Below are 144,179 nucleotides of genomic sequence, written 5' to 3' on the forward strand. Positions count from 1 at the left end.
CATGTTAGATTTGTTTAATGAAATAGAAGAGGATTTGAGAAGTCAAAATGTGCCCTAATTTTTCTTTCTGCAGTACTAATCATAATTTCTATGGCAAAATGAAGCCCCTCATTTTGTTCCTTTGCAAATTAAATGTTTTAAGTGTTACCACTTTATTCCAATCAAGATGGCTTCAGGTGTTCAATACTTTTGTCATAAGTAAGACTGTTAGTGAGCGAATTGTTCTTTAGAACACTCTGGGACATTCTGTCAATGGGCTATACTTGGGCTACATCTGGGTGATATTTGAGCTATATTTGGGATCTTTTGTCTCTGGTGGCCATCTTGGGAGACTTATTTGTTATGAAGTTTCCTAGTTTCCTCATTTACTACAGTCTCCTCAATAAGAAATACTTTCAGTTTTTTACTGTGGTTCCATCAAGAAGGCATTCAGATGTGTCACACATTTGCCATACATTCTGTATATTAGCACTCTACTTGCTCATTAGATCACTGTAGTAAAGCTACTGCTCACCAGGGAAGTCTGCTGCTGGTATTGAAAGTACATGTTTCAGTTTGCATGTCAGAATTGTTTTTAATGAAATAGAAGAGGAGTTGAGAAGTCCCTCAAAAAGTTCCCTAATTTTTCTTTCTGCAGCACTAATCATACTTTCTATGACAAAATGAACCCCCTCATTTTGTTCCCTTTTAAATTAAATGTTTTAAGTGTTACCATTATATTCCAATCAGGATGGCTTCAGGTGTGCCATACTTTTGTCATAAGTAAGGCTGTTAGCGCTCTAGTTGTTATTTAGAACACTCTGGGAAGCTGCAGTAGAACACAAAGGAATCATCTGAAAGTCTCTGCCCTTGTATGATGTACATGTTTTACTGAGAATGTCAGACTTCATCTTTACATGACTGAGAATGATAATGTGAATTTACAGAAAATATGCTCTCAGTTTAGCTTATAGCTCACCTTCCAAACCTCTGTGGGAAAAGCCTGAGAAAATAGTTTTCTCTCAAACATGATTCAGGATATCCCAGCAGAAGGCTTTTTCACATGGTAAAATTACCTTAGAACACACTACAATTCCTAAAACGAGCATGGTACCATCAACAAATGATTTATAATGTAACTGCAATGCTTTTTAATGAGGTGCTATCATGTATATTGGTCCCAAGATGGCTGCCAACACTTCTTGGATGAAGTGCTGACAGCCAATCAGATCTCAAGATGAAATATGTTGTTAGGCTCCGCCCAGATATATATGTATTTTTTACCTTTAATATCTGAAAAACGTCTGAACAGATTTACACCATTTAACAAAAAGGCACGAGTCTGAACCAAGGACTACCTCTTTGCCAAAGTTGGTGTAATTCCATTCAGCAGTTCGGGCTGTAGCTGTAACTAAGGGTTCCTATAGGAAATTGCATGGGGAAAATATGTTTTGGGACATCCCTTTTTTCTCCGCCCCCGCTTGACGAATAACCCCGAGACTTTCAGAATAGGAGTGGACTGGAGCGCCCCACCAGTTTTAAAAATTGTGCGAAGATTCTTCGAGCGGTTATTCCAAATAGAATGTTGCGGATTTCCTATGGAAAATAGGTCCTAACCATAACTACCAACTGGCGACCACCAGTAGGTAATATATATGTTTTTATATTGCATTAGACTGTATTAAAATTATTGAAATTTTTATTATTATTATTCCTATTTGTAAAGTGCACGGCTACCTTAAAGCTTACCAACACTGGAGAGAAGTTAACGAAACACCAAGTGGGAATGACTGCAGGAAGTAATTAATGGTCGAAAAGAGCCATTCCTGACACATTTTTCTGAATCGAAGCTCATTGTCTGGATGTCTGGTAGCGAATTCCAAAGTTTAGGCACAAGGTGCGAAAAAAACTTTTCACCGCACCTGGATTTCTTAATTCTGGGCACTTTCAGAAGAAGTCCTGTGGCAGACCTTAGCTTCCTAGAGGGCAGGTAGAGGGTCAGAAGTGTCCTGATCAAGCGGGAGCCTGTAAAGTTTAGCCCTCTACGTACCAAGCAGAGTGTCTTGAACTTTATCCTCTCTTCATTAGGAAGCCAATATAGCTACACCATGGCCTCCTTAACAGAAAAAGATTTAGGTATCTTGTATAGAGTCCTCGTGGCTGCATTTTGGACCACCTGTAGCTTCTTTATGACATATTTTGGGGAACCTACATATAATGAGTTGCCTTAATCCAACTGGGATAAAACCAAGGATTGGACCAAAATTCTTCTTGATATACTCGAGATGAGATAATAATAATAATAATAATCCTGAATTTATACAACACCTGGTTACACTAACCAGTGTGTCCCGTGCTAGTTGCTTGACCCACGACCAACACACCATATCATTTCCTCCCCGCCTGACCCAAAGGAACTAGTGCCCAGGGAATAAATGGTTTTCTGTTCTTTACGGAAGACCGCCTCAGAAGCTTCAACACGAAGCGTATGGGGGAGGGCATTCCAGTGCCTAGTGGCCAAAAAACGGAAGGATCTACCTCCCATTCTTGCCCTTCTAATTTTAGGGACAGACATCATACCAGCCCCTTGTGATCGTAGCAGCCGAGTCGGGGTGTAAGAGGTTAACAAATTACGGAGGAAGCAAGGGCCTTTCCTCTGTGCTATTCTGTGACTAACACAGAGAGCTTTAAATAAATAACGCTCCCTAATAGGCAACCAGTGCAGCGATTCCAAAGCTTTTTTTGAGGCGGCTCTTTTAGACAGCATCAGCACCAGGCCGGCGGCCGCATTCTGGATATATTGTAATCTCTGGAGACATTTCACATTGGCTCCTAAATAAAGGACATTCCCATAGTCCAGCCTGGAGGAAACCAAAGCATGAACTAGGGCCTTCCTAGCTGTCATAGGGAGCAGATCCAATGTCTTTCTAAGACTGCGCAGGATGCCAAAACAGGTCCCAGCCACCCATCTAGTGTGATACTTATAGGATATCTTAGAGTCAATCCAGACTCCAAGATTCTTAACTTGATCTTTAGGCACAGGTAGAGGACCCAGAGACTGAGGCCACCAGGCCGAAGTCCATACTGATGGAATCTTGCCCACAATCAGCACCTCCGTTTTGTCACCGTTCAGTCTGAGACAGTTGTCGGCCATCCATCCAGCGAGGTCTTGGAGACAAGATGCAAAATTGCTTTCTGCGCACTCAGCGGGCTGTGCCAAAGCCACAACCAGCTGCGTGTCATCTGCGCAAGTCACCCCTTCCACTCCATATTGCTCAGTTATTAGCGCCACAGGTGTCACATACAGATTAAAAAGGGTGGGGCTCAGGCTGGAACCTTGTGGGACCCCCTGATCCAGGCTAATAGCTTTAGATCTATGGGGACCTTGCTCAACACGAAAACTGCGCTTGTGGAGAAATGATTCCAGTCAGTCCCATGCCTTGCCTACCACTCCACCCTTCTTTAGACACTGCAGCAAGGTGTGATGCGCCACAGTGTCAAACGCGGCACTGAGATCCAGAAGAATCAGTGCCGCGGTCTGACCCTCATCCACATGTCTCCGCAAGGCCTCTGTGGAGAAGAGCAAAGCTGATTCCGTGGAGTGGCAGGCACGTAAGCCCGACTGTGATGGATGTAGGAGCCTATGGGTTTCAATATGATCTGTCAGTTGCTGGTTAACTAGCTTTTCAGCTATTTTAGCAAAATATGGGAGGAGTGATATGGGTCGCAGATTGCTCAGCTGATCCATACTAATCTGTGGCTTTTTCTTTAGAGGAAGAACCACCACTTCTTTCCAAGTTAGCGGCACCGTACCAGATCCAAAAGACAGCTCTAACAGGTAGTTAATGTACGGTGCTAAGCTCTCAAAGCTACCTCTCAGTATTTTAGCTGGAGCGGGATCTTTAAGTGAGCCAGATTTCACGCCCCTTGCTACTTTAAGCAGCAGGTCAGCGTCTGGGACCCTGAACACCTTCAGACAATCTTCTTCAATTAACCCGCCCATGGGTGTCTCCTCACTACCAGATCCAACCCTAGACTCCCTCAGGAAGGTAGAGTAAATATCCTTCATTTTGTTGGCAAACAAATCTGCTATCTGATTGCAAGATTCCGCAGAGCCAACCTCTGGTTCCTTAATGGAGGCCAAAGAGGATAACTCCTTAAATACCAGGGAAAGTTCTTTGGCGGAACAATCCGCCTTATCAATCCGCTCTGCATAATAGGCCGATCGAGATTTCCTTATCAAGGCATGGTACTTCTTGAGGCCAGATTTATAAACCCTCTCCTGTGCAGGCAAATAACCATTTCTCCAGTTTCTCTCCACACGATTACAAGCAGTCTTAGCCTCCCTTAATTTAGCATTAAACCACACAGCAGATTTAGTTCGCCGTGAGGGGCCCGTACTAGACCAAGGCGCTGTTTCATCCAGAGCGAGCTGAATACGATGGTTCAGAGCCTCACACGCATCATCAATCTGAGAGCCCAATCTTCCCAGGGACCCACCCTGAGCAGTGCAAAAGTTCTCAGAAGAGAACTTAGCCCATTTTCTCTGCCTTTTATTAGTGCCTCCCGCTTTTCCAGTGGTACTACCCAGGAAATAATTCATTTGGAACGGAACCATAAAATGGTCCGTCCAAACCATGGGTATAGGAGGTTCAATTTTGGGAGCTTCCCAATTGCAAAAAATCGGATCCAAAAGGTGTCCCATCCGATGTGTAGGAAGCTCAGATTTTAATGGTAATTGCAGGGTTAGCAAGTCCTGTCGAAGCTCTCTGGCAGGTACATTAGAGGCATACTCGAAGTGCAAATTCAGATCACCCAACAGAATAAACTTCTCATATCACATGACGGGGGGCAATAAATTCTGAATGAGGCTTGCGGTGAATTGATTACTTCCTCCCGGCGGTCTATAGACTAAAAGGCCCTTAATTATATAATTATTCGACAGTGTTATGGAAAAGGTGCCTGCTTCACTATCAGATACTATCGCTGTCTCTAAGGTACACTTTATGTTGCCGTTGTGAATAATAGCGATCTCTCCCCCCCTTCCGCAGGGTCTATCCAACCTACATATACCATACCTTGGAGGTAGTGCATCCAACATTTATGGAGCCAAATCCTCATCCAGCCAGGTTTCAGTAATAAAAAATATATCTAGCTGACTATCGCCTAAATAGTCTCGTATTCTAAGATCCAAGATCTTATGCAAACATCTGAGAGTACAGAAGCCGGTAGATGAAAGGTTTTCTGCCTTTTCATCCATGGAAAGGGATTTATCTAACTACATTCTGCAACTTTTATTGGGGGACGCGGGGTACGAGGATAGCCCACACATTCCGGCCAATCGATTGCTTGTTTAGAGGCAAGGATCATTAGCTGTTTTTTCCCCATTCAATTTTAGGCAACAGTTTGTAATCCATTTGGACACTTGATCCCGGCAGGGGTCCAACGGGTGTTGCAGGGACCTCTTCCCAGGTGAGAAGAATACAACTAGTTGAGTGTCATCAGCGTAAGAGATTACTGATAGTCTGAATTCCTGCACAATAACCACCATAGGGCACAAATACACGTTAAAAAGTGTGGGACTAAGGGGAGAACTGTGTGGCACCCCACACATCAATGGCAGGACACTAAAGAAACAATAGTTCTTCCATATTTGAAAGGATCCATCCTTTAGAAATGAGGTAAGCAATTTAAGCGCAGGATGCTTTACACAGTCTATTATTATGTATCACATGGTAAACTGTATCAAATGCTAAACTTAAATCCAGTAGGATGATAGCAGCGATTCCTTCCTGATCAAACATCATCTTTAGCTCCTCCGTTACAGCTAAGAGGGCTGGTTCCATGTTGCGTTGGGGGCAGAATAACATCAGCGTGAATTGCAAAAAATGATTTTCTTCAAGATAGGCTGAAAGAGATTGGTTGACATATCTCTCCAATGTCTTCCCCATAGCAGGGAAATTGGCCTATAATTCCCTGAACAGGTAGGTTCTAAGTGAGTTTTTTTTAGCATGGTCTTAACTACTGCATTTTCCTATTTCAAAGTTGCAATTCCAGTGTACAATAATCGTGTAATTAACAAATTATTTCCCAGAATGTAATTTTTTTAAGTTCTATATCAAAATAATGTTAAATTATTTTACTTTATTAAAGTAATTTTTAAATATAACCAGCAAAAATATACAATTAAACACATTACAATAAAATACATACTAATTAACATTAGCAAATGATATTACATGCAATGATGTTTTCTCTATCAGTATTTTTTACAACAATATTAAAAACAACACTAAAAAGGATATTTCCTTCGATATTCCTGTAGACAATATTTCTGAAATCACAATATTCTTAATGCAATAGATATGTATCACGATATTTTTTTTCCAATATTTTGTCCAAATATCTTATGAATGTCCTCTCAATTCTGAAGGGGCTGGTAACAACACTGTTGGTCCCATTGGAATTATGAGCTCAACAGAAACAAAGTACATCTAGTGTATCAGACCTGGAATTTCCAATTTTCCATTAATTCCTAATTTCATAGAGGACCTTCAGCATCCAACTTTGAATGGGTCAATTTTACACACTTCTTCAGTTACAAAGTACCCCTCTATTGTTATCTCTGGGGGTGGGGAAAACCCAGCCAAATGAATTCAGTAATTTATAACGAGGGCCTTAAAAATATACATGATCCAAGTACCCCAGTAAATAACACCAAATAACTTCTCTCTGAGCCTAGTGGCTCGAAGAGGAGGCACATCGCTGTCTTCTTTTTGGTATGATAGGGAGCTGTCCAGTTCTGGCAAGTCATACCAGTTATATTGACAGACTAGAAATTGACCATTTCAAGGGCAGCAACCCAAATGTGTCCCAAGGGTAAACAAAGAAGTCAGACTACATCAGGAAAAATACAAATCACTTCTGTAAAAAGATCACCTTCAGATGTCTGATGAACACTGTTTTAAGTGCATGCTAGCTCTGTCACATAGCCAGAGAAGAACAACTACTATCTTTCTATGCCAAAGATGAAATGTGTTCCTTCATTCACATATGTAAAGCACAAAAGTGGGGACTGTCAAGAACACTCTTCAATGACAGATTGTGCCCCTCATGTACTCTCTCACCTCAGTAACAAGGTGTGGGTGAAAAATGAATAGCCACATTTCATTGGGAAAAGATCCACATTGTTGAGTGCAACACGTTAATTACAACCCAACTTAGCCCCAGACATCTTTAATAAGAAACATCTTTAGGGGGAATTGTACCTGGGATATTTGCTGGATCTAAGCATCAGATTCAGGTTAGAGCCATTACCCATGAGTGATTTTAGTAGCTGCAAGCATAGCTGGGGATCTTCTAATTGTATGTGCTCTCTTACTGGTATTGAGGGCAAATCTCATTTTTTCTTTTGACAACCTAAGCATTGGAAACTAAGGATCACCATTATATAATATATTTAGTATTCAGGATAACTTTCAATCCCTTTTCCTAGTGCCAAGATTCTTCTATTCAAGGAGTGCAGAATAGTACTGTAAATTACATGCGGAGAGCAGTGATTTTAAGGACTAACACTTTATTTTTGTCATCTTGAGTGCTTTCTCCACCTATCCTATTTTTTTTCACTTAAAAATGTATGTTGGTAGTAAGCAGCAATAAATGTACACTAATGGATGGCATATGTGATTGTAGAGTCTCTAATATTGTGTACTGATCGGTGTTAGAATTCGCAGATCCAATTGCACTGTGTTTTTATGGATTTTTTAGCATCCAAGATACGTCAATAAGACTAAAACTGATGGTCTCGCTTAGTCTAAAATAACTCTCTCAAAGAATCTACCCAGATGGACTACATCAACCATTTGGTGATCACATGCCAAGTTCACAAACCCTACTTTTTGAATTTCTCTCCTTTTATATATTCATGTTACTCACATCCTTGCACATAAGGAGTACAGATAATTAGACACTCAAACTGCATAGGCATCTCAATCATACTTCCAAAGCTGAAAAAATGGAAAATACCTTTAGAGGCTTACTCATTCAACACTGACTAACCACCGCCATCAGAATCAGTGGCTACACAGTATGTCTGTGCAGCCAGCCCATCATGTGGAAAAGACGGCTGAGTGGTTCTTGCAGAGGACCAGCATGGGGCTAAGTGTTACACGCCATGACCTCGGATAATGTGGCCTTCATACAACACTTGCCTCACTTGTGCAACCAGAGACACTTCCCGGTCAGTGATATTGTGAGCGTAGTAAAAAATGCATCTTAAATCACGTGCCCTTATAGAACTACTTATCTTGTACACACAACGTCCCTTTATAAGCGCTGTTACTACACCTTTAACATTCGCTGCTCACTGTATTTAGTACAATCTAGCCTTTTTACAATGTCGTTTTTTGTTATCTAAAAATTGAGAAGGATGTTGTGTCAGTATGCAAAATATAGCGTCAGGTTTAAACAGGCGAGAAGAGTTAAACCATACTTAGCAGCATTAGAAATTCGACATTATTAAATCAAACACAATTGTCTTTCTAAAATAAATAATCATTCCAGTTCTAAAAGAGTTTGTTTATTGGTGCAGATTATGACAACCAATTATATTCCTGGGCTTAGTTTGATCGGACTGAGCCCTTACACCAACTTCTGTCTAAAGCGTTATACTAGAGAAAATATTTAGCAGAGAAAGACTGCAGGTTATTATAGTTTAAGACATTCCAATAATTTAAAATGGCGAATGTAAAATCTACAAGTTAGCAAAAAGTTAATTACAATCCCCGAACACAAAAAGCCATTGTAGATTTCCATTTCATTAAACATTAATAATTGGAAATCTTTGCACAAGACTGCATATTCCGAAGAGAGCAAATGAAAAGATTATGTTTATTATGGTGTTCAATGTTTCTTCTTAAATCGTTACAATTGTGTTGCAATACGAAGCCTCAATCACTAGAAAAATAAAACAAATTGCCTTTTTTACTTATTTGTTGTTCATTGAATCTGAAATTTCAGTGTTTGCATTTTAGGCTATGATGTTTTTCCTACATAAAACACAATTGTTTTCAATAAGTGAAACATGAGAAATTCGTGTATTATACTTCATGTAATACTCTGAGTGTGTTTTAGCAAGTGATTGCATGAGTCACCTTTTTACAGTGACCTTTGTAAAATGACCATGTTGCTTTTTTGCAGAAAGACTGAATAAGGGTCACAAACCTGTCTAAATTAAAAAGGACGGGCTGCAATCACTCCTGTCAAATAAAGGTGCCCAGTGAGCAGCCCTATTACAATCAGAATGCACCAGAGGCTGATCCCTCTCTCCTTGAATGCTGGGAGTGGAAATATAAACACTTGCGGTGACTCTTTCCGAACCAAATCAATCTTCGACTGTCAATGTTAAATGAACTAATTTGTTCACAAATTGCTCAGCCGGTTTGAAGCATACTCAATTCAGCCACATTAGTAAATCCTTTTTATCTTGACTAGTCCAGTGAGAAAGAAATCTAGAAATGTGTTAATATGACTAGACATATGCACCAGAAAAAAGAATTGATTCTTTTAATTAGTGTCTAATTAAGTTACTGCTTCTTCCTTTGCTGAACTATTGACCCGTTGACATATTAAGAGATTAATATTACACAGTACAGTGCCTTGAGTGTTACCTTTAACCCAAGCACTTAAAAACGTGTTTTTTACTTCATGTAACTTTTGTTGCATTGAAGCATATTTGCATTCCTAAATTTACATATAATTGATATTTAATTTGGACTCCGAGATACATATTTCTGAAATTTGTTTAGTGTGTGTAATGCCTTATGCTTGTTACAAAGGCAAATGACATTCAATAGTACTCTGACCTACTTATTGAAATGAATAATTGTGTATCACTGCTTCAAACTTATTGACCATACCTTTTTGAAGGTAGTGAACTATTTAGATTGCAGGAGTTTAATTTGTAATGGCGTAAATACGAGTTCCTTGCCATCAGATCGATGAAGCCTTCAGTTACCAGATGTGCTGCCATGTGTCACTTCACACTGGATCTGGTGGAACCTTCAGTGAGGGTGGCAGGAGTGCTATGTGATGACAGTCAAAAGTCCAGGACCTGGGGGTACCTCTAAGGGCTGATCAGGAGTCACTCTAGCAGAGACCAGCAGCGGGGTCTGACAGAGTGAGGCAGGTTCGGTTGGTGTTGGTCAGCTGGGCAGTGTTGGCTTCTGGAAGCTTATTGTGTCCCTGTAGCTCAAACAGGAGGTCAGTCAAATGACCTTTGGAGTACCTCTGGGAAGCCCAGGATGAAGGAAGCAGGTCCAATCTTTCTTCTTCAGACACCAGGGCAGTCCTTCAAACAGCAGGACAGCCCTTCTGACAGCAAGGCAGTCCTTCTTTGGAAATGTCCACCGGCCCAGGAGTATTCTGATGAAAGGTTCTGACGGTCACTTATACCTGGTGCCAGCTTTTGTGTGGATGAATCTTCTGGCCTATGCCTAAAACTGATTCTGGTCTGTTCTTCCCCTGGTTCTGGCTTCAACTGTCTAGGGTGACAAAGGCAAAGGCAGACCTGGTGTCAAATTCCTCTGTGTGTGTTGAATGCAGGGCCATTTGAAAGGTATTCAGGACAGAGTACAAGTCCCTCTCAGCCATGCTGTCAGGAACACCCACTCCCCTCATACCTAGGCCTTCTTTCTTCCCATGGCTATAAGCAATGCACAAGCACAGCAGCGTAGAGTAACCGTCACTGCCAAGTGCCAATATGGAATGTTTTGAAAATGTTTTTCAGCTTTTTACCCATACATTAATCTATGTCTAGTTTCTGATTGTTTTAACTTCTTGAATGCTCTGACCTTGGCAGAGAAGACACATTGCCATGTGTTACAGATTGTAACTTCGTTGTTTTATGTATTCTGCCTTAAATTGCATATGTATACAAAAAGAGTATGCAGTTCCCAAAAGAATCAGAACTGGAAACAAAAAAGGCAGAAGGTTGGATGGAGTCTAAGCAAACAGATATTGGGCATTTGATTGCACAGAAACAAGAGCCCACACACACACACATGTGTGTCATGCTTCATCATTGGGAAGCTCCTCATTGGGCTGCTGCTGCTATGAGCAAGTGGCCCTTTGAGGGGGTTCTTTCCCAGGGGTCTTATAAAATAAGATGCTGTGATGAAGTGTAAGTTGAGGTACAGTGTGAGTACATTGGAGTAAGCATGTTCTAAAAACAACTGAGAGACATTAAGAAGTTTAATATGTGGGACCTCTTCTTATAAATATAAACAAAGGGTGGCTCTGTTGGAGGCAATGATCCAGTACAGCTCACAGGAAAGAGAGAACATTGGTCAACATGTTTCATGCTATTTAAAGTCCCTGTAGATCAAGGCACTTCTTCAGGAGCATGTAACCTAATCTACCAATGATTGGGGTTATAGTAGTGGTATATGACAACTATATCCAATCTCAAAAAAATCATCCTCATAGTGTAGGGTATACCTTATGATATCTAAAATCTGACACAATTTGAGTAAGTATATGACCTCTTGGGTGATGGCAGAGACCATGCTAGCTGCAGAGCCAAAGGCACCCAGCATGTGACCTACCCATCACTGCCAGCCTAATTACTCAAATTGGGTTGGATTTTAACTATCATAATTATATGAGGCTAATTAGTCTTGTCATTCAAAACATTATTTTGCTAATTGATACTAATGAGAACCATTATTGCTTGAATTGACTGCTTTATTAAAGAGGGTTATAAACTATGATTTATTTAAGTGTAAACAGCATGTCTCTATCTGCTCCCAATCTGAACTTATCACTTATTTAGTATAATAAGGTAACCAACTATGGGGGAGACATGCCTTACAACAGTGAAACATGACTTTAGGGTTTTTTCCCTGTCAGGACATGTAAAACTTAAGCACATGTACTACCTTTTAAATACCATGCACCCTGCTCTAAGTGTGGTTAGGTCCTATGTTAGGGGTGACCTATCCATTTTAAAAAGAAAGGTTTGGCCTGACAAAAGATTTATTTTGGCAGGGTGAGATGGCAATTTAAGATTGCACTACAGACTGCAGTGGCAGGCCTGAGACATATTTTATAGAGCTACTATAGTGTTCCTAAGTTCAATAACTTGTCAAAAGAACCATACATTTTGTTCCTATTTATAGAGAAATAAAAGATACTCAGCACTTTGATGGCAATGATGGCCATGGTGATGAGAAAGAAACTGCTGCACAGACCTTCCAGAAGAATTGTCAGAGGGGAGGGCTCAACTTCAGGCCCCTACTACCTATTTTTAACTTTGTAATGCATTCCTGCTGAACAGCTATGGAAAGAAATTCAGAAGAATGTCCCTTGCTCCTGATAAAATAGAAAATTTACCTGCTGACTGCTATCCACTGCAATGACAACTTACAATGCTGGTGCTTGGTCTCAATACCATCCACCAGAGTGTCTTGTCTTTTCTCTCTCTACCACAATACATTCTTCACTTCTCATAACTAAGAATCCTCCTTCTGAGGAGGACTCAAGAACTATACATAGGGAAATGAGCTACCTGGATCTCCCAAGCAGGTATCTTAACATGACCCCTTGGCCTAATTGTTTCTTGAAGTAGCCAAGTGAAAGAAACACCTGACCATGACTTAAAAAGGAACTACCATATTGAATTTCTTTTTTATAATCACTGTAACTTAATCTGAATACAGCATATAATGTAACAAAACTGCATTATATAGTTTACATGACAAGTTCTATGTCACCCTTTAGAGTAAGAAAGAAAGAAAGAAAGAAAGAAAGAAAGAAAGAAAGAAAGAAAGAAAGAAAGAAATTAATTACTGGGTAGCAAGAATTATCATTGCTCTTTACAAGTTGGCCCCTAATCAGCCCTCCACCTGCTTCCAAGTTATCTCACTTGGAAGTAGTGAGAATACAAAAATTTAAATAGCAATTCATAGAGAGGATTCATTTTCATTTGATTTTCTTTCTTTGATTTCTAAACCCCCCAGTTAATGCTCCACTCTTGAAAATGAAAAGTCAGAATGGCTCTGAGACCTAGAAGGGTCACGGCGTGACATTGGATAAATAGTGAAGATGGTGTAAACCACAAATACTTCAAGCACTGCAGATTACAGAAGACCTAAAATGTGTGCCCCATCTTCAGCCTGAGCCAGGTTAGATGATCCTTTTTGCTGTTCTAGTTAATGCCATCCCATGTCCATAGTACTAGTAAGCCAATCAAGCGTCTTCATGATTTGGATCTCTGAGGAGGTCCACACAGAACAATTACATCCAAATTTAAAACATAGAGCATCATTCCTTGGTGGCATTAAAAGAATCCCTAAAATGTATTAGATCATACAAACATTAACATAACTAAACCAGTGTCCATAATAAAATCAATGTAGGTTTAAAAACATTTAGCATTTTAATTTGTCAGCAGAACATTTAATTGAAGGGATGAACCAATGTCTGTAAATTTTCCAAGGAGGATTGTAACAACAATTTCAAAAATATAGGTCTAAACCATTTATGGTGGTGTACTAAAATACCAGAGCAAACAAATAATACATGCTTCAAACCTTGTACACGATTCTGACAAAAATTAAACATTTCAGAAGTTTAATACCATTTAGATGTTAGAGGATTGAAAGGCAACTTATCCAATCTGAAGAGTGTCTAGATTCGTCGTAACCCATGGGGCATATTCCTTGTCACATACGGTTGGACTTTTCTTATAACAATGGTATCTTTTATCATATGGTAGGCCCCCTTATTTCCCAGGCTTCGCTGTCCAAGCAGAAGCTCTGAAAAAGCTAATCTTGTTTTACACAGCCCTTTATTTGGGAAGCAAGAAGAGAGAGCACTAGAATTTGATTGCACCCAAGTTGATCTAGGGCAGATTTGAAATTCCTGTAGAAGGAAGTTTTTCTTTTTTCTCCACAAGAATTTCATTTTTCATATAGTGCCTTAGAGTGTCCTCTTCACTCTTCTGTAGGCAGGAAGTCCACCGAACGATACTCACCAAACCATGTATATAAGCACTTTTAATCCCAAATTCTAGCCTTAGGGCTGAAACTGATGCAGAGGTGTTACAGGATATAAGCCTTTCTCAAGATCTGCCCACGTACTTTATTCACAAAACCCCATTTTGATTTATCTAGGAGCTCCAAAGCATACAATAAGGTAGCAGGGATTTTTGCCTGATAAAATTATTGGAAATGAGTGAAGTGTGTTCTTCCTGCAGCATTGTAAAATACTCCCAATCCTTAGCCTGGGACTAAGCCTTACATATATTATTTGAAATGTGGTCAATATCACTCAAATTGCTGCACATAATTTTCTCCAAAAAGGTGAGTGACTTAACCTCTTCTAATTTTTGAGAGCCTAAATAGCATGGATGGTTAGCATATTTGGCATTTTTCTTCCCATAAATGCTGAGAATTTTGCTTTTGGAGGAATTAATTTTCAAAAAGAGTGCATCAGCATAATGTTACAAAGCCCCTAATAGGCTACGAAGACCTTTGGGGCTGAGGTTCAAAATCACTATATCATCAGCATATAGAACACATATTATTGGTCGTCCCTTGCTACTAGTTGATAGACCCACGCTCTGAGAGAGGATATCAGGCAGCTCTGAAATATACTAAGAGAAGAACAGCTGGCAAAGACACATTACGGTTTTAAACCATTTTTCATTAGGAGCTTCCATGAAAGCCCTCAATCACCACCTCGTAGTACTTGACACCATGTAGGAGAGTAAAAAGTGATAAGTGAAATCGAGTTCAGGGAATGCTGAGGACAGACAACTTCTTCCACAGAGTAGGACAATCTATTTTATTGAAAGACACTGAGAAGTCTATGAATGTGGCATATACGGGACAGCCTCTAACAGGCACATACTTCTCCTTAATTAATAGCAATGCTGCTATGTTATCTAAAGTCCCATGTTTTTCCTGAATCCTGTTTGCACTATGGCACTATAGAGATAATTGTATTGTACTCCACCCAGGAATTAAGCTGAGCCAGCAGACACCCAGAGAAAACTTTACCTACTGCATCAAATAATGCAAAATGGGGGTAGTTAGCAGGCAAGTTGCAATCACCCTTTATGTGGGGGGGGACAATAATGCTTCGAGTCCATGAAACAGGAACTTTAACAATGTAAATAATAATTTAACCGTAAGTGTGGATTCCTGTTTTACCACTGAGATCAGGACTTCGTCCAGGCCCATAGCAGCAGAAGATTGCCAATATAGTGGATTCAATCTCCTTTCCAGAAGGAGAATTATGGGAAGACAGGTGATATTCCGGAATGATGGGCCTCTTTGCCTCATCTTTCACTGCATATAGTACAGAGAGGAAGCCAACCGAGACATCTTCTGTAATTTGTAGAAGGAGAAGTTCTAATTCTTGTCCCACAGCAATCTACGACTATTCCCAGAAACTTAATTTATGACTCGTGGCGGATGCTTCTCTTAAATCCATCCACCTGTGTTCTAGATTTGTCTTTTTAAGCTTACCTTAAGGCAACTTCTATGCCTTTTCAAGAGGGACCCAAAACAGTTTCTTTCCTTGAAGAAAGAGGTAAACTGTTGCTGAACCAATCTATTTCTTAATTTAATTGAAGAACATGAAAATTAATTAAGTTAAAAGGGGCCATGGATGACCTCAGAGTAGAATATATCACTATCTGCTTCATGAACTGACTAAATGAATATAACATATCAACCTTCCTGAAGTCAAGCTCATTATCAGCTTTCTATAAAAGAGGTTTTAGAAAAGTTATGGGATCCCATTAAGCTCTACCTGATTACTTTTTTACATTTTGAGATAACCCCATAAAATGTCCATGACCCTACTGGAGCTGTATTTGATTTTAAGGAGATTACCAACAATCCATGGTCACTGTGGATTGAGTCTATTTTTTTCAAATCACCTAAGGGGTGGAACGTTGTATATGCAGTGATAAGAAATTCTAACATTGCCTCCACATTGGAGATTTATGAGTGTACTGCATGGAGGAATCAGAAGATAATCTCCAGTTAGCAATCCGACAATCATTAATCCTCAGTTGATCAAGCAGTATATTCCCTCTCTTATCAGTTCTCACTTTGGCTGGAAAACACAGAGAAGGAATGAGCAGAGCTTCTTTTTTCCACCTCTTGAAATAAACTGACCGCATGGTTATACATTTTACAATTTAGGTTTCCCATCAAGATTATCTGAAGATCCCTATCCTTATATATGGCGTTTTTAATAAAAGCAAAAATGTCATGTAAGAGCTTATTGTAAGAAGCATCTGGTGGAATGTAGATATTTAGCAGTAAGATGGGGACTGACAAATTCCCCCCTCCATTGGGAGATAGTGTTCCTGCTAAGAAAAGATTTAAAGGATCCTTAAAACACTCATACTTACACTTAAACTTATTATTTAAAAGTATAGCAATCACTCCTCTTGCATGCCCTTTCCTACGTGGAAAAGCTTGACAATCTATTACGAAAAGACTATCACACTGGAGCTCCATATAACACCAGGTTTCCTGGATGCATATTGTATCAGCAATTTGATCATAGAAAAATTGCATTTTCTCTTTACATTTCTTAAAGCTTTCCGCATTCCAGGAAATCACTTTCAATCCCTTGCTAATTGTGACTCTGTGCTGCCAGATCCAATGCATGACCACTATTTAATGCATGTGCTACCCAATTCCACCTATGGAGCTCATCATCTAAACAATCAATTAAAGGATCAATACTTTTAAAGTAGGTCCCACGTCTAGCATTAGTTACTATTGATACTTTCAGCCCTGTCAGTTCTTTCAATGAACGCTCTTTTGAAGGAGTAGGGTGCTAATCCCCTACAAAATTGTACAATTTACTATACACCTTATCCCAGATATTAGAATCCCCATACACGGGGAACACATCAATACATTTACATTGAAAACATTTACTAATTTGCAGCAGATTTTCAACAATTTTAGATTGAAAAACTACTTTTGTTATTACCCCGGGCCATATATGGGTCAAAAATACCATTGAAATGTCACTACTTTGAATTTAGTTCAGGTTCTTAATGTCTGCAAAAAATGATAATAAAAATGTGTGATTTAAGATAAAATCAGCGTCAAACAGAGTTACAAGGTCTACCATAGAAAGGGCTTCCTGTTTGAGCATTTCAGATGTTATTTTCAGCTTGCATGACTCCACAAACGGTTCAGCATTAGTATTGAGTGAGGAATAGACAGAGAAGGCAGAGAGCTGTTAAAGCCCTCTGTCAGGTCTTATCAATTGATTGCCTCTCCTGACCATGATTTGGAACACTACCTGAAGGTTGTTAACAACACAAACCACAGGTATCTTTTAACCAAGTTCCGATTGAACAAAGTCCACCTATTAATCTCAGGCCGCCCCGGCTGGACCAGGGATTTGGACTTGAATCTATGTAATTGTGATGGCTGTTCAATTATGGATACTGTCCACTTCTTGTTTTTTTGTGAATACTTCAAAGACATTAGGAAAAAATTCCTCATACCCTTGTTAAAGGGGAAAGGGTTTAGGCAGGTCAAACCAGCTTTATTGTACCTCCAATTGTTAGCAGAAATATGGGAAATTTATAATGTGGCTAAGTTTTTAACCATTGCGGTGAGATTGGGCAAAAAGATCAATTGGTCTTAGAACATCTATCACTAACATTGTCCATTGTAACTTGAATCAAGTTTTTTACTTTGTAAATTCTTATTGATGCATCTTTTAATTATAGAATGTTGTATATATCGTTGTTTTTTATCCTTGAAACCATGTGCTGCATGTTTTAAATGGGTATTCTCCCCCTTTTTCCATGCTGTATTTTCTCATTGTCATGCTGCCTGGTGATTCGTGGATCACTTTTATGTGTCTTGTACTTTTATGGTTTTTGTAAATTGAACCGAATAAAGTATTTCTTGACTGAGTGAGGAAGGGCGCAAAGTAAATAAAGGGGAGGAATACAAAGACATTATGCCAGAAACATTTCTCTCCACAGAGGAAGTAATGATGGAGCTTGTGATCCAAACCTGGGCCCCTCCTGCCGATTACTCTGATTTAATAACTTACCCCTAGATGCATCAACGTTGTCATTTGCGATTCCTTAATTGCGAAAAATAAGGAATCGCAATTAAGGATTCGCAAATGGCAATGCATCATTAATTTCGCTATTTTATTGGAATTCGGTAAAAATCGCAATTTTTACCGAATTCCAATAAAATTGCGAGTTCCAAATAGCGAATCCGATATTCCCATTCATTCCTATGGGCTGAAATGCCCATAGGAATTAATGGGAATTGCGAATTCGCAATTCCAAATCGGAATGCATCAAAGCCTTTCAAGGGTGGAGAGGGGGGTCCAAAGGACCCCCCCCTGCACCCATGAAATGCACTTTTACATGTGAGTTACATACACACATGTCCTAAGGACATGTGTGCCTGTAACGTACACGTTTAAAAAATGCATTTTTATGCGTTTTTAAACATTTTTGCAAATTACCACGAAGTTCAACTTCGTGGTAATTTGCATTTGCAATTTTTAAAATCGCAAATGTTTTGAGGATGATGCATTGCTGTTAAGGAATCGCAAATTTGCGATTCCTTAACAGCAATCGCATTTTTTGGAACTCGCAAAAAAAAGCGATTTCCAAAAAATGCTTGATGCATCCCAGTAACCAATTTAGGAAGTGCAAAAGGCCGATTTATGCGAATCGCACCGTTTGCACTTCCTAAAAAGGTTGATGCATCTGGGCATTAGTCCTTTGTGGCAACATCTCTGCTTCTCAAAAGCAACATTTTTGGGGAATTTTGTTTTCAATTTGACACTTGGATTGTTTCTTCAACTTCCAATTTTTTGTTTTATCTTTTCCCCTTGGAAGTACAGTCTCTACTGGAGTGTTTCACACTTAGCTCAGGAAGGAATTTTGTCTTCAAAATAGGAAACACTTTGGGTTCAGAATTTGCGATTTCCCCTGGGGATCCATTTGCCACAGAGTTTGCTGAGCAAAAGTCACGGAAATGTTTTATCAAAAATATTAGACTCTCCCTCATAGTGTTTATTTTGGGTGTGTCCAATGTCATCATAACATGAGGTTTACCCGCTTGTGCCCAAAAATCTTGCCTTGAAGCAAAAAAAGATAGTACGTTAAATCCATCTTCTGATGGTAAACCTCTATACACCTCTTGACTCACTCTTGTTTGTGGCTTTAAAATGTTCCCTGTTTTATTTTGAGCCAGTTTGGACTTTCAAGAATTCTGCAAAAATGTTTTGAGTATGATCAGAACTTTTTTTTTTTTTTTTTTTGTCCTCATATCCACCATGGTTTAAGAAAGCCATTTAGAATATGCTCTAGTACAGTTGACACAGTGATTTTAACTGGGAGGGATCCTTTCATTTCGAGTGGGAAGGCCATTAATCCCGCAACTGTCACAGCTTGATATTCCTTTAGGCTACCAGTGGGGAGGCCTACTGCTGGGCCTGGGCCGGACTGGGACCGGACAACATTAGTATTTGGCACCATAGTAGTATAATCATTGGACCCGGGGGAAAAAAAAAAAAACGGATCTTTATTGTGCCCATACAAACAAATGCCAAAAGGCCCTTTTATTTTGGTTTCCCGATCTGGCTAAATCCATACGTGCTGTCTGTAAAGTTGATGTCAACCAATCCGCATGGGAAGGGGGCGTAGGATCCTTCCACCTCCTGCAGATCTCTCTCCTTGCCAAGAGGACCGTATAGAAGACCAGGCTTTTAACTGTAATTTGAGTTGTTTTCAGGAGACCAAAAATCACTAATGGTAAATCTATAGTAATTGGGATACCTAACGATGCCGTAAGAGTCTTACCTATGGCCTCCCAATATGGTGTATTTCGAGGACACTCAAAGAACATATGAATATCTGAAGCTGCAATCAGCCCGCACCTCGCACATGCCACTGAGTTTCCTGCGACAAATTTGGATAGTCTTTGGGGAGAGTAATACGCCCTATGAAGGGTAAAAAGATGGTTCCTACATAGCCATGAGGGTTTCACCAAACTTTTTAAAAGCTCGAATGAGGAGGACCAAAGTTCTTGTAAATCTTGAGTCGATATTACGTCCCCCCAAAGTTGAGCTGGTAGCTTAAATTCCCCATCAGATTCATCTAAAAGAAGTTTATACCATAGTGAAATCTCACGTTTGGTTGAAGGGGTACCAACCAAGTTAGTTATTAATTGACTATGCCCTCCGAGAGGAGACTTGCTACGTTTTGTTAGTGGATCGTTATATGCTACTGTCCAGCTTCTGATTTGAATGTATTTGAACCTTGAAAGGGTTGGCCCTATTTTATTCTGTAGATATTCCCATGAAAGCAGGTCCCCCTCATAGAAAAGATCCCCCCATTCTTTAAGTCCTGCTTCTCTCAAAGGAGTGGCTAGGGAATCTTCCAACCAGGCTGGACTATCAGGTAACCCCCAAAGCGGCGTTTTATCGCAATAATACCCCTGTTTAATGATTTTGTTACCTCAGTCCATGTTTTCGCCAAGCCATGCAGGACCTTCAATTTGATTTTTTTGAAGAATTTTGGATTGCCAAATTTAAATAGGAATCCCGACTGGCTAAGACCTTCCCCTTTCAACATGGCTGAAAATATTAATCCTATCCCATAGTCAGTAGGTGTTTTTAGGAGCATTCGTATGTGAGATAGCTGAAAAGCCCACAAATATAATTTTAAGTCTGGTGCGGCTAATCCTCCCTTCTCCCATCGCCATCTAAGCTTCTTCCAAGCTATTCTTGGTAATTTTTTGTTCCAAATAAAAGAAGTGATATCTGATTGTATTTTAGTTATGTGAGTCTGATCAAAGTAGAGGGGAATGGTATTAAAAAGAAAAGAAAGTTTAGGCAAAATGGCCATTTTTACGAGGTTGACCCTCCCTATCAAAGATATTTGAAGGTGAGACCATGCCTGCATTCATTTCCTCGATTCTTTGATAATTGCTGTAATATTTACTGAGGCGAGCTTGTTAATGTCTTTTATGATATTTAGGCCCAGATATCGTAATGATTCGCCTTCCTGTTTTACCAAGGAACTCGGATTGTCATTCCAGACCAACATCTCTGTTTTTAATGTGTTGATCTGGTAGCCTGATATTTTCCCAAACTCCTTAGCCGTTTCAAGTATAACCGGGAGTGCAGCTGTTACGTCTGATGTATAAACGAGCAGGTCGTCAGCGTATAACGCAACCTTCCTTTCCCAGCCCTGGTGACAAAAGGGAATAATAGCATTCTCTCTCCTCAGTTGTAGTGCGAGAGGTTCAATAGAAAAGTCAAACAAAAGTGTGGAAAGCGAGCAACCCTGCCTAGTCCCCCTAGTTATATCAAAGGGGTCTGACAACTCACCGTTAATTAATAGGTTTGCCGATGGACTGGCATACAATAGACTAACTGCACGACAAAATCTCTTCCCTACTCCAAATTTAGCCAGGGCCCCGACAGGTACCCCCAAATAACCCTGTCGAAGGCCTTGGTCGCATCCAGGGTGAGAACAGTCAATGGTAAATTCTGTGCCACCGCGATATCTATAGCCCCTATTAAGTCGTATGTTAATTCATATAGTTGTCGGCCCTTTACGAATCCTTTTTGATCTGCGTGGAGGACTGCCGGGGCTACTAAGGCTAACCTGAGGCTAAAATTGTGGTGAAAATCTTATAATCCACATTTAAGATTGATATGGGCCTGTATGATTCGCAAGCGTCCTTGGGTTTTCCAGGCTTCAGTATGAGTGTAATCGATGCATTATCCCATGTTGATGGGGGAGTTTGGCCATCAATAAGGATCTGATTGAACATCTTAGTAAGGAAGGGGGCTATCTCATCTTCTAACATTCTATAAGTTTCTGCTGGTAGCCCATCGGGCCCCGCTGCCTTTCCCTTCTTGCTTTTTTTTATAGCGGCCCTTACTTCTCCTTCGGTGATAATATGATCCAATGCTTGAGACTGAGCTTGTGTAAGACTAGGGAGATTCATATGACTTAGCCAATCGTCAACCTCCTCAGATCGAGTTTCAATTAAGTATGAGCGGAAAATCCGTTCCGCTCGCGGATTTTGCGAATTTTCAGTAAATTCGCGATCCGCGAACTCCCGCGAATTTACTGAGAATTCGCAAATCCGCGAGCGGCGGATTTTTCCGGGGGCAAAAGTTGAAGCCTGCCTGTTGTAACTATTTTAGGATGGCGCCGGCAAGCTGCCAGCGCCATCCTAACATAGTTACTAAGTTAGCTTCAACAGGAAGCTCTAATAGATAAAATAAAGCAGGTGCTCGATTTTATCTATTAGAGCTTCCTGTTGAAGCTAATTTAGTAACTATTTTAGGATGGCGCTGGCAGCTTGCCGGCGCCATCCTAAAATATTTACGGTGCCCTTCCTGTGACTTCTTCACAATCTACCGTGGAAAATCAGCTGTGATGCTGGATAAAGGCTTTTGCATCCGTGACTTTCACGAGCGCAATACCCGTGCTGTTTCTGTGACCAGGAGCTTATTTCTCTTCATCTGCTGAACTGATCTTTCTCTGACCTTTTATACACACTAAAAGCATGTGTGAACTCACATGGTAGCCCTGCCCGTTTGGCCCAGCCCACACACTCGCGGTTTGCACCGTCTTCCCGCCATTCACCCACTATGATGGACAGCTCACTGAAGGGACCCCTGCGCCCTTCAGGGCGATTGCATAGTAACACGCACATGGTCGCTCGAACTAGTTGATGCTCAAAATCAGTGACTCATTCATTAGCCCAAAAACAATCATGAGCGTCTTCGAGGCGGGACAGGTGTGCCTCTCCCCAAATCTACTGTGGAAAATCAGCTGTGATGCTGGGTAGAGGCCTTTGCATCCTTGACTTTCATGAGCGCAATCCCCGTGCTGTTCCTGTGACCAGGAGCTTCTTTCTCTTCATAATATTGTGTTCGCACGGGTTGCTGAAAGTTCGCACGCGTTTTGTACAATTTCGCAATTTGCAAAATTGTACAAAACCCTCGCGAACTTGCAGAAACCCGTGCGAACATAAAAAAAAAAGATCCGCAAATTCGCGAGAATTCGCGGATTTTGCGGATTGCGAGTTCGCAAATCCGCAAAATCCGCGAACGCGAGATCCGCAAAATTCGCCCATGCTTAGTTTCAACGTCCTCCTTGTAGATTGACTCAAAGAAGATCTTAAAGGCCCTTCTAATTTCAAGATCCGATGTAAAGGAATCGTTGCCCACCTTGATTTTTGCAATGTTGTTCCGGACCTGATCTGATTTAGTCTTCCACGCAAGCATTTTACCCGCTCCTTCACTGTACTCAAAATGGGCTAATTTGCTTGCTTCCCATCTCTGATGCAATCTAAGATTCAATACTGAACCCAGGTCTGCTTTCAAGGTCGCCATTTCTTTCCTGTAATTATATATAATGGACTCATCTACCCCAGTATTACTATCAATAACTCCTTGGAGGTTTATAATCTTTCCTTCAATTGAGCAAATTTGTTCTTTATATTGCTTCCTTTTATGATACACTTTAGCTGTTATAAGAGCCCTTAGAAATGCTTTAAACGAATCCCAGATGATCCTTGTAGATGCTGAGTCATTATTAGAAAAAAAAATTGTGTGCTTCTCTATTGAGATATAGTATGTCATCAGGTAAGGTGAAAAGTGAACGATCAAAGGACCATCTAGAAGGCAATCTCTCTGTTACATAGGTTAGGTCCATTAATACTGCACAGTGATCGGAGAGATGGATAGGTAAGTATTCAATGGATCTTACATGATCAGTCAGCCTTCGACTGATGAAGATGAAGTCAATCCTTGACTGGTGTTTATATTTATAATTCCGGAAAGACACTCCTGGTTGGTCCCCAGACCTCTCCCTCCATATGTCAGAATACCCATATGTTTTCATTGCAGATTGTAGTACTAACCTAGATTTTGACAAGGCTAAGGGTTGACTATTGGGGGATTTATCCAAAACTGGATTTAAGACAATATTAAAATCACCAGCTATAATAGTTGGCTCAGGAAAGGAGACCAAGTGTGAAAACATAGTCTCCATAGTAGTAGAATCGTCCTGATTCGGCCCATAGTAGCCCAAGACTGTGGTTTGAGAGCCCGCTATTACTACAGAGGCTATGGCCCATCTTCCGCCTGGATCGACCTGTTGAGATATCAGCCTAGCTTTAGCTCCTTTCTTGAAAATTATAGATACCCCTCTGGTGTTACTAGCCTGAGTAGTGGAGACCGCAAAGTCTATCCACTTATTTCTTTTAATTAAGTCCATCATCTCAGAGTTTGTTAAATGAGTCTCCTGGAGAACAATGACCTGCGCATCCAAATCTCGTAAATATTGCATGATTTTATTTGCCCTAGGTTTGGTGCGCAGGCCATTAATATTCCAGGAGAAATATTCTATGTTAATCATTTTTGACATATATTCTCGACAAAAAAGAGAGACAGAAAAATACGACTAGACCGACCCATACTTGTCTAAAACTCTTTTGATAAGATTGCGATACCACTTTCTTATTATCATGACTATTATATCTTGGCTTTTTGAGGACATTTTTACTTTTTTTTTTCCACCCCCCACCACCTACCCTAGCTACGTGTCCCCCTCCCTCCCCCCTCCCATTCTCTGGAAAACCCTTGCGATATCCAACCGGTGCAATGTCCGGTAGATAGCGCCCCTCCGTGAACTCCTGGAGAGAAACCACACCTATATAAATGCAAAAAATATGAAGGAAAAACTAAACTAATTATGACACTAAACTAATTATATTGTTTAATGTCCCTTGTGAAGAAATTATTTTTACACTTTGTACATAAGAACTCGGAGACGTCAAGGGATAACCATGACCACTGACTCTACTCATCAAATCTTATAATTAAACTTCTTAAACTTCTTATTGTTTCTTATTGCTTCCCATCTGCATCAGGAGTTCATCCGCTGCTTGTACTGATCTAATGTTAGTCATCTTATTATTATACATTATTTTCATACCAGCAGGGAATGTTAATTCAGCTGTGGCACCCGCTGCTCTAAACGCTTCCAGTCGCCTCCCAAACTCCCATTGCTTTTCCAAGGTAATTCTTGAAAGATCTGACCTTATTAAGAATGTAAACCCCTTTGCAACCAGCGCTTTTTGTTTTAATGCAAGATTAAGTATTTGTTCTTTCTGAACATATGTATGGAAGTTTACTAGAATTCTACGGGGTTTAGATCTCTGGGGGTCTCGTCTAAAGAGTCCCTGTGAATTCTTTGGATGTCCAATGCTATTTCTTCTAGGGAGAGGTCTAGACTCAGGGACTCTTTTAGCAAGCTTGTTATGTATTGTTTTAAATCTGAGCCCTCTGAGCCTTCAGGCACATTCAAAATTCAAAGATTCCCCCTCCTCGCATTGTTTTCCAAGGTCTCCATCCTTTCACTAAGTGCTTGCTCCTCTCTAGAAAGCTTCTGAATATCTTCTTTCGCCTGGTCCAAATTAATAGAAATTATTCCTGTGGTCTCCTCCAGGACTCCCGTTCTTATAGCTAGTCCCTCAATTTTGTTTTCAAGAGATTCACAGTAGCTCCTTATTTCAGCTTGATGCGCAGCTTGATTTGCTGAACCCTCTGCAAAGCCCTTCCTTATTTCCTGCGTAAGAGCTGAAAACATGCCTAGTATAGCCGCTGGAGTTATTTCGTCATCGGCTGCAAACTTGGATTGATCCGTGAGGGAGTCTATAGAATATTCGATTTGATCGAAATGATCTCCCCCAGTTGCACCGGCTTCTTCTTCATTCGAGCTGCTAGGCGGAGCAATAACAGACATCTCTTCTAAATCTTGTGACACGGGAGCTGGTGCTGGTAATGATACAGACTCCTCCCGAGCTAGAGAAGATTGTGATCCTAAGTTTTCCTCGTTATCCCCGTCTACATCTCCTAGACTTAATTCACTAGCTTCTGGTTCTATGACCCCTTCTTCTGTTCCATAATCAGTAGCCTTTATTGACTCTATTGTCGTTGAGACCTGTACAGGAGAAATCTTATTCATTAGGAGAGAAGGTTCCACTTCAGAACCAGCTGGCATGGCGTGATCCCCTGGCAGATGTAGTATTTGGGGTATAACTTTAAAGTAAGAGCGTAATGAGGGGGTGATCTTGGCTTTTTTCTCAGATATGATGTTCTGCGTTTTAGTTTTTGTCTTAATTTTAGACTTCGAGCCGTATTTAGTGCCTCTTCCTTTGACCTCTGTATTTAAGTAAGAGGAAGGTTTTTTATCGTCACCTACTACGGTGTGGTCACCAGCTCCACAAGGTGAGCCTACTATCTCAGCCTTATCTTCTAGCAGTGCCCCTTTCTTCTTCCCCCCTCTTTTGCCAGTAACTTTAGTTTTACTGAGGGGGGGCTGTGTTTTTACGGTAGACTCGGAAGCGACCACCACCTTTGTTAGCCCCTCTTGACTTGACAAAGTTGAAGTTTGAGGATCAGATGTAGCTAGAAGCCCCTTGTCTCCCCCCTCCTCAATTTCCGCCACCGCAGTTGATAAAGATGAAGGTGCTGATGTAGATATTGACTGAATGCACGACAAATTAGAAACAAGTTCTGGGGCACTACGCAGGCTTTTATCAGAAGAGACTGCGTGGTATGGCTGTCCCAGTGTTCTAAGTAACCTCCCTCTCCTCAGCTCCAGCGCGGCTGACTGTAAACGGAGTAGCGGTGGTTGTGATAACTGAGGATGTTTTAGCTCACTCGTGGACTCCTGTGGATGAGACTGCAAAACCCTCTCAGGGAAGTCTAAAAAATGGATAGGGGGCTGTTTCCCAAAATAAAGGCTTACTTTTCCTTTAAGGACTTCTTCGAAAAATATTAAAGACAGTTCACTTATCTCATTTGGTGAATTCTGCCAGAGCTCCAACAGGGAATCCGTTGAATTCTTCAGAGTCCCTCCGCACGCTCCCAAACGATTACAGGGGGAAACAGAGCAGAGTTCAGGGCTGTGAAACATTCGGAGCACTTGCAGCCAACAGCAACCCACGTTCTCCCCGCCCACAGCTACCGTCCTGCACTCAGGCAGAAAGCGGACTGACGGTGACTCGGTCTCGGTCTCGATGAGACGGGGCTGCATCCCCCGCCACGAAGATCTCCAGTTCTGTGAAAAGTCGTCCCGTCTAATCCGGTGTCAGCTCTCTTAACTAACGTGAGTGTCAAACATCTATTTTCGATCCGATTTTAGGTGGTGTGGCTGTCCTCAACAGGAGCTCTTCCCGGAGCACTGCGACCGCTTAACCAGCGGCCGCCATGTTTCCCCGTTACTCACGCTCCCTCCTGAAACAATTGTTGCCGAGTATGATCAGAACTTAATATGAATTTCTCTAAGAGGGCTAGAATGGAAGACAGAATTCTCTCCAAGCATGTAAGTGATTCAGAGACTTGGACCTCTTGGCTTGGAGGATTACATGAAAAATTCCCTATCAGTTCTAAGTCTGGAGTTGGTGACATTTGAAAGATTACTGTGAAATACTCCGAAGGATTGCTACTAAAAAGCTGCAGGCAAGTTGCCTCTATAGGTCTATACTGAGTTTTAGGGGCACTTTCCTTCTCTAGCCTACTGCGCCTTAGATTAAGCTCCAGGTCAATATCTGGGAGAGTAATATCTTCTTTAAGAAGGTAAGATGCTTCCTCCAGAGTTACTACCTGAACTTCCTGTCCTTGCATACATGATGGATGAGAGTGCACTGGAGAGCTATCATCTAGGACAGTAGGTTTTTCCAAGTTACCTTTGAAATCACCTTTTCTTCTTTACAACAGAAAGAAACAATCTGATTCATGCCCTTTAATGAGTTGATATCTGCTGATTTGTTCCTTAGAGGGTTATATTTAGTTTTAACATAGGCCTTTGTTAAAATCACATGACCAAAAAAGAGTTTCCTTAATGGTATTTTAGCCCCTTCTACAAGTAAGCCTACTTCATTTACCCAGTGGATTAACTCACATAAGAGTTGCCACCCCACCCATAACCCAACGGAGTATGAGGCCAAACAAAGACAACGTCAAAAGCGATGATGAGGGAATCAATCAATATCAGTGGATTAGTGGTCCTTTAGTGTGCTTTCACTTATTCTACATGTGACCAGCTCCCCTTGAGATTTCTTTCACCTCTCTAAGCATAAAAATGTTGCAGAGGTTTTAGAAGGACTTTTTGTTAAAAATAATCACTGTTGCTGCACAATGACTTACTATTCTAAAATGATTGTGAGAATGTTTACAGGAGATGAAGGAGTTGATAGCTAGTGTGTGCGGGGCTGCACACCACACCGTGTTTTAGCTCAGCCGCAAATGCTGACCATGCACTCACCCACAGGTGGCCCCCCAAAGGATGGCACATGCCGTGGACCAAACTTCTAACCTCCTTCCTTTCTTTGCTGGGTAGTCCACACTGCCACAGCACAGGCTAGCAAATGATACTTATTGTGAGATATTTGCTAAACCTTTAGCAAACACCACAATGGAACAAAAAGGGCAAGTAGTACAAACTAGAAAAGAAATGTAACTCAGTGTGGCTCTCACATTTTCATAGCAAGTACAACAAGCAGAGTATGGGTCAATAAATTAAAATAACAGGTAGGAGGATGTACCCACTGATACTGAATGCTACAGCGAGCTATTGGAACATTGGTATCAGTGTTTGGGGAAACCCATCTGTAATCCAAAAGTTTGATGGTGAGGCCAACTCTGGAGGCAAATGATGCTCTAGTGTTTTTCTGAATTCACTTGCCTCATCAGAGAAACCATAGTAGGCCCACCAGGATCAGAAGCTGCATCGGAGACCAAGATACCACCAAGTGGCTTCAGAGAACTGGGGAGGTGTCTGTGCATGCAGTGCATTCTGCAAAGGACTGTTACAGCTGCAGAGGGAGGCAGCTGATTTAGATGCATACCATTCCGGGGACGCCGGAAGAAATCTTCTGCCACAGCCGGTCTTGCCTGTATCCTGATACCAGTCCCAGGGGGACTGCAACATTTGCCTAGTAGTATCAGCGGTCCCGGGAGAGGCTGTGCTCACCCGCGCTCACCCGCGCTCACCTTCGCGTCCTGCCTGAGGGCCATTGCTTCGCTGGGAGGACTACAACTCCCACAGTCCCTCCTGCCATGCCTACCACCGCGTCAGCAGCACCAGGAGGCGTTATAAAAACACTGGCAGGCCCCAGCCGGGGGACGCCGGAAGAAATCTTCTGCCACAGCCGGTCTTGCCTGTATCCTGATAGCAGTCCCAGGGGGACTGCACCATTTGCCTAGCAGTTTCTGCCTTAAGCAACACACGGTGGTTTGGAGCAGAATCGGCTATCTACTTGCCCGACACCCTGCTGATGCGAGTGCCAAAGGAAACCGACCCGCCCTGCTGACGCACTGAGAAAGACGCTGTCTTTTCTCCTGCCGAGAAATCCAGCTCCAGTGTTTTCCGGTTACCCTTGCGGGTTTCTGGGAGATCGAGTCCTGAGAGAGAGATACAAGACCTCCTTCATTCTATACCTAAGGTACAGAGCTGATTAGACCCATAGAGAATTCTTGATTTAGATTCTTGGCAAAAAACTATAACTCATCTACTCCTTCCCACCTACTAGGCTTAGGTTAGGTACACTGGGCTAGGCGTGTCTTAGAAACACCAGTTGAGTACGTTTAGTCATTATTTTATCATTGTAGGTATTTTATCCATTTTAAGTATCATATGGCTTAGAAACCATATAAATGCTTTTACAGTATTATTTCATAATACTCCTTTTACTGTACACACTTACTTTATGACAAGTATTGCAATTGTGGCAATTCATTTCTCTTGCATGAGAAAGAAGACTGCTCAATAAATAACCCTTTGTTTGAAAACGCCCGTCTCTCTATTTCTCTGCATTTCTGGTGAAAGGAAGCATGCACGATTGACTGACTAAAATAGCTATCTATTGTTTCCGCGACTCTAGAGATATATTTCTGATTGCAGGGGAACAAAGTTGTCATGTGATATGGGTGTCAGAAGCTAATCCCTTCTTGTTATTCAGGAAAGCTAAACGCCTTCTTGTTTACTCAAGAAAGTTTCTAGGGACCTCTGAGCTAGCTGGCACACACAATTAAGTCTAACATATTCAATAGAGACCTAGTCGACCTCAGTCCTACATCTAAGCTATCGTTTATGCTATTCCAATGCGCAGAGTCTATTGGGAATATAGGAACTACACTACACCTGCGGGCGCGCCCAGGCAAAGCCCTGGCCAAGGGCGGGCCCATCCTAGCCCGTCATCGCAAGGAAAAGGCAGGGCCGGCCCTCCCTCTTACATTTGAACTTCGGAAATATGGACACAGGTACTGTTTGCTGTAATTAGCCAGGGCTTCACAGGCTACACTCTCAAGTTTGAAATTGTGAACTGTGTTTTTTACCTTGATGTTCAGTGCAACTAACCCAATGGGAAAGAGGAAGCTAATGGAGGGTGGGGGGCCGCTTTTAAGCAAAAGAGGGAAAAACGCTAATAAAGTATCCCACGTGGCTAGCAATTGTGTCTTATCAAGGATTTAAGCGATTGTGAATGAATGTGAAGATGTTTTGGGTGCCAGTAATACTACTATCTTAGCTGCCAGCACTAATTTACTTGATGATTCCATAGCAACAGCGCAGCCACAGAGAAGAGTAATTCCCGCAATTTTTAATAGGAAACCATCCCAAAAGCCTACCATCTATGAATTGAATTGAAGCAATAGGAGCTACCACCAAGGGGATCCAACGCAACTGCAATAATGTCCAATTACCTTGCTCGAATAGGTTTGCAGTCTTAGAATCTATCGTTGAGGGCAGCATAGTTCCAATCTCGAACAATAAAATTGTGGTTGAGCCTTCTGCTAGTATAGTAAACTGCAGTATGTGTGGCTCCCAAAATATTGCTCTTCAACAAAGAGTTGAACTCCTTGAAAGGGAATTGGTTTTGTTGAGAGAGAAGGTGGATGCGCTTATGTATAGGCCACCTGGTATACTTACTTCTTCCATACCACCCACTCGCATTAGCTCAGCCAGGGAGTCTGTGGCAGGGTGTTCTAAGGCGGTTAGAACCAGGCCAGCGATGGGACAAGCGATCCATGTCCAGCTCCCTACAGACAGTTCTATTCCACATAGAAAACCCAACCCATTTCCTGAGTTAGGCTTAGCTAAGGGTGATAGAGGAACTTTATTAGATCGGCACCCTCCTAAAGCAAGTCTCCATAGTTTCGCTCCGGTCAGGAAAGGCCAGAGCTGTCAAGCTCAATTGGGTTCATTCAGGGGGAATACACACATAGGGAACCCTTTCCCTACAATCTACATGACCAAAGTCCCAAAAGTTACAAGTTCCCATAGCTTTGAAAGCCGCGAATCCCTTCATAACATGGTGATACACTGGATAAGATATTTAAGGAACTGTAGGTCGGTAATACGGGAGTATGTGGCAAAAGTAAGGAGGATTATAAGTGGCGGGTCGCAGACAGACTGTATTGAGATACAGGTATTCAATGCTGAAATTGAGGAGAACTTGGTGGCACTTGAATTTCATACTCCCCCCCGAGCATTCAGCAATACAGATTCGTAGTTCCCCTCTATGGTCATCTGATAGGGAAGGTAGAGAGTCTGGATTGAGTACAGTCGATTGACTGGACATAGCTCTGTCACCAGTTCCTTGCACAGAAGTAAAGAGGGGGAAAAACGATGAAGTAGTCTCCTGTCCAAGTAGTGAGGGGATAAGAAGAGGGGAGGGGGGGAGTCCAAATACTGATTGTAATAGATATACAAATGTTAGAGGTGTTTGGCCCGCGGGAAGTAGTTCAGGGATAATTCACTTTCTCTCTTGGAATATAGCAGGATTACAAAAAAAACTGTTGTTCCCAGAATGGAATGATTTTATAGATAGCCAAGATATCTGTTTGTTCCATGAGACATGGAGTTTGGTCCCCCTTTACAAAACTGGGTTTGCTACTTACTTTATTCCAGCTACAAGCTCAGGGAATGGCAGACCACCAGGGGGGCTCCATATTTGGTTAAGCATCTCTTCAAACTGGTCAACCACCATGCATATAACCCCCTCAAACTATATCCTACACCTGGCGGTGAAAAGCCCTACAAATGGTCTTAACATGGAGATATTTAATGTATATGCCAGAGGGTCTCCCGGGGCTCAATCATCTGCAACCATAGCTGCATTAGAGAGCGAGCTGTCCAGCATTCCCCCCAATTCTGTCACTATTGTGGCCGGGGATTTCAACTGTACCTACGAACCCCTGTGTGGTGAGGATTTATTGGGCACTGGGGAGCAGGATATTAAATTTGCAATTCCTCCCCTCAGCTTAGCCCCTATTAAGATGTGGTTACAAAGGGCCATACAAATGAGCGCCCTAACACTGGAGTATAATCTAACAGCCGTAAATTGCAGGACACGATCTGATCCGAGTGGGGCTAACACATACAACAGGCCCAGTTGCCCGTCATGGATCGACTACATCCTGCTGGATACACAGCTCTGGGGCGACCTATTGGATATGGAAGTTAAATCGACCCAGGATAGTGACCAAAACCCCCTATGCATGCAATTGAGTAATAATTGGGCTGTTACCAGGTCCTTTAACGCAGGGAGAATGTCAACAAAAGAAGTAGTGCCCTCTAATTGTAACCACCGCCTTAAATGGCACAAGGTTTCACACGAGGATGATAAATTGTGTACTGTAAGAGAGTTCATAGAGCAGAAGTCTAGAGAGCTTGAACTGCTCAGTGATACCGTCAAGAGAGTACAGGATTCTCCCCTTCCTAATTTCTATCAAGAAACAATAGAGGAGCTGGGAATGTTCTTCACCATCATGGAGCCTAGCATTAAAAAAAAAATCCCTAGGCCATCTAACTTGTGGTACTCAAGTGCATGTAGGGAAAAGAGACGCACGCTAACTGTGGCCCTACAAAGTAATATTCACTCCTCAGTTAAAACAGCTAGGAAAGAGTATGCCAGGACCATTGAGCAAGCTAAGCGAACCTGGGAAGAAGCTCATTGGCAGGAACTTAAATCCGCCTCCCAACTGAAAGATGCCACTGTGTTCTGGGGACTAATTGACAAAGGTAGTCGGAAGGGTGCTGATCCGATACCCAACCAAATCACAGAACAGCAATGGCATGCACATTTTCTTGGCCTGTATAGTGACGCTGGTAGTACTACACCTCCTCACAGTGAGATGCTTCAATCGCCTTTGGAGGGCCACACATTAAATGAGATGTTCGATGGGTTTAGACCATCTGAACTTTTCACGATCAACAAGGTCTCCTGCGCTATAGCTGGGTTTGTTTCAGGAAAGGCGGCGGGTCCTGATGGCATTCCTGGTGATGTTCTTCTGCATGAATTAAAACTCTGGGCCGATTTCATCTTGCTTTTAATAAGTTTGATTGCTAGAGGCCATCCTGTCCCGGATTCATGGAAGGGCGCCAAAGTGGTAGCTATATACAAAAAGGGTACTAGGGAGGATCCTGCCAACTACAGGCCGATTAGTTTAATTGACGTAATACCGAAGGTGGTTGGCAGGGTCCTCCTTATGAGGATAAGGTCGTGGATGGATGATGACAGTGTGCTTTCGCATTTTCAGACAGGCTTCAGACAGAAACTAGGCACAATGGATCAAGTCTTTAGATTTTATATGATTCACTGGAAAGTAGTGGTCATTGGAAAAGGCAGTCTATATTTGGCCTTTATTGATCTCAAGACTGCGTTCAACTTGGTTCCCGTGCCAAGCTTTGACAGGTGCTGTCTGATTTAGGTATCCCACCTTTGATTCTTGATTTTATCAAGCGCCTTCATCAGGGAAACTACGCCAGAGTCAGGTGGGGCAATCTGGGACAGTTGAAATAAAGGGTGGCATAAATGGGGTGGTAGACCATTTGAGAGAGGACCCAACAGATGCCCCAACCCTGGCCGGGGAGAAATCTCCTACCCTCCTTTTCGCCGATGACACCCTCTTGATGTTAAAAAGTCCAAGTGGCCTACAAAAACTGCTAGATAGGTTCAGTCAGTTTTGCGACACACGGGTCTAGTGATTAATACTAGTAAAACAAAACTGATGACACTATCTCCATCCAAACGCTTTAGGAACAGTATCACACTTAGTGGCACACCACTAGATATTGTAGAATCCTTTGATTACCTGGGTATTCGGGTTAATAACTTGATGAAGTGGAACACTCATCTGGCCAAAATGCTGCTAAACCATAAGACGGTGGCAGGGGCAATCCTAAGAGAGCAGCGGCTTTCCATCAGTAGACCAATTGTCCCGGCTTTCATGGTCTATGATGGAAAAGCACTACCTTCAGCACTCTACGGGTCAGAATTATGGGGGCTTGAGAACATCAGCGACCTGGAGAAATCAAAAAATAAATTATATAGAGGTTTAGTTTCTCTTCCGCCATCTACCCCACTGATAACACTTCGTAAGGACTTGGAAAGGCATTCCATCAAAGACATTGCAAGATTACGCCGGCTACTTTACTGTGTTCGCTTAAGAAGTACCCCGGAATTGGCCATCTATGCCGTTGCAATGAATGAGATCTTTAACTTAGATACAGGTAATAAGATCAAATGGATCTGTAAATTAAATCAGTTGGTTACAGAAATTAGTTATGGGGAGGCATGGGCTAGCCAGAGTCCACCAGCAAAGCAAAGCATCAAAAAAGCATACTGGGACTGGGTGAAAGGAGAGGAAGCCCGCAAATCCAACCGAGGGATCCTCACTGAACAGTTTTTGAAGCATAAGCTTGATGACAAACTAGAGCAGTATCTCGACTTTATACAATCTCCACGAGATAGAATGCTCTACTTGAAATTCAGGTTAGGTACCCACCCACTCAATGTCTTGGTAGCCGGCTGGAAAAAACAAGAGCTTAACATCCGCTAACTGCCTTGGTAGGCAGGCCCCCAACGAATCCATTCCCCACTTCCTCTTTGCTTGCCCGGTCTATAGGGTTGCAAGGAGGAAATGGCTTAGTTCAATTTGTAGAAATCTGGGTTTTTCGGATTACAGGGTGGTGCTACTCACCTTCGGAACTGATGCCTCTTCCCTCGCCGTGGTTTGTGGGGTAGCCAAATTTTTGGGGTGTGCCTGGTTGACGCGTACCAAGCTGCTAACACATAGTAAGAGTTAGGACATTTAGATACCAATGCTGCATTTGTTCTGCTTTTATAAGAGATGTGTATTATATGGTTTTTATTGTAAATATTTTTTTAATGTATATCTCTATATTGCCACTTGTATATAATGATGGACTGCTTTTTTTATTGATGAACTAAGTTTGTTCATACGTTTATGATATTTTATATTGAATAAAGTATATACAACAACAACAACAACAGCATACTATTATGATGGCATCAATGACTTGGAGAAATGATGCAATGTGCTTGCTACACTTATTTTGTGAAGATGTATAGATTAAAAGAATAGACTGAGAAGTGGACAGTGTGCAGTAGTTTCCAGATTTAAAACTGCAAGTAGGGTGTAGCAATCTGGCTCTTACTGGTGACATCTTGAGTTGGCAGAGATAGCGAGTGAAGATTAAAACAAATAGAAATTAGCTAAATGACAACATTTTGGGAAAAATGTTTATGTAAGATAGATTCATTTTATAAAAGTTGCAGATTGTTAATAGTTATGATTCAACAATCCCAATCCAGAGTTCTAGAAATCAAGGTAATGAAGGCTAAGTGGCTCACTAGGCCTTATAATAAGCAGTGAGAAGGTTGGTCATTGACACTTAACTACGCATCATACCTATAGGGAAAGCATTAAGTTGATGTCACTGATCACCCTATTGACTTATAGATTATAGAACCATTCATGATTATCAATATATTCTTTTTTTATCTCTGGGCTTAATTCATAGTAGTGAGGTGCTGCTGGTTTGACATGTAACAGTAGTTGTTGGGGTAAAACTGACCTGCTGGTACTCCCCCAAACACACATTTCATCAGCTACACTTGGAGAAATCTTGTGGTGGAAAGTTGAATAAAAATGTAATGTTATCAGGGGAGTCTGTTGCAGTAATATCGATTTACAACTTACATATAAATTCAAATTCACGTTCGAAATTGTTAAGTAATTCTTCACCCTAAAACAAACTATACAAGCTTCAATGGCTATTTTAAATGTATATTTACTGACACAAGTTTATCAGACCATTAAGAATAGAGCAATAGTGTGGTAAGTCATTGAGGGCCTAACCTATAATGCCACATGATTAGAAGTGAGTTATAATCTCTTCTTTATTCATTATCTTAAGCTTGGTTTCATTCAAGCAAACTAAGAGCGTGATTTAGATCTTGACAGATTTGGTCTAGCCGTCTGTGGCCGTCCGTGGTCAAACGAGGTTGGGTTGGGCCCGGACCACTGCCAAAATTTACCATCAGATATAACTTTACATTACCAGTGCGGGACCTAAAGGTACATCACCATTGTCTGTTATCACAAGGGAAGGTGACACATAGTATTAAAAGCACCGAGGAATAATCAAATTAAACAAACTGAAATCCATCATGACATTGAGATCAGGGAAAGAACGTCTAGTTCAGCTATAAACATCAAAGGGTGTAGTCTCTGGCCCCCTGGATGCCTTTATCACCAGAGCCACTGGGATCCTGGAAAAAGAAATAGAAATGGTAGAAAAAAGGCTGTCCTTAGACCTAGTTACTGGAAAGCGCTCCTCTATGGGTGGACTAGCATCAGCCAAAAGCCCTGTCCCCCATGCAGCATCTAACTGCATCTATTCCATCGAGACAGAGGCAATAGTCCATGTAGATGGAGAGGGGGTGATTCTATCCTCATCCCCAGACTCCAGGGCCCAGAAACCCAACGTTAACCAGTCAAGGGATGGGGACGTAGGTCAGAAAATAGGGGAAGATGAACACAACTTGGTTAATTCACCTCAATCTACTGATTCTACACCACTTAACTTGACCAAGCTGATTCAAACGGCCCCGAAACCGATATCCCGTAAGAGGAAAACATGTCTCGAGCCCACAGGGGGAGAAAGACCAAAAACAGCCCAAATTAAATGATATTCGTAGTGCGACTCTACCAGCTTCACAACCACCCCTTGGTTTCCCAAATGTGTATTGTCCATCATTCGCCCCCCTGGGGTCATCCAATCCTTGTCCAACATGCCTCAATAGTGACGAGATTTTGTTGGTCAAAATTGAGGCCATGCTAAAAACCATCTTGCTTCCGGTTTTGGAGACAACAAGGCTGATGACCGCCAAAATTGATGCACTGGAAACCGTAGTAAATACTAACTTGGGCATATTGCAAAAACTATCTACACCCAGTTCTGTGGTGGGGGCTCGTAATCCGACACTGGGCAAAACACAAATAGTTAGTAATCCCACAGTAACCCAGGTAACCAAGCCCGTCCCATCAGGGGTAGCTATTAACAAATTGATAGCAGGGGCAAGGTCCGTTGACACATCTTCCACCACCAGTGGAGGTCCCTCAACCAATGTACCAAGAAAAAAAATCCATCCAAACCCACTTTAGATAAGGCAAACTTGTCTATGTCAAAAGGCATGATAAAACAATCTAATAGTACCCCAGTCCAATCACCTAGTAGGGGAAAAATCAATCCCAATTCCTCCAGGACTCCGTTTGTGGGTAAACAAAAGATGCGCCCCTCACCCCGAGGTAATCTACCCCCAGAAGCGACCCAATATACTATAGTTTTAACTGGGGTTGCTCCCTTAAGAGACGGTATTAAGGAGACACAAGGGGAATTGCGTAATAAAGCAATTTACTGGTTAAACAAAAACCGTCCCCTACCACCTTCATCCCGAACAGAAATTCTTTATGCAAGGAGAGTAGACTGGGTGGGCTATGGCACCAAAGATCTGGAAAGGGACTGCATTCTGATTTCATTTAAAGATCCCTGGGTGGTAGACTTCATACGACGAAAAGCTAGATTTGCTCGCCAGGGCGATGTCCAATCTTTGGATCTTGCTTACTTCTACCCTCATACACATAGTAACCTTCCCATGGGCCCAAGTCAGTGGAGAGTGAGAGATGGGAGGTATAAAGGACCAAGAACACCACATTTATCACAGTACCCCCTACTCTTCAATCACTTTGGTCCCTTGTCCGACCTGGAGCTGGTAGACTGACTGTGTTCACCCAGTTTGATGAATAATCCCACTGATGTTAGTGGGAAAGAAGTACAAACCCCTCACCAAACCCCAATAACTCCTGCATCAGGTAACCAGTTTATACCAGACAAAAAGGAAGAAATAGTGGCCACGGTAGAGGGGGAAAGCTTGCAAAAAAGTAACTTTGAAGCAACAGTGGTTAGAAATATGCCAACTTGCACCACTCCAAAAAATTCTCCACCCCCTCCCAACCTAGGTAACAACACTGCAGATCCCACAATAGCATAATTTAATATTGTGTCCTGGAATGTCGCGGGAGTGAAGGCTCGCATGGACTCTGAGGACAGGCTGGAGTTTATCGACAACTATGACGTTGTGCTATTACAAGAGACTTGGGCAACTGAACCTATACATAAAGTTGGCTTTTTAAACTTTTCCAAACCTGCACTCAAGAGTAATAAAGGGCGAGCTTCAGGGGGTTTGACTACGTGGGTCAAACAGGTATGGGGATACAAAATCACAGAACTTTATGAGGACATTCCCGACCTATTGGCTATTAAGTTGAGCAAGGAAGGCGGTCTGGATATGCTCATCATTAACATCTACTCTCGTGGCCTCCCTGGTGGACGATGTCCCCCGATGGTGGATGCCCTGGATAGCCTTTTAGCGGGGTGGAACAAAGGAACCCTAATCCTTCTAGCTGGTGATTTAAACTGTACTATTGAGCCGCTCTACGTTGCAGGGGACAGCTGGGGGTCCGCAGAGGATGCAACATGGAATATACCGGACCTATTGTCCAGCAAACCTGTTAAATCAAAGGAGGCTGCCTTGAACTGGACTGCACCTTGTCTCACCTGGGGGTTAAGGGCAGTAAATGGACGCACTCCTTCCGACCTCGGTGCCAATTTTACTTTTGATAATGGTTTGAGAAAAAGCTGCATAGACTACATCCTGTTAAAAATGGAATTCTGGGCACTGATGGTTGATATGGAAGTTGTTCCCCGCCCAGAAAGCGATCACAACCCTTTGTCATTGAAATTAAGGATGCATGGTTTGGTAAGACTGGAAGATCCAGTTCCCACAGGGCAAGGGGTTGTAATGCTTTCCAATGATCGCAGGAGGTCGAAATGGTCTAATATATCAGGAGATGAATCCCTTCAGACTAATATAGAAAATTTGGTCATGCTTGCATCAAACAAAATGCTGCCAGAGGACATTGAGAGAGGAACCATAGAATCAAACAAAATCATGGACTTACATGAACAGTGTTTTGCCGAGCTCAAGCTACTCCTTACTAAACCTTGTCAGAAGGGTGTTGGGCGACCGCATGCTATCAGGGCAAAGTGGTACAACAAAGATTGCAGGGAGGCTCACAGCAATCTAATTGAAATAGTTAAATCCAGAAATATGTGTGCTGTAAAGGAGGCCAGGAAACGGTACAAAAGAGTACAGTGGGAAGCCAAAAGAGCGTGGGAGGATGGTTATTGGGCCGATCTCCTGGAAGCTACTAAAACAAATAACCAGACCAAATTTTGGGACATAGTAAAATGGGGGAAGGATGGTGATTCCCGAACTCCAACCAATCATGTGTCCCCAGAAGCCTGGATAACCCACTATTCATCCCAATTTAGTTTGGTGGGCACTGACCCTCCTCCAAAGCTGGACAAGCTGTATGTAACGCCCACCTTGACCTTTACTAATATTGAGGCTGAGTTGGCCCTTGGTTTGACTCAACGGGGAAAGCTCCGGGGTTGGACCAAATACCAGCTGATTTGTTTAAAACAAACACAGACCTCTGGGTGCCATACATAACTAAAATAGCCAATGCTATAGCTAATGGCGCATGCATCCCTAAAACATGGAAGGGGGCTGAGATTCTTCCTATATACAAAAAAGGAGACAGGTCTAATCCGGGCAATTATCGCCCGATTAGTTTAATTGACTGCCTACAAAAGGTTATTGCCCGAATGATCTTGGCTAGAGTGCAAGGGTGGATGGTCTCTGAAAATATACTGTCTCCCCTGCAGGCAGGCTTCAGAGCCGGGACAAGCACTATAGATCAGGTGTTCCGATTTTGTATGATTTTCTGGAAGGTGGTTACGCTAGGCGGTGGTACCATCTTCGCAGCATTTATGGACCTGAAGTCAGCCTTCGATTTAGTACCTAGGGGTAAATTGTGGCAGGTATTGAGGGACCTGGGTTTACCTGGAGAATTACTAGATTTGATCATTAGAATGCATGAAGAGAACTACGCAAGGGTAAGGTGGGGAGGACAAGGACAATATACAGGCTCTTTCCCGGTTACCCGTGGAGTGCGCCAGGGATGTGTCCTTGCGCCCACTCTCTTCCTGCTCTTCATAGACCAAGTAGTAAAATTCTTCACGGCCACCCATACTGATGCCCCATCACTAGCAGGGACCAAATTTCCCATGCTTATCTTCGCTGACGACACCCTACTCCTATCCAAGACACGGATAGGCCTACAGCGGGCCTTGAACTGTTTTGAGGAGTTTTGTGTGGAAAATGACCTCCAGATAAATGTGGGTAAAACCAAGTTTATGGTTTTAACCAGGAATAACATCGTTCGTAGCAACGTACAATTGAGTGGGGTCAACTTGGAACAAGTTGAAACCATGGCTTATCTGGGGGTCACCTTGGACCGCCGTTTGTCATGAAAAGAGCAAATCGCGGCCCAACAGCTGAAATTTGCTCAACTAACCGGCTGTCTTTTGCGCGAGCAGAAGAGATCCCTTACCAAACGGGTTATCCCTGCTATGAAAATTTATGATACTAAAATAAACGCTGCCATACTTTACGGGGCCGACCTATGGGGATTTATGGACCTCTCTAGTCTCTATAGAACCCAGTGCAAATTCCTTCGGAACCTGGTAGGGTTACCTCAATCGTCTCCATCGATACCCCTTTGCCATGATATGGGCTGCCCACTAATTAATGACATGGCAAGATTCAGAGTAGTGGCCCTCTGGAGGCGTTTGTGGACTTCCCCGGATCTGATACTCTTTGCTAAGGAGTTAGCGGAAGTGAGGTCGATGAGGGGCTCTGAAAGAATCCCCTGGCTTCGTCCGGTGAAAAAGAGTCTGTATGATATGGGTTTAAAACATCTGTGGGATTCTCCAGGCACCAACACTTTTCCATCCAAAAAAGAATTCAAAGAATTATTCTGGGCCTCAACCCGTCATTCTTTGGTAATCGCCTCCAGTTCTGGCAGCCTCACGGGAAGATTCTTAAGCTTTAAGCTGGACCCTTCCCCTGAGACTTACTGGGACATCATCACCAGACCACTGGACAAGAAACTTTGTCATCAGTTTCGAGTGGGTGCCCTACCATTGAATTCTTTCACCTCGTCCTGGGGCAAATCATTCTCAAGTTCTTGTTGCTGTTGGTGCCCAAGTCAAAAGGAAACAGAGGGTCATCTATTGTTTGCCTGCCCGCAGTACTCAGAACCCCGTACTACATGATTAAAACCCCTGTTCAAGTGCCTCTCTTGTAAAAGGTCCTCCGAGGCAATTTGGGTGTTAAAAACTAATACCTCGGAAATATTTGTGATACGCTTGGCCAAATTTTTAGGCCTGGCGTGGGCAATAAGGGCCAGAAGGAACTCAAACTAACTGTACTATGTAAGATCCCATCAAATTCTGTAAATTGTGCATAATGTGTAAACTTAGTTTTTAGCTCCAGGTTTACTTATGTCTTTGTAAATTTTCATGGTTTAATAATCAGTTTTAGCTGTGATTTCAGTGTAATTTTAATAACATGGTTAATGTTTTTTTCTTTTTTTTCCAATATATTGTATAGTGGTTGATATGTTTTGTAATGTTTCCTTAATTTGTCTTTTATGATTTTATTATCGAAATAAAGACATTAAAAACCTGAAAAACCTGAGTTATAATCTGTTCTTTAGTCATTATCTTAAGCTTGGTTTCATTCAAGCAAACTAAGAGCGTGATTTAGATCTTGACAGATTTGGTCTAGCTGTCACTTTTCTGATGGTTTTCCCCACCTGCTGACTTGCCAGTCTGCCCGTTGTATTAAGAGGTTGGCGGGACTATGGACAAAAGACTGTCTGGGTCCCACCGTCTTCTCCAGAACTTTTCCCACCTGTTCATGGTCTCATATGCAAAAGCAGCTGTCGGAGGGAGCCTGTAAAGAATACTTCTGTGCTGATTATGATGAGGCTTTCCAGAAAGGCAACAATGGCAGGGAACGTCAAAACTCGAGTTGGCACAGTCAAAGAAAAAGAGGTAAAAACTTACCTTTTTCGTGATTGGGGGAGAGTGTTTGAAAAAGTTTCAGCACTCTGTCCATCATCTCCTTGTGTTTGCTTTGTTTGCCCTAAGTTGTCAGGGTATGCCCAGACGTGGGTCTCTTGTTCACTTTGCCACTAGATTCAAGCTATCCTGGCTGATGTGGGGTGTTACCCTTAACTGGTCCCAGAATGCTTGTTTCCCGTCCAGGGAGGACCTGGCCTGGCAGATCGGGCTGGACTCTTCCAATGAGGCACAGGGTCAAGACTGATTTGCATTTGGCCAAGATATGTGACTGGGTGTCAGTGTCTGCAAAGTTTCAGCACTCCATCTATCATCTCCTTGTGTTGGCTTTGTTTGCCCTAAGTTGGCAGGGTATGCTCAGACGTGGGTCCCTTGCTCACTTTGCACTGGATTCAAGCTAGCCTGGTTGATTAGGGGTGTTACCGCGAAACCTGTGTAAGGATGCTTGTTTCCAGTCCAGGGAAGTGCTGGCCCAGCAGTTCGGGCTGGACTGTTCCTATGAGGGACAGGGTCAAGACTGATTTGCATATGACTGGGTCCAAACCAGGGTGATGAAGTGAGCTAAAGAACGATGATGGATTCAACCCAGATCTGTCACTGGTGGTGAGGGTGTGTGTTTGCTTTGTTCGCCCTAACTTAGCAGGGTATTGCTAGATGTGGGTCCCTTGCTTACTTTGCCACTGCATTCAAGCTAGCCTGGCTGTGTTACCCCGAAACTTGCTTGTTTCTGGTCCAGGGGGGACCTGGCCTGGCAGTTCAGGCTGGACTGTTACCATGAGGCACAGAGTCAAGACTGATTTGCATTTGGCTGGGTCCAAACTGGGGTGGCGAAGTGAGCTAAAGAACAATGATGGTTTCAACACAGATCTGTGACTGAGTGTGAGTGTCTGAAAAGTTTCAGCACTCCGTCCATCATCTCCTTGTGTTTGCTTTGCTCGCGATACATAATAGTCAATAACACAACTCTGGGAAACTCCTTTTTCAACACCAATTTTTTCAGTCAGTTTGACGTTTGGGCTCCACCAGATCAGTGCATGGCTTCTCTCATGAAGAGATATGATAATGTTCAGCAAACTATTTGGGATTCCAAGACCAGGAAGAACCTCCCATAGTTTTTGTCCTGGGACCAGGTCAAAGTTTGCACTAGTTTTTAGCGTTTGCTTCAGCGACACTACATTGGAAAGCAACTTCAGGGAATACTTGAACAGAACAGCTCTTTAAATATCAGTTCGATCATTAATGAGTTAAAATTAAGTGCAGTGACCCTAAGCTATTCTCAGCTTTTCACTCATGTTGAATTCAGACTATCAAACTTGGTATTCGTAAACTTCACCATCCCGCTACCATATCAGTGTGCTGCTGCCCATCCCACTCCCAAAATGTTATGGCCAAGTAAGTCAGCAACTTCTGAGAGGTCAATGAGTTTAATGAGTAGAAGAAGAGATTTCTTCTTTTTTTACTTCTGAGACTTTAAGAGTTCTTCCATTGTGCTATCATTGCTTGTCCCAGACCTGAATCCAGATTGAGAGAGGCTCTTGATCTAATTATTTTAAGTCCTCTTGAGGCTATACCATGACTTCTCTTTCAGAGGGCTTTATCAAGGGGGCACTTACCTGCTTGAGGGGGCCGCTTCACTCACAGTGATTTTCACACAGGGGCTCATTTGTGGAAGTAAAGGGCAGGAAGGAGCAAGAGGGAAGAAGGGCTTGATACTTCATGGACATTTAGTTAAAAGACATCTTAACGTTTAGTAATGGGTGAATTTGGCAGCTATTAGAGTGCCAGAGCTTTATGTAAAGCAATAAAGATCTTTTGTAGATTAATTGATCCATTTTTTAAACATGTTCGGCAGAGACCTCCTGATATTAAGTAATGTATGATCAGCACACTGGGATTTGATTGAAATACTAGTTTGGTAACCAGTCTCTGGATTAAAATCTAGTGATGTTCTGAATTGAAGTTATGTTTTACTTTTTCTTCATGAATTACATTTAAAACACTGCACATTATGAGGGCCAACACATACTGTTTATGCTATGGGATATGGGAGATGTTATTTAAGCTTCACAGAATTTTAATGCCAAACCATTATTACAATGAGCAAGACAATCAGGTTCCAGTATGTGCATGGGTTTGTACCTACCTTTTCCTAATAAGAAAGCTCAGCTGTGTAAAGAGATCCAAGGAAAAAGGTTTTGCTGCTGCTGTGCTATGAGCAGGGACTTGGAGCCTCTTCCATCAGTGGATGTGTGCGCCATACAGCATGTATTGTAGTCAGGAAAGCCCTCATTGGTGAAGAGGAAGAATGAAAGCAGTATGTTTGCAATATACAGAGGGGACAGCAGACACCAACAAACTATGCATTGAGACTGTTTTAGCCCCAAAGTTTACAGCTGCGCCATATACATTCACCACTCTATAGATGCCCTTATCAGCTTTAAGTGCTAAATAGTTTTCAATGATTGCATTTCTTTAATGTTAATGTTGGCCATTGATGTATAATGGTAATTGATGTTCTTTTAATTTCACAGATGTTTAAAGTGCACATCATTATCAAATGGGCTATCATTAACTAGTCAAGGAATGAGTCTCCCAAGTTCAGGAAGAATTGAGTCTTTGCAGGGATGCATATCTCCGCTCAGTGTGGAGAGCCATGAGACAGGACAAGAAGGGGATAGTACACCTTAATAGTGCAATATAACTACAAAAATTTGTTTGGTGCAAAAAAGAGTGAATTGCCACCATAAACATTGAGATGCTCACACAGATCACTATCCCAGAGACCCCTTTTTTCTAATGTATACACATGCTGCTAACTAAAGAAGTCGAGAGACAGGGACATAGGGAAACCATTGCCTCACACTTCAGAACAGGTTTGCAATAGTTTTCCTTTCAAATGTCTTTCCAGGCTGCTCCCCAGACACAACCATTGTATAGTGATGCCCTTTGCAGCAGAGCATTCTCCAGCTTGGAGCACTGAAAATAAAGGCACAAAGTGGTGAGAGGCATCTGCACTGAAACTGTGTTCAAGGAAAACAAAAGGATTGGCCTCACCCAAATGGTCCCTTTCAACCTGTTGACCCACCCCTCATCTGAAGCATCTACAAAAGGGCACTACTTCGGAAAGCCTAATAGTCAGATATTTGCTAAAAAAGTCTTCATTGAATGTGTAAAGGGAGCCCTTTTACTATCACCACATTCACATTAGTGTCTGCTTCCCTTCCCTCCAGCCACTAGATTCAGGTTAAAAACCTTGCACTGTCTGAGAAGCTGCTCCTCACTTTCCATCTTGTGCCAGTGCAAACCAGAGGTATTCAAATAGATTCTGCTTTGCTTTGTAATTAATAATGTGTGCAAAATCTGGGAATGAACACCAGCATTTGCATTATTTCCCATGTATTTTCCTACACTTCTGAGATCTCCAATTTACTGGTTCCTCTGAGTCCAGACTAAAGCCCTTAATTTTTCTCGACATATACGTCCAGCCATTACTTTTCACATTCAATCCTTGAGCTGATATCCTGACCTGGCTGGGTCCGTGGTATAGCAGTAGGCTCCTGCATCCTCAAATGCATGCTGTCTCAAAAATATTATCTGCATTCCTAAAATTAATCACAAAAAATGAACTTTAAATCAAGCTTCTGAATACTGCCTTCCCTTTTTTTTCATTCAAATGGCCATATCCTTCCCTTCCACCCTCTGTATGCCTTCTCTGATGAGCATACCTTACTCAGTCACATAGATGTTTGCCCTATTCTCTGTTATTGCATTTATGCAAATTGCCCACAATCCATTCACAAGATCACAGTCTTGCCTCATTCCTCTGAAAGTCATACCTATGCAACCTAACAATGCCAAATAACCTGTAACTCTTCTGTTAATCCCACCAACCATGTGAATGAGCTCACACACCACCCACTAATGATCACAACCAACCCCTATTAATTTTGCTCACCATACAGAAACTGAAATGATTGCATGGAATGGCTTGCTAGAGCACAAACCAAACTAATGCTAATAAGTGACAGTAACCATTAACAGTGGGCTAAACACTAGCCTTGGGTTCTAAAGCAACACGCTGCCTGTTAAAAAGCATTTCAATGCCTCATCAGGGGTAGTAGGCGCTATATAAATACAGTTAGAAATTGCAAATTACAAGTGGGGATTAAAAACCGATAAACAAATGTAAGTCATTAGTCCTCTCAACTCCCTTCTGAAAAATAAGATGCATGTCCAGGTAGTTGGTACTGTTGAATTAAGATCTCCAATATCTTGCACATACTTAGGACTGAAACTGTCAACTGTGATTACTCCTAACCTGAATATTTGCTCTGTGGTACTTTGCAGAGAACCATATTTGCTTTCTGATATCTGATGTCTAGGATGAAATGCAGAGATTGAGCTTCAGCATCTTCACTAACTCTTTAAACAGTATTAGCCGTTATGATTACATTTGCTTGGTTGCCAGTGTGGTCAGGCTGTTCTTTGGGTATTAGATGTAAGATCTGTTTCTAAAAACCTAATTATGTTGAATTTACTCATACTATAACAATCTCGAGTAATAGTTCTCCAAACAATCATAATCTTGAAGTATACCAAAACATAGAAACACTTTTTAAATTTTTCATTCACACATTTCTTTCTCATCCATTTCAGAAAAAGATAGATTTCTTGATTGAACATATATTTGCCACTGTAGCAGACTGTCAGCAGGGTGCACAATTTTGTACTGTATCTTCAAAATAGAATTTTAATAAAGAGCTAGATAAAGAGCTAGATTGTTAATATTCTATATCGACAACAAATAAAAAGTGAATACCTCTGGGAATACATGTTGCTTGCTTTAATTAGAGCTTTGAAAATGACACATTTTTCAAAATTTCCTAAGCAGAAAACTGCATATGTAATTGTATCTTTTGACACATAGGGGTCAATTCCGATTCGGTAAAATCCACTACGAATCGCCGTACGGAGCAGTTTTCCCGTACGAATCGTACACCATCAACGTCCCCGTACGTACGATGAAGTACTATTCGAACCCAAAGCAGATCTCCATACAAATCGTACGAAAGACCATGCGACTTAAAAATACGTACAAATTGCATTTGGAACATGCAGTACGTGACGTCCGTACGGATTGAAACAGCTATTCACAAACCAACAAGTACGATTCGTTATGACAACACTCGGTACGACTCTTTTTCTATGGGAGTTTAAAACATCCGTAAAAGCATATTTCGACTCGAACCGAGTGCGAAAAAGACCACCCTGGGTATGCGAGTGCACCCCATGGTTGCAGGGGTACGGTGCGTAGGGGTACAGTGCGTAGGGGTATGGTGCGTAGTTGTACGGTGCGTAGGTGTACGGTGCATCGGGGTACGGTGCGTAGAGGTACAGAGCATAGGGGTACGGTGCGTACCCCCATGATTGCAGGGGTACGGTGCATATGTGAATGTGTGGTACTCCGCACAAATTTCTCATACGACGTTTTCCGTACGAATCGCGTTCTCTTTTCCCCGTCCGGAACGTACTTGTTGGGTCGCACAGCATGTTTACAATTCGTATGGTTCACCGTGAGGGTCCTCTATCGTATGGATTTTCCCTTGCTTTTCATACAGTTCGCACACATTCGTACGTTTTCTTTTCCTACAGATCGTACTACGCGATTTGGACGGATTTGGACGATTTGTACGGCTACGACTACGATTCGTCGTACGGATTTGTTTCCCGAATCGGAATCGACCCCATATTGCTTATTTGACAAAATGTATGTTTAAAAAAAATTATAATGTTACATCAATTTAAATGGTTTAAATGGTTAAAATAGTAATTACGAGATTTCCTGACCATTACTTACCAAACTCTTACTGCATTTGTTCCTCAGACAATTCATGCTCCACTTTTCAAACTTTATGGATGTCAATCATATATTTTCATATGAAAATGAAAATAAGACACAGAAAGGATTTACCAGCTTTTGTTGGTTATGCAATGGAGATTTTTTTTTTAACAGGATTGCAAATAGTTTGTAGGTGCAACTCATGTCTGAAGGTTCCAGTGACCGTCAAAGAAGTTGACAGACCTTTTGAACAATGCTGTTTTTTTAGACATATTTAATGTGTTCCATTCTGATCATCTGTTTCCTTTTCTTTCCCTTCTTTTTGTATTGTGTTTGTTTAAAAGTGTACTATTCTTTATTTCAGGTCTAAGGTTTATTGAAATACATTTTAACAAATCTAAATATGGACATTGTGTAAGTACAGAAACTGGGCATTTCTGATAGATAAATATATAAATAAATCAATTCAAAATCAATAATATTATCTTTCATCGAGCAGGCTATTTGGATCATGCATTAGAATTCTTTGGGGCATATGTACAAGGGGAGTGGCGGAGTGAGGCGTAAGCCTTCCTGGCCTACTGCCTCACTCCGCCACATCAGAAATGCAGGCCTGCACCATATTTACAAGCATATGGTGCAGCCCTGCATTTTCCCCTGTGCTGGCGCTACACTTAGCAGCCTAGCGTCAACGCAGGCACCCTTGCACCATAGTGCAAGGGTGCTTGCGTGCAGGGGAAGATTTTTTATGTACATGAAGGTCCCCCTTCCTGCAAGTAAACAATCTTTAAATGCTACTTTGTAACTTCTATGTGTGCTGCTTAATGCAGCACACTCATAAGTTGCAAAATAGCATTTTAAAACATAAAGGGCCATATGTAGGTGGCCAAATACCGGTCGGTAACGGCCGATTTCGGCCGTTACCGACTGGTATTTGTAGTTTCAGATGTAGGGGGCCAGAAAATTACCGATTCTGTATATTTACCGAATCGGTAAATTTACCGAATCTGTAAATTACCGAATCAGTAAATATACAGAATCGGTAATATGGGATGTAGGTGGCACTGGAAACAGTGCCACAGGCCCTTAGGAATTCGTTATTTACCATGAAATACAATGGCATGGTAAATAACGAATTTCTGTGTATATGCACATCTGTGCATGTACACCTGTGCCATGTGACACACATACATGCCCTTAGGGCATGTATGTGTGTCACATGGCACACAAGCCAGAATCAGGGGTGCAACAGGGTATCAAAGTGACACCCTGTCCCCCTTGACAATTCGGTAAATTTACTGAATCGGTATTTACCGATTCGGTAATTGCCATTGATTCCTATGGGCCTCAAGGCCCATAGGAATCAATGGCAATTACCGAATCGGTAAATACCGATTCGGTAATTACCGAATCATAACGATTCGGTAATTGATACCTAATAATTACCTACATGGCATTTACTGATTTGTAAATACCGAATCGGTAAAATTCGGTATTCACGATTCGGTAAATGCCATTTACCTACATATGGCCCAAAATTGTTTATGTGCAGGAAGCGGGGCCCTTCCTGTACATTAACACTCATTGGCCTTTTGCTGTTTTTAAGTGTGATGCACAACATAGCACACATGAAAACAACAAAAACTAGGAGAAATTAAAGATTTCTCCTCATTGCGTCAGGGTAAGACCAGGTTTTCCCTGGTCTTAATTCTGGCACTGCCTCCTATTTACTGCTCTTTTGTGAATAGGAGGTAGCGTCAGTATCAATCGGTGTTGCAGTAGCACGCCCAGAGCAACAACCATTGCCCTTCTCTTTCACGCTAAGAATATTGTGAAAGGGGACCTTATTTACATGGCAGAGTTAAGCCACATTAAGTGACTTAACACTGCCTTGCAAATAAGGCGAGGCCCCTATCGCCATCACAACGTCACTGAATGTGACACTGTGATGGTGGTTTAGGGGCTTGTTAATATGCCCCTTTGATGCGCACTTGGGTGAGAGAAAATAACATGACAGTGGAGAGTTACAATTTTATTCCTGTGCTCATAAATAGCTTCCTCATTTGTGGAGTCAAAAGATCAGTGCCCTTCTTTTAGGGTGGCCACCTCCCTCCAGGTCATCACGGACACTGTTTGCAGTCCTAGACTCTTGAGTCATAGCTTAAGTCATTCTAGGTCTTGAACTCTTGATTAACCTCCAGTGAACTAATCAGACCACATTTAATAATTTGGTCCAGATCAGAGCAGCAGGATCTGAAGATGAACAATCGAAAAATATACAAATAGGACTTGTTAAGGGAACTAATTTTTAGGTTGTCCGATGCATCATACAAGAATCTGGACTTAATCCATAAGTATGAAGGATCTTATTGATTTGTGTGTCTCAACATCTTTGCTGTGACAGTGTGAGATCAAACTCAGAATGTTTATGGATTCAGTGCTGCAGAAAAAAGGGTTCACTGATAGAATATCGATAATAAAAATATTGATGATAAAAATATCAAAAAAATATATAAATTGTAAAAATGTCAAATCCCTATACTTAAACAGGTAAGTACAAAAATATTGAGTCAAAAACACTGAAGTTAAAAATATAGATGTAAATAAATATTGATTTAAAAATATAAATAAAATAAAGTAATATAATAAATATATAAAATATGAATATCACCTTTAACACCAAAAATTAAATGTATTATACATTTGAACTAAATATAAAAATTAAAAAATGTAAATATTCAAACATAATAATTTATACAAATACATATTTCCTTAAAAATAATGTAATAACTATTATCTTTATTTCATTTTTAAACCTTTGAATTATATAAAAATACAATATATACAAATATCAATATTTTAAAATATTTTATAATAAATTAAAACAACAAACTATTAAAACAAAATTAAAACGTACATTTTGCAGTACAATAAATACAACAGTAGGGAAAATGTTGGATAGCTAAATAATTAAGTTTACTATTCCAACCGCAATGACTGCAATAGTAGGGAAAATGTTGGATAGCTGAGGGATAAAAATTAATATTCCCACTCCAGTGAGTGCAACAGTGGGGAAAGTGTTGGATAGCAGAGGGGAAAAAATTACTATTCTCCTGTGAGTGCAACAGTAAGGAAAGTATTGGCTAGTGGAGGGGTAAAAATTACTATTGCCACTCCATTTATTGCAACAGTAGAGAAAGTGCTGGATAGCGAAGGGTTAAAAATTACAATTCTCACTTTAAAGAGTGCAACAGTAGGGAAAGTGTTGGATAGCAGATGGATAGCAGATGGGTAAAAATTACTATTCCCACTCCAGTGAGTGTAACAGTAGGGAAAGTGCTGGATAGTAGAAGGGTAAAAATTACTATTACCACTCCAGTGAGTGCAACAGTAGGGAAAGTTTTGGATAGCGGAGGGGTAAAACTTACTATTCCCACTTCAGTGACTGCAACAGTACAGAATGTGTTGTATAGCAGAGAAACACAAATTACTAATAACATTTAAACAATTTAATTTTTTTAATAATCTTAAAAATAAATAAACAATATTTTAAAAGTATACAATTAAATATATTAAACATATAAAAAGAGCACATATTATAATGTTAATTACATATAACAAAAAGATATTATATAAAATACATTAATAAATACATTTATGAACCATATATATTTAAAAGGGGCAAATATTAATAATCAAACAAATAATGTAAAACATTTACACAATTTACACTTTTAACACTATATCATCACAATTAAAGAAATAATATTAGATAAAAATTATTCATTACATTTTATATAGTTAAAGTACTTCCCACCCTATTCCCCTATAAACCCAAAACCGGCTACGGAACTAAAAACGCAAAATTAACTTAAAAATAAATGTAATAACTAAGTAAGTAAGTAAGTAAAAACTTTATTGTTCAGTTAATTAAAACCATAACAAATTTTCTTTACACTTGTGTCATAATGTTAAATTTTTTTAAATTAGTTAAAGAATACATGTTCAAAATTTACATCAAGATAAAATTCAAATACTCGTTAAAGGACAAAAAAATGAGGTTTCAGAAAATCACACTACAGTATTAGAGGTATTAGTCAGTCATCAAGCGTTTTTCAAAGGCAAGCAAAAACTTTACAATCTTACAGTTGATTTGTGTATCCGTAGAGTCCAAGCAGCCTATAATGGCTGACCTGCAGGTGCGTAATCCTTTAGTCAGAAAATGATTCTTCAAAAGAAGAGTTCGCTCTTGACTCTGCTTTGTACAATGACAAATAATATGGATTATATCCTCTTTTTTATAATCACAGAGCCGACAGGCGATGGATCCCATGTATTTCCAGGCTGGTGCATCAGCCAGCATTGGATATGTTCCGAATCTTAGAGCCTTCAACCTTTTTTTAGTAAAAACAGAGTATGTAGAGTCCAAGTAGAGCGCCGGACTAAGAAGTTTGTAGCTGTTAATTGCAACCCAAGCATGTGAACGATGGGAAAAGATCTCCTTGTCAATAAGTAGAGAATGTAGTTTGGCAGCTTTGTTTATTACCTGTTTAAATGAGTTAACTGGCAGGTTTTTATTCCATAGCTGGGCGGTGCGTGTTAATTCCAATGCTTTAGTCAGGAATTGGTTTCCTCTGATTTGGTTCCCGTTTCGACTTCTTGCCACAAAAATGTGTTTAAGTTGTTGTCAGTGGCTATCATTTTAATGTGGTACCAGGTTTTAATGCATGTGTATAGTCTTCCCACTGACTCGTTCATGAGACCAAATTCTAGGCGCATTTGCGCTTGTGAAGCAGTGCGGGAAGTTGAAAAACTTTCTTATAAATTTTGGTAATCAAAGTATTTAACAAAGCACCGTCCTTGCCATGCATTGCTGCACTTGCATATGTTAAGGTGGGAAGGGCTTTAGCTGCAATTACTGTTAGTAGTGGTTTAAACGAAGGGCCTTCTAGTTTTTTATACAAAGAGCTAAATGCAAAGATCAAGGCTCCGGTTCGTTGCGTAAGGTAATGTTTTTGCGCTTTTAGAGTCATCTTTTCGTCAACAAAATGTCCCAAATATTTATAATTTGAGACCCTTTCAAGCCTTTTGCCATCTATGCAAATATTATAGTCTGTTGAGCGCCGATTAGAAATTAACATTGTTTTGGTTTTAGACAAGTTCAAAGTCAGTTTGTTTGCAGACAAAAAAAGCGAAGGTTCTGATAGTTGTCTGGTCATACCGACTCTAGTTAGGCTCATAAGTACAATGTCGTCCGCGTATGCAAGATGTGAGAGTTGCAGGTTACCTAATCTCGGGGGATGAGCATTGCAGGTGTTTAGTTTGCCGGAAAGGTCCGAAAGAAATAGGTTGAACAAGTGAGGCGCCAAAACGCTTCCTTGTTTTAATCCGGTTCCTGTGGACACTTTTCTTGACAATGGCGAACCGTCGCCTAGCTTTACTTGTGTCCATGTGCCGGTGTAAAATAGCAATAGGCCCCTTAGTAAGCTCTCTGGTATGTCCCATGATCTTAATTTAGCCCATAGTAGGTCCCGGTCCACACTATCGAATGCGGCTTGCAGATCAATAAAACATAAGTTCAGCTCCTGCTTGTTACGCTGGCATTTATCAGCTATCAAGCTTATTGATAGAATATTTATATTAGTTCCGATGCCCGCTCTGAACCCCGTTTGATTGAGTGGAATCAAGTCTCTGTCGCCTGACCAAATAACCAGGTCTGTTAATAAAAGAGATGCAAAGTATTTTGCTTCCACGTCCTGCAGTGTTATTAGTCGATAGTTAAGTGGGTTGGTTCTGTCACCTCCTTTGTATATGGGCATTATTATGGAGCCGTGCCAACTTTTAGGAACTTGACTGAGTATTTGAACATCAGCAAAGAGCTTCTCAAAAAGGGGGCTCCAGTATTCAGGTGCGTGTTTATATACCGCTTGGGGAATACCGTTTGGCCCCGGGGCCCGTTACTCTTCCCCTTACTAATTACTTTTGTAATCTCTTCCGTAGAGTAGATTCTGGATGATATATTCGAAATAGGTGCATTGCTTAGATTGATTGGCGACTGTTGAGTACTATTTTTCACCTCACTTATCTTTTTATTTTGATGTTGCGCGTAGGGTTGATTCGCTGGAATGTTTAATAGGTTTCCTTTAAATTTTTGCTGAAGGAAGATAACCCATTCAGTTTCCTGCACGTTTGATGTAAGAATATTCAGCGGTCTGGTTAATTGATTTATAATTCTCCAGAATGTAATTGCGTTCGAGGTTTTAGCGCTATGGAGCAACTTAGTCCAGAATTTTTCCTTGGTAACTTTTTTGTGCTCCCAAACGTTCTTTTTATAGCGCTTCCATAGAGCCAAGAAGACGTCCATTTGACTAGAGTCTTTATTATACGTTTGCAGCTTTTTGTGTGTTTTTCTCAGTTCCTTCCTCAAGCATCTCAAATCTTTTGGCAATGTATTGTTTGTGTTTGTTCCTTTGTCCTTCGTAACTGGAGATTTCATTTTCGTTTTTAGGCTCTCTAAAAAGAGAGACCATGCTTCTATGGCATTCGTGGAAGTGTCACTTAAGTTGTTCATCGTGTCCACTATTGTCGAGAACCATTCAAATTTGTTTGGATTACACCAGTTAATTCGTTTTTGGTTAGATGAACTTAGGTTGCCTACCACAGTTTGTGAAGATTGAAATCTTTCTACACACAGATTGAATTTAATGTGTTGCATTGCGTGGTCACTCATTGGCGAGTATTCAATATAAAAGTTGTTTAATAAAGGAAATAGCGAAAGACTTGCAATTGTATAGTCCAGAGTTGATTGGGAGTGCGGGCCGTAAAAGGTTTTTTTGGGAGGTCGATCCTCGTTGGTCCTGCCATTAAGAACTCGCATGCCTAGATATTCTAACTCTGTCACCAATTTTATTCCTATTCGGTCAATTTTACTCCTGACGCCACCTTGAGTCTGTTCTGGGACGCTCAAGTGCATGTTGTCCGCCGTTAGGATGTCGTCCTCCTCCAGGGAGTATATCAGGTGGGAGTTAAAATCTCCGGTTATTATAATGTTCCACGCTGGCTCAGTACTACGAAAGTCTGTTATTACTTCACATAATAGAGTATTTTTTATATTTTTCACTCGAGTTTTTGGTTGCGTGTAGTAATTGATCAGAATGGTTGTCACCTTGTTATTTGCATTTAATCCTGATAATTTAACTATTTGGATGCTAGGGTCTGGAGATTCAAGTTGCTCTGAGTTTATTTGTAGAGCAGAAGTTATGTAAACTGAGAGGCCTCCAATCGCTCTACCGTAGGATTTACATTTCTCTGCGGCTACATGATGGTGTGTAAAGCCTGCCAGTGCGATTTCTTCTTGCTGCCAGGTCTCTTGTAAAGCAATTATATCGCAATCCACCCATTCATCTAGGGCTTTTCCGTCCTCTAATAGTTTTTTCGCTCTAGCGATATTCCATGATACAATGTGTATTCCTTTTTTGTCAGTTTGCTTCGTAGTGTCTTTGTTCCGTCAATTTTTCCGCTTTGCGTTTAATAAACTAGGAAGCCATTTCCAATCCTCTGTGGGAGATCTAAGTTCTCCCCCTCTTTCTTCAACCTTCTCTTCCTGGGAGAAGACTTCAGTGCTTCTGCCTTGGGCGTTGTGTAGAATTGAATAAATGGGCTTTTGGAGAGTCGCTTTGGCCGAGTTCTTAATAATTTTCTGGCTTCTGATTTTTTTTAACGGAAACGGGTAACGGGGAGTTTCTGGCTAAGATAATAGAATGCCCCATTTTTTAAATGAATCTGATCTTTCCAATATTGATTGTGCTATCCCGGAGGTCTTCCATGTTGTCAGTGTTTGTTTGTTTATTGAGTTTGTAGATCCTGCTAGGAATTGCACTCGTTCGAGGTCTGTGGATCCAATATTTCTTAACTCACTAATTTCCGCTATTAGTTTCAGGACATTGCATCTGTTCAGAATGTCATGACAACCCTGTGTCTTGTATTCGGGTGCCCAAATAATTTGACGATTCTCGAGATCGGGCTTAGCTGAGTCTAGCATTTGCTTGTTACAATCTGTTTGAATTAATTGTCTGTTATCCTTATTCGTTATGTTAAATATTAGGTTGCCCTGAATCAGATTGCTCTGTGATCTGTTTGCTAATGTTATGTTGTTTTCAGCCGTACCCTGGTCTCTTGTTCCTAACTCAGTTCGTGTTAAGGTGGTAGGGTTTAATTGAACCCCTGTTTCACTTCGATGCTCCCTGTGTTGTAAGCTAATAACGCTGGCTGAGACCCCTGCTTTGCAAGCGATTTGTTTTGTTATTTGCAAAATTTGTGGCGTTGATTCAGTTTCTGTAGCCTTAGTTTTTGTTGGCCCCTCTGTGTTATCTTTTTCCGATATTGGAGTGGTATCTTCTTGGAGCTTACTTGATCGGCAAGTTTTTAGCTGTGTAATTTCATTGAGCTTAGTATCACTGTTTTTTTTTGTCAAGCCTACATTTTTAATAGTTTTATGTCTAGAGTCGATGTCAGACAAGAAGTTCGCCCTCGGAAGCCCGTCTTGCTGATTTTTACCCGTGTGTAAGGATGGTCTCTCGCTTCCCAATGATTGTAAACTCTTGATTTCTTGTTTGTTTAGTAATTGACCGTTAGCATAACTGGTGTCTATTTCAGTTTCTTCCGATTGAATCTCCAAAGTGACCTCTTCTTTAGTTGATCTTGCTTTTGTATTTAAAAAGATGTGGAAGAGTTCAATTCCCGTCTTTGAGTCATTTGCGCATTTCTTATTCCTAGCCTTCCTTTCCTTTTTTCTTTGTCGCTTTGATAATCCTGGCTTTGTTGGTTCTGGATAGTCTGCCTCGGTTAAAATTGCCTCAGTTGTTGTTGTAGCTTTAGAATCGTCAGCTATAGTTGCACTACCGGCCCTGAGCGTGTTATCTGCTGTTTGTTGATGCTCTATTGTAGATGGGCCTGTTTGATCTGACTCCGTGTTGTGGCTGATAAAGCGCTTGTTTAACGTGAGTATCTGCTCTAGTACAGTCGGTAATGAACTTAACTTTTCTAGGACTGGACCACAGGTACAGATAGGTTTTAAATAACGTGAGTCAGCTTGTGCTCTTTTAATTAGAGAATTCAAATTGTCTAATTTGGTGTTTATCCCGGCTATATAGGATGCAATAACGTTCATCAGATCGATCTGGATGTCCAGTTTATCAGACTGCATAATTAAGGTAGCTGTGGAAGTCTGCAGAGCTTGTAGAAGAGGAGCGACCCAATCCAAAGGGCCTGCTTCAACATAAAGTTCATTCTTGTCCTCTTTACTCAATGGTGTTACCTACCCAGCACTTGCGGTTGATGTTGAAATTTCGCCATTAACGGTCGGTCTCAGTAAATTCTCCGAGTTACTTGTGGTAACTGATTGCTGAGACTCACCGTAACTGCCCTTTTCATCGGCTACTATCACCCCTGCTTCGGCTTCGACTGTAATTAAGTCAGCCAAGGAATCATTCGCTTTGCTACCAACAGTTGGATTGTTTTGGGTAGGGCGTGTTGAAGAGAGCTCGTCAATGCTAGATTGCGATGAAAGCAAGTGGTTTTGTTTGATGTTATGAGTTTTTCCTGTACTTTGGCTTTGATTTGTTGAGTTTATTATAAGTGACTGTTGAGCGGATATCGTGTCAGGATCATTAGCTGGAAAATGTACTGTAGCTGTTGTAGTTAGGCTGTTCTTCTCCTTAAGTAGGTTTTTATTGCTGTCTGAGTTCCCCGGTTGGTCTGTGCCTGTGGGTTTACTGCAATTATTACTGAATTGAAACTTTAGTTTCCCTGAAGTGGGTATGTGAAAGGCATTGTCTTCTTGCCTTGTGTCGTTTACTGCATAGTTTGTTGCAGGGACTATAGGTGTTGTTAGGCCAACAACGTCCCCTGTTAGAGAGAATAGTGCTGACCCTGAATCTTTCAAAAATTGAAAAACGCGAGTCCGATTGATTGTTTTTATTTAATGCAGATTTCTCAAAGAGCGAAGCTATTGGAGAGATTAAAGGATTTTTCAGATTCATATTTGCTGTTATTTTCTCAAGTCTTCTCCGCTTGGCCGGCCCTTTTGGGGCGGATGACTTTTCTCCGGGGGCTTTCCTTACGTTGCCGGATCTCATAGTGAGACTATAAACTGATTATATCTCTTTGACTAATATGCTGGAGGACTTGTGTGCTTGTACTTGTGTGCTTGACGCGTGCGCTATATGCATGCGTGCGCTGTAAAGTACGCAATCAGCTTATGGTCTTATGGTCTTATGGTCTTGTAGGCTGCAAGCTACAATCTCCTTCCTGTCGTGTCCGGGGGTATCCCAAATGTGACAAGCTTCACTTTCTCCGATTCGGGAATTAGACAACCAATACACAAATGTTTTGTGTATAGCCACTATTTACTTTTGTTTGCTGCGCCTTACTTGTGGATGGGCTCTTGAATGGAGGATGGGGGAGGCGAGATAAGGTGAAGTATAGCTCCAGGGGGGTTGGTCTTAGAGAGACGAGCGGAGCACTCGGGAGGAGCCTCCAGTCAATTAGACCTAGTCAAATTGGCCTGGGCTACCCCCCCCCCCCGGCTCCTACTTAGCAGGCGCCTCTAACGGCGTCCGCGCTCGTGTTATAGTCTTAACCCCACCCTGTGCTTGGTCGCCCAGCCCTCTTGCTTAACCTCTCAGTTTGCCCTCCTCTCTCCCGAGGCGGTAAGGCTTAGCTGAACCCTTGGTCGATGATGGTGATCAGCAATCTGTAGCAATAGAGCGGAAGCCACACCGCTCTGCTGCTCTGCTATCTCGCACGCTATCGCCACCTGCTGCTCAGTCAGCAGTCAGCGTGCATGAAGAGCTCCCGATCAGCGTACGGAGTTCCCATGAGTATTCTCGTTGGTACTCTAAGGCTGTCCGCTGTGTTAACAACAACAAGATGCCAACTCACGCTCTCTGCTGTGTTCTAGCAATTGACAACTCCTGCCGCGCGTGTTAAATAGTGGCGGCCTGCACCGCAGGGATTTACTTTTTTTCACGGCTCCTGCCGGCTTGCTGATTCCCAGTGAGTGCTTGCCGGGAGAGATCCCTCCCTACCGCTAGGCTGTTGGTTGCCGGTTATCGCCTCGGAATGCTGGGGGCTGAGGCAGCCGAGAGCAGCAATTGCGGCAGTTACCGCGGCTACCGCGAGGGGAGAGAGGCGTATTGGTCAAAGGTATAACTCACCAACCCTCGCCTCACCTCGTCTCGCGCACAAGCTGCTCCCGGGCCGGGCTGCTCCCGGGCTGTCGGTTGTCTCCAAGGGGACTCGCGGTCACCCGTCTGCCCGTCTGTCCGGCGGTCAGATAGTCCGCAAAACAACAACAACAACCAGCCGCAGCTCAGCCACAACTCCACGACCACTGCAAGAATCAACCGGAACCGAAAACCGTAATCAGTTTTCAGAGTCAACCACCCCCTTGAGGATATTCAACAGACTCTTTTTTGTCATGCCTAATAACTATAAAAATGTAACACATATAATAAAAATACTAACAATTCTTATACAAAAAACAAACATCACACACACATAAACTATATATTGAAATACATAACATTAATTAAAAAATCGATATTTTTAACAACTATATTTTTACAAAAGATATTAAAAATTACAATATTTTTTAAATAGATATTACTTACCTAAAATCAATATTCCTGACCACGAGGATTTTTCTGTCGATATTCCTGACCCACAAAATATTTTTTCCACAATATTTATGCAATTAGATATTTATTCCTAGATATTCCTTCTCTGCAGAAGAAAAAAGATATGGGGGACAATATGGAATGTGTGGGTGCCAGAGAAAAAGACACTCACTGCCATCAAAAGTGATAAAAGCATTGTATTTTCAACAGGGTTTTTGTGGCTCACACAAAACCCCGACAGATAACATGCATACGTTTGATATTTAAAAGATTTTTGTCTATATGTCTATATCCAACGTTTCGTAAAAAGGTTAAGCCATTAATACAAAGGCCATGTGAAAGTGGTTGAGGGAGTAGATGAATGCCCGCTGTCTTGTCAACCCCGTGCACTGTAGAACGCCATATAGTGATTGCTTATAGGGTCTGGGCAAAGACCAGAGCATGCGAAATGGTTCAAAGAATCCAAAAGCCCACACACATAAAGGGACACCTGCTCGCCCCATTTTTTCGAATATTACTGATCTAATCACCTTGGACCCGAACCCGGTTCCTTGGTCAGACCATTTCATCATACCTTTCACCTGGAATGTCCCCCCCCTCCCCTGTCAAACCCTTTAGCACTAAACAGAAAAGACACTGGTCCAAACTCAAGGTAAATGAATGGTTGGAAGTACTAAGGACTACCATACCACCCGCTCACCCGGACATCGATATAGCGAACTCAGAGTTTAACCAGTGGATAGAGAACTCACTGGACACCATCCTGCCTAAGAAATCTGTAACCCAAAAAAGGGGATCTATCAATCATCCTTGGTTTAGTCAAGAGCTCCGAAAACTCAAACAGAGTTGCAAAAAAGAGGAGAGACTATGGAGAAAAGACTTTGATCCAGAGACAAAAACTAAATATAGAGCCTCCATCAAAGCCTATAAAGCTGCGTTAAAGGCCTTGAAACTAGCCCTGCCTATTATGGCGTCTCCAGTCATCAATCTGATTAACACCTCGATTGAAACAGGCACAGTCCCACGGGACTGGAAAATGGCCATGGTCAAACCACTGTTAAAAAAAAATAATCTTGACCCTGGAGACCTATCCAACTTCCGCCCCATTTCCCTTCTCCCGGGCATTAGCAAATTGGCAGAAAAATGTATAAACCATCAACTGTCCTCATTCCTGGAAGCCTCCAATTTACTCCATCCCTCTCAAACAGGCTTCCGTCCGGGTCAAGGGATGGAGACGGCACTTCTTAAGGTGGTAGAAGAGGCTAGGAGGATCCTGGACACAGGTGGCAATGTGGCCATCATCCTCCTAGACCTTAGTGCCGCCTTTGATACGGTAAGCCACCGTATCCTCTTAGCCCGCTTAGAAAAAATTGGAGTCTCAGGAAAAGCTCTTTCTTGGCTAGAATCCTTTCTTTGCTAGAGGTATTCTAAAGTATTTGAAGAAGACTGCCACCCCTCGCCTCTACCCTTGAGTGTGGGGTTCCACAGGGCTCCTCCCTTAGCCCCACACTTTTTAATGTTTATATGTCCCCCTTAGCTGAGATAGTGGCCCCCTACGGAATTGAACTAATCAGCTATGCTGATGACACTCAGCTCATGGTCTCTCTGAACCAGGCTGACCTGTCTTACATGAGTCTCAGTGACTCTCTTGAGGAGGTATCAAAGTGATGGGCCAGTCTCAGCTAAAACTTAACAACCAGAAGACTGAACTGATGTTACTGGGCAGGAAGGCATCATTTAATTCCTCCACGCTATGGCCCCCTTCTATGGATGCTAGTCCAACTCCAAAAAGCGTGATCAAGAGCTTAGGCTTCTGGCTAGATGACGATCTCTCATTTAAAGTACAAGCCAGAAAAACTGCAGCCACTTTGGCTTGCTAAAATCTCTATGTAAAATCCTCCCCCAACTTCCTGATAGAGCCAAAAAAATCCTGGTCCAAGCCATGATTTTGTCGAGACTCGATTACGGTAACACGCTCTACCTGGGAGCTCCGGTTTCTGTGATCCAGAAACTACAGGTGGTCCAGAATTCAGCAGCCAGATTGCTGACGAGCTCCTCAGCCAAGCCAGCGCTAAGATCCCTCCACTGGTTACCGATCAAAGAACGGGTACATTTCAAAACCCTCTGCATTGCCCATAAAAACCTGCAAGGCAAAGGCCCACCTATCCTCACCAATCTGATCAAACCACACAAAACTACTAGAAACCTCTGCTCCAACGACCTTAACCTGGCACAAGTCAACAGAATCAACAAGGCCCGTACGGGCGGCCGCCTCTTTTCCTATAACACCTCAAAGTTGTGGAACTCTCTGCCCCCACCACTTCGCCACGAGCCCAATCATTTTTCATTTCGTAAGAAAATAAAAACCTGGCTCTTCCCTGGAAATTAACGAACACTTGACCCCGGCTCTTCTCAGACCCTTTCTTATCGCAGCTTCAACTGCTGGGATGCCTCTGGGTAGCCATGCGCTATAAAAGAGCTATTTTCATTTCACTCAGAGTCTGCCATTCACATCCAAGGGCTGCATATAGCCTGATACTTGGGCATGAAAGCTGGTCATAATTCATGGCCAAACTCCTGTCTTGTCTATAGTGCTCAATGTGCATGGCTGATGGTTGTGAACAGCGATTTCAATGGGAACTGGGTGGACTGCCTGACTAAAAGTCAGCTCTTGCACCCTAAGCTCAATATGCACATCCTAAGTGCATGTGCATCTGGAACACTGATCAAGAGGTTTGGCAGCAGGACATAGCTACAGGCCATGTCATACATTGCAAAGCACATGAAGGCTTCAGCAGTGAGCTAATGTCTTCCATTATAATGCCTCAAAAAAGCATTGAAAACATGTTGTGTATTTAGATCAACTGATAAGTATTGAGAGGAAATATATTGTTAGCTAGAAATAATTTAGAAATTCCCATAAAACAACGTTCCCTTGAAGTGAACTTAAACAGAAACTCTCCAAGAAAGAAGGCAGGCTTTAGCCATGTGTAAGATACCTTTGTAGGAAGAAGACCATGGGCCTGATTTATATATTTATATATTGGTAGACGGGTTACTCCATCAACGCAGTGGTGGATATCGCGTCTGCTGAAATCTAAATCCCATAGGATGTGACCCATCCACCAATATCTAAATCAGTCCCAAGGTCTCATAAAGATTTCACTATGTCAAAAAATTCCTGCCACTCCTTCCAAAATGATAATAAAGATAATAAAGATAATAACAATTAAAAATACAGAAAACAATGGTGAGGAGGCAACATGAAGACAGGTTGCTTTCGGATTGATAATCACCTCCCCAAGGTCAAATAGCAATCTATTTCTGGTAAAGGAACACAATGTGTCCCTCTGAATCACCACTAAACCGGGATCTCTGTTTCACAAACAGGATTGTGCCCTTGGGTAAAGTTACAAACATGTTGGACTGGTACAAAATTCAAAAGTATGATTCATATGAATGACTCCAGTGATTGAAACTGTCAAAGAATCCCAAAGGTTACACCCATGCCACAGCCTTCTAAGATAGTTTCCAATTGCGACTGAATTTTCAGGCAATGATCGACCTCCACATACATCAGATTTCTAATATGTTATTTTTCTCACCTCCACCAGTGATTTATTGACACATCTTATTGCTTAATCGTTTGTTAATTTGTTGACATGTTTTTAGTTCTGATGAAGGGGTGCAATACTTTGTAAAACACGAGTTTTCATAGACAAAAGTAGTACATGATCTCAATTATTCAAATTAATCAAAGCACACTACACACCACCCCTTCAGCTTGTTCATGATATATCAACTTCCAATCTTCACTTATCTCCTTATTTTGTACCTAATTAGGATGGCGGGTGACAATCGCTGATGGGACAGCAAGATAGGCTGTCGGCGGTCCTGTATTGGGCATTAAAATGCTAACCCCACCACTGCGGTCGCAATGCCTATGTTGGCTGCAGCACCCACCGCAAAACAAAAAAGGTAAATTGTACATATCTCTGCACCACAAGGCAGGCACCATGCCGTGCCTGCAACATGGTGCAGGGATATTTATGGGGGCACCATGGGTGCCCCCAAGTGCACCACAGCTGAGGGCCAGGAAAGAAGTGCCCCTGCTACGGGCACCCAAAGTCCCTTTCCGCCTGTCTGTTCATGGCAGGTTAACCGCCATGAACAGGTCGGTGGAAATGGACATGGTAATCCCTACAGCAGCGCCTGGTAGGCACCGCCACCATTGTAGGGAATACGAGGCCCTCCACTGCACGGCGGCTCAAGGAGCCTGTCGGATGCATGGCGGTCAGTCTTTCTGACCTCCAACAAACTGCCCACCATCCTAATGTGGTGGGCGGAAGACTTGCTTAGGATGGCGGTGAGAACCCCCCGTTCTTAATCAGACCCTTACTTTTTCTTGTTGGACTGTCTCTATTTACCTGTACCTTCTGGTATTACCCTTCTTGTCTTACTGAATCAGGGACTGGTTTAAGGATCATTTTTATGTGAATAAGCGTGGCTTACTCCTGGAAATTTTAACAGGCCCTCAGTAGTTTTCCATGCATATCACTGTCTATTACATTGAAGTCACAACCACAACAACATTTATTTAAATACATATATAATCTATAATGTAATTTTAATTTCAAAGGAACATGCGTCTACCTAGAAACATAAAATAAACCATGTTTCCGACGTTATTTTAAAGCATATGATGATGTATTAAAAAGTTTTTGTTTCCAACACCAAGAAAATATGAAAAGCAAAAAGGAACAGTAAGAGCTTTCATGAAATAATCCTCTAGACCATATTTCCTCTCACTATAGGACCTGTCAGTGCTCACTGGGTGAGCACAATGAAGCGGAAGCTTCCCCACCGGTTGGTACCAAGCCACTCGCCAGCCTTTCCTTGTCAGAATGAGTTAAAACAACCACTGATCCTAATCCTAACACTGTGGTTGCAACATTCCAATTTTTAATCACTCCATGACCTGTCAGCTTGAATATTCACAACAGCGATAACATTAAAACACACCCAGCGTTAGGGAGAGAAAGCCTGCAACTCCAAATGATTATACCTTAGTTCCTAAAACTCTCTGAACGCTGTGTCCCATTCTGTATCAAGGAACTCTTTTCTTTGATTTTAGATGTACAAGATGCAGTTTGATTGGACCTCCACAGTCCTTACTGCCCTCTAATCATTATAAAGCTCGCACCCGTTCTCGACAACTTTCTGCATAATTCAGGATAGCAGCATGTTCTTTCGGCTTAACAGCATCCGTCCACATCAGCAGCTTCCCCCTCCTGGAGGCTGGAGTCGAGGCTGACAATGCTTGCACAGAGATCCGGACAACACACCTGCCAGGTAGCTTCATTAGAAGGCCTGTCTCTATCATTGTGGCCTTTAAAGCGTCAGAAGCTTCAATCACGGGCTGTCCTTTTAAAATTTCACTTGTCAAAATTGTTCTCCCTAGTAATTAGTGAATAAAGTTTAGGTATGGAATGTGGCTTATGAAACTCTTTATTGAAACCCTAGTCTTGCAGGAACCTAGGCCTGAATCACAAAGCAGCGCAAGGAAAAGTCAGAAATCTACTGCAGTAGGTGTACTTGTATGTAGGGTACATATCTGATTTTAAGGGGTATTCACAATAAATACATATAGCGTCCATCGCCTTTTAAAATTGTAATACTAATGATTTGTCCCCAGTTCGTTATACTTCGTCGGGCAGTAATGCACAAATTAACATTTGCACGTGTAAAGTTCATTTTGTTTTCTCAAAATTGCCAATATTTTCTCTGTGTAGAAACCCGATTCCAACACCCTCATAATTATGAACTGATCCCTTCTCTTTGGCACCCAGAAAAGTCAATTATTCACACTTTTTACATGCTACAAGCCTATTTCTCTGCTTACAGTCCTATTGTTTTCTGAATGGTTAGTGCATTATGCAGGGTAGGCTCACGATAGAGCTCTCTATCTTGTCACTACCTTTAAATTGATATGGAAGGAAAATCTGCTATACTGTTAGATTTTCTACCATAGTAAAGGCTATTTCCAAGTGTAAAGTTCTACAAATCGTGAATTAGTAATGGCATTATTGTTAGAAATCGGGCCTCTAGTTGGCAATGATTTGCATCTTTGTCCAGGTAGGGACCCTTGTTTCTAGTCAGGGTAAGAGAGTTACACCCTTAGACAACCCCTGCTCACCCACTTAGTAGCTTGACAGGAGAAGGCAGGCTTATCTCACACATATGCACACATACAGTAATACAGTGAAAACGCTACAAATGAACACCACACCACTTTAGAAAAATAAATAATCTTTATCTAAACCAAAACAATACCAAAAATGACAAAAATCCAAAATATAATAATCAAAACTATGCACTTTGCAAGAATAACCTTAAAAATGCAGTTTATTTTAGTTGGTAGCTACATCCAGTGCTACTGTGGTGCTGAAAACAATCAAATCCAATAGGTTTGGTAGACTGTGTCAGTGCGGACCAGCGTTGGTATCAGAAGCCTTATAAACAGTACCTTTAGCAGGCAAGTTGCAGCAACCGTTGCGTTGTGAAGTGGAGCATTGCCGCGTGCAGTGCCTCAGGTTGCGGCGGTGGCAGGTTGTAGTTTCCCTCTGTGGTAACTGAGACAGTCAGTCCCAGAGGAGGTACCAAGAGGAAGGTGAAGTCATTGCTGTTCCTGAGACTCCTGAACTAGAGGCAAGCTCTACCTCGAGCCCCTGGAGAAACTCAAACAAAGAAGTTGCAGAAAGTTTAGTCAGGACCTTTCTCTGCCTAAGACAGAAGCAGCTACTTCAGGCCAACACAGCAAAGCACACAGGAACGTGGTAGTCTCTCCTCACAGCTTCCCCAGCTCTTCTTCTTGGCAGGTTCCTTGATCCAAGCAAGTTCTAAAGTTCTGGGGTCTGGACCCTAATATCTATACCACATTTCCCTTTGTTCCCTTGTGTGGAAGAGAGTTCTGTGCTCTGTCTAAACCAGTTCTGTTCTCTCTGGCCCAGCTTCCTGGCCGAAGGTGAAGACAGCATTGTCCCAAGGAAATCTCCTCCCACTACTCTAAATGCAGCCCAGGCCTATTCAGCCCAGCCCTGAATCATCCAGGAAAGGCAGGACACACCTCATCCCTTGAGTGGCTGTCTGAAGACACATGCACATGCCCAGCCCCTATCACTCCGAAGCCAGTCAATCCACAAATCAGCAGAGGCATGCAGGATGGCTAAGCAAGTAAATGCCCAATTTCTAAAAGTGGTATTTTCAAACACACAATGAAAAAATCATCTTTACTAAAAGATGCATTTTCATATTCTGAGTTTATGCATACTATACTCCATCTTTCTTTCTTGTCCCAAAGGGAAGGTATATTTATAAGCTGTTCTAAATAAACTCCCATTCTATCCCAAGGGACAGATGCTTTTTAATAGTGAAAAATGAACCACACTTACTTGTAGTGCTAATTAGGTTTTCATAAAGATGCATGAAAGGTGTGTTATCTCCGCCAAATCTCTTGGAATCACCCTGGACAACATTTAAATATGAAGAATCATATTAGCAAGGTGTGCAAGGGAGTGAATCACCTGATGAGATTACTCAGGAACCTCATACCCTTCCTTCCACAAGCTGACTTCAAGCAGGTGGTCTAAGTGCTGGTTTTGCCGAGGCTAGACTATGGCAGTGCTATGCTCTGTGGCTCCCTAAACATACCTTGGCCCCACTTAGGGCTACATTGAATGATGCGGCCAGACTGACCACAGGCACAAAAAGAAATACACATATTTCGCCAGTCTTAAAATCTCTAAATTGGCTGCCTTTTGAAGTAAGAATACAGCTAATGAATGCCTGCATGACCCACAAAGCTCTCCATTTCCAAACCCCCAAGTATCTTGTCCAAAATCTAGATTTTTCTGGAGGAGGTAGACCCTCAAGAAGCGCTAACTCCTTCCTCCTGAAACCACAGATATTTCACAATAAGAGAACTTGTCAAAGAGCTTTCTCCGGCTCTGCCCCAAGGATCTGCAACTCTCTCCCTCCTGAAGTTTGCAGACTCACCTCTAATGGTTGCTTTAAAACTGGAAGTAAAACGATTACTTATGAGCAAGTTCTTACCTTAATTGGATTGGATTTTCTGCTATGCGATACTGGACGTATACCTTCATGTCTTGTACTGATTTATTATATTTTTTCTTTTATCTATTCTTATCTTCCCCTTCCAGATCCACTATTTTTAGCCACTGTGTTGCTTTTATGCACCCTTGTAACTGTCTTGCCGATTTGCATTTGATGCCTGTAAATCCCTGACCATCTTTATTAAGAAGTGCTCTGATATCGCTTGAGATCTTGTTCATGCTATATACAACTTTATAAATAAATAACTCTGGATCAGGATGCAACTGCTAGTCGTTTGTTTTTGTTGAAGGGCACTTTGAGCGTAAATTATATTGTGGTTCAAATTATTTGGACATTTGCAAGCACTTGGATAATAGTTTTGAGTTAACATGTTAAGTTAGGTAAGCTAATTCCTGTCCCAGTCCAGTCACTCTGTGCCCCTTTGACAGTAGAGAGCTGCTGTCCTGATGGCCCAAAGTATTCAGATTACTCACTTGAAATGCATAACATCTCAGTCTTCATGGTGTTTGCAGTTCAACATACTAACCCAGTGGAGACACTGACTTTGTTGAGATCATTACATAATTTGTGCACTTATATGTTTGAAACCGAAGGTTGGAGGAAACCTGCTAGGCCTGTGTTGTGTTAGACAACTTGTCCTTCCTCATTGTATAGGCTGATTGTAGTAGAACCTGCATGGCTCTCGTTATATTTAACCTGTCAGCCTTAGGGTGCTAACCAGTACTAAAGTGCATGTGCTCAATCTTTAAAGCATGGTAACACTGGTTTACACCCAATTGGCACATTTCATTTACTTGTAAATCCTTAGTAAAGTGTTAATACATGGGAGAGAAAAACTCCTGAATTTGCTTTTCACTACTGTCAGGCCTACCTCTACCATAGGAAGGTCAAGTCTGGTGTCTAAATAATTGTGCTATAAACTTCTCTTCAATGGTAAGGCCAGAGTTTAAGTCACAATCTCCAAAATGCCACTTTTATACAAGTTGGCCCTTTCTAGTCCTAACAATTTGACACCTGAAGCAGCATCCTAGGTCACATGACTAGATGTAGCTGGCAGATGATCTTTGTGTATTGCACCAGACAGTAAGAAAAAGAGGAATATGTGGTAGCTGGATGGGTCATCTTTGACCTGATGGGGGGCTATCACCTAACACAGTTTCACCTCACAAAGGCTGTGCCTAAGCACTCTCGCACAGGGTTTGACAGTGGTCTTTTTTGTCCCCAGACAAACCAGGGCCAGGGCAGGGAGGCATGACATTCCAGACATGTCCGGGGGTGGAAACCTCCAGAGCCTTGTCCTACTTTAAAGCTGGACCCAGGTATAAATATTGGATCCTTGTACTCAACTCTGCAGTACTCCTCTGAACCTGTGGGATACTCAGAAGGACTCCCGTGCTGCTCTGCCAGAACGAACTACTACCCAGCTTCCTAAGTGAAGGACTGGACCTACATCTTGAACTCAGGACTACAAGAGTGATTATAAAGCAATTACAGGGGCCACTGGGCTGGGTCTCCTAATCAGATGCCTCAGGGACGCAGTCTGCTGTGAGCCTTCTTCCCCAAGTGATGCCAACCCTGTCCTGGACAGTTGGAAGTGGACCTGAAGGTGTTCTGCTAGCCCAGCTGTGGTCCTGTGAGCAGAACCAACACAGCACAGCACATAATATAGCAGCTGTACTTCCGAACTACCGCTGTGTGACGCAGGACTTCGTATCACAGCCTGCAATCTCTTCAGAACTGCAGCTGTAAGGGGCATCCTTGAGGCAGGCCTTCACATCTCAAGCCCCTCCTCAATGGCATCCTTGACAACAATGCAGACTCTCGCATTGCATCTGCACAGTTCCTCAGAACCACCACTGCATGACCCACCCTCAATGCAGGATCACGCAACACTCCGCAATCAAGATCTAAGCTACTCTTGTTCAGCAGCCCTATCTTGGTCCCCGTATCTGGCCACTCTCCATCGTAATCGGTCCAAACGTGAGTCTTTGTACTGGTCCTGCATGTTCAGATAATCACATTTGTTGCTTTGTGCTTTTAGGTGCTATTTTTACTTAAATCTATGAAACTGCATTTTTCTGGTTCTACTAATTGGATTTTTGGCATTTTAGTGTCAAATAACTTATTGTTTTTACTCTATTTTTTTTAAATTTGTGTGAAATTTTTCTTGTGTTGTATTTTCACTTTCTTACTGTTTGAAATGTTGCATAAATACTTTACACATTGCCTCTAAATAAACCCTGACTGCGTTTGTGCCAGGCTAAAAGAACTTTAACCCCTTGCGTGCGGGGCGTATTTTCCGCCTGTGCTGACTCCGCCTTGCGCGGGCGGAGTCATGACGGAATGGTTCCGTCATCAGCACAGCTCAACCGATGCTGATGACGGAACCGTTCCGTCATCAGCATGCAAGGGGTTAAGCATAGGTTAATTTGGGGTTTGCTTGTGGTTCACACTGACAGAGATTGTGGAACCTCCTTCTGCACGACTCCTAATTGGGATTTCGGGAGGGTTAGAGTACCAAGTCTGCCCTGATTGAAATATCGGAATTCATCAAGGAAAAACTCAAACAGAGTTCTCCAGTGATGCTCATGCTTTTGGATCTGTTCTCGGCTTTCGATAATGTTTCTCATGCCACTGTTTTAGATAGAATCAAGAGAATTGGTATCAGGGACCAGGCTCTACTCTGGCTTAAATCTTTCTTAATGGATAACTCCCAAGCAGTCTTCCTTTCCCCTTTTACCTCTTCATCGAAAACTCTTGATTGTGGTGTGCCCCAGGGCTTGGCACTCAAATCCACCCATTTTAATGTCTACCTTAAGCCATTGGCAAAACTTGTGGAGACCTGGGCGGTGCAGGTAGTTTATGTGAATGACACCCAGCTCCGCTTGAACTTCCATGGAAATGCACAAGTAACCCTGAGCTCCTTCAAGCTCTGCTTAACAGTGGTGGTGGAGTGGTGGTGGAATGGATGGAGGGAAGCTGCCTTCAACAGAGCTCAGAAAAAATGGAGATTCTCTTCCTTGGCATCAAGTCTTTCCCGGAAACTAGCCTCTGGTGGCCATTTAAATTGGGTCCTGCTTCCTCCAGTAATGTAAATGTAAATGTATGAAGCTTATATAGCGCATGACTTACCCTGGGGCATCTCCGTGCTTGCTTAGGGAACCCGTCCTGGTATTCCCCTGTGAGATAACGCTGGCAGGGTATCCACAAGGTGAAAGCCAGGCATCCCACCGCGAGGGGCCGATGTGGAGATTAAGCAAGCTATTGCCCAGAGTCGCAAAGTGTGAACCCGTGAGTCGAGAAGGCACCGGAGCGAGAATTATCGAGTCCGTGGAATTATTGAGCCCAAGACCCGCCGAGGCAGGGAATTGAACCCTGGTCCAGGGCCGAACTCAAGCTCCAGGTCTGCCGCCTCTAACCCCTGAGCCACACATCTCCACTTAATTAATTTATCTAGCAAAGATCTCAGTAGTGTAGAGATAGACATTCTGAGTAGAGGCTTTAGCTTTGTGCCCTCTACTACTCTAGACAAATTCCAATTGGAAAAAGACCTCCGGTCATATTTTAAAAAAATTAGGCTTAAACGCTTTTTTGAAAATAGAGAGAGTAGGGTCCATGAGAATATCTCTGGACTGAAACCCAAATCGACCTTTACGCCTACCTTGGGCATGGTGGGTAAAAACATTGAGGCATTTGTGATAGCAGTAGAAAGTGGAATACATAAACTTCTTGAAAATGATAAGAAACCTCTCTCCTTTAACATCTCCAAAGCTGAGAGAGAAGCATTGGAGAAACTTAAGAATGACAACTCCCTTACAGTTAAACCTGCGGATAAGGGGGGAGGAGTAGTAGTTGTTGACACCGCAAACTATGAGGATAGGATGCTCAAGTTGTTGGAGGTAAAGGAACACTATGTTCGCACTAACGTCAGCTGTCTTACAAGGATGTCACGAGAATGTTTGACCCTTCTAACCAATGCTAGGGATGATGGTTATATTTGTGATGAGGAGTTTACATTTCTTAATAATTTGGAAGCAAAAACTCCGGCCATTTATGTCCTTCCAAAAGTACATAAACATTAACTAGACCCCCTATGAGGCCGATTGTAAGCAGCATTGACTTCTTACTTTAGCCAGTAAGCAAATATGTTGACCACTTCCTGAGGCCTCTGGTGTGTAATTTAAAGTCATGTGTGAGAGACTCTGCACACATCATCTCAATGGTTGAGGGATTGCCATTCTGTGAAGAGCCTCAGTGTCTAGTCACCCTGGACATTGAGTCTCTTTACACGAACATCCCCCAGGCTGACACAGTCAAGGTCATTGATGATCTTCTGTCTAATCAGGATTTAGGAGGTGCCAACAAAGATTTAATTGTGGATTGTGTACGACTCATCCTTACCAACAATGTTTTTCTTTTTAAAAACTAATATTTTAGACAATTAAAGGGGCCCAGCATGGGGGCCACATATGTCCCTAGTCTGGCCTGTCTCTATGTAGGGAATTTTAAGACAAAGCATATTGACAATGAGATGGCCCCCATTTTTGAGAATGTAACGGGCTGGTACCGCTACATTGATGATATTTTCTTTATTTGGGAAGGGACCATTGAATTGTTGGAGGAGTTTCTGAGTTGGATCAACCTGGGAGATCCAAATCTTAGATTTACTTCCTCCTATAGTACTACAAACGTGGACTTTCTTGACATCTCCATCAGAAATTCTGAGGGGGTGTTATCAGTTGAACTTTTCACAATACCTATGGCAAAAATACCCTTCTTAATTTTTCCAGTTTTCAATTCCCAAAAAGAAAGTATCCCATTTAGTCGATTCCTCCGGCTCCGGAGGAATTGCTCTGATATTAATGGTTATTATAAACATGCTGAGACACTTAAAAAGAAGTTTAAGGACAGGGGATACCCTAAAAAACTGCTGTCTCACTCACTGAAGAGGGCAAGATTCTATGACCGTGATGCTCTGATTCAAAAAACGAAGAAAGAGAAAGGTCCACTTAAGAAAGTGGTATTCGTTAGCAAATTTTCCCACATAAGTAATCAAATCAAAAATGTGGTAAATAGACATTGACACATTTTGAATCATGACGAGGAGACTGCTTTAGAGAAACCTCTCTTTGCGTTTAAAAAGAACAAAAACTTGCGAGACTTACTAGTGCACACATACAGAGAGGATGTAGTTGATCATCAGAGGACACTGGACAATACTAAAGTAGTGGGAACCACGAAGTGTGGAATGTGTAACATCTGTGATCAATGTATAGTGGCACCTGAAATCACCTGTAATAACAAGACTGTGAAATGCAAAACCCATAACAACTGTAGGAGCAAAAATGTTATTTATCTCCTTGAGTGCCCCTGTGGGCTCTGTTATGTTGGTGAAACTGGAAGAGAAGCACGGATTAGGTTTCAGGAGCACAGGTCAGCGATCAAAACCAAAAAGATAACTGCTCCAATTGTTGCTCACTTTTTGGAGATGAAACATGGTGAATGTGATTTCAAATGGTTCATACTGGAGAGGGTCAAGATAGGTAAGAGAGGTGGGAACACTGTTAATGTTCGTAAACATAGAGAGCAGTGGTACATTTCCTACTTAGACACAGTGAGAAATGGACTCAATTCACGAGAAGAGTGGGAACGCATTATTGGTGGAAAGTAGATGATTACGTGTTAGTTAGGGACTCTGACTGCAATATCTATTATAATCCAGATGTATTTACATACAATGAACATTTGGGCCCACATAGCCCTTTCTTGGACTGACTGCGTTAGTTACAATAAAAGTATTTTCCACCCTATTAGGTAGTAGAACGATGTCCGCATTGTGCGTTGCGACCACTTGGGTGCCATTTGCGAGATTCTTTTAGTTTTTCCCAAATGCGCTCCTATGTATAATATCATTGTCTTAGGGAATATTTGCGCATAAACTGAATTAGAACATTATCATTATTAAATATAATGGCTATAGTTTAACTCGTTTTTTGAGCCCATGGTTATAGGTAGGCAGATTGTTATGGAATTAATATCTGAACCAGACATAGTTGTGGTTTTTCTGCTCCGGAGGACATAAAGTAGATATATATTTTTTCACAGCACCAACAACGCTAGATCCCGCGATTCGAGTCATTTTTTAGCAAGAAGGTGTACGCTGTTTTCTGTATTATGGAATATAGTCCGTCATTTCTATCTATGGACCTCTAATTGTATGCATATTCTTTCTGTGGATATAGTCCTTTACTGCGGTTAATGAAACGCCATCTTTATACGATCTTGCGTTCCTCTTTCTATGTCGATTGACATTGTCCCTCATTGCTGCTTATGAAACGCTAGTTGCCGCGCCACCACGTAAAAAATGGGTGGTACGTGATTTTGAGTATTTAAATCGCGTAGATCTTCCTTATCGCGTTTCTTTTTGGAAGACGACCGGGACTGCACGCGGGACGCTTGGCGCATCTATACTCAAGGTATGGTCGGATCTTGGAGAACGAGAATAAGAAGAGTCTAGCCTCGTTTATATAATATATGCAACCTTAGCCTGTGATACTTTTTTCCACAGAGGCTGTATACATGAGTAGAAATAATTCTGAGAGACTGGATATAGCTCTCAAGCCCAGAGTCCTTCAGTATAGATACAAATGTAAGTATAGCGGCTCTATTTTTAGATCTATTTTTAGATCTTTAAGATGCATAGAACAGCGATACTAATGGGTGTCCTTTGTCTATCTTTAAACCCTTAGTGTTCTATGAATGATAAAACGTGTGTAGATACTTTCTGCACGTTTATGATCTTGGATGTGGCCGTCGTACTGCGTGCATATCAATTACACTTGAATGTCCTTTTAAGTGAGTATTGATATCTAGCCTTACTTATATAATGCAATTAAATATAACGCTTTTGTGACTATTAAGGGGATATACGTAACTGTCTTGTAGGTTTGATCTTATCATAATTAAGTACACTGTAAAAACTACTGAATCCCTGATTCCAACTATGAGTAGCAAGACATGAAAAGGATGTAAGTATCACATCTTTGGTCGTATAAATAGGAGTGTTAATTGAGACAAAGAGTGTTAACTAATGTCTAATTTTCCTTGTGATTTTAGACCTTTATACTTATCTATCTCTGGCTGACAATATATGAATAGAAGACGGTTTTTCGAATAAGGTAGATATATACATAGCCTTACAGATCTTCTCTATATATGATAAGGGCTAATATATATACTTATGCCCTTCGTATTATGTATTACAGATATTATTGTGCGGTCCACTCAGATACCTACTGTCTCGTTAAACGCTGATTTTTATAACAAGGAAGGAGGCCCTAATCCCCTACCTTAAAGGCAGTTTTTCTTCAAAGGTTTGTGTCTTATACAAGCTATAGCTCACAGAGTGGGATGGTTCGACTGCTTCTGTTAAAACTAAACCACTTGCCAGTATGAACCATACTTAATTGTTAAGATTAGCAGGTACATATGTCTTTTGATCAGCATAAAGTATAATGAACTATGTGAAAGATTTAAACACCTATGATTAGTATGTTCGTAGTGAAAATTATAATAAGATCTATTTGAGTGGACCATTGCAAAAAAAGTTTTTCTATGCATATATGTTAACGTGTCTATGTATGAGTAATGTAAATGTATTGTTGTGCTTAACTCTATGAGTAGTATCAATGTCTTTTGGTGTACCACGATGTGATGTTCTTATCTCAGGAGCAATGTTTGTATGACACTAATTCTGTTTTTCTTCTAGTTTCAGTGTTATGTGCAGGGTTGTAATTGAATTATGTTTTAGTGTTTCTGGAATCTAAAACAAATTTTGTTTGAATTTCAGAAGTTTTTGGGAAGACAGCTAATATATTCCTGATGAAGGCGGCTATATTTTAATTGTCCGTTGAAACGCTTTGAAATAAAGGGAGAAGTACAATATACATTGATCAAGGACTATTCTGACTGTTGCGGAATATCAACCCTTATTTTGTACCTCCCTTCTTTAGTTTTAGGAAATGTTTATGATGAATTTTTGTATGTGATTTGTTCCTTCTTTATATTGTCTGTGTTCCCAATTTCAATTTCCATCTTTAAATATGTCTCTTTTTTAATTGTTTTTAAATACATAAATAAAATGTGCAAACTGAATTTATTTATTTTCATAGAATTGTTTTATTTACTGCATTGCTCCAAGTGATAGGTCTTTATGTTTGAATAATATCTGTCTAGTTGTCTGAAAGAATTGGTGTCTTTAAATTAAGGTGCCCAAAGGGTACTTTTTATTTGACATAAAGTCTGCTGGAAAAGAACCTTGGAGTGAGATTCAATTTCAATCTTACTTTTGAGCCACAAACTAGGTCCTTATATGCAACGTGCTTTGTAACCCTTAGATCCCTCAGATGCATTCTCCAACTTATTTCTGACTACTCACAGGAAATTATTGTCCATGCCTTGGTTACGGCCATACTGGAATACGCTAACAGCTTCTACTTGGGTTTGCTATGTTTCTTAATCCAAATAATCCAGAATTAAGCTGCATGCCTGACCTTGAAAATTCCCCTGTGATCACCACTGTCTCATCACCTTTGCCATCTCCATAAACTCTGTGTCTCCAAGAGGATCCAATTTAAGGCACTTACCTTCACCTTTAGGGCCTTTACTCGTAAAGGTCCGCTTTACCAGAGAAGATTCAAGCCCTATCGTCAGTCCAGAGCTCTGAGATCTAATAATCTCAAACTGCTCCAGGTGCCCCGTATACACAAAGTCAGAAGAGGTGGGTTCTTTTTCACTTACCTGACCTCCAAGTTCTGGAAAGTACTGCCACTTAGTTTGTGCTGAAGTCCTTCGGAATCTGCTTTTCATCATACCCTCAAAACTCTTCTTTTTAACACTTGTCTAATGGTTGTGTAATCCACCAGCTTTCCCTATTCACTGTGGAGCTATCTGCTAGTGCCAGGACGCACTTCAGAGGTAGCTGTACACTATATAAGTGCCATGAATTGAATTGATTACTGCTGGAATAGTGATTCTCCTCCCTCAATCAGTAAGCACATTTCCAACAGACTCCATTAATGTCAGGTTTATCAGATGTTCTTTGAACAGAGAGGCTTAACTATTAATCCCAATGTATTTATGGTCTGTGGTCCTAACCTTTGTTTTTTATCTCATGTTTGAACCACTTCTCCTGATCAATAATTTCTAATTGTATGAGTCATAGTAACAGTTTGGCAGTGGGAAATCGTTACTGAGCGGTGAATTTTCTTAGTTTGTATACTACTCCTCCTTCTCAAAATGAGAATCCTCGTCTTAGATAAAATAAAGCAATATGTATGACTTTGTATATAGAGATTCTGTACAGACAGGCACCTTTATAATGATGTCATTTTAGGTCACCAAGGTTAACAGGTTACCCCCAAGATCCCATTTTACATGTGCAATATACTTCTGTGAATCCTGACTCAAAGAGTGCACGGAAACACAATGAAATGAAAGATAACATTTTCTAAGAAACGCGTTGAACTTCTGCAATGTTTTCACCTCTAGTCCCACCCTCGGTTCCACAGCTCAAACATGAGGGCTAAGATAGAAAAGTAGGCAGAGCTCCCAACCCTTGTCTATATTCATAAGCATCATCAGCTTTTCATTTGAGACTGATGACCAATGCTTGAAGTTAACAGTGGGAGCCCTTTCTCTTTCTAACAAATCTCAGAATAGGAAAAGGAACATTAAAACCCTATAGATATTACACAGTTCAGCAAGAACACAACACCATCAGGGCCACATGTTGCAGTTTTCATGTTCCCTTCCCACCTCCGCAATGAACAGAATCCATGTGACTGGCAGTTCACACTTGCCTTGGTACCCAATATGATTGAGAACTGGAAATTAGAAGGGTCTAGACCACAGTAACATACATGGTTGGAAGTGGATGTTCCATGGTAAGGCTGCATTGGTCAATTAAAGGTAATTATGCATTCTATCTCTGAACTCTGAACTGAATATTGTGTTGGTTTTTAAAAATATTTTTTTTATTATTGCAAAACGAGAATCAATAAGTTTGTCAATATTTTACATTATGTACATCATATAAAGAGAAAAATTTTCACCCGATTTAAACCCCCCCCTTCCCTGCCCTTGCCTCCCCTCCGCCGCATCTGGGGGTTGGTCACCCTATGGTAGCTTTCCAGAGTTTATGGGGAGATTTTGATCAATCACTCATTGTTGCCAACCATCCATTCAGTGGCGCCCAGATTTCTCGACCTTTACTTAGGGAGCCTTTTCGAGATTATAATTTGCAAGTAACCGGGAGAGGCATTGTTGGAACCCTGGTGGGTTAGGATACAGCCTGACAGATGCTAAACATAGGCGCAGTATTGCCATGCAAATAAACACTCATTTTTTCCCAGGATTTCCCTGTATGTCCTGGTCTACCCCAAGTCCACTTAACGTTGGAGAGAGGGAACAGGCAATCCCCAGGGCTTCGTTATAAAAACTGGTAATTTCTCATTTTAGATTATCCCAAACATTACAGGTGGCAAGGATGTGACTAAGAGCTGCTTGATATAGAGCGCAGCGCGAACAGACAGTTCCTCTCCCTATTCCCCATTTAGTAGATTTATAGTATTGAGCCTGAAGTCGGGCTGGTACTAAAATGCTCTGTACTAAATTAGCTGAATGAAAAAAATTATTTTCTGAGACGCCAATCTCTGCCTTCCATTTTGCAGCTCGATTTTCCATATCATCTGGCATTAATGAATTAAAAATTTATAGACAACAACAATAGATACATCTCTATTCTTTCTAAGTTTATCTATAATTTCAATGTTTGTGAATCCTATCGGACCTCCCCTTTCTTAGTCAAAAAGCCCTGTTTAGGAAAAAAAGCCTCCAAGTTTAGTCAAACCTGCTACACTCCATCTTTCTATAATAGAGCCTTTAAAAATCTCCGGCAAGATGGGGTTATCACAGAGTGGTGTGTAAAAATTCAAGCACCAAGCCCAATATGTTTCTGAATATATTTCATGACCTTGCATCCGTCTTATAATGACTTGAAACTGACTTTCTTGTAATGATTGTCAGTCAAGTGTTATCAGACCCACCCCCATGCCTCTGTCCCCATAACAACCTCGAGGGAAGATGGTATGTATTCAGTCCTACTTTCTCTTGGTTTTTCCTGGATAAGAACTAAATTATACAGTATGGTAATGGTGCAATAGTAGAGTTTGATGATTGGTAGGGCGAGCCCTCCCCTTTCTTTGGGTAAAGAGAGAAGTTTGAACGCTCTTCTAGGTCTTGCATATCCCCAAGTAAATCTAGAAAATAGATCTTCAATTGCTTTAAGACATAGAGGAGCATATTCACAAGTAGTTATAGCCAAATTAACGGCACTTTTGCGCAGCCAAAGTCATGATAAATTTACCACGCCATTCACAACCTTGTGCTAACAGCCCCCAGCACCAGTTTACCCGCAACAGCAGCCCAAAAAACATTGCAACTGAGAACCCCCGCAAATATCGCTAATGAGATGCAGAGTAGGCGTTCCTGTGCCAAAACATATTGACGTTGTTAACGATGGCCTGCCATATTTCCGTTTGGGTTTTTCAGTGCCACAGTGGAGGTGGGGGGCAGTTGTTGTTCGTGTCCTATGCCCGCTGTGACGATGATCCGGTCTTCCTGCAAACTGAACTCTGCCTTCCTCTTGTCCTTGCCCTTCCCCAAACATGGGGTTCATGCTGGTCCTCCTGCTTTGCCATTTGTCTCCTTGCATGATGCAAAAGTGTCTCAATAGCTTAGTAAATCTTAGCTATAGTTTTTAGGGGTGCACAAAGGCCAAAGAGGTACACCTGAATGGGTTAATGTAATTTGCACATGTATCTCAAAGGCACTTTTTGTAAAATTGAATGGAAAGATATTTGCCAAATAAAATAATTGATGGCATAATTGTAAGTAAGGACCTATTTGTTTTACTCTTAGGACTTTGGTTAAATAAGTCTAAGAATATTGATCAGTATTGGCAATTGTTTCGTTTTGTTATTAGATTGGACTCAGCCTTACTGAGTGGAGTCAAAGCCCTTTTGTTTTTCTACCATCTCCTGGGGCACAGGATGCTAAGGAGAGACTCTTGCTTCTCGGATTCAGTGTCCCACAACACAAAGTTAGCCCAGAAGAGGAGAGACTGCGCTGGTCATCGCCTCAATGCACGCTTTGAAAAGTGCCCTACCACCGCTGGTGGGGGGGCAGATGGAAGCCCAGGCCAAGTGTGGGCCCGACCTGAGCCTACCAGCACCAGGAAGAGCTAGGGCAGAGACACCCCCTTGATTTTGTATCTGGGCGCTGTTTTAATTTGCAACATAGGGGCAGATGTATCAAAAAACCATTTTGCGAGTCCGTAATAGCGATTTGTAGCGAATCGCAATTTCAGAATCGCAAAATGGAATGTAACAAAAATAATGCGAGAAATTAGCGATTTCCAAAAATTCGCAGAAAATAAAGCGAATAATGAGTGAATTGCATAATTGCGATTTTCGCAAATTAAGAATTCGCAAAAACGGGAATCATGCTATGCAGGAACAAGCTGATGACCTCACAACCAGGAAGTCCCAGTGATTGCTTGCACCTGCTACCCAGAGCCACACCCAGTGGCAGTTGGAAGAGTGTGCTGAGGCAGAGCAGACCTGTTTGTTGAGCAATGGAGTCACAGAAGGCACAGGAGGAGCAGGCAATTGAAAAGAGAAAAAGAAAGCAGAAGTTTTCAGAAAAGGAGCAAGAAATGCTAATAGAAGAAATGGTGTGTAACCATGAGGACCTGTTTGGGAAAAAATCATTTAAGGTACCTGACTCCACGAAAAGAAAAATCTGTCTGGAGATCCAGGATAAAGTCAACTCTGTAGGATTCACCACTCGCTCCATTGAGGAAATAAAAAAAAGGTGGTATGACATGAGACTCAGATCCAAAGAAAGACTTGCTGAGAGGATCAAAGATGCCAACCTAACAGGTGGTGGAACTTCCGTTGTGGACAAACCCACACCCAATGAGGAACTGATAGAATCCACACTGTTAACTGAAAGTGTGAGTGGAGTGGCTAACATTGACAGCTCTGAACCCACAGCAACAGCACAAGGTAAGAGAATTGGAAAGTGCACCCAAGTGTGTGTACAAAGAATGTGTGTGTGTGTGTGTGCACTGCATGTCAGATTACCATTAGTCCATTAACACTGTGAAACAAGAACAGAGCAATGCATTATGGGAGTGGTAGTCCTATTTACTTAGTAACACTCTCAATCATAGTCACTTATGTAAATTTTTAAAGTGGCACTTTGTTATGCTGAAACAGTGCAGTACAAGTAATACTCTGCCATGAAAATATTTATTTTGTCATGAACACAAATTCATAATTTGCACTCTACATTCACAGGACATACCAGTGAGGACAGGACTGAGAATGATGTTGAATTGTCACCTCCCCATGTGATGTCAGATATAGAAAATGAAGTCACTAATGCCCCTGTGAACATACAAAGGAAGCGCCGACGAGTTCTACCTCTAGAACCAATGGGAGAGGAAGAAAATTCTGATGTAGAAGCAGTGCCCAATGAGACAGTCACTGTGTCCTCCCAAGACGCACAACAGCAATCCCAAAGTCCAAGGAGGGCACGTGCATTCCGTCTGGAGCCATATGTAAGTAGCACAGGACAAAGTGAAGTAGTGACAGTGTTTGCAGGCCTTGAGCACAACAGGCTTCAGGTGCAGCGCCTACAACATAAGGCACTGAGATCTATCAATAGGCAGCTACTAAAATCCAACAAAAACCAGGAACGCATGGCTGATGCCATAGATAAACTTTGCCTGACACTTGTCAACACAGAGGAGGCACGGAACAGGGCTGCACAGGCTGCGCAGGACACAATGCACAACTACACCAAAGCCATCAACAGGCTATGTGCAGTCACCAGCAACTTCACACGTCGCAGTGTGAACATGCAGCGTGAATTAAGTAAATGCACACGTTCAGTTGCAAAGAGTGTGGACAATATGACATTGGTATTGGAAAGCATGCAAACAACCCACTCAGGTGCAAGGGCTCTCCTGTGCTCGGGAGAAAGCGAGGACAACTCCAGTAGGAGTAGTAAAAACCCCACCCCAACTAACATCATGGTGCAACGCAGGAGTGGAAGGTGTTCCACTACTGGAGCAGAGCAAGAGGCCATGCCTCCACTTGAGCAACATGCTTCCAGCCGCCAACGGAAGAAATGACTTACAATGTTGAAGTACCTATGCAGCAGTCATGCATTGATACTATTTTTCTTTACTTTTACTAGTATGGATATGTAAATTCACAAACATTAGAAATAATGACTCATACATATAGCACTGTTTGCATGTTCTGAATAAAAGAACAATGGCAAAGGGAAATAGGTGTTTAGTTTTTTTTCTCACCTAAAAATAGTTACGTGTAATCTCAGCCCTTCTTTGACGACCAGCCATGGCTCCTACTCCTGCCACTGCCATTCTTGGTGGAGGGTTATCATCATCATCAGATGTGTCTGAGTCACTCACTTCAATTTCTGTGCCTTTGCGGATTGCCATGTTACGCAGCATTGCACATGCTATCACTATTTTGCAACATGTCTCTGGATTGTATTGCAATGCACCTCCACTTTTGTGTATGCGTCTGAAACGGCTTTTCAGAATTCCAAATGTACGTTCTATTACCCCACGTGTGGACCGGTGTGCCCTGTTGTAGCGTCTTTCACTTGCATTTACAGGATTCAAGTATGGGGTGAGTATGAAATCACGCACTGCGTAGGCACTATCACCTGCAAGTTAGAGAGGAAAAAGTGACTCTATGTTCCATTCTATTTTGTTGGGTGGAAGGGTGGATGGATGTGTATTACTTACCCAGCAGGTATCCATCTCCAAACTGACCAGCACTGAGACGTCTATGTAGTGCACTATGTCTGAAGATGTAAGAGTCATGTGTACTCCCTGGAAACTTTGCGACAATGTCATTGATTAGGTATTTAGCATTGCATATGACCTGGATGTTCAGTGAGTGGTAGCTTTTTCTATTGCGGAATACATATTCAATGGCTGCTGGTGGGGTGATGGCAATATGGGTTCCATCTATGCATCCAATCACATGTGGAAATCTTGCAATTTGATAGAAATCCAACTTGGCTTCCTGTATGGCTTGCTGTGTATTTGAAAAATATATATGATGTTGAAGTCTACTGATCATTGTATCCAAGAAGACATGGAAGAAACGTGATAGGGCACTCTGTGAGACTCCACCAACCTCTGCAATTACTGTTTGAAAGGAGCCAGAAGCCAAAAGGTGCAGTGAGCACAATACCTGCACATGTGTTGGTATTGATTGTGTTCTGGCAGTTGGGTGTGTCAAAAATGGTTTCAATTCAGTAATGAGGTCAAGAATGGTGTGAGGATGTAGCCTGTATTTTTCATATATCTCCTTCTGTGTCTGCTGGAACAGCGTAATGCGTAAACGGAATATCCTTTCCTGCCGTTGTCTTCTCTGGCCAAGAGCTTGGATGCGCAGCCTCCTGGCAATCAGGTACAGTCCCGCCATTTTGGAGACAGTGAAAATGCATTCTGGGAGCTCATTTATAGGATTTTTTTTTTTTACCACCTGCTTCTACCTGGTGTTAATAGCGATTTCCTAATGTGCGAATTAGGCAAAATCGCTATTTGCGACATTTTCTTACATCTCAATGCGAATTTCGCTAATATGCGACAATGCAAAATCGGGATTCGCTAATTATTCTGCAATTTTTCTATTCTTGCACATTAGGAATTCGCTAAGATGCGAATTCTTATTGTGCGATGCGATTTCTTTCATACATGCCAATTTCTTTTTTGCATGTCGCAAACGCTGCGAAATAGCGATTCGCAGCTTTTGCGACATGCAAAACACTTGATACATCTGGCCCATTATTCCCATTACTTGCGTTAAGGTACAGTATCTTTACTTTTATGGAATTATGACATCTTGTTTCTTGAGCACACTAACTGTTGTCTTTGCACTCCACCCTCAGCAACACCTGTGTTTAAAAGGAGGGGCACTGTGGCATGCCTTCCCACCTTATATTTACATTCCAGAAGGGGTGGGGCCTCACCCCTGGCAGTCACTGAGTCTTCTACTCGTTTGGTCTTACTTTTTGGTCATTTGCACACGAGCTGGTGAGGGACTTCGTCCACGAGCAGCCTTTGAGTTAGCTCCTTGCTTGTATGATTTATTGCGTATTTGCACATTATCTGGGATGGGACACTGACCCCTGGTGACATTGGAGCTCACAATAGGTTGACTTGCTCCATTTATAGCCTGTTTTTGATACAATATGGGAAAAAGGAAGTCTTCTCTCATCTCATATTTAACCTCGGCAGTAGGAGTCTTACATGATCAAATTCAGTCTGTAGAGTTAGAGCTAGGTAAGGGGGGAGACCCCCTCAACATTTTGACATGCCCTATGAAGGAAATTAAGAGTGCAAAGGCTTGTGATCATCCCCCATTAAGGGAAGGAGCATGGAAGGGGGTTGTAGTGGTTTATATTCACATTGAATCATGCGCGTCCTCCTTTTAATTAACCCAGACTGATAGGAAAAAGAAGAAAAGGGACACAAGTGCAGAAAAAGTCAATACAACTGAAGATGATTTAGTCCTTAAGGGTGGTGTATTGTCTCAGATTAGTAAAGAGGATCTAACCCTTTTATCCAGCTGTATAATGTTGAGCTTCACACCACTGTTGAATAATCTATGTGGGAAGTTGAATTGGTTGTTAAGAATATATTAGCAAGTTAGTCAAAATGCCATTGATCGAGTTCAAGCTTATGAAATCAGGCTCGGTTAATGGAAGAGCCAAGGTAAGCTACTTACTTTGATCTCTCTTGACATTCCCTATAAAGTGTCTCAGGTTGACAAGGGCTCAAACTTCTTATTGGCAGTCAACCTGATGTTTAAAACTTTGTCCAATCTATTAATAATAATCTATCTAATCTATGATCATTTGATGGTCCTAAAATGTTTCTTGACAGGTATTTGGAAAACCATGCTCGCCATTTGGGCTGATTTTACTGAAGGATTTTAATACCCACTTATGTTGTGAGCCCAGTTCAATGGGCGAGGAAACATCTCTCAATGGTGATCTCCGCTTAGAGGACAAGAAACAAGGTGACCTACTAAGTAAGATTATGTCTGACAACAATCTGACGCTCCTTAATTTTGACAAAGGATGTGAAGAATCTGAAAAGGCCATCCTTACCTTTGTTGGGAGAATTTCAAACTGCATTATCGATTACATTATGTTTTCAACCAATTTAGTGTACTTTTTTAAGCAGCAGAAGGTCATTTGGAGTCAATTTAGTGACCATAACCTCCTGCAGTTGGTTATTGAATTCAGACAGGGGAAGGATGTCAAGATTAAAACTGCTCCTGAGGAGTTGGATCTCAAAAAGGTGGATCAGGGATGCAGATTGAGCTGGTCTAAGGCAGTCCCACAGACCATATTTGGAAATGTTATTCCTCATGTGGGCAGGGCGTCTACACTTGCTTAGAGGTCACCACCAACCCTGATGGATTATTGTCAACTTTCCACTGGACTTTTATGCTTTCTTGTTTGACCCTAACCATGGGGAGGGGGTGAATAAGGCTCCCAAATGTAGCTGGTTAGATTGCAATTGTTCCAAAGCTCACCAAAACTTGATTATTGTGGCACTATGTAGAAAGACCTTCTAGATAGCAGTTATCAATTGGAAAAAATCATTAGTCAAGAAGCTTGGGATCGACTTGTCAGGTTAACACCTTCCATACTCAAGACGATTCCCGGCCGTCATGAGTCACAGTAGACATGTGCTCATGACGGCCGTGAGCCGTCCGAACGTTGTCGCTCCGCCCACACGCAATTAATTCCCTGCCTGTGTGAGAGAATTAATCAGTCTGCAGAGTTCGGAAGACTCCCGGCCGTCATGAGCACTCATCCACCGTGATTTATGACAGCTGGGAGACATCCTTAGTACCCGAGCACCACGCCCAGCCCCGCCCCCTCTCACAGCTGCTGAATTTGTCACGCGGCAAAGGGGTTAATGTCCTTAAAAATAGTGCAAAAGTTTGGGACATGGTAATTTACCCATATGTTATAGGTGGTTCAAATGGTCTTTTGGAATGTCATACAACCCCTGAAGCTTGAGTGCAGTATTTTCAGGAGATTTATGGTTATGATGCTGCTGAAGTTCTAGATTCTGCAGTGGAGGGTATGTTCGGTAAGTTAATTTTGGTTTTCAGGGAAGATGAGCTAAATGAACCTATTGTCTGTATGACCAAAAATAAAGTGCCAAGACTGGATAGAGTACCTGCTGATTTTTATAAAACAGACCCTGTAAAATGGGCAAAAGGTTTGACTAATGTTATAAAACACAGCAGTAACAGATGGCATCTCGCAATCATGGTCTAGGTCTATTGTTGTTATGGTTTTAATAAAAGGTGAAGCAAATTACCCATGCTTTTATAGACCTATATCACTTATCGCTTCAGTAGCTAAGATCATAGGGTGAGTCCTTCTCTCTAGGTTGCCATCATGGTGGGACGAAGACAATGTTTTAAACTTGCAGTTGATTTTAGGCATGTATACAATTGCTAAGAGGGGCCAGTTACATCTGGCTTCTATGGACCTAATATTGGCTTTCAAGAAGGTCAATAGAAGGAAATTGTGGTCCATTCTCTTAAATATGGGTCTATATAAATATTTAGTTTACTTCCTACATGAATTGCATAAAGATCTGTCCACAGGTGTCAGATATAACAATGCGAAGAACATCACAGCACTGTTTCTTGTTTCTCAAGGAGTCAGACAGGGATGCAGTGTTCACCTCGAATTTTTTACTTGCATGAGCCCAATTCTCTTCTTAGAGCTTCAGTTGTAACGGTTCCGGACATTCTGAAGGCTTTATGTGGTGCTTTACCCTAAAGCATTACATAATTTACATTTTTCTCTACAGGATCAACCTTACCACACCATAGATTGCAAGCACGAGATGACAATTCCCTGGTTTGAGAGTTCAGACGCTCTTCCACTCCTAAAATATCTTTGGATTATGGACATACCAGTGTCTAACCTGTGTCGATTTAATACAGGTCCATTGAGCAAAAATCATGCTATGCACAGAATAAAATATTTCTGAGCAAAATTAAATCGCTATTCTTGTACTGAGTTCGTTGGTTGGAGCTGAAGCAGACTAACATAAATCAAGATTTTTATTCAGCCATTTTGCAGTGCATTCCCACAATTTCTGATGTTCTTCTTTCAATTCCATGCCTGATTATAATGCTGTTTTTCATCTTTCTCCTCTCTAAGAGCTGCCAGACTCCAGAAAGTGCCCTTTTCCATCCAGCTTTGGCAAATTGTCTCAGCCTTGCGCACTCCTTACTCTGCTCACACCTTGTACTCCAGTGTAGTATCCAGTATTCAAGTATCTGTCCTGTCTTTATATATTGCTACTTTACATGCTTTATTATTGTAGTATGTCCAGTTTAGCTTGTGTCCATGTGTTTTTAATTTGAGATCAGTTCCATGTGACAATGTTTCTCTGGTGTTACCTGGGTGTAGTAAGTATAATGTCCACACTTGAATGTATGTATGATTGCTGTGTTCAGAGTTCTTAAATAAATTACCATCAATTGTCTGCAGCATGACTCCAACATGTTGACACCTTCAACAAATGACAATGATGGAACATGTGAAGTGAGGGGGTCCACCTAACTTTCTCTTCTCTGTACACCAACCTTTAAGTTGAACCTCTGAAGACATATCTTACTTCTGTATGTCCTATAGTTTGAGTGCTAGGAACCCAGAGAACCCTGTGTTATTTCAAGTTATCTCTTCATTTTTGAACAGCAATGGTGTTTTGACTCTCTTCGGGTCAAATTGTTTGAGACAGCAATTGTATGGGGCACACGCTTCTATTGTTTACTGTATTGGGGTTGAGGATTGGTTGAAGGGAATCTGCAAAGTTTACTTGAGCCCGGCCTTCTAGTACAGTAAGAGATATTACATCTAACTGCAAGAGTGATGGCCCTTGATTTGATACCCTCTTAGATGGAGCTTACAGATGCATCTCTAGTGATAGTTTTTTGGCTGAATTATTCATCTAAATCACCCTGGAGCTCCGATTTAGTTACATGTCCTAAAGCTTTCAGGTGGGCTCATTGAGATTTTCCTAATCAAAATAAGTCCAATATGGATAGACCTTAAGACAACCATCAATTAAACAATCTCTCACCCAGATGACAGCTGAATGCATTTGCCTAGCTACCAACTATCACTCAATGTTTGGCAAGATCACTTTATTCAAAACACTCTCTTGTGTACCTTTAATTTACCTGTATGGCAGCATGTCAGATGTTCTACATGTATGGGTACCTTTGAGTTTGGTCTTATAGGTGCCTGTTCATGTTTTGGTCCATATGTGTGTGGGTATCTGTAGCTGTGTTGAAATGTGCATTCATATATGGCATGGGCCTAGTCTGGAAGTTGAAAAAGCGGGAATTTCTTAGGATATTGAGGTGTGGTTTCCACAATTTAGAACTGAAAAACACAATTCCCATTCAAGGTTGCAACCAGGGGTGGCAGTTTATTCACAGAGTAGGAACTGTGCCGTTGTTACAAAACAAGTTACTGTTACAGAACATAGTTCTTGTGCCAATTGATTGTTACTTACTTATAAGTGGTGTGGATGTTTTAGATTAAATGAATTTGGAACAAATCCTGATCTAAGATGAATAATGATTAGATATTGAAGAATACTATGCAGTTAATTAAGTATGGACTAATATTATTATATTTAGGAATTGTGGAGCCCTGATGGGCAGTGTTTTTTTTCTCTTTATATTATGATTTTAGAAAGTTGATTTATGCACACATGAGGAATGTACCCTAAGCACAAATAGTACTGGTTAAATTGGTGAGTGTGACTTCTGATCTCATGCACAAGATCAATATTTCTTTCATTTTAAATATATTTTATGACATTTTTTAACCTGCTAGAGTAAGCAGTTTGACTATCAGGTATTAGCACCTAACCTTTAGCAAGTTTTGACTATACCGTGGGCTTGGTATACTCTTTCTCTCTCTTCTGTTTTCTCTGTTACCATTAACATTCCCTTTTCTCTTGGGTAAAAACACTTCAAATGGGGACCACCAGAATTGGCAACCAGTAGACCTGCTATATCAATTATATTATTGCTGTGGTAATTCAAGAACAATATATAAAAAATGCATGCCCATGTGTATGTATGGAAATAAACATCACTACTTTTGTTGTTTGTATAGCATTGTTTGCCATTATGGATGTTGTTGGGCCACTTTAATTAAATGTCTGTACCTCTTGTGCTCAGGTCCTTCCTTTTTCCTGATTTACTGTTAATCAGAAGATACTATGGAAAATTAAGTTTAGGGTTCCTGGTTCATTTGTATTTATTTTCTTAAACATTTCTGTCTGCATTTATCCATATTTTTTGTACCAACTTATTGGTATTTATCCATATTTATTATGTGTTTTGAGAATAAATAGAGCCATAGTATATTTCCACATTTATTGAACTGATAAACATGCACTCATACTTTGCTGGCTGCAGTCAAATATAGCCACATATAGGCAAACCTTACACCCACATGTAAATATCAGTATTATAATACAATTATATGCTAACACATACCTGTATTCAGGGAATTCTGAACCTCTTTTTTAACTTCCTATTCTGTGTATCTGCTTAGCTGTTGTCCTAGACAGCACGGAAGACAGCATGAGGAGTCACCCACAAGAAGCATAATTTTCCATATTTTACCGCTTTTAAAAATAAATACAGACAGGAAACACATTGGGGCCCATTAGGATGGCGGGGGGATCGCCCCGCCAGCCTGGCGGGAGCCACCACCGGCCTGGCGGGGGCCATCCTACCCTTAATCACCCCCGCCATACAGCGACTAAGTCCGCCCGTCATCCTAATGACCCCCATTGTTTTCTGTCTGTGTTTATTTGTTAAAATCTGTAAAAATGGAAAACTGTGATCCTTAATGATGTATTAATGTCTCTTATCAGCCTCTGATGTTGTCCTTGCAACTAGGAGATTCCAAACGTGTTGCCTGAAAAGACTGCTATAACCAGAATGGATTTTTCTATTGATGTCATAGTGTTATGTTCTATATATTGTAAAGATCACAATTTTAGAAAACATTTATGATATTGTCAAACATTTGATATCTGAAATATTTGATCATCTCATAAAAATGATGGTGACCTATGATCTATAATAATTTTTGCTATCAATGATAAAGTTTATGGTTAAATATCCTGTCCTCTACACTCAGTTTTGAAATGTTATTGTTCAAAATATACTCACCCCAGAGGTTGACTAGGGAAGAGGTGAAGTAGCAATTTTCTTGATTTACCCGATCATGTGTTCATTATATGTGACTTCATATGTTGCCCTGTTTGTATATTTCAATTGTGTCATCCATGGCAGTGAATGCATGAGAGGTTGAGCTGTAGTGTAGTTCCTATTTTCCCTATAGGCCCTGCGCATTGGAATAACATAAACAGCAGTATATTTATTTATTTATTTATTTATAGAAACATTTGTAAAGCGCGAAACGAAGGCCCGTGGGCATCTCGGCGCTAAGTAACTGCAATGTTTGGCCAACAAGGGGACTAGGAGATCATTGATTCAAAAGCCAGGTTTTGAGGTTTTTTCGGAAAGACCAAAGGGACGTGCTGGTCTTGATCGAATGAGGCAGTGTGTCACGCGGGGACACGCCGTGATGGCGTCACCAGGCGCTTTATAAACTCCTTTGTTGTTGTTGTGTGTTCCATAGTTTTGGAGCAGCCACAAGGAATCTTCTGTCACCCCAGTTGACCGATTTAGTTCGGGGGATCACCAGTTCCAAGGAGCTGGAGGAGCGCAGTCTTCTAGATGGACAGTAGGGGGTAAGGTTCTGAGTGAAGAACACTGGGCCAGCGTTGTGTAAAGCCTTGTATACCAGGCACAAGGTTTTGAACTTAATCCTCTTCCTCACCGGAAGCCAATGAAGCTGTTTTAAGGTGGGTGAAACCGGATGGAATTTGGGGATTCGCCCTAGGAGCCTGGCGGCCGCATTCTGTATAGACTGCATTTTCGTTAACACTCTCTCCTGGGCCCCTAGAAACAGAGCGTTACAATAGTCTAGGGTCAAGTCAAGTCAAGTCAAAGAGATTTATATAGCGCGCTACATACCCAAAGGGTCTCAAGGCGCTTGCGGAGGGGTGGGGAATTACTTGTCGAATATCCAAGTTTTAAGTTGCTTTCTGAATGCTAGATGGTTCTGAGTAAGGTGAAGGTGAGTGGGAAGGGAGTTCCACGTTTTAGCTGCCAGGTAGGAGAAGGATCTGCCTCCCATGGTGGTTTTGTTGATGTGAGGTACAGTGGCAAGAGCTTGGTTGGAGGATCGTAACTGACGGGAGTGGGTGTAGAAGGACAGTCGTGTGTTGAGGCATTCAGGTCCAAGTTCGTAAAGTGCTTTGTGTGCGTGGGTTAGGAGGCGGAAAGTAATCCTCTTATTTACGGGGAGCCAGTGGAGGGCTTTCAGATGACCAGAGATGTGTTCTTTACGCGGGATGTCTAGTATGAGCCTGGCAGAGGCGTTCTGGATGTGTTGGAGTTTTTTCTGGATTTTTGCGGTGGTGCCGGCGTAGAGGGTGTTTCCGTAGTCCAGTCGGCTAGTGACCAGTGCGTGGGTGACCGTTTTACGAGTTTCGGTGGGGATCCAGCGAAATGTTTTTTTGAGCATGCGAAGAATGTTGAAACAAGATGATGAAACGGCGTTGACTTGTCTGGTCATCGAGAGTGAGGAGTCCAGGATGATACCCAGGTTCCGTGCGTGGTCTGTCGGGATGGGTGCCTTTCCAAGGGCCTCTGGCCACCAAGAGTCATCCCAGGCGGAGGGGGAGGTGCCTAAGATGAGGACTTCAGTTTTGTCGGAGTTCAGTTTCAGACGGCTGTGCTTCATCCACTCGGCTACTTCTTTCATTCCTTCGTGTAGGTTGGTTTTGGCGATGTTAGGGTCTTTGGTGAGTGAGAGGATCAGTTGGGTGTCGTCAGCGTAGGAGATGATGTTGAGGTTGTGTTGGGGAGCGATGGTTGCAAGGGGGCTCATGTATACGTTGAAGAGGGTGGGGCTGAGAGAAGATCCTTGTGGCACGCCACAAATGACTTCAGTGGCCTCTGACTTGAATGGTGGGAGGCGGACTCTCTGGGTTCTTCCGGTGAGGAACGAAGTGATCCATTCCAGTGCTTTTCCTTGGATTCCGACGTTTCTGAGGCGCTGTAGAAGGGTGCTGTGACAGACTGTGTCGAAGGCTGCGGAGAGGTCGAGGAGGATGAGGGCGACTGTGTCTCCGTTGTCCAGAAGAGATCGAATGTCGTCAGTTTGAGGAAATATGAATTTTTATGATCAATTGTGTCCCCTATCTTAGACCCCAACGGCTCCATGTACATGCTACAAGTACATGTATGTTCCCTCCACTTCCAGCTATGAAGACGCAAATACATTTGCGTCCAACGTTAACATGTCCTCTTTCAGATCCACCATGAATGGATTGAATATTCCGTTCCTAAGTATGCCTAGCCACCGTCTTTATGTGATGCACTTTTCACGTTTTTCAGCCCTGGCATACTAGGCCCTGATTTCTGCCATCGAGCCTTTTCCTGCCTTCTGCCTCTGGATGTTACAGCCTGGACCTGCATCCGTAACCCTGAACTTTGTCTTACTCCCTGCGCGGCTAACGGTGCCTGGCTCGGCCTGTTGCCTGCCAAAACTGTATTCAGCCTTCAAGTTATCTGCTCCGCTCCTCGAAAAATACATTCTTGTCTAGTAGTTTTAGTTAAACATCCTTCCAGCTGCAGAGCAAAGGGCCCGGCCTTTCTGTCTCCGTGCATGTAATTCATAGCTCCTTTTACCATGGTAGGCCCATGCCCCCTCGCATCTCATGTAGACACACAGACGCTTATACACGCACTAACAGTCAGTATAGAATAGCCTCTGCCCGAGAGACCTTTCCTTCCAGATAGTACAGTTCCTCAAACATAAGATATTAGATGCGATTTGGGATTAGGTTGTTCTGACATCCCAGACTTCTGTCTCCTCACGTGAGGCTAAATGTCAAGTCCCCTGCACCCTCTAGTTCCACGTCAATCACACGTCAATCATACGTCATGCTTCTGCGCGCGCATCTCTGCCATATATTTCTGCTGACACTGCAGGACTCTCTTATGGATCCGCCTACTTGTGACACCATTATGTGACGTTTCTAGTATACGCCTTGTGCACGCCTACTGTTATGCCTTTTTCATTACGTATGTGTGTTCTTATCTCTCCTCTCAGCTGTTACGCCTTCTGAATCTATCACCACGAAAATGCATTGACTATATATATGTTAACCTGTCAATAAAGTATTGTCTATCCCTTCCTGATCCTTCGTGGTGACGGATTGCGATCTGCCTGGTTCGAACCAATTCCTTTCTAAGGAATAAAACCCCTTTTAAAACCTCAAATACCACGGATTCTGCCTCTTATTTTTTCTGAGTTATTCTTATTGAACTTTACCGCATAAATTAAGTATAGGTAATTTAAATTTACCACATAATTGGCGCCCGAATAGGGACCCCTCCCCCACCCCACGCGCCGGAGGTGCGTTGCAGGCCCGGTCCCCTGCCACAGCCGGACGGACAACTACGCGTACCCGCAGGATTTCCTGTACCTCCCTCAGGCCAACGGAGGTGACTGAGGCTGCGATCAACACCCAGACGAGGCGGTGAGGAGTGCGGAGGATCCCGACCAGAGCCTAGCTGAGAGAGCAAGATCCGAGGTATTCAGAGGCCCACCAGGTTCCGAAGTACCTACGTCATGAGTCGAGTCGAGTCCAGTCCGGTCCAGTCCAGTCCAGAGTCTCCGAGGCCTTCCGTTCCATGCTTCCCGGTGAGTACCATTGCTGGGGACGCATCTAGACGTGCGCATTAATTTGTGCCGGTCAAGACGGGTTTGGGTACACAGACCTGGTCTGCACTGTTTTTAGCAGTGTATCTGTACTGTTTAGCAGTATATCCGGTCTGCACTGTTTTAACGGTGTATCTGTACTGTTTAGCAGTACATCCAGTATTATGCAATTAGCTAGTTTTATTCTAATTATTGTCGTTCGTTTTAAAATGTTTTAATGTGTTTTTAAATGTCGTGGTATGAGTGATTGTTCGATTTTCATTATTGTGATTATTGTATTAATTGTGTTCAAGTCCGAGTATGAATCAAGTAGCAAGGTTTAAGATGCCGTTATTTTCAAAATTAAGACAGATAAAAACTAGAAAAGGGGTACTCGAGGAAGCCGTTCCCATTCCACCTAGGGACACTCCAGGGTACTTTATGTACCACAAACATGGCCTAGATGCCGTATTATATCTCGATTTATGGGTGGACTACACCAAGGATCTAGCAGAGAATCAGAGATGGCCCGCTGCTGGGACATGGGATGCAGATTGCATCATGAGAGTAGAAGAAGCATTATGGAAAAAGAAAGCCAGACAGTCACAGAAAGACGCCATTGAACTATGGCATAAAGAATCGCATAGACGCACAGAAAAAGCACTTAGAAAAGAAGAGAAAAGCAGAGAGGATTCAGACAAGGCCCGAGAAAATGTATTAGTTGAGGAAGGTATCCGAGTAAAAACAGAACAAGTAGACAGACAACGAAACACCCTTATGAATGGTATGTATCCTCTTCTGGCCGAGGGTTTACCTAAGGCCACCCGGGAAGTACCAAAGGATCTGCCACCTCCATTGCTCCCGACTAAAATGCATCACAAGACCGCAAAGGACATTTTCCTTTCTTCCTATCTGGACGATGTAGCCCCTGAATATGTTAATGTTCCACCGCCACACACTCCACCTACTGGCGGTGCTCGATCCCGAGATAATCCGCCCCCACCTTCGCAGCAACATACCCCTCCTCCCGTTCCAAACCTTCCGCCCATTCATCCACTTCTTCCTGCACCTATTCTCCCTACTTCACACCCAACAAATCCTTTTGGACCTGGCACCTCAGGAGGTGCGACAGGAGGTTTTCAAACACCACCGCAAGCACATCGATTGACTTATAGGGATTTAGCACAACAACGTACACCCCAATCAGAGAACTACAACATACTCCACGAGCCTCTTACAGACTGTAGATACGATCCAGTACCCGGTAAAAAGAATGACGACAGAATGATGTTATCATCAGTACGACTAAGACGAGTTGCAAACTTTTTAATGTTACTACCAGGAATGGTCGATCATCTAGACAAAATATACCATTTCATCCAAACAGGGGAAGGTCCCGAAAGTATTGGCAACGCCATGGCATACCAGAAAGTTGATACTCAAGGGATGATATTACGTTTTTTTATAAACTGCCTAATAAGAAACCGAGATAGGCCTGGTACAGACCCGGACGAAATAAAGGCACTTAACAAATGGGGTCAGAATATAGCAGACGGGAAACATGATAAACACAGTTGTATAGAAAACATGTACCGAAGGATCAGAAACGCAGTAATAAAAATACATGAAAGAAGACAGCCGGAACCAGAAATAGATTCAGACAAGATCGAATCCTCAGAAGAGGAGGAGCAACCAGAAACGACAACAGGTCAATCACAATTACCAGCTAGAGAAATGATAGCTTATGTAGGTAAGGGAAGACCCTTTAATAATTCAATGCATCCAGTACGTCCAGAAAGTAAAAGAATGTTTCAAGCTGCCATGTCTAATCCGAGGACCCCTGAACATTTATTTCAGGCTACTGATAAAATACTTCAAGAACAAATGGGGTACCATGTACTCGATTCTATGGACGAACAGGAATTAGCCAGGTCAGCAGTACAATGGGCTGACAGTTCTGATAAATATAGTGATGACGCACTAGCACACACGTTTTTGAATCTTACACCAGACGAACAGCGTTTAGCTGGTATGTACATGATACAACACCTCCTTATATTATATAAAAGCCAACACTCCGATCCTGGTCCCCTGCCTGATATATTGATAGAACTAATCATGAGGAAATGGAGAGGTCTAGGTACCGATCTAATCAAAATAATTCTAGAACATCGGCACAGATATAGTGCCTTCCTGTGTCCACAGCCGGATTCAGTCCCATCCACGGAAAGAAAAATGTATTACATAGACAGACAGAATTCCTTTACGAGAAGTGCACCCAGTTAAGAATGATGATAATACTTTTAGACGCGTGTTTGTGTACACGCCCATAACTAAAATGGAGCTATTGGAAATGAAGAAATTAGTACCCAGTCATGACAAGGATCCAGCAGGTTTTCACCGTGAAATAAAAGACATGCTACTCATGGGTGATTACACCTATCCTGACATTATGAAAATATTGAAAGTATTACTGCCTGCCGGTATTTACGAGAAACTCAAAGAAAAAGAATGGGAGGTGGGAGAGCAAAAGATTGATTGGGCTGCATTAGAAAACGAAGAAAATACCCGAGTCGCAGGCCTAGGACTTGGGGACAAAGTTAAAGCATTACCAGGATTGTTAGTACAGGTATTGCCACGTTTATTAACTACGAAAAAGGAAGACTGGGGTGCAATCTCAGCTTGCAAACAGAAACCCGATGAAGACACTAGTGATTTCTATTCCCGATTTGAAAAATGTTTCGGTATTAATAGCGGCTTGAAAGCAAGTAGCGATTCATATCCACATCTTTTTGTAACAAAATTAGTCGAGAATTCCCTGCCCCAGGTTAAGAACAGAGTACTGAAAGTCGAGAGCACTTGGCAAGCTAATACCCCTTCACAAATGTTACAAATGTTACAGTACCACCAGAATAGAATCAGAGAAGAACAAGAACACGAACAAAGACGTATGAAAGACACGAAAATGAAAATGTTAGTCGCTCAGTCAGTTCCAGCTGACGGTCATAAAAAGGGTGCGACACAGTCCAGTAATTCGACGGCTCCTGTTAAAGGGACATGCAACTATTGCAAACAGCCAGGTCATTATATAAACGATTGTGCAGTTCTGAAACACAATATCTCCACGGGTAAAACTAAGGAGAGACCGCGTCCACCTAGACAAGATCAGGCCCAACAACAAGTACCCCAGAATATACAGAATATACAACCTATGCAAGCTTCACAACAGACCGTAGCAGTACCACAGCCACAGCCTATTACCGCAACACAAAACACGACACAACAAATGTACCAGTATGCCCAAAATGACTATCCCGATTATCAGCGATACACATGAAACAGCCTAGAGAGGGAGGTTGGCTTGCCCCTTATTGAGGTTCCTGTAGATCAAGAGGGTCCTTATGTACACAGTCAAGTATTAGGGAAAGACAGAAAGTTTTTAATTGATACAGGGGCAAGCAGAACAACTATAAGTCACGATGAGGTTCCAGGGGCACCCCTCTCAGGCTCACAGAATGTTTCCCTTGGATTTTCAGGAAAGCCTATTATTAACGAAGTATCGCAACCTCTTCCTCTTGCAGTTGGTCCATTGACACGGACTACAGATTTATTGCTTACAAAATCATGTCCAGAAAACTTGTTAGGTATAAAGACACTGAAAGCTCTAGGAGCTGTAATATGCTGTTCTCCGGAAGGAGTACGACTGTTTTTGCGAGACTTTAAAGGTCACTATGTATTGAGAGACATGGATCACCGGTTACAGAATGTCCCTGCACATTTATGGGCACAAGGCCCCACTGATGTAGGTTGTATGCACATTACACCATATCGAGTCACACTCAAAGCAGGAGTGGTATTACCACGAATTCGACAATACAAGTTACCCCCAGATGCTGTAGTGGCTTTGCTGCAAATTATTGACGAGCTCATTGCACAAGGAGTGGTCGTGGAAACCGACTCCAATGTATGTAATTCTCCTATCATTCCAATTCTTAAACGTACTGATCCAAATGCACCACCAGTTTATCGATTAGTTATTGATCTGCGCGAATTGAACAAATGCATTGTACCACAGTATCCCGTGGTTCCAGATATCTCCTCATTATTGACTGCTATTGATTCAGAAGCAACGTTCTTTACTGTAATTGACCTCAAGAACGCCTTCTTTAGCGTCCCAATCGATCCGGAAAGCCAATATTTGTTCGGATTCTGTTTAAATGGACGAAGCTTCAAATTTGCACGCGCACCTCAAGGATTCACGGAAAGCCCCAGCATCTATAGCCAAGCACTGAAAAGACAACTTGACAGTATTCATATGCCTGTTAACACTGCCCTGCTTCAGTATGTCGATGATCTACTGATCACCGCCCGAAGCGAACCTGAATGTGAAAAAGCATCACTGACGGTTTTACATTTTCTGGCTGACAAGGGGCACAAGGTGTCCCCTTCGAAGCTGCAATTCTGTGTTCAGCAAGTTGTGTACCTTGGTCACTTGCTGTCCAAAGGGGGGAGACAGCTCACACCTGATCGCATCCAGTTAATTGTAAACATGTCACCACCCAAGACACAAAAGGAGGTGCGGGCCTTTATAGGCCTCACTTCGTACTGCAGACAATGGATTCCCCAATATGCATTTCTAGCAAAGCCACTCATTCAGTTGACAACCCAGGAGGCAGCGACATCGACTGTCCTCCCTTGGACTCAGGAACATACACAAGCTTTTGAAGACTTGAAGAAAGCCTTATGCCAAGCACCAGTTTTAGCAACACCATGTTACAGTAAGCCTTTTACACTTTTTGTCACAGAACGCGAAGGTACTGCCTTGTCAGTACTCACTCAGGAACAAGCAGGTTCACACAAAACCGTGTGCTTACTTTTCTAGCACATTAGATCCAGTAGCCCAGGCTCTGCCTGCGTGCTTGAAATCAGTTGCAGCGACAGCTCTAGCAATCAGACAAAGTGATTCCATAGTATTAGGACATCAATTAACAGTGCAAGTTCCACATTCCGTGGAAGTTCTTTTAAACCGAACGCAGACCCAGCACTTGACTATAGCACGACTGACAGGTTATGAATTGACATTGTTTCAGCCACACATAGAAATCAGACGCTGTAGTACATTAAATCCTGCCACACTGTTGCCATTAAGTGGAACAGACCCATTGGCACATGATTGTATTGAAGTCATTACCATTACGACAAAACCCAGACAAGACTTGACAGACATTCCATTACCAGATCCAGACCTGACACTTTATGTGGATGGTTCATGTATGAGAACAAGTACAGGAGAATTAGTGGCCGCCTACGCAGTCACGACAGACACCGAAGTTATTGAAACAAATTGTATTGACACCTTGTCAGCTCAAGCAGCAGAGCTCATCGCTCTGACACAAGCCTGTATTCAAGCCAAAAACAAGAGAGTTAACATATATACAGATTCACGATATGCATTCGGAGTCGTTCACGACTTCGGAGTCCTCTGGCGAGAGAGAGGTTATCTAACCTCTCACGGTGCCAACATCCAACACGGTCCCCTTATTCAAGCTCTGTTAGATGCAATACATCTGCCTACTGCGATATCTATCATGAAGTGTAAGGCACATACAAAGGTCACCGATATCATCTCCCAGGGTAACGACCTGGCAGACCGAACAGCTAAGCAAACTGCCCAGAATCGAAATCATGCAACCGACTTGTCAAAGACAATGGTTCCGACATCGACACATTGCATGACAGTTAAGGATCCCACCTCAGATGTGATAGACATACAGACACATGCTACACCAGATGAAATAAAGAAATGGACTGAACTAGGAGGGATCCAAACAGATCAGGGATGGATGACGAAGGGAAAATCTACATGGTTTCTCCCCGACTCTATGGTTCAAGTCATTATTAACACGATACATAGTCCAGCGCACCTAGGAGAAAAAGCTATGCTAGACAGTATTCAAAACATCTGGTTCAATAAACACTTACGAGCAGCAGCCAAACAGAAAGTGCGTACTTGCATGATTTGTTGTCAGTTCAACCCAGGTAAAAGCATTCCTGTAGAGCAAGGTGGATTTCAGCCTCCCGATCATCCTTTTGAAGTCCTCCAGATGGATTATATCCAGATGGAACGTTGTCGAGGATTCAAATATGTCCTCGTAGTCGTATGTGCACTTTCCCGATGGACAGAAGCATATCCAGTCCCAGATTACACTGCTCCGACCACTGCCAAGCAGCTGGTTCGTGAATTCTTCCCACTGTATGGGTTGCCCCGTATCGTATACTCAGATAACGGTCAGCCGTTCTCATCCGAGCTAGTGAAACACATTACACTTCTGTTAGGATATCAGTGGAAATTCCACTGTGTCCGGCATCCCGAGGCGGCAGGTCTCATGGAGCGCCATAATCAGACTCTGAAAATCCGACTTTCTAAAATCTGCAGAGAGAAAGGCATTGACTGGATAGTAGCTTTGCCAGTTGCGCTCTTCTACATGAGAATGATAGCACATTCTCGAACAGGGCTATCCCCGTATGAGGTGGTCTTCGGTAGGCCACCAAATATGTGGGGGACGCCTATACCTCGTAAAATCACTGATGTTGACTGTAATATGCTGACAGATTACCTTGCCTCCTTGATGTCTGCACTACAATCTTGTCATTCACAGGTAGCTGCAGCCTTCCCTGACAACACCGAGGTGAAGCCCCATGAAGTGGTCCCTGGGGACTTTGTATTTGTGAAATATTTTGACCGAAGAAGCCCGCTGGAGCCCCGCTGGCAAACACCGAAATTGGTTCTTCTGACGACGAGGACAGCCGTGAAGATAGAGGGCCGGAAAGGGTGGCTGCACTCGAGCCACATCAAAAAGTTTCATGGACTTCCTTCTGATTTGAACTCTCAGCCCTGCCCTCCTCCACAGACTGACTCAAAACTCCCCCTGGTTGAGAAAACCGCTTCCCAAGAATACAAACTGAAACTACGGTCTAGCAAGTCAGACAGTTTAATTGTTTAAGTCCTCCCCTAGGTGAATCGGTTAAATTAGTTTCTGACATGTATCCCCTAGACCCCATTAGAGAGAGAGATAGACAGAAACAGCTCAAGAAACGTGCATATTGCAAATCACTTCGTAGTCACTGTATAGTGACATTATTGATTATGTTTTTTTTAAGTCTTTTGATTATTGCTGCAAGTATACTATTGCACATCTACTACCTTATTTTCAAGCGTGCACATTCTACTTTCAATGTTACTGCCGAACACTCTTTCAGTGAACTGCCCTCGCATGAATTACCTTACCGACTTGCGCTGCGCAATAATACATTCATTAGTATGTTACATCACTCCCATCAGACCAGCAACGCTACCAATTGTTGGATATGTGGCCGACTCCCTCCCCATCAGAAATACAAGGGAGTTCTGCCCCTTTTTCCGTACCCGTTCACGCACAATGGTTCCTGTGGTGCATGGTTTAGTTTGATCAATTCTTTAGATTCAGACACTGTAGTTTACCAAGGCAACTGGATATGGGGAAACCTGAACGTAGTTCTGCATAAAGCCTGCTACCCTAACAAGGAGGGACTTCCAAAAAGGACAGGGACCGATCTAGAAAATGAAGTATATGGATTAGGTAACTTCACACTTAACCTTATGATTCTGAATGTTGAATCTGAAGCCGCACCAGCCTTGCCTGCTATGTCAGTATTACCAGTAAAAGGTGAATTATGTGTCAGAAAGAATGGTTCAGTACGCCTGGGTCATAGTAAATGTACTACTGTGATCGAATTCAGTGATCAAGGCAAGTCTACATTTAGAGCTTCACGTCATTCCTATTTCGTTTGTGGTCATACCGCATATATACGCTTACCTCTAGATTGGGATGGCACCTGTTATATTGCATTTCTTCTGCCACCTGTTTTTCTAGCCCCTCCTGATTACCATAGGAATACCCATCTAGTACACAATAGACCCCAGAGAGATCTCCCGATTGTCGACTACACTGAAACGGCATGGGAGCAATACACAGACTTCAATAAAGGTTTCTTTCCCTACTTAGGTACTGTCTCTAATAGTAAACTGATACGTAAATTAACCAGAACCCTCGAAGCAGTAGTGAATGAAACTACTTCTGCCCTAGGCAACTTAACGGAGGAGCAGTCTGCGATGCGGATTGTTGTTCTCCAAAATCGTCTTGTCCTTGACGTCATCTTGGCCGATAGGGGCGGAGCCTGTAGAGTCATCGGATCGAGTTGCTGTGTTTTCATTCCAGAAAACGTGCCATCAGTATATAGAGCCATAACCCGTCTTCATAAGATTGCAAGTCAGATACACGAGAATCCAGGCACCTGGACTTGGTCCGGTTGCTTCTGGAGCGTGTTGTCAGCCTGGGGATGGAAGGTCCTATCCTTCCTAGGTATTGCCCTTCTCATATTATTCAGTTGTTGCCTATGCTTACAATGTGGGCCAGCGATTTGCGGCCTGTGCGCCACATCATGTATTCCTCATTCAAGTCCACATTCAAACCGCCATAAGAAGAAAGAAGAGCAAATGATGTTACATGAACAGATTGATAGATTAATGAGGATCGATATATCATGAAGGGTCCGTAGGGGACAAGGAGGGAATGAGGAAATATGAATTTTTATGATCAATTGTGTCCCCTATCTTAGACCCCAACGGCTCCATGTACATGCTACAAGTACATGTATGTTCCCTCCACTTCCAGCTATGAAGACGCAAATACATTTGCGTCCAACGTTAACATGTCCTCTTTCAGATCCACCATGAATGGATTGAATATTCCGTTCCTAAGTATGCCTAGCCACCGTCTTTATGTGATGCACTTTTCACGTTTTTCAGCCCTGGCATACTAGGTCCTGATTTCTGCCATCGAGCCTTTTCCTGCCTTCTGCCTCTGGATGTTACAGCCTGGACCTGCATCCGTAACCCTGAACTTTGTCTTACTCCCTGCGCGGCTAACGGTGCCTGGCTCGGCCTGTTGCCTGCCAAAACTGTATTCAGCCTTCAAGTTATCTGCTCCGCTCCTCGAAAAATACATTCTTGTCTAGTAGTTTTAGGTAAACATCCTTCCAGCTGCAGAGCAAAGGGCCCGGCCTTTCTGTCTCCGTGCATGTAATTCATAGCTCCTGTTACCATGGTAGGCCCATGCCCCCTCGCATCTCATGTAGACACACAGACGCTTATACACGCACTAACAGTCAGTATAGAATAGCCTCTGCCCGAGAGACCTTTCCTTCCAGATAGTACAGTTCCTCAAACATAAGATATTAGATGCGATTTGGGATTAGGTTGTTCTGACATCCCAGACTTCTGTCTCCTCACGTGAGGCTAAATGTCAAGTCCCCTGCACCCTCTAGTTCCACGTCAATCACACGTCAATCACACGTCATGCTTCTGCACGCGCATCTCTGCCATATATTTCTGCTGACACTGCAGGACTCTCTTATGGATCCGCCTACTTGTGACACCATTATGTGACGTTTCTAGTATACGCCTTGTGCACGCCTACTGTTATGCCTTTTTCATTACGTATGTGTGTTCTTATCTCTCCTCTCAGCTGTTACGCCTTCTGAATCTATCACCACGAAAATGCATTGACTATATATATGTTAACCTGTCAATAAAGTATTGTCTATCCCTTCCTGATCCTTCGTGGTGACGGATTGCGATCTGCCTGGTTCGAACCTATTCCTTTCTAAGGAATAAAACCCCTTTTAAAACCTCAAATACCACGGATTCTGCCTCCTATTTTTTCTGAGTTATTCTTATTGAACTTTACCGCATAAATTAAGTATAGGTAATTTAAATTTACCACAAGTTGCAGCGATGAGTGCGGTCTCAGTGCTGTGTTTGGCTCGGAAGCCGGATTGTGAGGAGTCGAGGGATTTGTTGGTTTCGAGGAAGGCGGCGAGTTAATTGTTGATAGCTTTCTCGATGACTTTGGCAGGGAATGGAAGGAGTGAGATAGGGCGGTAGTTTTTGAGTTCGGTGGGGTCAGCTGTGGGTTTCTTCAGGAGGGCGCTGAGTTCGGCATGCTTCCAGCTTTCCGGGAAGGTGGCGGAGTTGAGGGAGCAGTTGATGACGTCTCGGAGGTGCGGTGCTATAATGGAGTATGCTTTGTTAAAGATGTGGTGAGGGCAAGGGTCTGTGGGGGATCCTGAGTGGATAGAGTTCATCAGGCGGATGGTGTCCTCAGTGGAGATTGGGTTCCAGTCATTGAGGATGTTCAAGGGGGGTGGGGGTCCTGCAGAGGGTTGTGTGGGTTGGTCTTCGGGTCGGTTGTCGAAGCTGTTGTGGATGTCTGCGATTTTGTTGTGGAAGAATGAGGCTAGGGAGTCGCAGAGGGCTTGAGAGGGGGTGATGTCGTTGGAGTTGGCCAAGGGGTTGGTAAATTCCTTGACGATGTTGAATAATTCCTTGCTGTTGTGGGCGTTGTTATCTAGTTGGTCCTTGGAAGCGGCTTTTTTGGCGGTCCGGATCAGTTGGTGGTGTATGCGGGTGGCGTTTTTGAAGGCGTCCTTGGAGCTGGTGGTTAGGTCTTTTTTCCAGGCCTTCTCAAGGGAGCGGCAGAGTTTCTTGGATTTCTTAAGATCATCGTTGAACCAGGAGGCCTTCTTGCTGCCTAGTTTGATTTGTCGTTTTTTCAGTGGTGCTAAGATGTCGGCGCTGTTGGATAACCATTGGGTGAGGTTGGTGGCTGCTTGGTCTGGGTTAGAAGAGTGTGCTGGGGGGTTTAGAAGAAGCGATGAGGAGATCTGGTCGATGGTGATTTTGTTCCAGTTTCTTTGCAGGGTGGGTTGGGTGTGGTTGTTAGAAGTGGGCTTGTTGTAGGTGAAGTGAACGCAGCTGTGGTCAGTCCAAAGGAGATCTGTGGTGTGGCTGAAGGAGACATGTTTGCTGGAGGTGAAGATAGGGTCGAGTGTGTGACCTGCGGTGTGGGTGGAGGTGGTGACAAGTTGTTTAAGTCCGAGGTTGGCGAGGTTGTCCAAAAGGGTGGAGGTGTTGCGGTCGTTGTTCTTTTCGAGGTGAAAGTTGAGGTCTCCCAAAAGGATGTAGTCCTTGGAGGGGAGCGCGTGTGGAGTGATGAAGTCCGTGATGTCTTCGCTAAACTGTGCGCGGGGTCCTGGTGGCCTGTAAAGTAGGGTGCCTCTGAGTGTGGTCTTGGGGTCGATGTGGATCTGGAAGTGAAGGTGTTCAGAGTTGGCGAGATTGACGTCTGAGCTTGTTGATATGCGGAAGGATTTCTTATGGACTATAGCGATACCTCCTCCTGTGTGGCCGGTGCGGTCCTTGCGTATGATCTTATAGTCTTCCGGGATGGCAATGGTGATGTCTGGAGCTGAGGTGGCGTTCATCCATGTTTCTGTTAGGAAACAAGAGAGCACCAGGGAGCTTACCAGCGTTTTCGCAGTGTTTTCAGGTAGAAAGGGCAGAATTTTTTTGATGAGCCTAAGTTTATGAAAGGCTGAAGAGGATATCTGGTTGGCATGTGGTAAGAAGTTCAGACGGTTGTCGAACATGACTCCCATGTTCCTCACTTTGTCAACCGGGTCTGGGGGCTGGCCCATGGGTGACGGCCACCAAAGGGAGGACCACTCCGGGGAGAGATTGCCAAAAATTACAACCTCCGATTTGTCGGAGTTTAGCTTCAGACAATTGTGTGACATCCAGTTCCCGATTGCCGACATGCCCTGGTTGAACAGGTTGGCTTTCTGAAGCCCGTCGTTTTTGACGGCAAGGACCAGTTGAGTGTCATCAGCGTATAAAGTGAGGCTCATCCCGTGTGCCCTGATGACATTGGCAAGGTCCGACACATAAATGTTAAATAGTGTCAGACTAAGGGATGAGCCTTGGGGAACTCCACATGGTAGTGACAAGGGGGAGGATTCAAAAGGTCCCACAGTGACGACCTGGGTCCTGTATAGACATAGAAGTGCGGTCTTCCAGGTCTCTACTGACTATGCTAAACTTAATTGGGTCTTCCAGGTCTCTACTGACTATGCTAAACTTAATTGGGTTTGTTACCAACTAGCTCAGAGGTCACTGGAAACTTTCTTGACTGAATAGGAAGTGATAAGCTTCCCTGGTACAGACAAGAAGGGATTCAGTTTTCCAACAACCGCATAAACATGACAACTTTGCTCCTTAGAATAAGAGTCAATCTCTAGAGTCGTGTGAAACAATAGACAGTTATTTTACTCAGTCAGTTATGCAGATTACTATCACCAAGATGCAGAGAACAGAGAGACGGGCGTTTTCAATAAAAGGTATTATTTATTGAACAGTCTTTCTTCTCATGCAAGAGAAATGAATTGCCACAATTACAAGACTTGTTATTATAAAAAGTGCGTACAGTAAAATGAGGATTGCGAAATAATACTGTAAAAGCATTGATATGGTTTCTTAGCCATACAATGGTTAAAATGAATAAAATATATACGTTCATATATACATTTAGCTAACGTACTCAACTGGTGCTTCTATCTACGCCTACCCCAGTGTAACTGACCTAAGCATAATACTTGGGAGGGAGTAAGTAAGTAGCAGTTTTAGTTAAGTTGGTTTTGCCAAGGTTTGCTTCAAGAATTCTCTCTAAGGGTTTAGTCAACACCATACCTCTGGAATAGAATGTTGGAGGTCTTGTATCTCTTTTCAGGACTCGATATCCCAGTCACTCGCAAGAGTAGGCTGGAAACGCCGGAGCTGGATTTTCTCGGCAGGAGAAAAGACAGCGTCTCTCTCAGTGCGTCGAGGAGGAGGAGGGGCAGCGTCCGTGGGCAGCTTGCATCTGCTGGGCTCTGTAAGAAACAGCTGTTCTGCTCCTGTGTTCACCACACCATCGCTATCATCGATGTCGTTGAGGCAGCGTTTGCTTAAGGCAACGTTGGTAATATTTATACCTGAAAGGTGCCTTGTTTGACCTAAGTTTTTGGACATAAGACGTCAATAAAGATGTCACTCACTAGGAAGTGATCGTCTCTCAGTGCTCATTAGAGTTCTATTACTAATAAAAACATAGCAAGCGGGGTTTTCCCAGGTTGCTGAGTTTTATCTTGTTGAAGAACTCCGACTATAATCTAGGAATCTTAGATAGTGGCTTCTGCTGTGTCATTTGCTCTAATGAGCTGCAGAGGAGGAGATTCTGAAATGTGGCTCTGATCGTGTTAGGCCAGGGACGAGTTTCTGAAATATCGCTCTTGATCGTTTATGCCATTATAGGGGTATAAATGGATTATAGCCGTATAGGGGCATAAGGTCACAGTATTGACCGGGGTCCTAGATTAGAATGCGACACCCACTCCACAAATTTATGTCCATGAAATTACTAAAAACGATAGCAATAAGATGCATGTGTAACATTACCCACCCCAAGATACATATTCGCATTTTAAATGGCGTATTTGAACTACATGGAAATATTGGTACTGTACGTCTTTAAGCATAGAAATCATTCAAAATTATAGCATATGTAATCAATGAACGTTTTTGCGAAAAAATTACACATGAAATATCTCTTTAAACAGAAAAGAAGGGCAAGATAATTTCATCACATATAAATGCATTTGCTGTAACATGTGCTAGAGGCTGATGTAAAGTTATTATGTCTCTAGATGTACCTAAAAATAGAAGTTCTGTTCTTTATGAATAGGTCTACTTTAAGCAAATAATTTCGTGCCAGAAAAAAAGTAAATATTTTGAAAAAATTGTTCAATTCAAAAAAAAAATTCTTGATGAACGGGGGAATAGAGTTCCAACGCTTTTCAGTAGTTTTTGTTGATCAAAACTGAAAGCCGAATTCAGAGTTCATGGGAACGCTCTGTGTTGGAATGCTTTTCAAAAGTTATTGTTTCTGTTCAGGGGAGAACATCATATCAGACAGGCTCTCAAAAATTTGGTCTACAAAATCAGGTGACAGTTCGACCAAGTTCGATAGTGCTGTAACTTGGCAGGTGTGAGAGTGATTGCTATCATCAAAGTCTGGATCAGCAATGCTCACAGAATGTCGTACCTGGGTGATGTCGATTTTATTTCTCGCTCCACTGTTACCACCTAGTTGTAGCACAGGAGTCTCAACGAATGCCGTCATCAGGATTGGTAGCCGCTGGGGACAACACAATGCATGAGCCGTTACAGGACTTAGCAAAGTATCGATATCCATTGGTACTGCTGATGGAAGTGCAAGACAGATGTCCAACACGCACTCATCTCCGCATAGCATACATCGAAGCACAGGTAAGATGCAGGTCTGCCATATAGGTCTGAATGAAAGAAACCAGGTCATGTTCAGATCTCTCACCCTGGCCAACCCAAGGACTCTAGTTATTTGGTCCCGGTAGCGTATTGCTAGGATCGTTTCTTCCATCCCTGCCGGAGTCATGTCTGAGTTTTGGCTTGCCATATTGGAGCAGGAGGGTCAAAAATAAAATGCCTGCTACAAGTCCCAAAATCAGGGGTATGCCGCCAAAGACTGAATGGACAAAATTAGGAATGATTCTGTAACGTCCTGATCGTCTCAGGATCGTGAACAGACACGAAATGAGGACGCAACCACTTGTGTACTTTTAGTTATTTTAATAAAGGTAAAATGATACAATAAGGAAACGAAAGTTATAGTTACTGGAATCCTCCAGTCTATCCACGTTACCAACCCACAGCTCTGCTGGTTCTAACCGTCCTCTGCAATTACGCCGGTCCCGGCGTAAGCCAACAGAGGGCAGAGAAGAAATGGCCGAAAATGCCAATCGGTATGCTGTGAGGGGTACGCAGAGTGATGGAGTGCAGAGGAGACAGGGAAACACCCAGCCGGGCTCTCTACCTGAAGGGAGCAGCCGCTCGACCTCTTCCTCGAAATGCACCGGGATCGAGAGCAGCCGCTCGATCGATCCTATGGACTTTCTAAACAGTAACGCGGAAAACACCTCCTGGTGTGCGTTAAAGTTAGTAGTCCTGGATCATGGGTCGTGCTGGGAGCTTCGGCTCCAACCAGCACACGGACCAAGACACCTAGACTCAGCCGAGTCAGGGCAACGCTCAATGGTATTCCGGTAGAGCTTCCGGGTCAGAAACAGGGTAAGCTTGGCAAGACATGGCCCAGGGAGTAACGACTCGACCTACCTCCGTTCAAGCCTGACGGGATTACCTCTTCGGAACGCTGCTCTCCACGAAGCAGGTACGTCGGTGTAAACACAATATCCGACAGTGTTCTTCCTTTGGGTTCCTCCTTTTATAGGGCGTTTTTTACTGGAATTATGTAACGGGTCTCTTGTTTACATAACATCTACCCGCTAAGCCTCCTGGGATTTGTAGTCCGTATCTTCCAGGTGCCGGATTTCTCCTTTCCGACGGGAATTTCTTGACAGATTCCTAGAATTGCTTTGAATGGTGTTAACGGTCCCGTAAAAATGGTCTTAAATACGCCTGGGATGCCAATGGCACTTGACATGTTAAGAACTTGGCTAAGCATTTCTGTGAAATGCACGGGGCAATCTGTTGATAAAAGGTCATGAATCTCTGATGTTGTCCTTGCAACTAGGAGATCATACGTCTCTTTCGATGACGTGATGGGCACTGTTGTCTGCAAAAGCACAGATTTCATTCTGCTTAAAGTATCAATTCTTATAGAAGAGACATTCAAACGAGGCCATATGGGAGTCTCCGTGTCTCCAGGGCCGTTTGGAAACAATGCTTGCATACAGCATTTGACCATGGAAGTTACGCTTACGAGATATGCTTTCCCTGGCAAAAGGCCACAACTGCTGTGATACGTTATTAGAATGTAACTCCCGTTCGAGAGTTGCTTAAAGAAAGGCTCTATCTGTGTTGCAGGTGTGACATGTTGGTGGCATGAAAGGTTGTTTGAATTTCCTTCACAGGCTCCGTGTAAATTAATACCCTGGCACAAAAGTATACCGCTTAGTGAATGTTTACAGTTTTCACCACTAAGAAATACATTTTTGTTGCTGTCACTATAGCATGTGTGTGTATATGGTAATTTCCATACTGACTTAATGTACCCTTTACCCAAACGTTCATACTGGCCAGTCGGTATGTATTCAAGGCAATTTTTAAATCGGAAAGTTGTTATCGGAATTGTGATAATCCTGTGCATTATCCATTCAATGACAGGACTTTCTGACATTGTCAAAGGTAATCTCTCAAGTTTTTCGATGCTCAGGATTGTATAGTCTGCTCCTTTCTGTGCCAAGCTGATTTGGTTATCAGTAAGGTTAAAGATGGAAAACAATGACGTTGTGTTGATTAAACGCCAAGGCACATAGCCTGAACGAAGATTTTGCAGCGTCCAGCGTAACTGTACAATAGAATGCAATTGTGACTGGCCATGCTGTAACATTAGCAAGTCTTTGTCTATTATATCTATGGCAGATGATACAATACTGTCCAGTGAATATATTCTGGAAGACAGAGTCGTTAACCCATTGTCCACAACAGACAGTGATTTTTCCAAATTAATACGATAAATTTCTCGTATTTTTTCAGCTGTTTCAATTTGTGTGACTTTCCAAGCCTCGTTGTAAGCCGCATATATACTGGTCGTTATGAAACGTTTTTGACGCTGTTTGCGAGGTCCCAGAATGAAATTGCGCAAATCAGCACCATCTTTAAGTAAAGATAAGTGTTGCTTAATTTCTGCCAGTGTGGGTGATTCTAGCCATTCAAGGCACAGCCTCCCTACACTATATGTTGTTACTATTCCTGGATGTTGTCTCTGGGAGTATCTAGGGTCTGGTCTGGTCATTGTTAACCCCTGTGTTTTATTCAGGAATCTATCTTGACAGTTGTTTGTGTCAGTAGGCCAGATTAACCACTTTTTCCAATCAGGATGTGTTCTGGTTAGATGTAAAATTTTAGATACGTCTATCTCAATATCTGTTGTTGCATTATCAGGTATTGGCTTCAGAATAGACGGTTTGTTAAGGTATTTAATCTTAGCTAGGCCAAGACATGTTGTTTGGTCAATTGTGTCATTTAAGAACATTATTTGCTCTGGGATCATGCAGGCTCGAAATATTGCTTCTAGGCCTTGTACCTGCCAATCTTTTGTACCCCAGATGGTTTTTGTTTCAATGTTCTTTTTCCAATAATCAAAACCAAATGTCATCATTTTTTCATAAAATGCTTCTGAATATATTAACTTAGTATTAGTCAGCATTGTTTTCAACCCTGTTTTATCTAACAGTTTATAATAAAACGTTTCTGCATCACTGGTGTTAAACCCTGAGAAGTACTGAATTTTCTCATAGAATGTTTTAGAACTGCTTAATCCCATAGGTTATATTGGTTATATTTAAAAACATTTCTAGGTTGTGCAGATTTATGTAAGTAATGATCTCCAAATTGTGAGAAGCAGTACATCTGTTCATAACTAGACGAACCTTGTAAATAATCATGTTCTGTAAATCTTGCTGACAACACTAAATCAGACATCATATTATTAATACTTTCAAAATCCCAATCATCAGAAAATGTACTTGGTTTTACAAAGTCACTTAGGGAAACCTTGAACTGGTGAGCATATTTCAGGATTTCAACCAGACCATATACTTCATAGTCAGTTTTGACCCATACTACCCCGCTGGGTATTGGAATGGCTGTGACATTTACTGTTGACAGTTCTCTTTTCTTCACGTGGGATGATCTGTGTGGTTTGAGGACTAAGTTGATGTTCTGACTTGCCATGTCCATTGAACTGTATTTTCCCTCAATGAATTTTCCCAAACAAAGTACCATGATGAGCCAAAGCAGGAGGAAAAATACACCTAGTCCAAACCAGAACTCTAACCATGGAGAGATAAGGTAAATTTCCTTGAGTTGATGAAAGAGTTGTGTTGCTTTTTAAAAAAAAGTTTTTGTTTCTGGCATCACTTCGGTGTCGGTTTGATCTTCATAAAAGTTGTCGAAATTGATGAAGTAGCCAGAGGCAGTTCTGTCAATTGTTGGAGTTGTTCTCTCAAATTGTCTTTCGTTAGCACATTCTGATGCCACATCATTGTAGACTGGTGTTTCATGACGAACTGTTTTAATCTGTGTTTCAAGAGGCACGAGTTCCATGGCATTATTGCGTAGTCCCTCTCTGTGCACTGCAGGTTTATCAAATGTGATTAGTCTTTCAGTTTGAACCTCTTGAATTGTTGCAAGTTTGGGTATTCTGTTGTTTCTTGGGAGTCCACTGGGCCTACTGTTGATTATAGGCCACATGCTTGTGGTTTTACCAGGTCGATTGATACAACTCTGTTCTCCTTTTTACCAGCAAGGGGCGGTAGTACTACTGATCTTGTTCCGTTGATTGCTAAGACAGGTACTGCTTTTCTGTAAGAAGGCCCAAATTCCTTCTTCACTGCTATTTTCTCTCTGACTAGATCCCTAATCTTTGGAATCCAGACAGGCCTTACTGGGGCTGGTGGTGCCTCGTCAGTGGTAGCTGGCTGTTGCTTTAACTTTATGTTGCTTAAGGATTTTCTTGTTTCATTCAAGTCCTGTAAAACAGCCAAACGATCTTTGATGTCAAAGTCCTTATCCTTATCTTTTACCACTGATACCTGACTATCTAAGTCCTGAATGTACATTCTAGTTCCGAACAATAGTTCGTATGGGCTGAAACCTTTCAGAGAATTTCTTGGCAAGTTGTTTAGACTAAGCTGGACACTTATTAAATGTTTGACCCACCCATCACCCGAACCTAATACATTTGCTGTTATAGATTGAGATTGCTTTATGTCCCGGTTTTTTCTTTCCACTACACTGTTCCCTTCGGGGTGTGATGGACAAGAGTATCGCAAGCCAACGCCCATGCTGGCCATGGCCTCCTTATAAGCTCGAGAGCTGAAAGCAGGACCCTGGTCAGAATGGAACATGGCAATTGCGTATGTGTCGATAAAGACTCAAAGATCTTTTACAACCGTTCTGGCGTCAGCCGAGCGCTGGGGCCACATTTTTTAAGTGACTTTTAGTCTAATAATTAATAGGACGCTGGATGGCATGTAGATAGCATTATGCCTACCATGGCATTAATGCGCTTGACTCATTGCTGCGATCTCTGTCGCAGTCCGGGCAGTTCTTTACATATTTGTAGTGGTGCAGGCTCATTCCTGGCCACCAGTATACTGATTGTAATTCAGTCAGAGATTCCTTCATCTGTATATGCCTTGGACCTTCACCCATGTGTGCGTCTGCTATTAATAATTTTCCCCGGTTCGTGTTTGGAATTACCCTATCCCCACTCCAGGGATTCGAGCAAAAGGAACGGAGTTTGCATCAATTACGTATGCATAATTGAGTGGATAGTTCACGGGTAGTGCTGCACAGTCGCCTTTTAAGGACGTTTTTACTGCCAGCATGGTTTCCCCGTCTATGTATTTTTCTGAACGCTTTTTTGTGGCTACGGAAGCCCGTTTAGTTGCTTCCACTGTGGCTGTGTTAGCCAATGAATTCCCTGCAACGTGTACGCCATCACGTTGATGACTCTGAGTGTGTATCACGTGAGTCTTTTGTAGTTCTTTCTGTAAAAGACCTACCTGGTTCCAAAGCATTTTATGCTTTATTGTGGCACCTGTGTCATCTTTGTAATAATTTTGAAGCCAGCTCTGCAACTTATTATTATAAGAGTTGACGCAAAAATGCGAATCGCACACGATTAGTGTCGGGAATTCACGTTATGCATTTTCAAGCACCATCTTTAAAGATCTGATTTCAGCTCGCTGAGCCGAACAGTTCCTCACTGATTCAGTTTTTGTTATTTTCGGTCTGAATTTACCGTACAGCCAGCGACCTTTAATAATCGCGCAGGCTGCATCGTAGGATTTGTTCTCTACGTTGAAATGCTGTACAAATCTATCTGTATAGATTATACAGGCGTACTGTGGGAGAGGCAGAAGTTCGATTGGCAGAGGATATTCTTGTTCATAAGTCAAATCATTCAGTTTTTTCAGTTGCGGAGCGAAATAGTATTTCACATCTTCCGCTCCAAGAGAATTTACACACTGTATCCATTTCGGATCCAGTGACACTGTAGGCAGGTTTACTGGGCTGAATAGCGCCTCGAAGGCGGATTCCGCTGTGAGGACATTGATCCTTTTAAAGATAATAGCCGTGCACGGCAATTTGGTTTATCCTAGAATTAGGGCGTAGGTCGTGCTCCTATGTGTACCCCCCGCTCGGGAGTACAAAATAGACTGAGGATTGCGCTGGCACTCAACAATGCCAGTGTCACATAGGGCACAGACTGTTGTGTGCTGAATTTGTCAGCAAAGTTTTGAACAATAAAGTTTTCAACAAAGGCTGTTTTTTGGTTCAACACTCTTTAGTATTTTATTCATACTTGTTGAAAGTCGTTGTTTGCCGGTTTCAAAGTTATTTTTCCAAATAAGTCGATATGTTTACTCAACAATTGTATTTGTATCCAACTTATATATCAAAAGAATACATTCCATCTATTCCAATGCATTTCGGCCTGGTGGGCCTTCATCAGGGAAGTCTGTGAAACAAAGATAATATCTATCACTATGCAATATACAGAAACGATACTGCTCCGTTAATCTTTTTAGAACATAATGCATTAAATACAGTGTCTAAACAGCGTTTACAGAAACTTGTTTTATGACGCCGGATGGATTGATGCCCCTGAATTTTACGCGCTACGCTTGTAGGTGTGTTACTATACTCTACTAAATTTCTCATCCCAAAACTGTTACCAACTTCATATTCAAATGCCCACAGTTATTACGTATCCCAGAGGGTTTGTAGAAGATTTTAAAGAACTGGGTTAGTGTAGTTATAAGCGTTTTCAAACGCTTTTTTTTAAAAAACTAAGTCTCTTACACGCAGTTATAGGTCTTACCGGGAATGTTTGAATAACTGGATCGCAAGCTACACTGGAGGCGACTGCTCTCTTCGCGGAAAAGTTGGCGTGTGACGTATATGGGTGGGGCTTCATTTATATTGATGCGCGCGCTTTAGTTAAAGGGCCAGGCTATGGATTATCTGGGTATGACAATGTATCACAATGTAAAATGGTATAAGATCTTATAAGCATGCAGCACTATGATTACATGATTTGCGAATCACAAATAGCAACTAAATTCTGTCCGTTTGATCTTGTTACCCCTCATGGGGTGGGTGATGGTGTTACCCTCCATAATGTTATTGCAATTGCCTACAACATTTAAATGAACCACCCCATGCAGAAATTGCAGCAATTGCAATAACATTATGGAGGGTAACACCATCACCCACCCCATGAGGGGTAACAAGATCAAATTAGCTGTTAATGGTACTTGTGACACAAAGAACATTATATACATGTTGAAATGCCCATGTGGCAAGGCCTATGTTGGACAAACTGAGCGCAAATTTAAGACCAGGTTAACCGAACACAAAAGTAATATAAGGACAAAAATGCTAAAGTCAGCCGTCGCCACACATTTCATCAAGCACAACCACCAGATTAACCAAATTAAAGCATGTATTTTGGAAGTTGTAGAAAGGAATGAAGAAACAGACAACAGAAAAGCCTTGTTAAAACGTGAAAATCATTGGATATTCTATTTACAGACTTTACGCCCATTAGGCATTAATGAACGGACAGAATTTAGTTGCTATTTGTGATTCGCAAATCATGTTTGACCAGCTAGGTACCCTGAGGCGGAAGCCGGGGTGTGTTTGCTGTAAAACTCGCATTTTAATTTTGTATGCTCGCACAATCGTTTTATGTTGCTTTTAACTTAAAACTGTGAAATTGTTTGTTGCACAATCTCAGCGCCTGAGGGGGAAGCTCTAAATCCCTACTCAGCGTCATTTCACTCACGTGACTCGGGGCCACGCCCAGCACATGTAGCCACGCCCACTCCAGGAAGTATAAATCGCCACGCTGATCTCTCAGCCGGTGTTGACCAGGTAGGTACCCTGAGACGGAAGCCGGGGTGTGTTTGCTGTAAAACTCGCATTTTATTTTGTATGCTCGCACAATCGTTTTATGTTGCTTTTAACTTAAAACTGTGAAATTGTTCGTTGCACAATCTCAGCGCTTGAGGGGGAAGCTCTAAATCCCTACTCAGCGTCATTTCACTCACGTGACTCGGGGGCACGCCCAGCACATGTAGCCACGCCCACTTCAGAAAGTATAAATCGCCACGCTGATCTCTCAGCCGGTGTTGACCAGCTAGGTACCCTGAGGCGGAAGCCGGGGTGTGTTTGCTGTAAAACTCGCATTTTAATTTTGTATGCTCGCACAATCGTTTCATGTTGCTTTTAACTTAAAACTGTGAAATTGTTCGTTGCACAATCTCAGCGCCTGAGGGGGAAGCTCTAAATCCCTACTCAGCGTCATTTCACTCACGTGACTCGGGGCCACGCCCAGCACATGTAGCCACGCACACTCCTCTTCCACCTCTTTACCATGCTCACTACTCGACAGCGCAGCGGTCGAGCGCATGGTGCACACCATCAGCACGCCGAAGACACGCCAAAGACTAGCCCGTCTGTGCCCGTCCGTGCCAGGACGGGGCACGAGGCCGAGGCTCCCACTCCCCCTACATCCTCAAGGCTGGTAAGATCGTCGTCCGCTTTGAAAGCGCTGTGCCCTACCCCTAATCCGAGGTGCTCTATATTTAACCTCCATAAAGTCGGAACACGCGATTGCTCCGAATGTAAACTGTCCACCACAATTTGTCAACCCCACCCTGACTCATCTAGGAGACACAGGAAAAGCAAATTGTTGCGTAAAATCGAGCCGCTGACTTATGTTTTTTACAGCACAAATTGCCGATCACTGCCCAAACATAAACATGATATATTCAACCTCCTTGCCGAAAAAGGTCCTAGTGCCCTTTTCTTAACCGAGACCTGGTTGCATGACAGCGCCGGGCCGGATGTTGCTACTGCCCTCCCCGATAACTACGCCATTGTCAGAATAGACAGGGACAAACAGGTAGGGGGTGGGATAGCCATCATCTTTAACCGAGAACTAAAATGCACCTTGGAACCTGTATCGATCCCAGACTGTGAAGCGGGTCTTTTCAAAATCTCCTTGAACCCCAATTTTACAATGTCAGGCCTTCTGATCTATCGACCACCAGGCAATTCCTCTCAATGGGTATCCAAATTTGCAAATCTCATTACTCCCTACTACATGTCTTCAAGCAACTTTTCCTTGTTGGGTGATTTAAACCTGCACCTAGAAGATCCCACCATCCCCTCATGCTCTAACCTGTTGGAAGACCTAAAGGCTCTAAATCTGTCCCTGATAAATTCTAGCCCTACTCACATAGCGGGCCACCTGTTGGACCCCATAATATCCAACATCAGGGAACTTAGTTGTATTGCCACCTTGCCCTCTGGCTGGTCTGACCACCATCTTATTAATTTCAGCATTACTTTTCCACCCTCCCCCAGCTTGCAACAAAATACTGACGGCTCATAGAGGAAAAATTGGAAGCTAGTAGACATTGAAGCATTAAACTCGGCACTACAACAAAACCCTCCAAGCCACAACTCCATCATGGATTGCTTAGCAACTGAAGCATATAACTGGCTTAGCAATGCAGCTAACAAATGTCTGCCTTCTACTTGCACCAAAGGGAGTAGACATCGCCCTCCGGCTCCATGGTTTAATGATAGCCTAAAGATTGAAAAATCCAAATGCAAAGCACTAGAACGCAAATGGCGTAAAAATTACGACCCCAATGCTAAAAGAAGCTACCAAGAAGCCAGGAATCTTTATCACACTGCCTGTACAAAAGCAAGAGCTGCTTTTGTCTCAAAAACTATTGTTGAAGCAACTAATATGCCTAAAACTCTTTTTTCTAAAGTCAAGGAACTGGCTGGTGCACACACTACAGCTGCTGCACCCCCATTAAACACGCAACAATGCCAGGCGTTAGCATGCTTTTTTACTGAGAAAATCGATAAAATCATCTCAGAAATCAAGGCGAAAAATACTGATTCAGAACCTTTCCCTCCTTCTGACTCAATACCCACCCTTCTGGGTGAAAATTTACTGGAATCCTGGCCTGCTCTTTCAATAGATAAACTGAAAGAAATCCTTAAAACCGTTAAATCTGGCTCCCCCAGGGACCCCATCCCTATCAAAATCATTAAAAAATTGGATGACCACTCATTGGAGATCATTGCTAATCTCCTAAACTCATCCCTTGACCTCGCTACTGTCCCAGCCTTATGGAAACATGCCAGGGTAACGCCCCTTCTGAAAAAGCCAACTGCAAACCCAGAAATACTGGCCAATTATAGACCTATATCTCTGCTCCCAGCTTTTTCTAAATGTCTAGAGAGACACGTACACTCTGCTTTAGCCACTTTTGCAGAAGAAAATTCTCTACTCCATTCTTCGCAATCTGGTTTCAGGACTGGCTTCTCTACAGAAACCGCCCTGCTTGGTGTCACTGAACACATCAGAAAGCTTCTCGACCAAGGTCAGACAGTCGCACTCGTGCTATTGGACCTAAGTGCGGCGTTCGACACCATCTCCCATGAAACTCTTATTAAAGAGCTGTATACAAATGGCGTACGAGGAAAGGCATTGGATTGGATCAGATCCTTCCTGGCTAACCGAACTTTCCAGATCGCATCTTCACGAGCCGTCTCAGACACCCTGCCTGCATCGCATGGAGTGCCCCAGGGGTCCATCCTAAGTCCTTTGTTCTTCAATATGTATCTCAAACCCCTGGCTGACCTTGTTGAACAATCAGGTCTAACGCTTATGAACTACGCTGACGACTCCCAAATCATCTTCTCCCTATCTGAATCTTGTCCTCACTCCCCCTCGTTACTTAAGGAAGTACTATCAAAAATCTTGAACTGGATGACAAAAAACCAGTTAAAACTAAACGGCGACAAGACGGAAATACTGATTTTGGGAAAAGATCAAGATCTCTGGAATCCCGTACATTAGCCTGATCAGATGGGCGCTTTTCCTACCCCGGTGACCCACGCCCGTAACTTGGACTTTATACTGGACAACTCCCTATCCATGAACAAACAGGCCAGTAAAGTAACCGGCCTATGTCTCACCATAGTTAAATGGTTGAGGAAGATCCTCTGGATGCTGCCTGTGTCAACGCAAAAGACCGTAGTCAATGCCCTTATTACATCAAGGCTTGACTACGGCAACATTCTGTACTTGGGCGTAAACAAATCTGTGATCGGACGACTGCAGGTAGTGCAAAATGCAGCGGTCAGGCTACTCTGCAATATTCCGAAAAACTCCGGAGTCTCGAACCATCGTCGGAATCTTCATTGGCTCAGGATCGAAAGCAGAATCCGCTTTAAGGCCCTGAATTATATGTTCAGAATTAAAGCAGGAACAGCGCCCAAATATCTTCAAACTCTTGCCTACCTTTATACTCCCAAGAGAAACCTCCGGTCGCAGACGGCAGCCTGTTTCTGCATACCAAGGTTCAAACGAGCAAGAACAGGTGGCAGATCCTTTGCCTATCTGGGACCCTCCCTTTGGAACACGCTCCCCCCCTGTATCCGAAAGGAAGAAAATTATTTTAGGTTCAGAAAGCTTGTTAAGACCTGGCTGTTTGAACAATAAACACTCAACAGCCACCTCCCTCTTTCTGCCCTCAAACTAGCTGTGTCTAGGCGCCGGGAAACCCTTTTTGGGTAGCTGTTGCGCCTTATAAATTGATAAAATAAATAAATAAATAAATGTAATCATAGTGCTGCATGCTTATAAGATCTTATACCATTTTACATTGTGATACATTGTCATACCCCGATAATCCATAGCCTGGCCTTTAACTAAAGCGCGCGCATCAATATAAATGAAGCCCCACACATATACGTCACACGCCAACTTTTCCGCGAAGAGAGCAGTCGCCTCCAGTGTAGCTTGCGATCCAGTTATTCAAACATTCCCGGTAAGACCTATAACTGCGCGTAAGAGACTTAGTTTTTAAAAAAAAGCGTTTGAAAACGCTTATAACTACACTAACCCAGTTCTTTAAAATCTGCTACAAACCCTCTGGGATACGTAATAACTGTGGGCATTTGAATATGAAGTTGGTAACAGTTTTGGGATGAGAAATTTAGTAGAGTATAGTAACACACCTACAAGCGTAGCGCGTAAAATTCAGGGGCATCTATCCATCCGGCGTCATAAAACAAGTTTCTGTAAACGCTGTTTAGACACTGTATTTAATGCATTATGTTCTAAAAAGATTAATGGAGTAGTATCGTTTCTGTATATTGCATAGTGATAGATATTATCTTTGTTTCACAGACTTCCCCGATGAAGGCCCACCAGGCCGAAATGCATTGGAATAGATGGAATGTATTCTTTTGATATATAAGTTGGATACAAATACAATTGTTGAGTAAACATATCGACTTATTTGGAAAAAAAACTTTGAAACCGGCAAACAACAACTTTCAACAAGTATGAATAAAATACTAAAGAGTGTTGAACCAAAAAACAGCCTTTGTTGAAAACTTTATTGTTCAAAACTTTGCTGACAAATTCAGCGCACAACAGTCTGTGCCCTATGTGACACTGGCATTGTTGAGTGCCAGCGCAATCCTCAGTCGACATTGATCCTTTTGCCATGTGCTAGTTCTCGTTCATTGGCTAATGCAGTTTCTACTGCTTTCACAGTATTTTCTGTGAGACTGAATGTTTTTTCTGCTTGTGTGTACAAGTGTGATTTGTAAGCAATTGGTACCGTTTCTCCCTCATTAGAGGTCAGGTACGTGAATCCACATCTTCCTGGGATGACTCGTATTACAAGATTGCGTGTGTTGTCACGTGTATCTAATTTTGTTTTTGCTAACATGTCTGTTTGCAGTGATCTCAAAATTTCTGTGTGTTTTTGAGTCCAAGTGATTGGTTTAAAATCAGGTTTAATTAGTTCGTAGAGAGGTTTAACCCTCTCCGCATAATTTAGAATGTAAGTTCTTCCGAAATTCAGGAAGCCTAGAATCGATTGTAAGTTCTTCAGCGTTTTTGGTGCTTGGAGCACAGCACACTTCTCTAAGAAGTTGTCCGCTAGGCTTTTTCCTTCACTTGATAATTCGTATCCTAAAAATAATACTGTCAGATGGGCAATTCGGGACTTTTTAAAGTTGAATTTGTAACCCTCTGCTGCGAACCCAAGTATTATGGTGTTCACTCTTTTCAAGTGAGTCTCCAAGTCGTCGTCTGTGAGATAGATATCATCTACATAAGATAATGCCTCATCATCATACATTTGTAGTAACTCTGTTACTCTGGCTGAAAATAGTCCTGGGCTGTTCTTGAATCCCTGTGGGAGCCTACAGAAATTTTTCTGTGACCCCATTACTGAGAAAGCGGTCAAGTATCTGCTTTCTGGTGCAATATTTTTACAAAATAATCAATTCGATATGTCTAATGTTGTTTTATATTTTTTTCCTAACTATGTTATTCATTAGTGCAGCACTATGCAAATTTTGTACTGCAAATGTTTTGCAACATGAGTTAAGGTGTCTGTGGTCCAAAACTAGACGATATGAATTGTCTGGTTTGGAGACAGGAAATAAAGGATTGTTCATTTGAGAGGTGCATGTTTCAATCACCCCCTGGTATTCAAGTTGATCTAAGATCTCCCTGACCTGTTTTTTTAGCTTCTTGCTTAATGGGATACTGCCTTTGTGCAGTCGGTTGACTTTTTAACTGGATTTTGTGAGGAGGAGAGTCCTCATCCCATCCTCCATGATTTTTATATAGTGCTGGTACCTGGGCTACTGCCCATTTCCTTGCATATATATATTTAGTGTGAATCGGAATGTGATTCGAGAAGGCAGGCATAATCATTTCTTCGCCACGAGGGCACTCCCTGACAAACTCTGGGGGGCAATCTTTTTCAGCTAACAGAATGTCATAGCCTTTTGAGAGTTTATCCCAAAATAGACCCTTTATTTTCCTAGTATTATCACCCTCTATACGTAGTGTTATTTTGTATATCTTATGGGGCTCGCTAACTCTGGTGTCGGCAGTTTCTACTTGAATGTATTCATTCGTGTCCACTGTCTCCGGGTGACTCATCAGGATCTTGCGAGCTATGGTGATTTCTGCTGCACTGTCTAGCATTGTCTGTGCCCACTCCCCGTTTTTCAACTGTGTCCTCAGTATTCTCGGCATGTTCAATTACTCTAATACTGGCTACCTTCTTTCTTGGAAATTGAGATTTTATACTTTGAGCAGGTTCCTTGTCTTTGGACTTGGTGTGCTCTCCTGGGTCTGACCGTCCTCTTCTTTCCGATTTCTGCGAAAAAGATCGAGAGGGACGTGTATCAATACTTTGATATCTATCAGGCTTCTTCAAATTATCCCTATTTCTAAGGTTGTACCTTTTCTCTGAGGGCTCCCTCTAGGGAGACTGGTGTTCTCGAGTCGGAGTTCTTTCCCTCCGTCGAGGAGACCTTCCTCTGGACTGGAAAATTTTTCCTTGGGAGTGGATTGTTTATTTCCATCCCAGCTCTTTTTAGGAGTGTTCGAATTATTTATAATAAATAATTTTTCAGGATTTTCGAGCAGTTGGGGCTTTACTGGCTTTCCACCCAAGCTGTCTCTACGTAATTCTTCATAACATTTTTCTATAATTCTGGCAAGCTCAATTGGTTAATCTGTTATATCTGTTTCTTTCAATTTCTGGCGGATCGCCACAGATGCTGCTTCTCCTTTTATATTGGCTAGTAATATAGCCGAGACCTGCTTGAAGTCTTTCAGTAATTTCATACCAAGAGTTAAAGCAGGTTCTGGACCGTATTCATTCTGAATCTGTTTTAGCACTTCTGGTATTACCGCTATTGACGGAACACCATGTGTTTTTGTGTAAATGGAAGCAAAGACTGTACCCCAAGTGTCACAGTCCTCCACGTGTGGCGCGACCCTCATTGGAAGGCAGATGGTCGGGATTCTGTGTTTCTCAATAGGGGTAGTATTCGGAAATACTGCCTCTATTGCAGTAATTTTCAGCGCTAACCAGAAAGGAATTTGTTCCCGTTTTATCTGTGTTTTACCAAGACATGATTGTATGTTCTGTGGTGTAATTTTATTGGTGTTCCCCTGATGAGGGGTCAGCTGTGGTACATCAACAGCTGTTTGGACTGTAGCAGTCCGCATTACATATTGGACTAATTGTCTATGTATTTTGATTAATGTTTTTAGCTGTATTAACAGCTCATCTCTTGACATTTTTGCAATGTCCGGATGTGGTGTGTAGCTGGCTAGAACCGGCCACGTTGCTCCTGGTCTACCTAGTGGACCGAGCCTGGTAATATGATCATTGTGTTTCAGGGCGCCTTTAAACCAGAGCAGATGCTCTTGGAATTTTAATGGGATTTCAATGTCCTCGAAAGGAGCGTACTCTTCCGGTGGATCCCCTATTTTGTAATAGTGGAACTCGTGTGTTGCGGTGTTTGCCGCTGGAAATTTTATCCAAGAATAGAATACCTCTGTCTGCCGATATTCGTGTGCCTCTATCACAAAGACGACTGTGCCACATTGTGTGGTAAGTCCATTTTCGATAAGTTTTGACGTTATAGATTTTTTTATGTTGACCGGGATGATTATCGCACCCGGTTCATTAACACCGTCGGGACCCTGCTCAGTCGCATTTACTGCGGGTGCAGCGGTTCCGTTTTCTAAGTCTGACATTTTATGAAATGCAGGTTTTTTGCAGAGCAGGTCTCCAAGGAGACAAAGATTAGGTGCACAATATTTTGGAACACTGTATCATTCAACGTTGAATAAACCAGAGCTTTACATAGGAATCTCTTCCTACTAAGTTCGGGCGCATTTTAACCTTTCACCCACTCCAGACGTCTATTGGAGTATTTACGGTAGAAAGGGGTCTGTGTGAAAAATGCACGACTGAGTTACTCTAACGTCTTGCGTTAGTTTTATCGCCTTACCAAACGTTGGGCACCATGTAGTGTAGTTCCTATTTTCCCTATAGGCCCTGCGTATTTTAATAACATAAACAGCAGTATAGACGTAGAAGTGCGGTCTTCCAGGTCTCTACTGACTATGCTAAACTTAATTGGGTGTGTAACCAACTAGCTCAGAGGTCACTGGAAACTTTCTTGACTGAATAGGAAGTATCAGCTTACCTGGTACAGACAAGAAGGGATTCAGTTTTCCAACAACCGCATAAACATGACAACTTTGCTCCTTAGAATAAGAGTCAATCTCTAGAGTTGTGTAAAACAATAGACAGTTATTTTACTCAGTCAGTTGTGCAGATTACTTTCACTAAGATGCAGAGAACAGAAAGACGGGCGTTTTCAATAAAAGGTATTATTTATTAAACAGTCTTTCTTCTCATGCAAGAGAAATGAATTGCCACAATTGCAAGACTTGTTATTATAAAAAGTGTGTACAGTAAAATGAGGATTGCGACATAATACTGTAAAAGCATTGATATGGTTTCTTAGCCATACAATGGTTAAAATGAATAAAATATATACATTTATATATACATTTAGCTAGTGTACTCAACTGGTGCTTCTAACTACGCCTACCCCAGTGTACCTGACCTAAGCCTAATACTTGGGAGGGAGTAAGTAAGTAGCAGTTTTAGTTAAGTTGGTTTTGCCAAGGTTTGCTTTAAGAATTCTCTCTAAGGGTTTAGTCAACACCATACCGCTAGAATAGAATGTTGGAGGTCTTGTATCTTCTTTCAGGACTCGATATCCCAGTCACTCGCAAGAGTAGGCTGGAAACGCCAGAGCTGGATTTTCTCGGCAGGAGAAAAGACAGCGTCTCTCTCAGCGCATTGAGGAGGAGGAGGGGCAGCGTCCGTGGGCAGCTTGCATCTGCTCCTGTGTTCACCACACCATCGCTATCATCGATGTCGTGAGGCAGCGTTTGCTTAAGGCAACATTGGTCATATTTATACCTGAAAGGTGCCTTGTTTGACGTAAGTTTTTGGACATTAGACGTCAATAAAGATGTCACTAGGAAGTGATCGTCTCTCAGTGCTCATTAGAGTTCTATTACTAATCAAAACATAGCAAGCAGGGTTTTCCCAGGTTGCTGAGTTTTATCTTGTTGAAGAACTCGGAGTGTAATCTAGGAATCTTAGATAGTGGCTTCTGCTGTGTCATTTGCTCTAATGAGCTGCAGAGGAAGAGATTCTGAAATGTGGCTCTGATCGTGTTAGGCCAGAGACGAGTTTCTGAAATATCGCTCTTGATCGTTTATGCCATTATAGGGGTATAAATGGATTATAGCCGTATAGGGGCATAAGGTCACAGTATTGATCGGGGTCCTAGATTAGAACGCGACAGAGCATTTGTGTGATAATTGTTATACAAATATAAAAGGCATGTTGTTTGGCTTTGACAATGTTTGCCCAACTGGCTTTTAACTGGTTTTGGATTTGCCTTTGGTTTTGTGGGGTCTGAAGACGTACTAGAAAAAATACTAATGGTTTATTTCATACTTTTCATATCTGTACAACACCTAGTTAGCTTTTGTATAGGGCTTTTGCTAAACAAATATTATAAATGCATAAACAAGTCCATAAGTTCAACAATTGAAAACTCTAAAAATGCATGTGGAGACAAATAAAATCTTTATGAGTGCATGTGCAGAAAATAACGTAATATGGGTAAATGTACCAAGGTCTATCAAGGTCCCTTGGGTGCACTACTTTGTTAGTCTTGAACATAAAATTACAAATACCAGAGGTATCCATAATTTCAGGATGAGAAACCACATTGGGACTTCAATTTTACCCACAAAGGCTAATGAAAATGAGAAATTATTATGAAAGTTTGGAATATCATGACCCATTTTCACACCAATTCTAAATTTTGCAAAACATTTACATTTTACAGTAACCTCGATGCAGGTGATAATGAACTTGGAAACAGGAAGAGATCAAAGTGTCCACTGCAAACCTTTAAACAAACCTTTTAAAAAGCTTTTTTTTATTCAACCCAGTTTCAATTAAGGAAATTAAACTGCATTTTAAAACATTTTGCTTTGCTTATAATGGTATTCTGATAAAATGTTGTCTAAAAAATATTGGGGGTCATAAACAATGTGTCAAACATATTGTAAAGTTAAAAATATTGTGCAACAGAATATAGAAGGTAAAAATATCAAATTGTTAGGTATTTAATATAGGTATTTAGGTATTATTGTATAAATATTGTTTTTTTAGTGTTGAAAATATCAATTTAGTGTGAAAAACATTAGGGATTTTGGTAATACAAGTTCTTAGTATCATAATAACTTAGGGGTCCTAAAGCTCTTCTGAGAAAAGAAAAGATATGGAAGCACTTTTTTGAAGGCCAAGATGTGTGATTTAGTTTAGTTTTGTCTTTCTGCTCTAGTAGTTTATTACTGTAATAGTAGAGCTAATGTGAAATATTGGCTTAATAATTAATTATACGTTGTTGCCATTCCTCAATTTTAGTTGCTGCTCATATTAATTGTATTTGTATGTTAAGTATCGAATTGAATTGTAATGAATCATATCATTTCTTGCAATCAATAAAAATGTTTAAAAAAAAAAAAAAAGTATCATAATAACATTTGTGTTTAATTTGTTTTAGTATAATTTGTAAGTCTTTAAATATTATTCTTGACTTAAAAGTTATCTATAGCGTTTGTAGGAGAGTAGAATGGAAAGCCTTATATAATGGAAATTATTGCTTTGAATTTTAAAATAATTTTTAATATAGTTAATTTTTTAATTGACCATTAATTATATAAATTAATGAAGCAGATTTTACTTATTTGCTTTCATTAATTGTTAATTGGGTGATCTGCTTATTTAATTATTACCTTGTTTTCATTATTTGTATATTTATTAATTGTTTTCATTTTAATTGTTTTTTAAAATAATTATTTCCATATTAACATTTTTCATTTGTATAATATTAGTTTTTTTTTAAAATTAATTTTAAGTATTGGTGCATGTTATTTAGGGGTTGTAGGTAGGAAAGTGTTTTCATTTAAAATATGTTATCCCTATCTAAATGTAACTTTTTATATTTGTAATATAAATTTTGTATTTTCTAAATTTAATTTTGTTACACATTTAATTAACAAAAGGATTCTTTTAAATATATTTTACTATTTTGTAGTCTAGATTTAAATGTTGTTTTTAAAAAAATTAGAAGGAGGAATAGTAAATCTGACCCCTCCAAAGTCCAACACTTTCCCTACTGTTGCTAAGCTTGGAGTGGGAATAGTGAATCTAACCTCTTCAAATGCTTATGCTGGAGTGAGAATAGTAAGTGTAAACCCTCGACATTCCAACACTTTCCCTACTGTTGCCCAGGCTGGAGTTTGAATAGTAAATCTGACCCCTTAAAGGCCAACACTTTCCCTATTTTCCTCAGGTTGGAGTGGAAGCAGCTATTTTACATCTTCAAGTCATATTTTTTGTAATACATATTTGTTTTTAAAGCCAGTTTAATTTCAATTATTTCTTATGATTAATCTTTCTTTTTTTATGCACCTTTATATTGTTATTGTATACTTTTTAAAAGTTTTAATATCTAGTCTTTTATATTATAATTCATTTGGTTTTTTATATTTATGTTTAGTAATACTTTAAAATATGAAGGTAATTATTTTCGAATATTTTAAAGAACATCATTTTATTTGATGTTTTTAATTTATAATGTATTATTACATATTTTTTAAACTTTAAGTGTATTTGTAAAGCTTTAAGGTTAATATATTGAATAATAGTAACAATTTGATGTTCTTACCAATTTGTGATGATATTTGTGTAGATATTTTTAAATATAAAATCAAAATGTCTAAAGTCAATATTAATGTTCTCTATTTTTTGCCAGTATTTTTGTCTGTGAAATTTTGGCAAACTATTCATCAATCACAGTGAATCGCAAGGAAGCTCTTGGCAGCCATAATGATGCTCCACACAGGCACATGGGTTCGCACCAAGCTCTCGAAGACTCATGTGACGGCCAAAATATATACCAACAAAGGGTTAAAACAGGGCTGCGTGATTGCTCCCACCGTGTTTAAAGTGTACACCGCAGACTTTGGCGAGGCGCTATTGAAAGTTAACATCTTTCCACCCAAATTATACCATCTCTTGAGTCCCAATTATGCAATACGCTGATGACCTGGTATTATTGGACCACACTAGAATTGGCATGAAAATGGCATTGAAGGCACTACACATGTACAATATGGATGACAAACTCAACACTAACGCATCAAAAACAATGGTCCTGATCTTTGGCCAAAAACCCAAAAAGCATCTGATTGAATTGCATCTTGGACCCTTAAGGATCACCACCACCAACAATTACAAATGTCTGGGAATACGGTTCATAGATAATGGGAGATCCAGCTTGCAGGCTGAGGCCGTTGAAGTAAAGGTGGCTAAGGTTACATACCGGCTATGTAAATTAAACTTCAAACCCCAAAGTCACTCTGCAGAGGGTATCCAACGGGTCATGTAAGCTAAACTGATACCTACACTGAGCTACGTTCACCTTGTTTTTCTGGGCCAACTAACTGGAAAAATAGTGTGACTACACATAAGGCATACTGAAAGTTATTCAACCTTCCCTACTCAACCAGGCACACACTGATTCAGTTGGAGTTCAATTTTCCAACAATGGACATCAAATGCAAAAAAGACAAACTGCACAACAGGGTGACCGAGGCAGGCCCTGAAACAATTATGGAAGCATTACAAGTAGTCTTCTTGGACAACAACGGCTCTTGGGCTGGGTACATCTTAAAGGCTAATGAGACCCTGAACTGGCCCCCAGAAAGCGTAACTGATCCACTGCTCACAATGGCCAGCCTGAAAAGCCTGTTAGAGAAACAGGGCAAATGCATCCCAAGGTTACAGGATGCCTTGTCCAGTCAAATGAAATCGCAGTAAGCCAACCTTATTTGAATGCAGGGCTGGGGAGCAGAGCCCTACAGAACATACTGAAAACTAGGCTCCGCACATTGCCAATTCAGGACTACAGGACCCACTGGAAACACAGAGTGTCTGTGAACAAGGGATATTGCCTGTGTCAATATCACACAAAATCAGCAGAGCACATCTTTTGCTGTTGTCCAGTGTTGCTGGGACAAAGGCGACTATATCGAAGAACTCTGTTCTTGCAAAACTTTGCAAAATATTGTGAGAACATGCAAAGAGGCCCTAAGGGTTATTGTTACCTTCACAGAGCCGAGAGCCCTTGCAAGAATTGGCAAGTTCCACGCAGAAGCAGCAAGGACCATAAGAACCTCCCAAGCAACGGAGACAAAAGCCGGTAACTCACAAGCCATAGCCAAACTAAGGACCATGGGAACATGAAGCGAGGGAACATCCCACACGAACTGGTTATGACAATCTTAGCTACACACTTGTACTTCCGATTCCCAAGGCATACACTGGCTTGCATGAAGGATGGATTACTCTAGGGCCTGCATATCTTGGTGAGGCCCTTTTTCTTCAAGCAGACTAACACCTTACAGGGCACGCATTCTGATGACTTTATTATTTGGCACACACCTACACAGATAAAGGTCTTACCACTTTAGGTGCCCGCACATGGTTCTGCTTTTACATCTACCACCCTACATAATCTTTACTGGGCACGTAATTGGCGATTTTAATATTAGATTTCCATTGTTTCGAGTAGAGCACTGCTTTTTATTTGTCAAACCTATCGTTGACAGCCATTCTGTATATCTTAACTTTATGCATATCTGCACGTTATAATATTGCATGCTCGTGCACCTCATAGTTTTAGCCTCGCATACGCGTCATTCCACCCCGCACTCACCAAACAAACCGCCTTTGAGTGTGTACCAGTGGAGGTTATTAATTTTGTCTGGTGGCAAACACAATGCTAATTTTTAAATTTTATACCAAATACTCCTATGGCATATCTTATGCTATCTTTTAGTTTTTATATCTACTGTCCTTTTATGATATTGCTTTGTATAAGATTTTAAGTAATCATACAATAAAGATGTATTCATTCATTCATTAATGTTCAGTTTGGATTGCAATTCACTAAGATTTGGAATTTTAAGAACCAACCTATTTATGCAAAGGTAGGTTCTTAAAAGTCTATATTTGCTACAAAAATTCTTGCCACAACTACCCGCATTTTGGGACCTGTTAACAGTACATCTGGTACCTGGTTTTATGCTTTAGTAGTCTTTATCTTGGCGTGTGCTAATTATATTTTTACAAATCAAGGTCATAGTTCTAAGATTTGTCAATTCTTGAAGTTCCTATTTAAATGGAAGTGAGAATTTTTTTTTTCTTAGACTAAATCAGGGATATAGGGAGCATGTGCAAGGGCACCACTGCATTTATTAAACTGGCAGCAGCTTGTCTGCAAAGTGGGTGTGCCACAGGCAAGCTCATCTTCACCCCTCAGTTTCCACTCAGCAACCAGTACCAGCCATGACGCCCATATTCCTTGAATCAGAAGTGCCTTATGTACACATACAACAGTGGCAGTGTGTCCACTAGGGTGAAGGAGCATCATCCTCCCTGCTGTGAGTGTAGCAGACGTGAAAAAATAAAACAGTAATAAAATGGTATTATTACTGTTTAGTTTTCAGTGCTGCTGGCCTGCCAGTGCCAAGTGTTGGGGAGGGGACATCACTGCTGACTGGCAGCAGGGGAAGAGGACTGACGTAGACCTAAAGTTTAAAGTGTGCATGTCACTTTGGCTAGCTGTCTTGTGATGCCAAGCCTGACATGCAAAAACACTGAATTTTTAAATCCTGCCTAAAATTATTCATAAATTGAGGTGTCCACCACCTATGATGCCGATTGTGTCTGGTATTGGATCCTTACTTGAGCCTCTCTCTCAGTTTGTGGACTGTTTGTTGAGACCAGTGGTAGCAGAGATACCCTAATAGTAATAAGACACAAAACATGTTCTCACATTTCAAACTGATGTTCATTTTGATATTAACAAGCATTTCCTAGTCTCTTATGATGTGGATTCTCTATATACTAAAATCCAAAAGGATGAGATGATTTAGACAGTGAAGAGATTACTGGAAGCATGAAAAAGAGATGATTTGACTCCTACAGCAATTATAATGGACTGTGTAATGATCGCCATGAAAGAAAACAATTCTGTTTCAGAATCAACTTTACTGGTAAGTTACTGGGACATCTATGGTCAATACATTTGCCCCAAGCATGGCAATTCTGTACATGCACCATTTTCAAAGTACCACAATTTATCCATCCACTAATCCTTTCCAAACTAACCTCAAGCAATGGAAGAGATACATAGTTGACATCTTGGTGGTTTGGAGGAAGCTAAGCTCACTAAAGGGGCAAATGTACAAGTCCCTATTGCCACTACAACGTCACCTTTTGTGATGTTGTGGTAGGGATAGAGGCTGCGCCTTATGTACAAGGCAACGTTAAGCCACTTAACGTAGCTTAACGTTGCATTGTACATAAGGCTATGGTTAGCGTGAAGCGGTGGGCAGTGGATGTTATGGTGGGCGTTCCACCTCAACACCCATTCATTTTGAGGCTGCCCCCAATGTACAAGAGTGGCGTACAAAGGAGGCAGTGTCAAAATTAAGACAAGGTAATAACTGGTCTTAAGATGGCGAAATGAGGAGAAATGTATTATTTCTCCTTGTTTTTGCATTTTCCACACATGGAAAAAGCTGAATGCCATTGTTTGTTTATGTACAGGACGGTGTCCCTTCCTGTACATGAACAAACTTTAACAAAAATTGGCATTTTGTCACTTTCATGTATGCTGCATGAAGAAGCATGCATGAAAGTGACAATTGTATTTCTAGGATTGTTTATGTGCAGGAAGAGACACCTTCCTACACATAAACAATCCTCCCCTGCACGCAGAGACAAGGGTGCCAGTGTTGGCGCTAAGTTGCTAAACAGCGCCATCGCAGGGGGAAACGCAAGGCTGCACCACATTCTAGTAAAGATAGTGCATCCTTGTGTTTCAGAAGTGGAAGAGAGAGGCATTAAGCCAGGAAGGCAAACACCTCTCTCCTCCATTTCCTTGTACATATCCCCCTAAGTTCACTTAGTAGCCCTACACATGGAATCACCCTCTACACTTTATCAGTGAGTAGAGCAATAATACACTTCCTTTCCTTGACCTGCTACTGTATCCTAAAGGTGGACATACCTATTCAGAATTATACAAAAAAACAATGGCACGTTACTTCCTGTTACTGAAAACAGCTTTTATCCCTGTACCTTGCAAAACAAGCTCCCAGTTGGACAATTCCTAAAAATATGTAGGAATTGCACTAAAACTGAGAATTACAAAAGACTTGCAAAATAACTAAGGGGTCCATTAGGCTGTCGGGCGGTAGCACAACCGTGGTGCCTCCGGTGCGGAAAAAAGCATTTTTCCACCCACGAGCAGTGGTACTCACGTCATATTAGCATGGCCAAACATAGCCCATTTCCCATCCGCCGCGGTGCGACACGCACCGCCATCAAAGTGTGCCAGCCACCGCGGAGGTGTGAGTCAATGGATACTCACCACTGTGCGGAATGACGTCCGCCCGCTCCTCAAATTAGGATGCCCCAAACAAGTAAACTGAATAATAATGGTTCTGTCGGACCAAAATACCCAGTGATTTAGGGCCCGATGTAGGTAAATCCCATTTACCGAATTTGAAATACCGAATTTTACCGATTCGGTATTTCAAAATTGGTAAATGGGATGTAGGTCCCAACATCTGGAATCATTACCGATTCCTTACAAATTCGGTATTTACCGATTCGGTAAATACCGAATCTGTATTTGCTATTGAATCCTATGGGCCTTTGAAGCCCATGGGATTAAAGTCAAATACCGAATCGGTAAATACCGAATTTGGCAAGGGTGCAGGGGGTGTCACTTTGACACCCTCTAGCACCCCCAAAACGGGCATGTGTGCAATGTGGCACACAGACATGCCCTGTCTGTCTGTCTGTCACATGGCACATGTGTACATGCACAGATGTGCATGTACACAGGAATCGGTATTTTGCCATGGATTTGTATTCCATGGTAAAATACTGATTCTGTAAGCCATGTGCTGATGGAACATTGGCTACCTACATTGCATTTTCGGTAATTTTACCGAATCGTTATCATTACCGAATCGGTAAATATTACCGATTCGGTAAATTTACCGATTTGGTAATGATAACGATTCGGTAAAATTACCGAAAATGTGCCCGTACATCTCGATAGCCCTTTACCGATCGGAAACGGCCGAAAATCGGTATTTTCGGCCGATTCCGATCGGTAAAGGGCTACCTACATCGGGCCCTAAGTATTTCAATTTTATTTTTTGTGTAACTCGTCCCTAACCAGGGTACATAGATAGCAATATTTATATCAATACGATCAAATACACTGACCACATGATAAAAATAAAGTAACATTTTTTACACAAACACTTTCATATTTCGCATTTGAAACACAAATTACTTCAGATGCTGTCACTAAAACACACTTAAAACATAAATGACACATAAGTTTTGAGCAAAAAATGGTACACACTTAAAACAACAAGTAAAATTGTTAATTCATATACTTATTGGCACAGACAACTATATATACAATAATCTGATAGGTACAACAATTTAATCTTGGTTCCTAGGAGATTTCGAATAGTTGGTTCATATAAGAAGGGATTGCGTCTTATATGAACCAACTATTCGAAATCTAATAGACTTCTACAAAAAGTCCAAAACAGACGTCTGATAGACTAGTGTGTGTGATTATTTTTAATTACCTAACTAATGATTATGAGAAAGTCATCAGCAAGAACTAGAACATTTTGAATATTAGTAATACCCACTTAGAGAAACCAATATTTTGCTTTTAAGTGGATTAAAAACTAAAGAGACATTGGGCCAGATGTAGGTAAATCCGATTTCCCGACTTTTAAATACCGAGTCATACCGATTCGGTACTTAAAAGTCGGTAAATTGGAAGGAGGCAGATGTAGGTAAAAAATTACCGAATCTGTAAGAGTCGGTATTTACCGATTCTGTAAATACCGAATCTGTATTTCCCATTGATTCCTATGGGCCTTGAAGCCCATAGGAATCAATGTGAAATACAGATTCGGTATTTACAGAATCGGTAAATACCGAATCCTGCAAGGGTGCAGGGGGTGCCACTTTGACACCCTCTAGCACCCCAATTCTGGACTTGTGTGCAATGTGGCACACAGACATATCACATTGCACAGGTGTGCATGCACACCTGAATTCGGTATTTTACCACCATATAGGATTGGGTGGTAAAATACCGATTTTTAAGGGCCTGTGGCACTCTTAGGAGTGCCACCTACATGTGGTTTTTCCAAATCGGTAAATATACAGAATCAGGATTTTACCGATTCTGTAAATTTACCGATTCGGTAACTTTACAGAATCGGTAAAATATAGGCCCCCTACATCTGGAAAACCTAATACCGGTCGGTAACTGCCAAATTCGGCCGTTACCGACCGGTATTAGGGCTCCTACATCTGGCCCTATGGGCCTAATTATGATGCCAGGTGGACTCCCTTCTGCCCAATAGCGTTGCGATCTGGAACCGTCTGACCAGAGGTTGGCGGTTCCGATCCCCGAATTTAGATGAAACTGACCTATGGGGGTCAGAAACATCCATTTCTCAATGGTAGCCTGTGTGGCGGGTTGAAAAGGCTGCAGCACAAGCAGCCATTGGGAAATAGATGTTTTCAAACATCCCTGCATTGTGTGGCAGGCACCATGTGGTACCTGCCACACAGTGCAGGGATGTGCCCCCCAGGCCCTATAGCGTAGGGCCAAAGGGGAAGGGGGCACTGCTAGTGGCCCCCAAAGACACTTTTTGACAGCCTTTCTATGTCGGAAAGGCCATCATGAAAAGTCTATTGGAAAGTACCATCATAATGCAGAGCCTGGCTGTAACCCTAGGCAAAGCAATACGCTACGCTCACGTCATTTGCGCAACTTTGCACTACGTAAACTGCACGTAGCACAGTGCAAACATGCGTAGCATAGCGTAGCATAGTGCAGCTGTAATTTTTTGCTTGCTCGCGGTCCTCATTGTTAAGTTGGCGACCGCGAGCAATCAAAATGACATCCTCACAAGACTTTTTCCTTGTTTCCGATTAGCAAGAAACTACCAGTCCGCGTTGAGAAAGCTGCAGTGCGAGTAAAAATCTACTCGAGCGGCAGAAAAGAACAGCTTGCACTGAGCAAGATGCTTATTCCAATGATTGCACAGTGCGGGATCCTTGTCCACACTGTGCAATCATTGAAAACATCTTGCACAGTGCGAACATGCTACTACGCAGTTTGCGTAGTGCTACGCATAGCTTGCGTAGTGCGAAGAACACTTTTTGTAGCTACACGTAGCGCTACTTCATGAACTACGCCCACCCCTACCTGGCTGCTCCGTCATTAGGGGATTATGGTTGCTTCCAATGTTCTGATGGGCTCTTCGAGCCCATCGGAATCGCATTGGAGTCCCCCCCCAGGTTTCACTCCAACCGCTATCATCCTAATATGGCAGTTGGACTGAACCCTACGATGTCGGATGGGAAGACTCCGACAGCTGTTCGGAGGCTTTCTGCCCAACAGACCCATAGTTGTTCATACGAGACCCTGTATACAAAAAGGAGGTCAAGCTACATTATGGACTTTGCCCCACATTAAAGGGCAATTCCCTTGTGGTTCTTGTTCCATTTGTCATCTCACAAAACAACAGACTCAGGTTGATCTAGAACAGAAAACCCCTTGGATACTTACCAGCCACCACAATTGCAATACAAGTGGGGTGATTTATTTGTTCTCTTGCCCCAGAAATTTAAAGTATGTAAGGATGACTACTTGGAGATTTAAGACAAGGATAGTGGAATATCAGAGTTCTGTTACATGCAAATGATCCAACACCAAACTGACTGGACATTATATAATGTCACAACACAATGAAGACAATATTAGGTCGACGATCATCAACAAACCTTATACACACCTCACATAGGTAGTTTATAAGATTCGCTATTTTGTTTTTAGATTACAAAATCACATTCAGATACTGAATGATGACATTCCGTGGAAGACGTTTTCCTGAATAATCTCCTGTTAGTATGGAACATCTTTTTCTAGTTGTAATACTACTGCACAGACACTGCTTTACTGGACAAGCCGATAGTGAACGCAAGGACTATTTAAGGGTACATTAATTGCTGGCATTTCTCTTTCACACCTTTACTTTTTACTCTTTTTGGTTTACATGTAGGTTAGAGTGTTGTTTGTACGTTACTGCCTTATTTTTTTAAAACAAACATTGTGACTAAAACAAATGGTGCTATTTCTAGGTTATTAAATTGATGGCTTTTTTTTACGCTGTTGCTTTTTGCTCCTTTGTCTTTACATGAGGGTTAGAGTGTTGTTTGTACATACTGCCACCTGATTTGTTTGGACAAATATTTCTGCAACTAGAATCTGCACTAGTTCTGATACTATGAGTCACATTATGATCGATAACTGTTACTCATGTTAGACATTACAGTCAATGAGGGATTTGACGCTACATACTATTTCTGTGAGAGTGATGATAGACTTGAATAAAACAGTATGCCAATTGCATTATCACTACAAGAACATAGCCTATTAATAATTGTGGCGATTTTACTGTCATTTTTCTTTTCTTCTTGTGTTCTTTTGTTATCTTGATGGTATGTAGCCTGCCATCTAGGTTGCCTTCATGTAGACTTGGAAGGGGCCTAGCACCATATCATTATAGGGTAAGATTTACACATCCAATGTATGCCATTACTATGAGCTTACCACTGGTGAAGGGTATGCATCTCCTAGCAAAAATAAGTGGGACCACGATTGTGATTCATGTATGAAAATACATTACTTGTATATTCTGTGGTAGAATGATGGTGGATTTCACAAACAGCAAGTTGTGGGCCACCATCTGTATCCAGGTGGATGATCACCAACCTGCCGACTAGTTTGTACAAATGCATAAAATCATTTATGACAGAGTGACTTTGATTAATGGTTATGAAAAATGCCACAGAACCTAAAAATTGGTCACAGACAGGGCAAACTTATGTCAACCCTTTTCCTTCCAATGTAGGCTAACAAATACCACAAACAAAACCACCTCAAGAGCTCTGCAATCCAGGAGTTAGTTGTAACCAGCTCCTGGTACCATTTGTCTAGGTTTGAGGAGGGACCTTATGATGAAGCATGCCACCTTTGAGTGGGTGAGGGTATTCACCATAAATAATCAATGTTTTTTTGCATATACACACATTTGTCTATCTTTTATTTGAATAAGTCATACCTTTTTGTAATTTCCATTAGCTTGGAAGAATTAACATTGAGTTAGGAAGCTGGATCCAGACAATTCCTCAGACTCATTTTCTTTTATATTAGCACATCATGTTAATAAAATTAATTCTGCTATCTGCATACATCAAAGTGAAGAACAGTTTGTAACTCTTAGTATATTAAAACCCCAGTAGACTGTACAATTCATATTGTTTTTAAATATGTGGTTTCTCAAAGCAAAGGAAATTCAAAGAGATAAATATGTACTTAAAATACTTTTAGACAGACAACTATTATTTGGTAAGGGAACAGCTTTGTTCCATTCTTCATCAATGGATTAAACTAAACCTGTCATTAAGGGGCAGAAAATAGTACAGTAAAATGACCAATGTGCAGCCACCTCAAAGAGGAATTTGATCCCTGGATAAAGAAGCAAATTTCTGTGTCTCCCAATGAACTCAATTTGCGACTTGGTGCCGACAGTAAGTGACAAACACCTGTCCGACAACTGAAGATAATATTTATGAAAACAGAATTTATCTTAAAATTATATATTGAGCTGTTCTCACAAATAACCCCCACAGTGTTCTTTGGGGCATTTAGTTATGATGGCTATCAGCACATAAATTACTCAAGAAAAATAGTTCCTTTAATTTTTAATCTATTTTACGGAATGGTGTGCAGAGAGAATATCAAGTTTAAGATAGCGAGTTGCACAAATATCGAGTCCGAAATACTGTGGTTCAGAAATATAGACACCAAAAATATCGTATTAAGGAAAGTAATATCGATTTTAAAAATATCAAAGTCTTTAATATCGTTTGCATAAATATAGTTGATAAAAATATACATTTTAATTAGTGTTATGTATTTTAGCATACGTTTTAAATGTACGTGATGTATGTTTTTTTGTATAAGAATTGCTTATATTTTAATATATGTGTTAGATATTTAATAGTTATTAATCTCTTTTATTTAGAATTTTGCTTTTTTAGTTCCGTAGTGGGTTGTGGGTTTATAGGGGAATAGGGTGGGTCATAATTTAATTATATTAAATTAATTGATTATGTTTTATTTAATAATATTTGTTTAATTGAGATGTTATAGTTTTAAGTGTGTAAAGTCATTTATTATGAATTTTTAATTTGTTATTATTAATAATAATTATTTAATTGGTAATTAATTATGGTCAGTGTGTAATTAATTTTAGGTGTGTGTTTTGGTGTTTATAGGTGTATAGGGTGGGAGGTAATTTAATTTTTAATTGATGGATTTCTAGATGGTTGTTAATTAATATAATTCATTAATTGGTAATTAATGATGGGAATTGTTTGACTAATTTAGCGGGGTGTTTGGTAGCTTATAAGGGGAAAGAGTATTAAGTAGTTTAATTTTTATTATGAATTATTTGTTAATTGATACTAATTAAATTCATAAAAAATGTATTATGGTAATTTAGTAATTAATTACAGGTGTGTGTTGTGGTGTTTATAAGGGTAATGGATGGGAAGTCATTTGTGTTTAATTAATTAATATATAGTTGTTAATTAATGTTAATTATTTGATATTTATTTTGGGTGATTGTTTATTTGTTTGTGTTGTTTTTACTTTTAAAGGGGTAAAGGGTGGGTATTAAATAGATTTTAATTACTTTATAATTAGTTGTTAATAGTACTAGTTTTTAATTTAAAAATAGGTTTTAGTTGTTTTATTATTTTATAATGTAAATTAGTGTGTGCTGTAGACATTATAGTGTTAAAGTGTGTGTAGGTAATTAATGTTTATTAGTTTATTTAATAATATATTTTTATTTGATTATTAAGTATGGTAATTATGGAAGTAAATGTTATTTAAAATGTTGAAGTGTGTTGTTATTGGTGTGGTGTTATAGGGTAGGACATAAAATAGTAACATTTATGTTTTAATTAATGTTTTTGTTTGAAAATGTTTTCTAGTTTAAAAGACCAATTTTTTAAAAATGCATTTATAATTTATTTTATATAATATTTGTAGGTATTTGTTATATGTAATAAATACTATAATATGTTTTCTTTTTATATATGTAATATTTTGTTACAATTTTTAAAATGTAATTTCTTCATTTTTATAATTTTCCTTAATTTTCAATATTTTGCTTTTTTTAATGTTGGAGCGGGAATAGTAATTTTACCCCTCCCCTATCCAACAATTTTCCTACTGTTGCACTCACTAGAGTGGGAATAGTCAATTTTGCCCATCCGCTATCCAATACTTTCCCTCCTGTTGCACTCACTGGAGTGGGAATAGTAAATGTTACCCCTCCACTATCCAACACTTTCCGTCCTGTTGCACTCACTGCAGTTGGAATAGTAATTTTTACCCCTCCACTATCCAACTCTTTTCCTACTGTTGCACTCTCTGGAGTGGGAATAGTAATTGTTACCCCTCCGCTATCCAACACTTTCTCTACTGCTGCAGTCACCAGTGTGAGAATAAACATTTTTAACCCCTCAGCTATCCAACACTTTCACTACTGTTGCATTACTGGAGTGGGAATCATAAATGTTACCCCTCCACTATGCAACACTTTCCCTTCCGTTGCACTCACTGGAGTGGCAATAGTAATTTTTGCCCCTCTGCTATCCAACACTTTCCCAACTGTTGCTCTCACCGGAGTGGGAATAGTAATTGTTCCACCTCCGCTATCCAACACTTTCCCTACTGCTGCACTCACTGGAGTGTGAATAGTAATTTTTACTCCTCCGCTATATAACACTTTCTCTACTGTTGCACTCACTGGAGTGGGAATAGTAATATTTACCCCTCTGCCATCCAGCACTTTCCCTATTATTGAACTCACTGGAGTGGGATTAGTCATTTATACCCCTCCGCTATCCAACACTTTCCCTACTGTTGCACTGAATGTATTTTGAATTAAGTTTAAATATTTTTTAATAGTTTAATTTTTTATATTTTAAATCATTGATATATATTTTTATTTGTATATAATTTTAAACTTTTAACATAAAATAAAAATAATCATTTATTAATTGTTTTAAAGTAAATATATATGTGTAAGTATGTTTGTGTTTTTATCGTTTTTAATTAAGTTTATTTGTTATATTTTATTTCAATGTACATTAAATGTATTTTATTTAGTTAAAATTAATATTAATATTGAATATATATTATTTTATTTTATATTTATATATAAGTCGATATTTTATACATCTATATTTTTACATCGATATTTCTTGTCAATATGTTTGTACTTACCTGTTTAAGTATAGGAGCTGATATTTTTGTTGTCCATATTTTTTGCTCGATATTTCTACATCGATGTTTATTACATCATTGTTGTGTCATTGAACCCTACAGAATAAAAGAAAAGTGGTTATTGGAGCACTAAATCTCTTCTCTCAGAAGTCGAACGCAACCTTTTTAACACCAATAAGTTCTTCATCAAAATGAAGAGAATATAACTTTGATGTGATAATAGCTGTTTGTTCTCCAACCTGTACTACTCCCCAGGAGAGAAAGTACCAAATCAATGTCTATAAATATCAAAGCTTTACTTGAAAACATATTAGACTGTGAATGCGTACATGACAACAGTATAATCAACAGCTATACTTGAAGTAGGATCCAACTAAACTTCATAAAGGGGAGCCTTAAGATGGGGTTTGTTAGAGCAATGGGTTTCAGGGTTGTGATCTAGTACATGTCCTATGAAGGTACTCTAATATTGCTCACAATTGTTTTCTTGTAATAACCTCTGTTTGCATTTTGTTTGTATTGTTTAAAAGACTATGGTCTAAATAAACAAGTTTCTCTCTCTCACTCTAAAGTCAAAGTTCAAACCTCTTTATTCGGCTAGCAAAAGCCATAAAAGTACACCACAAACAACAATTTTCATACGAAAAGTACATAAGATCATATTAATACATTTTTAATTCAATAAAATATACCACATACAAACAATACAAGAATACCGGTAAAAAGGAGTGATTTATAATTCATTAATCAAGCAATAAAACAATTACATCAATATATGAAATCAATCAACAATTGAAAATTTCTAGCACCCTTTCTTCCTATGTCTAAGTGCCGCCACCAAAAAATTGGCAAGATTAAAAACCTCCCACGGGTTATTTAACAGCTGCAAATATAGTAAGGTAGATCAAACTTGCAAAAAACCCCTCCCCTTTAAATTTAGGACTTAAAAACGTTCTCCTGATGGGTTTAAATTGCTCACAAAACATTATAAAATGTAAGGTATCCTGTGTTGAAAAATTGTTACCCGTACAGGGGCCTAATTCATTTACCCTACTCCACCCCTGTATATCTGCTAAAAGACAATGGATGAGATTGAAATGGAACCTGGTTACAAGAAATCGGTGAAAAGTGTTTTTGACAATTGTCAGGTACGGTTCTATCTGTGGGACTGTCTTTAACAGGAAATGGGATTTTACCGTAGGTTTTACAATCTCCAGGGCCTCTCTCGATGCAGACAGCACATATAAAAATTGTACTTTAGCCTATGCCAAGTCCTCTTTCACTATCTTTTCTGGGGTGACAAAAAGTTCCGGTCATCCCATTTTACCTAGCATTAACTTGACATATTGTACCAATTGGATTTTACTTACATTGTCCAGCTCAATACAGTCCCTGATAATTTCTCTATTCAGTGCCAGTTCCTTATTAATCCATGTCTTTAGCCAACATACCACAGGACCCAGCCCAATTTGATCCTCAACAAAACCACTACCCAAATCCAGATGAATAGCATAGGTAGGGGTAGATTGGGGAACCGCCAGCAGACATCTCATACATTTATTTTCAACTTGCTGAAGTTCTACTACAGCTTTGTATACCCAAAACGCAGACCCATACCTTGCTATAGCAATACTTTTAGATCTATACATTTTGTGCAAAGCTTCAAGGGGCTTCGCTCCTAGGGATACAAAACTTTGTATAGTGGCTATAGACCTAGACATTGCAAGTTTTTTCACCCTTAACTGGGGAGTCCAGGAGCCTCTCTCATCGAATAAAACTCCCAAATAGGAGAAGGAGGAAACCCTTGATAACTCAACCCCTTCACAATGAAAGCATTTGGATTTTTTTGGCTTCTGCTCCATTGCCATCGTGTGCGATTTGGTTTTATTAACAATAAGGTCTAGGGATTGCATAAAGGACCCAAAGTAATCCAAAAGTCTCTGCAGGCCAACTGCAGTGCCGGACAAAAGAACTTCATCATCAGCGTATAGGAGAGCAGGAATAACCCTGTCTCCTATACATGGAATACCTAAAGTGGCAGTGCTAAGGGAGGTGTTTAAATTATTTATATAAAGTGTTAAAAGCAAAGGGGCTAAAATACAGCCTTGTCGTACCCATTTGTCAATTTTAAAGTGCTTAGTGCATTTTCCATATTGGCTGACTCTAACCCTGGCATAATTATCCTTATGAAGATCTGCTAAAAAATAGAGTAAGCAGTGGTCCATCCCCACACCTGTCAATATTGTCCATAACTTTGATATATTTACTAGATCAAAGGCCGAGGATAAGTCCATGAAGGCCAGATTTAACATCATTAAGACACTCAAAGTGATATAATCCACAGCAGGAAAAAATATTTTACAAGAACGGAAGCTGTCCTATTAACCTTCTTATATTAAATGGACTGGATGGCTTAACTACCCAATTTTGAACACACCAGGGGCCCTATTATGTAAAGGGCACATGTTCCCTGTTTATGACCGGCTCACCATAAAATAGGTGCGCCAGGTGCAAACAGGGAAAGTGCCCCCCTATTACATGAAATGTGCTGCCCTCAGGGCAGCTGTGAACTCACACTGCCCTCAGGGCAGCGCATTCAGGTGAAAAACGAAGCAGCTGCTATGAAGCCGTTCCCTGTTTCACTGTTCAGGCGGAAACCAGGCTGCACTTTGAAGGGGGATTAAAGATCCTCTTGCAGGCGGGTGCAGGGAGTAACTGCACCCACCTGTAAGCGGATGTCTGTGGGTCCATTGGACCCCCTTCATCCCCTCCAGAGTCTGGCTGCATTCAGGGGGGTGCACTGACACCTAAAAGGTGGCCCACTGACAGCATCTTTGCCTCTGCGCCCCATCTATAATATGGGACGGGCGCAGAGGCAAAGGGATTCCCTCATTTACATGTTGCCACACCACATGCAAATGAGGAAATGCCCTCTGAAGAAAACGCTAGTGCTTTACGTGTGCCAGCACTATCATTATTACAGAAGGAGTCACAGAATTCTCTGTAATACTAAAGTGCCCCAGGGGTGCGCAAAGCTGGAGCAAACTCCCGTTATACCCGAGGCACTTCCATAATGTGGCTCCAGGTACTTTTAAAAAAGTGTTGGTTTAACACCTTGGCTGCTGTGACTTTTCCCCTTCTGTGCTGAACTTGTTTGAATACTATAGTTTCATGACGAGCTCAGCTCGTTAAAAGCACAGCTCAACCGTGCCTCATGACGAGCTGAGCTCGTCATGAGCCCCGAAAGGGTTAAGGAGGTGGCACTCGCACTTGTTGAAAACCTGGCATATTACTAGAATTTAGGAGTATTGTAGGAGTACTAAATACTTATGTCACAGCAAATCCTTCATGAGCTGAGGCAATGATCATGAAACAGTCCTACCAACCACTGCTTTCTGCAATTAAAGCAAAATTGCTTCCTTCTCTAACCTATGCAAGTATGGTGATGCATGGATGGGATTCCAAAATGTTAGACAGATTACAAACCAA

Source organism: Lissotriton vulgaris, chromosome 11, assembly GCF_964263255.1.
Source record: "Lissotriton vulgaris chromosome 11, aLisVul1.2, whole genome shotgun sequence".
NCBI classification, from domain to species: domain Eukaryota; kingdom Metazoa; phylum Chordata; class Amphibia; order Caudata; family Salamandridae; genus Lissotriton; species Lissotriton vulgaris.